General features: G+C 43.3%; 1 protein-coding gene across 1 annotated transcript; it reads right to left on the bottom strand.

Moving 5' to 3' along the window:
- Positions 1-45207: 45207 nt before the first annotated feature.
- Positions 45208-103666, bottom strand: NSG2 (neuronal vesicle trafficking associated 2). The gene is made up of 5 exons (XM_082381120.1): positions 103366-103666; positions 102327-102477; positions 86686-86769; positions 49492-49602; positions 45208-45504 (listed from the first exon to the last, which is right to left on the bottom strand). The coding sequence occupies exons 2-5, from the start codon at positions 102453-102455 to the stop codon at positions 45313-45315; spliced, it is 516 nt and encodes a 171-aa protein (XP_082237246.1). The 5' UTR covers positions 102456-102477; positions 103366-103666; the 3' UTR covers positions 45208-45312.
- Between the last annotated feature and the right edge of the window lie 40513 nt (positions 103667-144179).

Here is a 144179-nt window from a genome sequence, read left to right as displayed (position 1 = left end):
TCTCCCTGGCAACAAACAAACGTGTACATTTTCTGTGTGTTCTTTGATATGGGAAATGATAAGAAGCACCAGGGCGGTTAATTTACTCAAGGTCACCCACTGGTGAGTGGTGGAGGGGAGATTCAGACCCTGGCTCCCAAGCCCACCCTCCACGTCAGGGAAAGCCCTGCTCTGCACACACCCCAGCCCCAAGGTCTCACTCCATGGCCACCCTGCTCTCCTCACCTCCGGCAGGATAAGGTCAGTCATGAGCCTCTTTAACCCTCCCACAGACCTGGCGGGGCAAATACAACTCCATGCACTCTATAGATGAGGAAATTGGAGCGCCCTTCATGCCCTCTTCCCACTTGTAGAACTTTGTCCAGGCTGTGCCTTCTCTGCCTACCCAGAACAGGGGCAGTGGGGTCGGGATAGACGATGCTTGGTTCTAGAACTTCCTGAGGCCCTCGGTCAGCAGCTCCTTTGTAAGCCTGGTGACCACTTCCTCACCCAGCCTTCCAGGCTCAGCTCAAATCCCACCCCTTTTGTGCCACGTCCAGAAAAACCTAGAAATTCCTCCTCACGCCCAGGCTTCCTTACAGCAGCTCCTCTTGGGATTATAACTGGCTCTGGCTCTGCATCTTTCCATTCTGGAAAGAACTTTGGAGGGAAATGTCTGCAGGGTGGAGGGCCACGCACAGGGCTGGGATTTATTGGGAGACAGAATTAACGGAACTTGGAGATGAAGTGGATGTGGGAAGGATGCTAGACAAAGGAGGCATAACTACTCCCAGCTCTCTGTATAAGCAAAGGTGGAAGACGATGCCATTTGCTGAGAGGGGATGGAGGAAGCCAGCTGGGGTATCCGTGGAGGGGCAATTGGAAGTCCCATGAAAGCGGGAGTCCCAGCACCAACGACAACAATCTCACAGCAAAGAAATCTTGACAAGGAGTTGAAACCTTTGGAGGCAGAGTCACCAAAAGCCTCCCTTTCCCTCAAGTCACAACCATTACATTTCTAGACCTTTATTTAGATGATGGAAGCACCTAGAAAGAAATGGAACCAGGAATTTTCAGTGTGGATGAGCTCAGTCGAGCTCAGATGGCTGGGAAATCACCTATCTTTTTGATTCCAGCTGCTGTCTAATGAACTTCCTGTTTGTGGGGAGGAAGTAGAGAAGGGAAGGGGGAGGGGAGATGAATGTCAACAGCATCTGGGGTCCTGGGCTAAGCAAAGGGTTGGCCTTGGAGTCAGGAGGTCTGTGTTGTGACCCCAGTGCCGCCTCTAATGATGGCTGTAAGTCTGGCCCTTTCTCTGGAATGCCTGGAAACTTTCTCCTTGTTTCAAGGCCACTTTCTGTGACTCTTGTCTCACTCTCAGCAGAGTTAGACATTTTCCTCTCTGCTCCTCAGCACCTTGTTCATCCCTCAATTACAGCAGCTGCCATATTTAATTATGATCATTCCTGGTCAGTGGCACAAGTAGAAAGAACCAGAAAATCAGACATTCTGGGGTTCCTGTTCCAAGCTCTTTCTCTCACTATGCGTGACCCTGGGGAAGTCCCTTTTCCTCTCTGGGTCTCTAGCCCTCACTGTTGTAAGGTTTCAAACATAGGAAGAAAAATGCACATAAACTGCTTGTTATCATTATGGGCACACGTTAACTGCACAGTAAAGATTAGGTCCTTGCCCCAAGAAGATGGCAAGCTCTATTAGGATTGGGACCCTCTATCTTCTGCATCTCCAAGGATCTGGACTTTGCCACCAGCTTGAAGTGTGTTCATGTCCTGGCTCTGCCCCTTACCAGGTAAGTGACCTTAAGGCAGGTCATTTTATTTCTCTGAGCCTCAATTTCCTAATCTGTAAAATGGTGGCTTTTGTTAGGAAAAATCATAAATGTGAAGTGTCTGGTAATGTCTGGCACTCATTACTACAAAAGCCTCAAATTGTTGAATTAAGTCTTTCGAACTGAAGAGTCTGAGATCAGGAACTGTTTCTATCTTCACTAACTAGTGTAGCCCCAGGGATGCCATGTACAGTTGCACAAATTGTGCACTGCACCACTATTCCAGAGCACCCTTCATACAGATTTGATGTGAATTGTGCCATCTAGAGTTGTGCCCTGCAAGTGCCATGCCTGGCATTGTTCTAGGTGCTGTAAACAGGATCAATTCCTGCTCTCATAGAGCTTATATCATAGTAAGGAGGGGGGAAAATAAACAAGCCAATAAATTAAGTGTTACCAATAAATACAAGAGGAAAGAGGGTGATGTGACAGACAGCGACTAGGCTAGGGAAGCCTTTAAGGTGACAGTGACATGAGCTGTGTCATGAATGTCAGCTGTGCAAATATGGAGTGAGGTGTTACAGGGAAATCACAAAGACAAAGCATGAGTGTGCAGAGAAGTGGTCAGAGGGCCAGCCATCGTGGGCACACAGTCCCAGGTAAGGACGGCATCCCCTTCTAAGGGCTCCAGGCAGCCTCAGGAGATTTCCATCAGGGGCAGGACATGATAGAGTTTGTGATCTACAAAAGGGAGGGCTGGAAGCAGGGACCAATCAGGAGGCTGATGCAGTCATCCTGGTGGGAGATAAGGGCCGCTAGGACCAGAAGGTGAGTATTAGAATCAGAGAATCCAGTTAGTACATGTCAGAAGTAGAGAAGTAGTAGACACAAACGAATGGGCTATGGAAGAGAAGGACTGAGAACTGTTCTCGTCTCGGGTGGATGGAGAGCTACTTATGGAGATGGGAAGCCTGGAAGAGGAATGGGTTTGGGGAGAGTTTGCAGTGCTATGAGGCAGCCTCATGAAGCTGATAAAGCTCAACTGGTGCTCAATAAAACCCACTGGATGAAAGAATGAATGAACAAACAAAGGAACGAGGCTCCATGTCCTCTCTAACCTGGGGATAATAATTCCTCCCTGGGCTTCGCCGGTGGCGCAGTGGTTGAGAATCTGCCTGCCAATGCAGGGGACACGGGTTCGAGCCCTGGTCTGGGAAGATCCCACATGCCGCGGAGCAACTAAGCCCGTGAACCACAGTTGCTGAGCTTGCGTGTCTGGAGTCTGTGCTCCGCAACAAGAGAGGCCGCGATAGTGAGAGGCCCGCGCACCGCGATGAAGAGTGGCCCCCGCTCGCTGCAACTAGAGAAAGCCCTCGCACAGAAACGAAGACCCAACACAGTCAAAAATAAATAAATTAATTAATTAATTAAAAAAAACAATTCCTCCCTTTGTGAAGATCAAAAGAGCTCGTGGGGGTCATGGAGAGAGAACATTGCCTCTGATGCTGTCCTGAAGAGGGATAAATGGTCCCAGTGGTCTGACCCTGAGCTGCCCTCCGTCCTCCCATCCACCTCCTCCATGGTGGATGTGAGGTGGCATTCCTGGTGTCCTGGGGAGGGGCCGGGCCTCTGCAGGACAGAGCTGCTGCTCATTCCCTGTGCTTTCCTGTAACTCCCCAACCCCGCTGTTCTCCACACTCCTCCGCTCCCTCCCCCCACTTGGTCTTTTCATTTTCTGGCAGGTGTCGTCTAACACTGTGGATTTGTGAAAATGTCAGTGCTCTTCTTTCTGCCCTGCTTCACTTTAAATGCTCTTCAGAGAGACCTGCAACTTCACAGCAGAGCTCTGGGACCAGAGAGAATTGGGCTTAGATCCTGTTAGTTACAAGCTGTGCTGCCTTGAGCAAGTCGCTTCCTGTCTCTGAGCCTCAGTTCCTCACCTGCAAAATGGGCTACTTGTTCAGCCTGAGAGCTTACCCTCGGACGGACCCCAGACCTCCGCAGAAAGTCTGGCCCAGAAGAGCAGCAGATTGAATGCTAATGCTCAGCTTTCTCCCAAATGAATGTAAGACCCCAGGAAGCTCGCTTCACAGATTCAAACATCTACTCTTCTGCTGTTAATTCATTCAGGAAGTATTTCTTGGGCCTGTCCTGTGTGCCAGGGCCTGGACCAGATATTGGAGCAGATGAAGTGTAAGTGAGATGTGGAATCCCTGGCAATTCTTGGTAAAGGAGAGTCATGTGAATGGGCAGAGAGGGGGCTGCACGATGACCTGGCAGTCAAAAGTCACCCCCAGTCAGCTTCCAGGAAGGCTGCTGAGAGGAGGGGTGTCTGAGCTGAAACCTGGAAGAGAAGGAGGAGCTCCCAAGGTGAAGGTGGGGGATGTCATGCGCTCTGAGGTGACCAAAAGCATGAAGCTTAGAGAAAGGGAAGCACAAACAAAAAAGAGGGAGGAGCAAGCATGAACAAGGGAAGCAACGCCATCCCATCAAAGAGCGCCCGGCAGCTTCTGGCCACAGGCAGCAGTGCTATTCAATTTAAGGAGTATCCTGAGGGCACTGGCAGTGTGCGTGGGCTGTGGCAGGAGCGCACGATCTGATTTCTGGTTGCTTTGCAGAGAATGAATTGTGGATGGTAGATGAAGCAGGGAGTGCTGAAATCAGGCAAGAAATCAAAGCCGAATTCCCCTTCCGCTCATGAGCCCTGGAATCAGGAGGCCCTCAGTTTAAATCTCAGTTCCACCACTTCATATTTAGGTGGAATTGGATAAGCCACTTTTCCTCTCTAAATCATGGGTTTCTCGTCTATAAAATGGGAGTAGTTATAACATGCATCTTGGAGCTGCTATAAAAAATTAAATGAGTTGATCCATGGACAGTGGTTGGCACAGAACAAGTGCCCGGTAAACGGAAGCTATTACAATTGCTCCTTTTCCTCCCTGTTGTGTGTGTAATCACCCACCGCCCTAACATACCTTTGGACTTCAGGGTATGTGAAGTCCAAAGTCCCTCCCCATTTTCGCAGCCAATTCCAAGGCAACCGCTGTGAGCAGGTCTGGGTTGAGGGGTGAGTGGCAGAGAGGCCTCAGAGGATTTGTGCTGTAGCTCCGTTGCCTAGCAACAGCATCAGCCTCTGCATCATTGCAGAGCCAGGCCGCATCAGGCACCCTCAAAACAAAGGCAGCAGCAGAGATGACTCACAGCCAGTCTTTGGAAACTGGTGGGAGCAGGGCCTTTTTGGGGGGTGAGGGGGATCATGTATACCCAAATTCTAGCTCTAGGGAGGGACCAGCCTCAATTCTAGCTCCTGCTTTCCCCCCAGGGGACCACCCCTCTCACCATCCCCTGGGCCTTCTGGTACAAGGTGGAGATAAAGAGTTGATCATGTGCCCACTGTATGCCAGAGCACTCTGTGTGCATTATGTGTGCCATCTTCAGAACGGTTCTTCTTCAATTTACCATGGAGGACTCCAAGGCCCAGAGAGGATAACATTCACAGTTGGAGTCTAGCTAGCCTCAGAGCCCATGCTCTTGTCATTATGCGGCAGGGTGTCTCCCAGATCCTGCTCCCCGGCCGTCACCTCTCTGCAGAGCTCTAGACCCAAATAGCCAAGCACTCCTGGCACCCGTGGAGGAACCACAAGCACCACACTCAAGAAGATCAAAGCTGGGCTCCTCTTCCTCCCTCACCCAGCTCCTCCCCCTCCTGAGTCCTCTCCTCTCTGATGGCACCAGTACCTACCGGGCAGACACATCGAATAAAGTAGGTGTCATCGTGGGCCTTTCCCTCCCTTCTCAACCTCAACGCCAGTCACCAAGTCAGCAACTGTCCCTTTCTCCCCCCACCCTTTCTTCTCAGTTCATCTGTCCAATGCTCATCTAGCCATGGTCTCCTGAGCGGTATGTGCTCACCCCAGGCCAGCCTCGGCCTCCCGCCCCATGCTCCACCCCGCAGCTCCTTCCAAAGGCCAAATCTGACCATGGCACTTCTTGCTTCAACACTATATGGCTCTACCAACCACAATTTGAAGCCCAAACTTCTTACCAGGGCCTGCAAGATCCCTCACAATCCGGTCGCCATGCCGGCTGCTCACAGTACGTGCCCAGACATACATGTACACACATGCTTACAGACATGCACTCACACACACACACACACACACACACACACACACAGCCATCCTGGAAGCGGGTCCTGCTCTCCATCAAGCCTTCAGATGACCACAGCATCGGCCAGCACCTGGATGGACAGCTTCACGAGAGACCCCGACCCAGAACCACCCAGCTAATTCACTCCGGGATTCCTGACCCACCGAAACTGTGAGATAATAAATATTGGTTGTAAGCTGCTAAACTGTGGGGTAATTTGCTCCACAGCCATAGATAACTAACACCGTTTCCTAGAGTAGATCACCTAACCTCGCTGTGCCTCCATTTCCTCATCTGTAAAATGGGGTTAATAAGAACACGTGGACAGGACTTCCCCGGTGGCACAGTGGTTAAGAATCCACCTGCCAATGCAGGGGACACGGGTTCGAGCCCTGGTCCGGGAAGATCCCACATGCCGCGGAGCAACTATGCCCGTGCGCCACAACTACTGAGCCTACGTTCTAGAGCCCACGTGTCACAACTACTGAAGCCCGTGCGCCTGGAGCCCATGCTCTGCATGCAACAAGAGAAGCCACCGCAATGAGAAGCCCGCGCACCGCAACAAAGAGTAGCCCCGCTCGCCATGACTAGAGAAAACCCACGTGCAGCAACCAAGACCCAACGCAGCCAAAAATAAATAAATAAATTAATTAATTATTTTTTTTAAAAAAAGAGTTACTGACTAGGAACTGCTTATCACAGCGCCCAGCGTGTATGAAGCATTCAATAATTATCAGGTATTACTATGATTTCTATTATTATGTACTGTAAAAGGTTTCTTTTTCGTTTCCAAAGACTCTTTCAGTTCCCAAGTGTGACTTTCCTGAGTAACACTGAACAGCATTTTTAAAATTTTTGGTATTTTATTTTTAAATATAACTTGTTATGTTTGATAGTTTGTGGAATAACATCCTCCAATATTCTCTATATTAAATGCTAAATATCAAAAAAAGAACAAATTTAAGGGCTTGCCCAATATCCGAACAGGTGTTCTCAGCTTATTATGTCTTCCATAAGAAACCTATGTACTGTGATCGCTGGAAGTCAATGCCATTACTCTGCTGAGAAAAAATTTCAGCCCGATGATTCACAGCCTTTTCCTGCAAAGTGACGCTTCCCCTAAAAAACAATAACAATAACAATAACAATCATAGTAGGTAACCACTATCTTCCACCTAGTTCTCACTCTGCCAAGCGCCTTACGTGCATAAACCCTCACATTCAGGAGCATCTAGTCAGGGACAGATGGGGAACTGGAAGCTCAGAGAGCAAAGCACCGCGGCTGAGGTCCCCCAGGGAACAAGCGGCAGATCCAGGACACAAAGCTGCTCCACGTGACATAAAAGCTGCTGCTCGGGGGCGTTTCGAGACCGGACCCCTCCTCTCACCTCCCCAGGCACTTCCAGAAAGGCTGTCATTGGCTGCGGCCAGAGCTGTACGCCTGCTCTGAAGTCAGAGGCACTTCTCTTCTGAGGCTACGTCTTTAGAACACGCTCCCACCTGCACTGCAGGGGCACGGGGACGCAGGGGGTGTCCGAAGTTGGGGGCCGCCTTTTGCTTCAGGGTGTGGCACATGTCCCTAAGCCCCATGCCATCCGTTTGCTGCCCCACAGCCTTCTGAGGCCTCCAGATCCAAGGAAGGCCAAAGGCCTGGAGTGAATGTAAGTGCCAGCCAGTCACAGCTGGGTGATTCCAGCACCCCCTTACTGAGACGTCACAGAGACCAAGGCACCGGAAAGCAGGAGGGGCCTGGCTCTGTGGCTCAGGACTTCCAGTCAAGAGCTCTGCCATCAACACCCTCCTTGAACTTGTCTGTTTGGCAAGTCCTGCTCCACCTCCCTCTCTTACCCAACAGACACCCCAGCAGGTGGCTGGCTGTGGCTGGAAGCCAAACAGTGACCTTGCCAATGGTCACCAAGAAAGCCATTTCTTCTGGCCCTTTGTCCTGGGCTCGAGAACAGGAGAATGTGCAGGACTGAGACTCTGGCATCTGTGTGAGGCCCATCAGACGTTAAAGTTCAAATGCTTTGGGTCCATCTGCCAAAACGTGGACTGGTTTTCAGACCTTCTTTCTCACCCAGCAGGAAGAACCGCACGCCTCTCAATTAGAGCCTGAAAGAGGGCAGGATCTCCTTCTGGTCACCTCCCAGAGGCAGGGGGACAGAGAGCCTTTATGCACCTGGAGATGTGCTGTTTGCACAATCTTACAATGAGAAAGCCAGGCCCTGAGAGCGGGCAGAAGAGGCCACATAGCTTAACTCTCACCCCGTTGCCTCCTCTGTCTCCTTGTTTAGGGGATACTCAGCTTCTCCTTGCATACCTCAACTGACGGAGAGCTTACCACCTCCCAAGATGGCCCTCTCTGGAACCCAGATTTTGGAATCAGAGCCCTGGATTGGATATTCAGTTCAGCACATGACCCTGGGGAAGCCTCTTCACTCCTGTGGGTTCCAGTGTCTCCCTTTCCATAAATAGGGCTTGTGGTCTCACAGGTCTGCAGGGAGATTCAAATACAGTATTGGCTATGGATGCACTTTTGAAATGGAAAGCCACGTGCAGCAGTGTGGGTTATTTTTGTAGTAATTGCTGTCATTATGAATCTGTCATACAGCACAAATTGTTCCGGAGCTTCTCTGATGTAGAACCCACACTCGCTCCCCATCAGCTCCTACGCCCTGGATCTTCCCACTGTGGGTTAATCACAGCGGTTGTGGTGAGAGAGAGAATATTTGTCAGCTTTATGAAGACGCCAATCCAATCCGAGAATTGTCATTCTGGAAAAATATAGACCAAGGGTGCGCTCACTTACACTCCTCACTAATGAGCTAGTCACAAGGCCATGTGCACCCAAGAGAGGTACATGCTCTCACCGCCCCGCCGCTCCTCCTTTCTGTCAGCAAGCATTCTAGTGCCTTCTACGGGAGAAACAGAGAGACCTCCCAGATCACCCAACATAGTCCCAACACACAGCACTCCTCTACTCTGTCTCCTGCTGATATATTTCCTTCTCTCCTGCTTATCACTATCAGACGTTTTTTATTCATCCATTTGTTCCCCATCTGTACTCTCCTGCTAGAACAGAGCCTTCTCTGTCATGTTCTCCACTAGGTTCCCAGTGCCAGCCCAAGACCTGGCAGATGAGATATTGAATCTGTGTTTGTTGGATGAATTTATAAATAAATAGTGAGCAAAGTGCAGCCTCTGAACCCAAAGAACTCTGTCTGTCTGCTGGGGAACAACAAACAAGCGTTCAGGTAGTATTGATTCAATGTGATCATGATAACAGATGAACAAGGAATAGTAGGGACAAAACAAGAAGAGGCAGGAACTCTGCTTCCACGGAGTCCAGGAAGGCTTCCCTGGGCAGAGACTTGAGTTGGATCTTGAGGGATGAGTAAGAGTTAGCCAGGTGGATGAAGAAACTGTGGTGCAAAGAACCAGGGTGTTGAACAACGAGATGCATTGGTGGTAGGACACACTGTTCCTTACGGCTGCAGCATAGGGAGAGAGCTCTGGAGCACTGAGAGAAGTGAGGCTGGGGGTCTGTTCCTAAAATGCAAGGTCAGGACTTTTCATGCTTCATCAAAGAGCAACGTGGTGTTCTGAGAGCCCTGGGCAGGAGTGTGGTGGGATCAGAATCACAGCTGGGGAGATCACTTCGGTGCAGTGGGTTAGAGTGGGGGTGACTGGAGACAGGGAGGTCCGGGAGGAGATGGGTCCAGGAGAGGGGCAGGTCCAGGAGGGGGCGGGGCCAGGAGAGGGGCAGGGCCTCCTGAACGGGTCAAGGGCAGGGAGTTAAGGAGATGGGAATGAGAATGTCTAGAGTCAAGATGAGAACAAAATTAGGAACAAAGAAGAACTGAGAGATTTTTACATGAAAAACTCATCTGCTTTATGATGTTAGCACTAATCTAGATTTCCCAGGTAGAAAGGGAGGAGATGAGGCCACATGTTGATATTTACTATGTGCCAGATACTTTTCGTTCATTGCTTCGCTCAGTCCACGAGGTGGGCATTATTCTCTCCATTTAACAGACAAAGAAACTGAGGCTCAGATAGGTTGAAGAATCTGCCCAAGTTTTCACATGGAGGGCAGAGCCAGGAATCAAACACAGTTCCTTCTGACATTAAAATCCAAGTTCCTCACCTTATATCACCTGCCTCCCAGAAGACTCAGGGGGGACAGGTTTTGGAAAGAGGGGAAGAAAAGAAAGTAGCAAGGGACAAAACTGTGCTGCCTGCTATGGTCTGAATGTGTCCCCCCAAAATTCATAAGTTGAAATCCTAACCCCTAAAGATGATATTAGGAGGTGGGGCCTTTTGAAGGTGCTTAAGTCATGAGGGTGGAGCCCTTATAAGTGGGATTAGTGCCTTTCTAAAAGAGGCTCCAGGGAACTCCCTTGCCCCTTTCACCATGGGAGGACACAGAGCGAAGGTGCCAGCTTGAACAAGGAAGAGGACATTCCCTGGAAGGTGGCAACCATGGTGACACCTTGATCTTGGGCTTCCCGCTTTTGGAATCATGAGCAACACATTTCTGTCATTTGTAAGGTAGCCAGTTGGTGGCATGGTGTTATAGCAGCCCAAACCTACCAAGACACTGCTCTTGGAGCTAACCTTCAAGGGGATCTTTCTTTCTCATTGCCAAATTCTGTCTTGTCTAAATGTCAGTAGTAAAGAGAACAAATTATCTTTTTTCTTCTGTGCTAATTATGCTAACATCAAAGATTTTTAAAGATCCTTCCTCATTCCTGTTTCAGGCGCTAATTTCCTTTTCATACTTTAAACTGAGACTGTGGAGGCATAAACTGTGACCTGCTTTTCTCCCTCTCTTCTGGTGCCAATTGTTGGAAAAACCTTTGGCTTTAAAATGAGAATTTCAAAGCAGACGGTCCAAGCTCTTAAAGAGAAGGAAAATCCCAGTTATTGAATAGCCAAGAGAGTGCTATTACTGTAGGTGCCTTCTATGCAAGATTGTTGAATCGTGACATGTAATCATCTTCATTTTACAGGTGAGAAAACTGTGAGTCAGAGGTGGACTTTTTCATGCAGGGTCACACTTGTAAGTGAAGACCGAGCATGTCAGGTCCATCATGTGGATCCATGCCGGCATGTGGCAGAGCCTATGGCCATTTCCTCATCACTGGGCACAGCTCGGGCACTGAACAAATGTTTGCAAAATGCACGTGTGGGTAGACAGATGAGTGTCATCTTGCTCACTGTGACATCAACTTCTATACCTGCATTTTCACTTCCAAGTATAGGCCTGATACCTAGTGTTTACTCCATCCAGGTTTGTTGAGAAGGCAGACAAATCATGTCCTCATCGGTGCAGAGTGGTAGAAGGGTCTCCTGCTGGGGTCCTAACAATATACCCATAATAAAGAGCTGTCCCTGTCCAGCTGACCACGACTGACAGCGGGCCGAGCCATGAAGGTGGGCTGGAGTAGAGCCACCGCAGAGAAGACAGGCTTGGAACTCACCAAACCCATTTGTCTGGTTTCCGAGGCACAGAGGGACATCCCATTTGTACGCAGGTGGAGCCGTGTGACTGGAAGAGAGGGTATGACAAGAACAAAGGTCTTGAGTCAGAAGCTAGCAGTATTCATGCTTGAGGTACAATAAGAAGGAAAGTGTAGCTGCAGTCTGCCATGGTCACTTTTACCTGACATGGCTTTTTTGAGGCTCATACAAAGTTAGATAAGGGAAAAACCTCAGGCAGCAGATTCCTCTTTTCCTCCTTCTTGGACGTGTGGCAGAGAGATGGACCAGCTGAAAAGATGGGCAAGAACTTGAGCTTAATGGGAAGTCGAAGATGATGGGATTGAAGCTGATGATGGTCCAGGAGTGTACCACTGGGTGGCTTTCAGTTGAAGTGACAAAAAAAACGCCCTGACTCTGGTTCCTATACTAAGAACATTTATTTATCTCTCATAGAAAATGTCAGAAAGTAAGTGACCCAGGGTTGGTGTATCAGCTCAACAATGTTAGTGAGCTGGATCAATATCCCTTGAGTTCTCTTGTCCTTCTTCTCATGGTTGCAAGATGGCTGTCATGGCACCAGGCATCACAGCCTCACTTGACCGTCTTCAAAGACAGAAGGCAGAGAATAGTAGTGGCATGGTGGAGCAGAGTTTATCCTCACACGCCTCCTTTTTATTATGGAAAATACATTTTCCAGAATCTTGTCAGCAAATTGACTGGATCACTGGTCATACACCGGGAAGGGATTAGTATTTTAGATTGCTGTGGTCACCATGCCCACAAAGTCACTGCTCAGTCTCTAAAGTAATTGGTCAGTTCAGGACAAGTAGACAAATAAATATATTGAACTAATCAATCAGCCATCAGGAGTAACAACTCATCGTTGAACAGTACCTTATAATTATAAAGTGATTTCACATATATTGGCTCCTTACATCCTCATAGCCAACTTTTCAAGGAGGGGATATCATCCCCATTTTACAGATGAGAATACTGAGGCTCAGAGAGAGAGTGACTAGCATATGGCAGAGCTAGATTCGTCTGACTCAAAATTTCCCCTGCTGCATCTACTTCCTCTTCTTCCATCCAAACCATCTGCCTGGTTGGCTAAGGGGACTGCTTGGTTCCCATTGCCCAGAAGTCTCCTTCAGAAGGAAGGGGAGGGGAATCCTGGGCTGTTGATCTCCTACTGTGTGCAGAGAACAGATACACAAAGAGCAGAATGATGTCTCTAGATGGTCATTTGGGGCTGGTTCACATTCTGGGTTCTACTGACCTTTCTTTAGACAGTTGGAGCCCTTGGCATGGCCTTGAGGGGAATCTGGGTTGTTTAAGCAGGAAGACCAAGAGACAGACATGGTGGATGTGTACTGATTCCCAAAATCATCTCTGGAGAATCAACAGGGGAGGTTGTGCAAGAAGCTTGGTGCAGAGTTTATGGACCTAGATTTGGAAAAGAGAAGAGGGAGACAGTTAAGCCTCTTCTGCCCCTGCTTGTGCCCCAGGCATGGAAGGAGGAAAGCCAGGGTGTGGAGGATAAGTTGGAATGTGACACCACATTGAGAAGCACAGACCAGCATCGGGAAAACAGGAGGGTACCTGCTGTTCTCAAGCCAGGGACTCCCAGAGGCAGTGACACCCACCCCACCTGTGGATGGTCCAGCGGAGACTTAGAGAAGCTGAGCCACATCCAGAACACCCCAGGAGGACACCTCCTTCCAGCAGCCAAGGTCACATATAAGCTCTCCCACCATATTCCTAGACTGAAAGCTAGGGCCTGTGACACCCACAGGGGAGGCTTTGGTGCTGAAGGGTGGCCCCAGCAGCTAGGACTCAGGTGGACAGGTCAGAGTCAAAGGTCCCACCCCGGGTGACATATGCACAGTCTCCTTGAATCTCAACAATGAGTCTAGAAAAACATATATTGGCATTTTACCATGATACAGAGCTGGAAACAGACTCAATGAAGTTCCATATCAATTACCAAAAGAAGGAGGAGGTAGGATTTGAACCCAGGACTGTCTGTTCTTTTTCTGCCCTTGAAAAGATTGTTCTGAAATCACAACGTGTCTTTTTCATATCATGCATGTTGCTTATTCATCATTATTTTCATCTATTATATATTATCACTACTATATCTTTTTCATTGTAGAGTATCGTTCTGTCTTCAAGAATTAGGAGTCTCCTGAAAGCAAAGATGCAAAGATCTGGAGGAGAAATAAACTAGCCTCACCTGTATTTTAATAGGCTCTCAATCCTCAAACTTGTCCAGAAAGACCTAGAGGCCTGGGGACAGTGATTTCCTGCATCTGCAGATGCCTCCTCCCTCGCTTCCTGGCCTTCGCAGTTTCCTCCCCTGGGGAATAGCATTAACTGTTTACTTTCTTTCAAAAAAGAAAGACACAACAGTCTCGTGGCAACACTTTTTTTAAGTATATCTGGTCTGATAACCAAGTGGACAAGCACAGCCGCTTTAGGAGGCGTGTTCAGATCCCAGGTAAACTCTTGCTCTTGGGAGGGGGATAATCTTTGAACCTGGTGACTAGTATCCTCTCTCCTCCCTCCCCATCTTCACATTACTTTCTCTGCTCCTTGCCACCCCCTCCCCTGACCTTGGGCCCATCCTGCTGGCAGCCTCAGGGGCTAAACGTGGGCAACTAAAGCAGAGAAAAGGGGGACTTCCTCCTGGCTTTTAAAAACCTAAACCCTCAGGGTAAGGAAATCTCCTCACAGAGCAGACAAAATATTTAGGAGAAAACATGAGGCTGTATGAACCAGGTCTTCCCTTCCTTTGTAGCTCACCACCCTTCAGATCAGAACCGATTTTTCCAGACTGGGGATAGCTCTCCTCTGAAGGGAGCGGTCTTAGAGGAGAATCAAGATACTCTGGGTGGGTCCTAAAGAAAGAGCCCCGATCTCTCTCCAGGCTAAGCCCCAGGAAGGGAGCCAAATCCCCAAGATGTCTGTGGGATTCCAGAGGAGAGAGGGCCTGCCCCCTTGCAGCCCACAGGAGCCCAAGAGAGGGGAAAGAGACCACAGAAAGTGATACATGGTGTATCTTGGAAACAAGTCTATGAACAGCCTCACACAGATGTGTTGGAGGCCGGGAGCTGGGGAAGCAATGAAATAACCTCTGAGCATCCAAAGAGCCAGAGACTCAGTCAGGGGCCAGCAGAGTCAGCACTGCTGAAGAAAAGCAGCCCTTCATTCTCTCTCTCTTCTGTCTCTGTCTCTGTCTGTCACTCTCCTTCCCTTCCTCTGTCTCTCACTCCCTCTGTTTCTCTGTCTCCCTCCCTCTAATCTCTCTCTCTGTCTCTTTACGCTCACACACACACACACACACACACACACACACACACACACAAACACCATCAGAAAATCTCAGACTGATCCTTCAAAACATATCTACGTAAGAGATTGTCCCGCTAGTATTATTATTTTCACTTCAACTTTCTCACCATCCTCACACCCTGGACCCAGCCATCACCGTCTCTCACCTGAATTGCTGCATGAGCCTCCTAACGTATTTCCACACTTATTCCACTACAGTTTTTCTGGCCACAGCAGTCAGCGTGATCCTTTAAAAACACAGGTTAGATCATGACATTCTTCATCTGCTCGGAATCCTACAACAGCTTCTCATCTCAAGCAGCACAAAATGCAAATTCTCTCCGTGACCTACAAGGTCGTACCTGCCCGCCCCTCAGAACTCATCTCCCAGTTACATCCTCCGTGCTCACTCAGCACCAGCCACTTTAGTTCTCCTCAGACACACTGAGCTCACACCCCACCTCAGGGCCTTTGCACAGCATCTGGAATTCTCCTGGGCTGGCATGGACCTTACTCCTTTAATTCATTCAGGTGTTGGCTCAAACACTACCTGAGAACCCAATCTCTATAAGCTCTGAAAGCATGGTTTTGTCTAGTTCTTTCATGTCTGTATCCCCAGCACTTAGGAGAATGCCTGACATTTCCTTTGTGATCAATGACTATTTATTGGATAAACAAATGTCCCATGTTGGCAACTAACCAAGGGCCAGTCAAGTAGAATCCTGAGGTTTTTTTTTTTTTGGCTGCATTGGGTCTTCGTTGCTGCGCATGGGCTTTCTCTAGTTGCGGCAAGCGGGGGCTACTCTTTGTTGCGGTGCGCGGGCTTCTCACTGCAGTGGCTTCTCTTGTTGTGGAGCACGGGCTCTAGGCGCGCAGGCCTCAGTCGTTGTGGCTCTCGGGCTTAGCTGCTCTGCGGCATGTGGGATCTTCCTGGACCCGGGACTGAACCCGTGTCCCCTGCATTGGCAAGCGGATTCTTAACCACTGCGCCACCAGGGAAGCCCCCTGAGTTTGAATGGATGTAGTCAAAGACCAGAGTAACGAACCCCTTCTCCAGATCGCAGGCTCCACCCTAGGAAAAAGCGGGGGAATATTTGATCCTGTCCACCACCCTAGAATGGGGACTAAAAATAGAATTAATGTAAATGATAGAAAATGAAGTTATGTTTCTTGCCCTAAGCTTGTGGTCTGAGATTCTCAGTAGACACACTTTCCTCGAAGCAGAAATCCTCAGCCAGTGGGTGGCAACCTCTCAACAGCCTCAGTGATTTCCTGTTGGACCAGCTCACCTGCTTCCCTCGTTTCCAGGCATCCTTAAACAGCACTGAATCCCTTCGACGTGCCACACCTGGGCTGGTGGGCACTAGGCTACTATCAATAATAACGATTAACATTTATTGGACTTTTACAGTTCCAGAAACTGTGCTAAAGGCTTCCTATGGGTGATGTCCTTTCATCTCCCCAACGGCCCTGTGAGGTTTGTAAGGCTTGCACTATTATTAATCACCTGTTACAGATGGTCCCTGACCTAGAAGCACTCCGAGTTCCATCAGGAAGACACAAAGACATGAATCAATTACCATATGGCACGAGCTTGAACAGAAGGAAGCACGATGCTGCAGGAACACAGACGGAAAGCTGATTAATTCTCTTTAGGACGGGGGGGGGTCAGCGAATTCTGCCTTCTGCAACTACCAGAACCCTTCCAGCCTCTTCCTTTCTAAGGCTTTCAAATCGATTGTGCCCTCTCAGACACCCCATCCTTGGCTCTTCCCGTGGCTCCTCCTCTTTCAGCTCCAGCCTCCTTCCAAATGTCCCTCCAAAGTAGAGTCCCATCTCCCCCACTGGAATGTAAGCTCCCTGAGGGCAGGGCTCCTTCCTGTCTGGTTCATTACTGTATTCCCCAAACCTGGGCAAGTGATTGACACAGCAGAGGTGCCCAGTATTTACTGAACAAATGTCTGTATGAGTGTGTGAGTGAGTTAACTAATTGAAATTACAAGAGGCTCAGTAGGCGGGGAGGAGGGAAGAGAGGAGCAGAGAATTCTCCTTTTTGAATGGGTAAAGCTGGAGGGAGGTTGCCAGAACATATGGCAGGGAGGAGCAAAGACCCATCAGAGATGTCCTCTGCCTCACTCTGCTTCGGGAACCTCACGGTCAGTTCTCCTAGGCCCTCTCCCCCAAGCAGAGTTCTTAGAACATACTAGTCTCCTGATATTTGATGAATGAGGGAATGACTAGGAATCACCCCAGCTGAGCAAATGCATAGCCAAATGGGGCGGTGCTGCCTCTGCCTAGCATTCCTTCCTCAACGAGTAAATGGTCCGTTCACTGTTTTTCTCACTAGCCCATTCGTTGGAAGTTTTGATGTCGGGCAGATCTGAGTTGGTACCCCAACTCAACCACCTTGGACAAGCTGCTAAGCCCCTGGGCCCCAGTTTCTGCACCTGCAAATAGAGGTAACAGTACCTGCATGATAGCTGTGAGGATTGAAAGAGATGAGACCTGCAAAGCCCTCTGCATAGTGACTGGTACGTAGTAAGTGCTCAATAAATCACTGGATCAATGAAGGAATGGGTGAATGAATGAATGAATGAATGAAAAAGTATTTTTGGCGAGACCTTAGATTTTGTAAATTTGAGACAACTTGATGCAAGAGAGGCTGCAAATCCTCCTTTCTAAACATCTTGAGAGATAGTGCTTATTGAAAAGCATACTGAAGCCTCTTGACAGACTCGAGTGGTGGCTTTAAGGGCATGGGCCAGAGATGCTGATGTGATGATTGGCATCATCCTGTCCTGTGTCCTGGCCAACACAGGCAGAGGGCTGCCCCAGCACACGGAAAAGGGACCCCACAGAGGGGCTGGGGGCTTGAGGCAGCACCCCCAGCGAGCTTGTTGGTCCTTTGCAGACTTAGTTTAGTAAGTCTGAGAGTGTGGACCCTGGAACTGTCTGGATTCGAAAGTCAACCCTGCTTCCTATTAATTGAGCAGGTTTATGCAAGTCACATGACCTCTCTAGGCCTTGGTTTCCAAATCTGTAAACTGAGAATAAAACAGCATCTGCCTCATTGGGTGGTGGTGGGGATAAGTGGGTTCCCACAGGGAAAGCATGAGAACAATGTCTGGCACACTGTAAGTACCCAAGAGACAGATATTGGCTGAGAGCATAAATAAATATATTCTGGCATTATATAACTACCCTTCACTCAGTGTCTCCTCTGTTCTGGGTTCTGGACATGGAAGATGCAGAGATAGATAAGCTATGACCTCATTGCTCCCAGGCTGGTGAGGAAGGCAGCTGCGTAAACAGACAGTGGCCCCCGATGACACTGGGGCTGTGGTGGAAGAATAATTAACAGACCGGGAGACCCTCAGCAAGGGCACCCAAGCCAAGCCTGGGAAACCAGAGAGTCCTTCCTGGAGGAGGTGATGAACTTCAAGTGGGAAAGGGCACTGAGCCGGGAAGAGGGGAGGGAAAAATCATTCTAGGCCAAAGATTGTGTGAGCCGTGGCCCAGAGGCGAGCATGGTTGGCACAGCCAGGGGATAGGAGGATGAGAACATGAGGGCAGGGTGGGAGATGAGAGCTGTAGGAATCTGCAGAGCACACTCTGTGTGCCAGACCCTGTGCTCAGCATGGGGTACGGGGAGAGCGCACAGTAGCAGCTCTCAAGGGGCATACAGTCTAGTTAGAGAGATGGAGACCTAGATTATTATATTATAGTCATAATAATAATAACGCAGTACGGCAGGTGCTATGGCTGAGCTTTGCCCAGGGGCTGTGGGGATCCCTAGGTAAGCAGAGGAGAAGAGTTTTGGAAGACTTCTCAGAGGACAAAATGACTGCAACAATGTTTCTTCTTTCCTTCCTTCTCCCAAGAGGTGGTATAGGATGGGGTTGAGAGTGCCAACTCTCTGTTCATATCTCGGTTCTGCCCACTTAGCAGCTGTGTGACCTTGGCCAAGTCTCTTAAGCCCTGTTTCCTCACGGGATTGTTATAGAATTAAACAAGTTAATATGGTTAAAGTACTTAAAACCATACCTACCGCAAAAGTAAGTGCTCTCTGTGTTGGATGTGGTAGACTCACTTATTCAGTATCTGTGTATTAAGGTGCACTGTGTGCCAGACGTTGTTCTAATCACAGGAGACATGATAGGGGACCAAATAAACAAGGTCCTTGCCTTCATGCAGTTAAGAGTCTAGGGAGGGAAGATAAGTAATAAGGATGCAAACGATAGATGAACAAGGTAAGGTGTGCTAGTGGTAAGTGCTGTGATGGAACTACATCAGAGGAGCGGGTGACTTAGATAGTCTGCTCAGAAAAGGCCTTTTAGATGAGCTAATTCTCTGAGGATGAGGAGAAGCCAGCTGGGGGAGAGCTGGAGACAGAGAGAGCCAGACATTGGCACGGCAGGCCCGATGACCCTGGATGAATGCATGAAAAATCAGCTCAAGACTTCCCACCAGGATGTCTCCCAAGATGTCAGGAACCAGCGTGGCATGTTCAAAGAGGGGAAAGAAAATGAGTGTGGCCAGGGCAAAATTCAGAAGAGGAAAAATGGGAGGAGATCAGATGAATAAAATATGGCCCAGAAAGATGGGATTTGATGGAGTTGGGGCAAGAAGACCCTTTACGTGGGAGAGTCCTTATGGGCAAAGGCTCAAATGTGTGGGTCTGGCTTGCTCACGGCTGCAGCTGGAATTTAGGGTGGACAGTGAGGGTAATGGCTGGAGAGGACCTTGCGCGGATAAGAGGGTATTTGATCTCTAGCTTCTATGCAACGAGAGCCACCACAGACCAAACTTGGTGTTTTAGAAAGATCGCTGTACCATGTGAGTTTCCTCGGGCTGCTGTAACGAAGTGCCACAAACCGGGTGGCTTAAAACAGAAATTGATTGTCTCACAGTGCTAGAGGCTAAAAGTCTGAAGTCAAGGTGTCAGCAGGGCTGTGCTCTCTCTGAAAGCTGGAGGGGAAAACCTGCCTTTCCTCTTCCGAGCTTCTGGTTATTTGACGGCAATCTTAGGCATTCCTTGGTTTGTCCAAGCTTCCGACAGAGCTTCAATCTTTACCTCTATCATCACATGGCTTTCTCCCTCATATGTTTGTGTCTTCCGTCTTTTTTTTTCTCTTCTAATAAGGATACCAGTCAAATTGGATTAGGACCCACCCTAATGACCTCCACTTGATTACTTATTTCCAAGTAAAGTCATATTCACAAGTACCAGGAATTAGGATTTCAACATATCTTTAGAGGATGCAATTAAACCTATAATAAGTATGGATAATATCAGAGTTGTCTCTGGCCCAAATTAGCAGGTATCTCTATGCTGGAAAACACAAGACGCTGGCCTTGGAGAAAAGGTGAAGACCCATGAGAACAGTGTTTTGCAGATTCCAACCATAAGCATTTGCCTTTAAGATCTTCTCGGACTTCCCTAGTGGCACAGTGGTTAAGAATCAGCCTGCCAATGCAGGGGACACGGGTTCGAGCCCTGGTCTGGGAAGATCCCACATGCCGCGGAGCAACTGAGCCCGTGCACCACAACTACTGAGCCCGTGTGCCACAACTACTGAGCCTGCAGGCCTAGAGCCCGTGCTCTGCAACAAGAGAAGCTACCGCAATGAGAAGCCCGTGCACCACAACGAAGAGTAGCCCCCGCTCACCGCAACTAGAGAAAGCCCTCGCACAGCAACGAAGACCCAACGCAGCAAAAAATAAAATTAATTAGTTAATTAAAAAAATAAAATAAATAGAGTCCATAAAAACAAAAAAGACCTTCTCAAAACAGCGTCTGGTGGGATTTGTTGCCTGGATGCACACAGCTGCCACCTTCCCGCTGACGATATGAATCAATAATCTTTTCTCAAAGGCTGTGAAAGTCAGGACCTTGTCTCCTGACTGGAGATGGCTTTGCCTTCCCTGACTTCAAACGCACTTCAGAGGCACACACTGTTTTCCTGCTACCTCTGCCTGAACAGCAGCGGGCTCCAGGGCCTGTATGCCGGCCACCCCCAAGAGGGGCATCTCTCTGCCTCTCTGGTGTCGGTGGTGGGAGGTAAGAGGAGGTGGTGGGGTGGAAGACCTGAGACTTACCACGCTCTGCCATGTGCCCGCACGGGTGCTGGGCTCAGGAAGGAACCAGAATTTGAACCCAAAGGCACTAAACTTCTCAGCCATTGACACTGTCACGTCTCACCCATCCCACTCCCCCCGCCCGCAGCCTGGAAGCGTTAAATAGGCTGCAGGCTTGCAGAGTCCTTCTAGATCCTTTGTGTGTATCAGGATAGACTAGTTGCTGTAACAAACACATTTCAGTGGATCATCATGAGAAAGGCTCTGGCTCATTCACCCAGAAGTTCAAAGTGAGTGTTCCTGGGTGGTAGATTCCCTGGGTAATGAGGAAGAATCGTGCGGGTCTAAGATTTTACCCTGCTTGCAAGCTGGCAAGTTGGCTCGCCACCATTCCGCGGATGCTGGAAGAAGGCACAGGACTCTGAGTCAGAGGCAAAGGACGTGAGTGTCAAGTTCACATTGGTTCTCCTTGTTCCCAAGCTCCACAGCAGCGATGCAGAGCAGCCCAGGTGGGAGCTGCACAGCGGGCTTACGTCACAGACGAGGAGCCCCATGCTTCCGGAACCCAAATCTTTTGGCCTGGGTGGTAAGTCGATCTGATCTTTGCCCGGAAAGGAAGTATTATCTTTATTCTACTAGGCAGCGAGCAAATCTTCCCTCTGCTCCAGAAGCAGACACCATCTTTATCTCCCAAAGCTGTTCACTGTCCAAACATCCTTGAAAGAATAGTCTGGAACAAAAGCTGTCAGTGCCTCTGCTCACAAGACATACGGAAAGGAGAAAGCCCCATGAACAATAATCTCCCAAGAGTAGCTCCCCAGTAAGCAAGGACTCAAGGGCCCAGGTTCCTTCCAAACCCTCCTGCATATCCTTAGAGCTTTCTCTATACAGATGGAAAATGGGGGAAGAGGATGAAGGATCAAGAGGGAGAGAGGATTTAACAGTGTGGGCTTGAAGTAGTGTGCTGGTATTTCACTTGCCAGAACTCGGTCACTGAGCCATGCTTTCCAAAGGAGATTGAGAAGTGTAGTGTAGCTTGTGCCCAGAAGGAAGAGAAAAAAGGAATGCTTTGGTGAACCACTAGCCAGGCTCTGCTGTTCTGCTTTTTTATGTTGTTTTTTTAATTGAAGTATAGTTGATTTACAATGTTGTGTTAGTTTCAGGTGTACAGCAAAGTGATTCAGATTCTTTTCAGATTATTTTCCCTTATAAGTTATTACAAAATATTGAGTATAGTTCCCTGTGCTATACAGTAGGACCTTGTTGTTTATCTATTTTATATCTAGTAGTGTGTATATGTTAATCCCAAACTCCTAATTTATCAGTCTCCCACCCCCTTCCCTCTTTGGTAACCATGAGTTTGTTTTCTGTGTCTGTGGGTCTATTTCTGTTTTGTAAATAAGTTCATTTGTATCATTTTTTTAGATTCCACATATAAGTGATATCATGATATTTGTCTTTCTCTGTCTGACTTACTTCATTTAGTATGATAATCTCTAGGTCCATCCATGTTGCTCCAAATGGCATTATTTTATTCTTTTTTAATGGCTGAGTAATATTCCATTGTATATACCACATCTTCTTTATCCATTCATCTGTCGGTGGACATTTAGGTTGCTTCCATATCTTTTCTGACATTCTGCTTTAATTCTAAGCTAAACTTTACAAAGATGCTCCAAGGATTTCCAGGAATCTCCTGGGAAATAGAGGTAAGGATAATGGGGAGTGGGACTGAGAAACAGAAAGAAAGAAGGGAGGACCACTCCTCTGAGTATATAGTAAAATATCTATTTAACAAAAGTACTAGATTTGAAAAATGAGAAGCACAATTTTAAATCCTTGAGACTATACTTCCCTAGGATGACAACCATCCCAGACTGAGTGTTTCTCGAGACGTGGGACTTTGGGTATTAAAACCGGGAGAGTCCTGGGTCAACTGAGGCAGCTGGTCACCCAATGTCTGGGCTGCGTAGTCTCGGAAATGATTTCCTCTTTCCGAGCCTCATTTTCTTCACTTAGGAAGTGAGACATACCCTTGTAGGCTATCTTACAGATATGTGATGAGTGACCCAGGGAGATGGTGGGTGGAAAAATCTTTTATAAAGGATCACATGCATGTGAGTGTATTTTGGAATATGTTTTTAGAACCCAGAAGGTTGAAGTGGGGCAGAGGGAATTGGATCCAAGTAGGGGGAAAGCTCAGAGACGCCATCATTGAACAGCTTAACCTATAAAATGAGGAAACATGAGATTCAGGACAATAAGCCAGAGGAAACTCACCCAAGCCCCACCCCAGAGAGTCTGTGGCAGAACTAGGCCTCTTAGCAGTGAGTTCAGTACCTTTCCTCTGCCTCTCATGGAATTTCTTGCCTTCTACTCCCTGTATCTAGCAGGACCCTTGTGGAGTCCACGACACCCCCCCAAAGATGAGTATTCAAAGCCATTCCTGTTGTAGATGGGAAGACTCCTTGTAAATGTTCAAACCCACATTCACCCAGTCCTCTGTCTTTGTGGCGGCCAACTGGTTGGGAAAGGAAATTTTTGTCACCGTCATGAGTATTTATTTCCTTCAGTAAACTCTGGCATCGTATCATGAGAGCCCTAAAATATTGATATTCCCCATGATTTGGAGTCAATAGGGAATAAAGTACTTTGCACAAATCCTGGTTTATAACTCAGATATTTAAAAATGAACTCCAGCATTTCTGTTCAAATTTCAAATAAAAACCTCATATTCAGTCTGGGTCTGCTCAATTTTCTAACCTTCACTGGAGTATAAATATGATTTGCTCTCTTCTTGAGTCCAGAAATTTGCTTTACTAAGTCTCCTAACCATTTTTGTTTAAAAAGGCTAATTTATCATGGCAGCATGTGTAGGATTGAGCAGAGAATCTGCTCAAATGGACTGCCCCAATCTTTATCTGTGATGAAACATTTACATGCTTCATCATGAACACACCATCATGTATTGACAACCAAAATGGAATTCATTTTTTATTTCTCTCCAAACCTGGTTCTCTTCCCAGGTTCCCCGTCCTAGTAATGCCAGCACAGTCACTTAGATGTCCAGAAACACAAGAATATTCTAGACTCTTCCCTCTCCCTCACCCCCCAACACTCAATCTGGCACGTGCCTCATCATTTCCGTCTCCTCAAGTATTATCTTCTAAATCAGTTGACATTGCTGCAGCCCTACTACTTACTTAGTTCAAGTCTTATCTTCTTTCCCCTGGACTATTACAATAGGCCCCTGACCGGGTCCTCTGTCCCCCGTTCTCCCACCTCTGATTTCTACACCACCTAGGCTAGCGGTCTCACATCCTTCTGATTGTCTGCATTTTTCTTTAGTTTACATTTCTCTCCTTCCTCCCTGATTCTTTATGAGCATCACCCACCTGGGCACTCAGCCTAATGTGTCTCATCTGTGGCCTTAAATGTGCGCTGATTCATATCAGCTAAGTAAGGTTGCTTGGTATAAAATGAGTTTTAATTTAAATAAATAGTATCATGCTATTAAGTTCATTTGGTTTCCCTTCTGTCTCTCAGTTTTGTTGCATGGAGACCTTTTCATGTAGCTGTAAATACACCGAGTTTGTGGTTTCTGGCTTCTGCAGAGTATTCCACAGTGTGCATCCACCAGATTTTACTTGTTCTTGCCCCAGTGGTGGCCACTCAGGTTGCCTTCCATCTTCTCTTCCCCTTCCATTCAGAGCCTAGCAATGACCATCCTAGGACATGCTCCTTTGCAGACCTTGGAAGCGATTTATCTGAGCTGTATACCTAGGAATGTGTTAACGGGAACATATGGCATATGGACATAGGCATACTTCATTTTGCTCAGTGATGCAGAGCACTTTCCAGAAGGACTCTGCCAGTTTATGTTCCTGCCTCTGAGCAGGGGAGTTCTGGTCTCCCCACATCCCCATCGGCATGTGGAATTATTCACTTACAAATGTTTGCCAAATTAATACATGTAAATCCATTATCACAGTATTGTTCTCACTTCCATTTCCCTCATTGCTAGTGACTTTGAGCCCTTCTTCATACAGCGCTTAGCCATATGAATTTCCTCTTCTGTTCCACTCCTTTGCCCAATGTCCTATTGAATTCTGTCTTTTTTTTTAAAAAAGTGATTTGTAAGAGTTCTTTACATATTACAGGTATCAGCAATTTGTTGATATGACATACTGCAAAAATCGTTATTCAGCCTGTCATTTATTTGTCTATTAACTTTTCTGGTGGACGGCCTGGGCTCTGATCCAGGCTTACATTGAACCAACTATATGAATTTATACATGAGCCTCTGTTTTCTCATCTGTAACCTAGGCTGATGCAGACCTCATAAGATTGTCCTGATGATTCAGTGAGTAAAATGCCTGGTAAGTAGTTCCCAGCAGGCATTGTGCTAAGCGCTGGGTACAGAGTGGTGCTTAGGACAAGCTTACCTTAAAAGAGTTGTATGGTGACCCGCCACACGCCCATCGCCTAGATGTGATCAGTGCTTTGCTGCATCTCCTCCATCACATACCTCTCCATCTCTCCACCCCCTCTAGCCTTCTGTTACTCCATCTCATTTTTAATGCATTTCAAAGTAAGTTGCCAACATCAGTACTCTACCTCCTCAACATTTCAGCATGCATATCATTAACCAGCGTTCAATATATTTTTTATTTTGAGATAAAATTTAGTACAGTGAAATGCACAAATCTTAAAAGCACCCATTGCTGGGTTTTGACAAGTGATACCACTGAAACTCAAGCATTTATCAAGACACAGAACATTTCCATCACTCCAGAACCTTCCCTCATGCCCCTTCTGAGTCAATCTCCACATCCGCCTACTCCCCAGAGGTAGCCATTGTCCTGATTTCTATCATTAGAGACAAGTTTTGATTGTTGCAAAACTTTATATATAGAATCAGACAGTAGGTAGTCTTTGAGGCAAGCTTCTTTCACTCATATAATGTTCTTCAGATGCATCCATGTTATTGCATGTCTCAGTGGGACGTTCCTTTTGTTTCTCAGTCACCTTTCATTATATGGATAGATCACAGCTTGTTTACCCATCCTCTTACTTATGGACACCTGTGCTGTTTCCTGCATTTTGGCTGTTCTGAAAAACTCTGCTACAGATATTCTTACACAAGTCTTTGTGGGCACATGTGCTTTCATATTTCTTGGGAATGCAATTGTGGGTCATAAGGTAGGGATATGTTTAGTTTTATTTTTTAAAAAACTCCAGAATGTTCTACAAAGTAGCTAAATCATTCTACACTCCCTTCAATTTCCTAAGATTTTGAAAAAGGAAGATCACCCTGGTGACCTCTGAGGAAGGTAAACTGGAGGAGGAAGGGCCCAGACCAGGCAGGTGATGGACTGAGAGACCTTTGCAACATTCTGGAGTAGGTGACAGGAGCTGCACAAGTGCCTCCTAAATCACCAAGACCTCGCTCTTCTTTTTAAAAGGTTTATAATGCAGCAGGATTTTGATCCTGTGTGTGTGCTCAGAATAATCCCAAACTCCTACCAGGACACAAGACAGGGCTGAGAGAGAGAAGTCTTCATTCTGAATTTAGACAGTAATTTCTTGGGAGAAAAGAGACTTATAAATGTGGACTATTTTAACATTTGTGCCAGTGTATTCTCTTATTAACTCTAACGAGATTTCACCTATTTAATATGGGAGGGGGGCCAGTCTGGGCTGAGAAATGAGGATATTTCCGTGCTGTTTCTCCTTTCCTTCACCGCCCTGCAGCTGGTGCAGTGAATGGCCACCCAGCAGCTCCCAGCAGCAGGGTGTGGGTGGTTCCCAGAGAGCTAAGCCTGTGTTGGGGTCTCCAGCCCTCTCAATGAAGCTAGGAACCCCTTAGCAAATTTTAATCAATCCCTTTTTCTCCTATACTAGCTGGCAATCTACAAACTGGGATGGGGTGCAGATCCCTGAGAGGATGCAAAGTCTCGGGTTTTAGGGAATCAATTTCCAGATCTTCAGCTTCCAAAAGCCCTTGTTTCTAAAATGGGCCCTCTGGTAACTTGCAGGGTCTGCCTGTTCTTTCCCACCTTCTCTTTCACAATCACACCTCTCGCACTGAACAAAAGAAAGGCTTACTTCTCCTCCAGCTTATTATTGCTATAAAGGGCAAAGGTCTCCAGGACCAAACAAAGGGGAAAAATTTCAGAAGGACAGCTCCGGAGTGGGGGAACCCCTTAGCAAAGACCTACAGTGAGGAACACTGGAACAAACTCTTTGCAGGATCCCTCTAACTTTATTCAACCATCTAATTATCTGTCTTTCCATCTATCCGTCTGTCTATCTAACTTAGAATTGTTTGTTTAATTTTTATCGAAATACAGTTGATTTACAACATTGTGTTAGTTGCAGGTGTACAGCAAAGTGATTCAGTTATACATATATATATTCTTTTTTAGATTCTTTTCCATTATAGTTTATTGTAAGATATTGAGTATAGTTCCCTGTGCTATACAGTAGGTCCTTGTTGGTTACCTATTTTATATACTAACCTAGAATTAGAATTCAGAAGTGCAATAGTTGTCTCATGGTCAAGTTTATTTGAACTAAGTGATGAAGTCAGATGTTTTCTTTCAAACACTTTGATTTGGCTGATAGTTTCAGTAAGTGGCCTTGCCATTTAGGCATGGGGGCTGACATTTTTCAAAATTGAAAGCACTAAATGTGCAGCTTCAAGATTTCGAAGAAAATATATCTAAATCAAATACTTATACAATGAATAATAAGGTACATCTTTTACAAGCGTCTAAACTCGTGACTTAAAAGAATTTATGTTATTAACCTGAAAAAATGTGCAAGAGAAAACAAAGCTTTTAAAATTATTATTGTTTCAGGGGGATTTGGAGTAAAATTTTCCAAGACATTCTGCCTTGGGATATGACCCTTCATCCAAACTGGCTTCTCAAGGTGTTTCTTCCAAATAAATACTATTGTGCTCTTTTCAGGAGGAAGTCTGGAGAATTGAATTCTCCCCAGCTCATAACTTAAGGGGGAAGAAATGATAAAGCTGTCCCTTTGCTTTTGGGAAAGGAAATGCATTTGCAAAGGATTTGATCAGCCACAATAAAGCTGCCTGATGGGCCTTGATGGAAGACTGGACATATCAGAGACCAACAGAATCACAGGGTACTCTTTTCGGCCAATCCACATCCCGAAGGCCTCCATTGAAAGAGGCTTTCTTCCCAGAATTGCAGGAAGGGGCTGCAGGCCGAAGCCCAGCCAAAAAGTACCGCTTGCTGCTTTTCAACCAACAAGCCTTTGCCACCTTCCCTTGGAGGACAGCTCTCCTCCGACGAGGAGGCGTCCGTATCAGCAGCGGCCCCTCTGCTTGCTTAGGAAGCGTGGAGAGAGGATGCACCTGGCTGCAGGACTGGCTCGAGCCAAGCTCCACCGTTCATGCGCGTTGCTGAGAAAAAGGTCAAAGAACAAGTAATTAAAAGCACCACTTCTCACGCTGGAGAAAATACAATAATGACTTTAAGAGATTTTCCTGTTTTCTTTCCAAACGCAATTAGATGCCAACCACCTTGACTGATCTCAAGTCCAAATAGCTGATGCTATTTTATCTAACCCATGATTACAAAAGTGTTGGAGAGCCAACAGCAAATATGCTGGGGAGGAAGTTTGTTTTCCAGCTCATCTAGTCTACATGAAGTTTTTCTCCTATTTTTTTTCCTCCTGGCCAGCTCACGGTTGGGCTGCGGTAGTAGGTGTGGCAGTTGTTATTGTCTGGAGTGTGCGCCCCTCACCACACTGTGAAACTCCCTCCCAGCACCAGAGTTCATGGCGGACTCCCTTCCCATGGCCCCCTCTAAGCTGTTTGTAGCGCTGCATCCTGCCTTGCAAGGGTCAGTCTGGGAGCTCTGTAAGGGTGGGCACTGCCTGAATGATTGCGGGACATTTAAAAGGATGAGAGAGCATCCCTTTGGAGCTGTACGTGTTTGGCATCTGTCACTATCTCCTTGAAGGTGGGGTCTGCATTTTAGACGTCACTGGCTCCCCAGTTTCTAGCGGAGACTCTACATGTGGGAGGTGATCAGTGAACACTGAACTGGATCGATCACTCAACTTTGTATTCATTTATTGTAACAGCTACACAGTGACTAGTTGCTACATACAGCACAGAGAAAGAGCACAGCCTCTGGGGTCTGCATTCGTTTGCTAGGGCTGCCAGGACAAGGACAACAGACTGAGTGGCTTAAAATAACAGAAACGTACTGTCCTCATCGCTCTGGAGGATAAGTCCAAGATCAAAGTCTTGGTGGGTTGATTGGGTCTGGGCTGTGAGGGAGAGTCTGCCCCGCCCCTGTCTAGCTTCTGGTGCTTTGCAGGCAGTCTTTGCGTGTCTCGGTTTGTAGAGGACTCGTTCCAATCCTCTGCCTTCACAAGGTGCTCACCTCGTGTCTCTGGTTCTGTGCCCCAAACTCACCCTTTTTAGAAGGACACCAGTCACATTGGATTAGGGGCAACCAATGACCTTACTCTAATTTGGCTACCTCCCTAAAGACCCTATTCCCAAGTAAGGTCACAATTTGAGACACTAGGGTTTAGGTCTTCAACGAATCTTTTGGGGGGACACATTTTTTAAATTTTTTTTTTAATACAGCTGGTTCTTATTAGTTATCTATTTTATACATATTAGTGTATATATGTCAGTCCCAATCTCCCAATTCATCCCACCACCCTCACCCCGCTTTCCCCCCTTGGTGTCCATACGTCTGTTCTCTACAACTGCCTCTATTTCTGCCCTGCAAACAGGTTCATCTGTACCATTTTTCTAGATTCCACATATATGCGTTTATATACGATATTTGTTTTTCTCTTTCTGACTTACTTCACTCTTTATGACAGTCTCTAGGTCCATCCACGTCTCTACAAATTACCCAATTTCGTACCTTTTTATGGCTGAGTAATATTGCATTGTATATATGTACCACATATTCTTTATCTATTCCTCTGCTCATGGACATTTAGGTTGTTTCCATGTCCTGGCTATTGTAAATAGTGTTGCAGTGAACATTGGGGTGCATGCATCGTTTTGAATTATGGTTTTCTCTGGGTATATGCTGAGTAGTGAGATTGCTAGGTCATATGGTAATTCTATTTTTAGTTTTTTAAGGAACCTCCATACTGTTCTCCATAGCGGCTGTATCAATTTACATTCCCACCAACAGTGCAAGAAGGTTCCCTTTTCTCCACACCCTCTCCAGCATTTGTTGTTTGTAGATTTTCTGATGATGGCCATTCTGACAAGTGTGAGGTGATACCTCATTGTAGTTTGGATTTGCATTTCTCTAATAATTAGTGATGTTGAGCATCTTTTCATGTGTTTGTTGGCCATCTGTATGTCTTTTCTGGAGAAATGTCTCTTTAGATCTTCTGCCCACTTTTTGACTGGGTTGTTTGTTTATTTAATATTGAGCTGCATGAGTTTATATATTTTGGAGATTAATCCTTTGTCCACTGATTTGTTTGTAAATATTTTCTCCCATTCTGAGGGTTGTCTTTTCGTTTTGTTTATAGTTTCCTTTGCTGTGCAAAAGTTTTTAAGTTTCATTAGGTCCCATTTGTTTATTTTTGTTTTCATTTCCATTACTCTAGGAGGTGGGTCAAAAAAGATCTTGCTGTGATTTATGTCGAAGAGTGTTCTTCCTGTGTTTTCCTCTAAAAGTTTTATAGTGTCTAATCTTACATTTAGGTCTTTAACCCATTTTGAGGGTTTTTTTGTGTATGGTGTTAGGGAGTGTTCTAATTTCATTCTTTTACATGTAGCTGTCCAGTTTTCCCAGCACCACTTATTGAAGACACTGTCTTTTCTCCATTGCATATCCTTACGTCCTTTGTCATAGATTAGTTGACCATAGGTGCATAGCTTTATCTCTGGGCTTTCTAACCTGCTCCATTGATCTATATGTCTGTTTTTGTGCCAATACCATATTGTCTTGATTACTGTAGCTTTGTAGTATAGTCTGAAGTTAGGGAGTCATTTCTCCAGCTCTGTTTTTTTCCCCTCAAGATTGCTTTGGTTATTCAGGGTCTTTTGCATCTCCATACAAATTTTAAGATTTTTTTGTTCTAGTTTTGTAAAAAATGCCATTGGTAATTTGATAGGGATTGCATTGAATCTGTAGATTGCTTTGGGTAGTATAGTCATTTTCACAATATTGATTCTTCCAATGCAAGAACATGGTATATCTCTCCATCTGTTTGTGTCATCTTTGATTTCTTTCATCAGTGTCTTAGAGTTTTCTGAGTACAGGTCTTTTACCTCCTTAGGTAGGTTTATTCCTAGGTATTTTATTCTTTTTGTTGCAATGGTGAAAAGGATTGTTTCCTTAATTTCTCTTTCTGATCTTTCGTTGTTAGTGTATAGGAATGCAAGAGATTTCTGTGCATTAATTTTGTATCTTGCAACTTTACCAAATTCATTGCTTAGCTCTAGTAGTTTTCTGGTGGCATCTTTAGGATTCTCTATGTATAGTATCATGTCATCTGCAAACAGTGACAGTTTTACTTCTTCTTTTCCAGTTTATATTCCTTTTATTTCATTTTCTTCTCTGATTGCCGTGGCTGGGACCTCCAAAATTATGTTGAATAATAGTGGCAACAGTGGACATCCTTCTCTTGTCCTGATCTTAGAAAAAATGCTTTCAGTTTTTCACCATTGAGGATGATGCTTGCTGTGGGTCTGTCATATATGGCCTTTATTATGTTGAGGTAGTTTCCCTCTCTGCCCACTTTCTGGAGAGTTTTTATCATAAATCGGTGTTGAATTATGTCAAAAGCTTTCTCTGCATCTATTGAGATGATCATATGTTTTTTATTCTTCAGTTTGTTAATATGGTGTATCACACTGATTGATTTGCATATACTGAAGAATCTTTGCATCCCTGGGATAAATCCCACTTGATCATGGTGTATGATCTTTTTAATGTGTTGTTGGATTCTGTTTGCTAATATTTTGTTGAGGATTTTTGCATTTATATTCATCAGTGATATTGGTCTGTAATTTTCTTTTTTTGTAGTATTGTTGTCTGGTTTTGCTATCAGGGTGATGGAGGCCTTGTAGAATGAGTTTGGGAGTGCTCCTTCCTCTGCAATTTTTTTGGTGTAGTTTGAGAAGGATGAGTGTTAGCTCTTCTCTAAATGTTTGATAGAATTCACCCGTGAAGCCATCTGGTCCTGGACTTTGGTTTGTTGGGAGATTTTTAATCACAGTTTCAATTTCATTACTTATGATTGGTCTGTTTGTATTTTCTATTTCTCTCTGGTTCAGTTTTGGAAGGTTATAGCTTTCTAAGAATTTGTGCATTTCTTCCAGGGTGTCCATTTCATAGGCATAGTGTTGATTGTAGTACTCTCTTATGATGCTTTGTATTTCTGCAGTGTCCATTGTAACTTCTCTTTTTTCATTTCTAATTTTATTGATTTGAGTCCTCTCCCTCTTTTTCTTGATGGGTCTGGTTAAAGGTTTATCAATTTTGTTTATCTTCTCAAAGAACCATCTTTTAGTTTTATTGATCTTTGCTATTGTTTTCTTTGTTTCTATTTCATTTATTTCTGCTCTGATCTTTATGATTTCTTTCTTTCTACTAAATTTGGGTTCTGTTTGTTCTTCTTTCTCTAATTTCTTTAGGTTTAAGGTTAGATTGCTTATTTGAGATTCTTCTTGTTTTTGAGGTAGGATTGTATTGCTCTAAACTTCCCTCTTAGAACTGCTTTTGCTGCACCCCATAGGTTTTGGATCATCGTGTTTTCGTTGTCATTTGTCTCTAGGTATTTTTTGATTTCCTCTTTGATTTCTTCAGTGATCTCTTGGTTATTTAGTAATGTATTGTTTAGCTTCCATGTGTTTGTGTTTTTTTTACAGTTTTTCTCTGTAATTTATTTCTAATCTCATAGTGTTGTAGTCAGAAAAGATGCTTGATATGATTTCAATCTTCTTAAATTTACTGAGGCTTGACTTGTGACACAAGATATGATCTATCCTGGAGAATGTTCCATGTGCACTTGAGAAGAAAGTGTAATCTGCTGTTTTCAGATGGAATGTCCTATAAATATCATTTAAATCTATCTGGTCTATTTTGTCATTTAAAACTTGTGTTTCCTTATTAATTTTCTGTCGGGATGATCTGTCCATTGGTGTAAGTGAAGTGTTAAAGTCCCCTACTATTATTGTGTTACTGTCGATTTCGTCTTTCATAGCTGTTAGTATTTGCCTTATGTATTGAGGTGCTCCTATGTTGGGTACATATATATTTATAATTGTTATGTCTTCTTGTTGGATTGATCCCTTGATCATTAGGTAGTGTCCTTCCTTGTCTCTTGTAACATTCTTTATTTTAAAGTCTACTTTATCTGATATGAGTATTGCTACTCCAGCTTTCTTTTGACTTCTATTTGCATGGAATACCTTTTTCCATCCCCTCACTTTCAGTCTGCATGTGTCCCTAGGTCTGAAGTGGGTCTCCTGTAGACCGCAAATATATGGGTCTTGTTTTTGTATCCATTCAGTGAGCCTGTGTCTTTTGGTTGGAGCATTTAATCCATTCACATTTAAGGTAATTATCAATATATATGTTCTTTTACCATTTTCTTAATTGTTTTGGGTTTGTTTTTGTAGGTCCTTTTCTTCTCTGTGTTTCCCACTTTGAGAAGTACCTTTAACATTTGTTGTAGAGCTGGTTTGGTGGTGCTGATTTCTTAGCTTTTGCTTGTCTGTAAAGCTTTTGATTTCTCCATCAAATCGGAATGAGATCATTGACAGGTAGAGTAATCTTGGTTGTAGGTTCTTCCCTTTCATCACTTTAAATATATTGTGCCACTCCCTTCTGGCTTGTAGAGTTTCTGCTGAGAAATCAACTGTTAACCTTATGGGAGTTCTCTTGTATGTTATTTGTCGTTTTTCCCTTGTTGCTTTTAATAATTTTTCTTTGTCTTTAATTTTTGTCAATTTGATTACTATGTGTCTCGGCGTGTTTCTCCTTGGGTTTATCCTGCCTGGGACTCTTTGTACTTCCTGGACTTGGGTGGCTATTTCCTTTCCCATGTTAGTGAAGTTTTCAACTATAATCTCTTCAAGTATTTTCTTGGGTCTTTCTTTCTCTCTCTCTTCTTCTGGGACTCCTATAATGCAAATGTTAGTGCATTTAATGTTGTCCCAGAGGTCTCTTAGGCTGTCTTCATTTCTTTTCATTCTTTTTTCTTTATTCTGTTCCACAGCAGTGAATTCCACCATTCTGTCTTCCAGGTCACTTATCCGTTCTTCTGCCTCAGTTATTCTGCTATTGATTCCTTCTAGTGTATTTTTCACTTCAGCTATTGTATTGTTCATCTCTGTTTGTTTGTTCTTTAATTCTTCTAGGTATTTGTTCTTTAATTCTTCTAGGTCTTTGTTAAACATTTTCTTGCATCTTCTCGATCTTTGCCGCCATTCTTTTTCCGAGGTCCTGTATCATCTTCACTATCATTATTCTGAATTCTTTTTCTGGAAGGTTGACTATCTCCACTTGTTTTTATTGTTTTTCTGGGGTTTTATCTTGTTCCTTCATCTGGTACATAGTCCTCTGCCTTTTCATTTTGTCTACCTTTCTGTGAATATGGTTTTTGTTCCACAGGCTGCAGGATTGTAGTTCTTCTTGCTTCTGCTGTCTGCCCTCTGGTGGATGAGGCTATCTAAGAGGCTTGTGCAAGCTTCCTGATGGGAGGGACTGGTGGCAGGTAGAGGTGGGTGTTGCTCTTGTGGCCAGTGCTCAGTAAAACTTTAATCTGCTTATCTGCTGATAGGTGGTGCTGAGTTCCCTCCCTGTTTGTTGGCCTGAGGCAACCCAGCACTGGAGGTTATTCGCTCTTTGGTGGGGCTAATGGTGGGCTCTGGGAGGGTTCATGCCAACAGAACTTCTGCTGCCAGTGTCCTTGTCCTGGGGGGTGACACATTTCAACCCACAACAGAGTTGACCAGACCTAGGTAAGTTTCCAGCAGTGGGACACTATGCTCTAGGGTCCTAAGAGGATGCACCGACTACTTGCGTGTTTTTCTGCAATATAATGTAAAGGAATATTCTTCCCCTACTGCCAGAGCACCTTGGAATTCCCAAAACATCTGGATCCTTTCTCAAAGGACCTTTCTAGCCATGGTATGAAGTAGGAATCAGCACCCCCACTTCACAGATGAGGAAAGTGTGGCTCAGAGAGGTGAAGTGGCCTGCCCTAGGGCCGGTGGACAGAGAGCAGTGAAACTGGGATTCAATTCCAGGTCTGTTTGACTCCCAGCCCAGGACTTGGATGCCACCAATTTGCTGACAGCTCCTTCATTTTCTCTTTCAAGAGCTCACTGGTCTGAATTGTACTGTTGTTGTTTTCTTCCTTGTTAATTAGTGGGACAATTTGCATAGAAGGGAATAAATTGCTGACATAGAGAGACACATCCTCCTAATCAAATGTGTTTGTTTAAAGCTGCAGGGGAAAGAGCTGACCTGTGGAGATGCTGTGGACGCTGTCATCCTGCAGGAGAGCGGGACTGGGGGCCTCCAAGCAAGATTGCAGAGGGCCACAAGGAGGATGGAGGATGGCGAGGGTGGGCACAAATGGACTCCACACAAGGGTGCAGAGACGCACACCTGGGTGCCAGAGCAGCAGTGCGGGTGTAAACCCCAGCACCTGACCCCTCTGAGCCTCTGTTTCTTCATTTATAAAATGAAAGAATAATAATACCTACCACATATTCTACTGAGTATACAAAGCATTATAAAATAAGTAATGTAATAGAGGAATAGACAAGGAGCTATGGAGGCCCAGAGGACGGGCAAGTCTGTACCACGAGGCTGACGAGAGTGAGCCTGAGAATGGTGAGAAGGGCAGGGAGGGTATGAACCTTGCTCCATAAGTTCAGGTGGGCAAGATCGTTCTCTTTTTTTCCCCAAACTCAATTAAACTCCTATCTTGAGCCCTCATTCTGCTGGGCCAGCAGGAGATGTAGCCTCAGCCCTTCAAGGAATTTGGTTCTGGGATCTGAAGCATCTCTTAGAGACACAGCATGCCTGTCTCCATGGTCTTTTCAGTCTGCTTTTGAGCCACAGATGAACCCCTACAGTCTTCTGGATGAAGACTGTACAGCATGTCCATTCTCCGGACATGACTTTGCTCTCTGGGGCCTAGGTGCCCTTGGGTGGGAGAGGGGGCACTTGGTGCCCTTAGCATGCAGGGTTCCTCTTCTCTCTGAGATCCCCAACCTCTCTGCTCCATCTCCTGCTCCCTTCAGCCCAGGGGATCCTTTCTGGAATGAGACAAATCTTTCTACATGTTTCTTCAAAACACTTCATCTGTACCCAGGAATTATCTCCCCTCTGTGGTATAGATTTTGGAAACAAAAGCAAGAAGTTCAGGAAAGCGCTTTCTGCTTTCCTTCCTGCCTTATCCTTTTCCCACGCAAGAAACATACTTATTTCAATAAGGCATGGTGAGGAGGATGGAGGGAGGGGAAAAAATGAAACAGTGTCCCAGCGTACAGGGCATTTAAGGCTGTGGGTGCTGTGAAGGGCCATCTTGGTGGGACTGAGTGTGTGTGGTGAGGAGGGTGTGGTCCGTGGAAGACATGAAGGGGTGGGAGGAGCCAGGGTGCAGGCTGCAATGGGCTTTCAATGTCAAGGTTGGGAGACTGGATTTAATCCTGAGGACCAGGAGGAGCATTGAGAGGCTACAGGCAGGGAAGGCATGGGGTCAATTTAAGCCAGTGAGAAGGGTGGATGGGAAGAAAAACTAAATGAGGGAGATTGTAAGGAGGCATCTGTGGGAGGAGTGAGGGGGACCTGCACTCAGATTCTGGCAAAGGAAGGGGCCAACTCAAGTCACTTTGAAACTGGAATGGTCAGAACTCAGCAGCTGATAAAATGTTCATTGATATAAAGGGAAGCATCTAAAATGGCACCTGGGTTTCCAGTCTGGTGACATCACCACCCAATTTAAAGGACATGGGCACATAGCATATTTGGGGGAAATATGATGAAGGTTCTGGGGGACATGTTGACTTTGAGGTGGCTGCAAGGATATTCAGTTAGCAAGAAACAGCATGAAGAGATATATATGAGTGTGAATCTCAATAGAAAGTTCTGGGATGGAAACATTTAGAAGTTATTGGCACAGAGATTTTTTTTTTCATCCATCCCTTCAACCATCCATCCAGGAGATCATTGACAAGTAATCTGATGATAAAAATAGATTGTAGCCATTCTGTGATACAGGGATACACAGGATTTGGGGGGACTGCTATGGAGAATCCTACCCAGTTAGGAGAGATCAGGGAGATTACAGAAAAAGTGACACCTAAACTGAGTCCTGAGGTGTGAATTGGAAAGTGCTTGATGGATGAGAGAACTTGGAGGCTGAGGAGCTCACCTGAGGATGGAGCTGGAATCATGAACCTAACCCCAGAGGTAGGTCATTGTCACAACCTGTCCTAAGCAAGGCATGGTGTTCAGATGGAAAATGGATTTCATTTATGTATTGGTCATGGTAATTCTTTTTACTGTAACAAATAAAACCCAGAATTTCATTAATAACACCATAAAAGTTGTTTTTCATTCATGTAACAGCCCAATGCAGGCAGGCGGCTCTCCACATGGTGATTCAGGGATCCAGGCTCCTTCCATCTTGTGGCTCCATCATCCCCCCAAGAGTCCTCAGCTTTACAACATCGCAGAGCAGGGAGGAGCGGGAAGGAAGAGAGAATAGAGATTCTGCACTACCTGCTTAAAAGTGCCATCCTAGAAGGGACACACATCACTTCCACCTTCCACTCACAGTCGAATGCTGAAAAGTAGTATATAATGAAGCTTCGAAACAAGAGGGGCTGAGAAAGATAATCCCTTACCAACTGAGGCCCTCATGGTGACAACTCCATGCTATGGAAGGTGGTCATGGACTTTCAATAGAACCAGCGATCTCTGTCACTCTCAGCATCAAAGTGAGCGATAGAGGGAGCATGGAGAACTGTTGTAGGGAAAGATGATTTGGCTGCAATAGGGCTCAGTAAGAAAGGTGATGTGACAGATTCACAGTCTTCCGTGGGTGCAGATAGTAGTTATGGTGTGTGGCCAGTTATTTCCAACCCAAGCATGATAGCGCTTCCTCAAATTTGCCTTTTAGTGAAGCCCCATGGATTCACGTTGGGGTCCCAAGTAGAGTGTGGAGGAGGTAAAGGTGCTGTCAATATAATAAAAGAATAAAAGAGCTCTTTGGTTAAAACTCTGTAGGGCACAGGAAACACAAGCAGTCCTGCAGTGGTCCTCTGATGATAGACTGAAATAGATAGGGAAAAGGGCATATTCTCCCTTTACCCCACCAGAGCCTGAGGAAAGTGGAAACTATAGGACCCCAGGGCAACAGTGGCCCTGCCCATCAGAGTCTGAGAAATTCTGGGTATCCAGGGAGCTCAGTGGATAACAGACCCCAGCAGGTTCACACCTGTTCTCCAGCACATGTGAGAGTCCACCTGGGCTAGGAGGAGTGGTCTTCATAAGAGGGTGGAATCTCCCAAAGGCAGATGGGGGCAGGTGTCTATGACATTTAAGGTGCTATTGTTATTAAGACCCCATCATTACTCTCAGTGGTGAGGCCTGAGAAACTCAGCTTAAATATAACACAATGCATTGGGCCATTCAAAAATGTTAGCTTTCAGAAAATAAGTGACTCTCTATATATGTCTTACAACGAAACACAAAGCAAGATGGTTACCCTAAAACACAAAGTTAATGAATCAAAATGTGTCTCTAGTGATGTCAGAAATTCTAAATGTCAAAAAAGTCATGTATCTGAAATGACATTACATGTATACGAGAGATGAATAAGTAAATATATTGTAAATAATAGTCATCTTTCTCACTGTCAGAGAAAGAAGTTATAATCAAGCAAAGAGAGGATGTTAGAATAAACCCTTTGCATTGGAACCAGAGGTATCAAAATAAACTTATGTTTGATTTTGATAGAGATAGATAGATAAATGATAGATGATAAAAGAGAAATATGGAGAGAGAGAGATGGAGAGAGAGAGAGATGGAGAAGGAGAGAGAGAGAGAGAGGTGTGTGTGCATACATGGACTGCTATACCTCCATCATTTCCTAACTCTGTCCACTGAGAGGAACTAGAAGCAATGACACTCCTCTAGCACAACTAACATCCAGATCTTGGTTTCTAAATACCATTCCTCAACAAAAAAGAATCAGAGCTCCTTGGAGTCATGGTTGATTCCAGGACTGGGAAAGGGACAACACAAAATGAGCCTGGAGCATCTTGTAGTGCCAGAAACTAAGAAAGCACTGAATACAAGTGGGATGTGTATAAAATAGATAACTAATGAGAACCTACTGTATAGCTCAGGGAACTCTACTCAGTGCTCTGTGGTGACCTCAATGGGAAGGAAATCCAAAAAAGAGGGGTATATGTATACATATAGCTGATTCACTTTGCTGTACAGCAGAAACTAGCACAACATTGTAAAGCAACTATACTCCAATAAAAAAAAATTTTTAAGTTAAAAAAAAATAAAGTGGAGAAAAAAAAAAGTGGGATGTGTCAAAAGGACACAGGAACCAACCTGAAAGAGCTTCCAATTACAAAAGCTGAAACAATCTGAGCAACAAAATAGAGTATTTGATTATAACCCAAAGAATATATAAATATCCTTGAGTCCACACTAATAAAATGCATGATTGAATCAACACATAAATGGGGACAAGAAACAACTCTTCCTTTCAGAAGAATTCTGATAAATAAAAGTAGAAGGAATAGAAGAAATAGAAAATTACTACTAGAACACTACAGTAGTAATTGCTGCAGGCAAGACCCACTGATGAATGCTAAAATTAGTGTCAGAAGGTTTAAGGAGAAACAGGATATTTGTACATACTCCAAGTACCTTCCCCCAAATTTTTACTAATTACAGGGGGAAAAACGGTATCATTACAATGGAGAAACTTGGAAAACACCACCTAAACTGAGGGGTCAAGGTTAACAACACTAAGAAAAAGACAGATCAATATCACATACCCCATAACGTGATGCACTAATAAGTGACATATATGCACTAATAAGGGCATATCCCCTCAGAATCCCCAAAATCATATGTAACTATGGGAAAACATCAGACAAACCCCAAATTGAGGGACAGTCTACAGAACAGTTCTCTTCAAAAGTGTCAAGGTCATGAAAGACAAGGTAAGACAGAGGAACTGTCACAAATTAGAGAAGACTAAGGAGACAACTAAATGTAACATGGGATCCTGGAAGGATTTTAGTGGAAACTTGGTGAAATCTAAATAAAGTCTGTAGTTTGGTTGTTTCTTTTTTGTTTTTTTTCAATGCATGTAAGGAGTTTGATCAAAATTGTTTCTGGAAATGTGATGGAGACCTCAAAGCAATACTTTAATGTCTTCATTAAAATGATATATTTGTGTCTTAGTTTAGCAAATAAAAACTGTTAGTAGACAGAGGAAGATAGTGTGTCAGGGAGTCTTCTCTGACGATCTCTGGGAGGCCTGGAAAGAAAAGGGTGTGCCCATGAGCTTCCTAAGGGCCCATGGGAGGTAATCGACTTCTGGGCTACGGGCACTTCACAGCCACTGCATTATTTTAAGCCACAGCAACCCTATTGGGGGGGGGTTATTTATAAATAATTCCAATTTACAAATGAGGAAACTGAGTCTGAGTGAGACTTATTAAGATATAGCAGCCACAATTTGTTGAGTGCCTGCTACAGGCAGAAATTTATTATTTCATTGCATTCTTGCAAAACGAGGTAGATACAATTATTATGCCTGTTTTAGAGATTGGGAAGCTGCAGCTTAGAGAGAGGAAGGGAACTGGCCAAGGCTGCAGAGCCAGGAGGAAGGAGCAGAGCCTGGGAGCCACGCTCCTCCAGGGCTGTCTCACCCTCTGCTACGCACCCCACTTCACACCCAGCCCAAACCCAGCACAGAGCCCACCATGGACCTAGAATTGAAGCATAAGTTACAGCAAGTCAGTCCGCACCTCCAGACACCGTTTCCCTTGGAAGGAGACAGGGAGGCAGAGGCATGGACAAGGACACATAAGACAGAGAAGAGACAGAGCAGAGAGTCTGAAAGAAGTGTGGCCATCTCTCAGGGCAACTCGGACTCATGGTCTCTGGGGCTGGGTTCTCAGAAACACATCATTTCTGACAAAAGAGCAGAGTCAGATGAACACCCCTCTGTGCCAGACTGCATCTCATGGCATTGATGTTGCCAAGGAAACCAGCCTTCAACGGTTCCCGAGAGCTATTTTTCTAAAGAGGCGGTGTTGTGTACTTCTTGAAAAAATTATCGGAGATTTATTTCTAATTCTTCCTCCACATGAGTTCCCCCTGGGATTAGAGCCCATCATAGGGGTGGAGGGGGGATAAAGTGATTCACAGCAGCTCCAAGTGGTCTTTCAATTTTCCAGAAAAATGTACATCTCCTTAATATGTTCAAACCTGATTGACTGCTGGGATCACCCCAGGCGCCATTCCTGCCTCTCCCCAAGGTGAAGCAATTGTGTCTTCATTTATCTCCCTCCCCCTCTCCCTGGCCTGGACCGTGAGCCCCAGGGCAGTGGCAGCAGCTTCCTGTGCCTGCTTAATCTTTTCATCCAGCACCGGCACTGGGGAGACATCCCAGGGGCATCTGTGAGGGGCAGCCTCGGGCTGTCCCCTCTGCACCTTTATGACGCTGTTCCCATGGCCTGGGAGGACAGCTCTGCGGTGTCTTCTCTCCACCTCCTGATTTCTTCCTGTCAAAATGCAATCGATCCTTCAAGGCCCAGGTCTAAGTTCAGTTCCTCCAAGAACCCCAGGCTGGCACCCCACTGCCACAATCTCCCCTCCTGAGAACTCCTGTCCCAGTTCCTCTCCTGCACACCTGATTGTCTGACCTCCCCATAAACTGTGAGCCTCTTGAGAGAGGTTCCCACTGCTGGAGAGCAGATTAAAAAATGTGCAAAAGCCACAAACAGATCTTGTTCTACAAACCAAGGCACTGTTTTTATCACCATCTCCTGGTTCCCTTTGGCCCTTTGTCAGCCAGCAGCGCCCTGCAAAACCCAGGGCAGCTTTCCCCCGACCAAACCCCCTTTGGTTAAACTCTTCTAGAACCAATCTCCCACTCCGTGGATATTTGTGGGAGGAGTTAAGCATCCTCTTTTTTTTCTGATGAGAAAATTCCAACTCCGCCAGGAATAGCACATGGCCCCAGGGTCGCTCCTAAGATCAGAAACCTCTGTCCCCGTCTCCTGCCCCTGACGTTCTCCCTTCCTTCCGGTCACACTCCCAGAGCCTGTTCATTCCAGAGAAAAGACAGCTTGGGTTTATTTTTTGAGGCAACGGAGTGGCAAATCCATTTATGACAGAATGTTTGAACATGTGTTCATTAAGTCTTTAGCTGACTTCGTGCAATTGAGAAAAATAGTGGGTGTTTATGCATTGGCCATATGGATGAGGCTGCCTCTGAGAGTGGGAGGCCAGCCCACAGCCTGGCCCTGCCTGCGCAGCTCACCAGGCCCTGAACAGAGGCTGCAGTCTGAGGCCTTACGGGTGCAGGTGGGGCTGCCTAAGGCCCGTTTGTGCTCAGCCGCCTTTGTGCAGGAGCCGTGCTACCTCTCTCCTCCCTCCCTCCAGCGATGCCTGCAAGGCCACCCCCCCCAGTGCAGCAATGAGCCTGGGGCATCAGCTTCCAGCTCTGCCCACAGTCAATCTTGACCTCTCCCCCAGTGGTCTGCCATCTGAGGTTGAGAAGAGTTGTGAACACAAACTAGAACCTCCCAAGCAAAAGGCAGAGATAAGCGGTTACTGCTGGAATGGCACTGTGGTTGAGAAGCTGGTACCCAAATACGTGGGTTGGAATCACGACTCAGCCGCTTCCTAACTTCAGCCTCGTGTGGAGGTGCTGCGCTGCTCTTTCATCTCAAAATAGGGGTGATGATGACACGACGACAGTGATGTCGAGTATGGGGGTACCTACCTCACGGAGCTGGGGGAAGGGTCACAGGAACCAAGATGCTCAAAGCGCTTAGTGCTTGCAATGTAGAAAGGGACCTTTAAATGTTTGCTATCCTTAACATTCACTGCTGATACTGAATTCAGGCTGAGAATAAGCTAGTTCGCTTTTCTAAGTGTGACTTGACTTTCTGAGGCATGAACCTTGACAGTATTGCTCGGGGTCTTACAGAAGCAGTCGAGGGGGATAAAGTAGTCACACACACATGGGTTTGAATCCCAGCTCATCTGCTGTAGCCCCAGGGCATCTCTCCATCCCTCTGAGCCTCAGTCTCTTCATCTGTCAAATGGGGACCAATAATCTCTATCTGCCTAGGTAATAATAAGCCTTAAATAAGCTCTTTATGAAAAGGGACCACTCATCACCCACCAGCTTCCTCCTTAAGCTGTTGGCCAAATGCATTCTGTCAATGGCACCCTCAGACTCTTCTTGTGCCAATGTCTGTTTCCACATCCGACTCTACCTCCAGACTTCAGGGAGTGAATATGTGTCATTCGTGGCTGAATGCCCCATGCCCAGCACAGCCTAGCCCTCTGCAGGTGCTCATAGGATGAAGGACGTTGGGCTGCAAGACAAGAGCCAGGTGCATCTCTTGGTCCTTGCCTTTGACCTCAGCATCATTTCAGGCCCCGTCGGCTGAGGATGGAGGTCCCTCCGCAGCCCAGTTCCAGCCCCAGCCTAACAGGACACTCTGCCCCCAGAGCTCACCCATCCTCGGGGACCCCTGCCCCCAGCATCTTCCCCACCAGGCTCACTGAGCAGAAGATAAAGAAAAATTCAAAAGGAAGGTCAAGACTCTCAGACACATCTATCTTTATTTTTTTCCTGTCAGAAAAGTCCAAGGATTACACCAAAAAATACTTCAGCCTCTGCTACCTACTGACAAAAATACACCACAAAATTATAAAGCGCTCAGCAGTTTTGCTAGGGACAACTTGTTATTCCGCTTTAGGTGACCAATGAATTTACAAGTGACTCGAGGTGACTGAAGGGTGGGGATGGGGAGGGAGGAAAAGTCAGATGATAGCTTTCAGCAGACTAGTTTGAGCTATGCTTGTCTTATTACCCAGCTATTATGTACGATGATTTCAGCATCATAGCAAGCCACACACAACAAAATGCCCTTTAAATGGCCTGTTTGAGCTTCGTGGGGAACCAGTACCACATCTCATATAGCCTTTCCCAGCCAGTTCTGGCTTTGCTGGACCTGGAGCCAACACCACACAGAGGGGGTCTCCCCAAAACGTTTGCTGGAGAGCCGCATGGGAGCGCCTGAGGTGGGTCCAGGGCCACGGGAGGCCTGGGCAATGTCGGATGCTGCCTCCTGGCTAGGATTTTCCAGAACCAGACTGAGGAGTTTGGACGGTGCCCCCTGTCAACACAATGGAGTGGCCAAAAGACGGCCACAGGTCTTAGCTTCCTTTAGAAATGATTTGGCTTTGCTGCAGCCCCAATGGAAAGTCTCCCTGGCCGTCACCTGAGGTTCCTGGTTAGGACCCTTCCTGTTCTTCCTAGTGTTATTAGCACTTTGGGAAACAGCAAACAGACACAAATTTTAAACTTGGGTGCCGTGCTTATAGCTTGGCCAAATGTCACATGCCCACGCTGTGTCTTCTTCTTCCTGCAGCCTCTCCTTCCTTCTCTTTCTACCCCTTCTGTCTCCTGGGCAGTACCCAGGTGTAGGGCTAGAAACACAAGAGAAAGACAAAGAAAGTCTGCCCGCTGTTCAGTGTTTGCTTATACCCTACACATCCCTAGGCCAGGCAGCGCGGCCCCAGCTCCGGTGCCCACACAGACAAGTTTGTGCTCACTTTGCAAAACACGCGACGCGGCGGAGGCTTTTCTCTCTGGGTTGTATGCGTCCTGGGCTTACACATGCCACAATCAGTCCTTCTCTCCAACTCAGCAGTTCCTAACTTCCGGTATTCCTCCCCCGCAGACCGGAGGCCAAGCAAGCAGCCCCGCCTGCATCACTCACAAGTTCTATACCTTCCGCAGCTCACGCTGAAGCTACCATCTCTCGTCTAAGAAGCCCAGGGCATCTGTGCTCTTTACTACCCTTCAGTGTCTTCCAGGTGCAGCCGGTCTAACCCTTTTTTGTTCATTTTGTTTCTTTCCTCTTCTGTTTTTAAATTTTCCTAACAAATAATAAGCAGTGGCTTTGAAAATATCTTACATGGGAACAGTCAACACGAAACATGCCTTTGTACATGAGCCTGACTCGGGGACGAATCAACCACACCAAAGGACGAAAAGAAATATTGATTCAGACAGCTCCAGTGCAGGAGATTTTCGGTGAGATCCCACCCACCCACCCCCGGCCCCACCCCCGCCCCCATATCCCGGGAGTTCAGTGTTGTCTTGTAACTGGAGCTTGGCTTAGCCCACGGGGGTCCCCCTCTCCGCCCCCGATTCTGGCTGGGGGTGGGCCTCTAATGGCCCTGGGTCTTGGGCGGCTTGGGCTCGTGGATGACGGCGGCTGCCGACAGCCACGGCCCGATGGCCCGGGCAGTGCTCTGCTTGGCCACGCTGTAGTGGCTGATGACCGTGTAGAAGCGGCTTCTGGAACTGGGGTCCTGGGATGAGTAATAAGCATCCAGGGAGGCCGGGATACAGCGCTTGTGCTGGGGAAGAGAGAGATAGAGTCAGGGGTAGCTCAGCGGACTGCTTCCAACCCGCCCTGCAACACGGCCCCCCCACCTGGGGGCCACAGGCACGCCAGGCTCTCAGCCAGAGGGCCGGGGATGGTACCTGGCCTGCGCCTGGCCCTCATCAGGCTTTCCCCAGCGTCATCACCATCATCAAAGCTGCCACCTACTTGAAGCCAGAAGAAACTAACCTGATGCTAGGTGGTAGGTTCCCAGGGGTGGAGAGGGGGTAGGAGAGATGGGTGAAGGTGGTCAACAGGTACAAATTTCCAGTTATAAAATAAATAAGTCCTGGGAATGTAATGCATAGCGTGGTGACTGTAATTAATAATACTGAAAGTTGCATTTTTGGAAGTTGCTAATAGAGTAGATCTTAAAAGTTCTCATCACGAGAAAAAAATTTGCAACTCTACAGGGTGATGGATGTTAACTAGAGGTAGAGTGGTGATTATTCTGCAATATATACAAATATTGAATCATTATGTTGTACACCTGAAACTAATATAATGTTATATGCCAATTACACCTCAATAAAAATAAAGAAGAAAGAAAGAAAGAAAGGAAGGAAGGAAGAGAGAGAGAGAGGGAGGGATGGAGGGAGAGAGAGAGGAAGGAAGGAAGGAAGGAAGGGAAGGAGGGAGGGAGGGAGGGAGAGGGAGAGATGGAGGGCGGGAGGGAGAGAGAGAGAGGGAGGAAGGAAGGAAGAAAGAAAGAAAGAAAGAAAGAAAGAGAAAGGAAGAAAGAAAGAAACAGAAAGAAAGGAAGGAAGAAAGAAAGGAAGGAAGGAAGGAAGAAAGAAAGGAAGAAAGAAAGGGAGGGAGAGGGGGAGGAAGGGAGGGATGGAGGGAGAGAGAGGAAGGAAGGAAGGAAGGAAGGAAGGAAGGAAGGAAGGAAGGAAGGAAGGGAGAGAGAGAGAGAAGGAGGGAGGGATGGAGGGAGAGAGAGAGGAAGGAAGAAAGGAAGGAAGGGAGGAAGGGAGGAAGGGAAGGAGGGAGGAAGGGAGGGAGAGGGAGAGATGGAGGGAGGGAGAGAGAGAGAGAGGAAGGAAGGAAGAAAGAGAGAAAGAAAAGAAAAGAAAGAAAGAAAGAAAGGGAGGGAGAGAGGGAGGAAGGGAGGGAGAGAGGGAGGAAGGGAGGGATGGAGGGAGAGAGAGGAAGGAAGGAAGGAAGGAAGGGAAGGAGGGAGGGAGAAGGAGAGATGGAGGGAGGGAGGGAGAGAGAGAGAGGAAGGAAGGTAGAAAGAAAAAAGAAAAAGAAAGAAAGAAGGAAAGAAAGAAAGAGAAAAAGAGAAAGAAAGAAAGGAAGGAAGGGAAAGAAAGAGAAAGAAGGAAGGAAGGAAGGGAGAAAGAGAGAAAGAAAAGAAAGAAAGAAAAAGGGAGAGAGAGGGAGGGAGGAAGCTGATGCTGATACTAATTCAAGGTCAACATCCTCTGCTTACTGACTGTGGGGTTACAGTGGACACTGTTGGCAGCTCTTTACCTGGCTGCTTCTCCCATCCCCTAACTGCTTCTCTGGGCCATTGCCTGCAGCCAATCGCTGTGCATTTCGTTCCCTTGATTGGATAGTTGTAACTCTTTTCTCTCATACCAAAAGCCTTGGTACCTGACAACATTAATATAATTATATATTTGCATGATCCTACAATATATATCAAATAGTCACAAAACAACCGCAATATTATGAGTAATAGTTAGACTACTGAAGGAACTATAGGATTTCTCTGCAGCTCTCTGTGTCCTTAGAATATATTCCACTGAGGGTGTACAGTCAATATACTGCATTCTACAGTCATTTGGAATATTTATTTCCTTGGTAAGTTTATGTTCCCAACTTGATATACAGCTAGATTTTAGCTTGTTTCTAATTTCAGGAATTATTATTTTTTTATTTATTTTTACAAATACATCAAACATTGATACACATCAAGGACGAATGAATAGCAAGATACATCCAGAGAAGCCTTGCTCCCAACCCTATTCTTTCTGTTCCCTCCCTGCCCATCTGAGTCACCATTTTTTAGTTTTTTAAATTTATCCGTCCAGAATTTCTTTCTGAAAATAGAAGTAAATCTCCCTGACCTCCCCTTTTCTCACTCAAACGTAGCACCTTTTTTTCTTCACTATTATCCTGGAGGGTATTCTGTGTCCATGTCTGGAGCTCCCCCCGCCCCACTCATTTTCACAGTTGTTTGAAATTCCATTGTGCGGATACATCATAGTTTATTCCACTGTCTCCTATTGACAGTTGTTGCCAATCTTTCAGAACGTCAGCTTCTAACAACTAAAAATGTCATCTTAGGAAGTCATGTAGCAGAACCAAAGGACATGTGTTTTTAAGACAGAACAGTCCCCATTTGACTCCCTCACTTTGAAACATAACATCTGTGATGTCTTAGAAAACTCATAACAAAACGCTCTTAATCTCCGTTTCCTCAGATGTAAAATGGGGGCAATAAAACCTGTTTTTCAGAATGGGTGGAGAGCTCAACTGAGATACTGCTTATGAAAATGTCTAGGAAGGGGGTGACATATAATGGGTACTCAGTAAATGGTAATTTATAAATATTCGTTTCAGCTCTGAAATGTTACTACCACTAACAATTGTCAAGAGCCCAATATCTAGCAGGCCCTTTGCTGACCGATTTTACTTAAATTTCCTCCAAAATCCTGTGGGCAGACATTATTGACGCCCATTGCAGGCGAGAAACCTGAGGCTCAGAGGGGCGAGGGGATGACCGGGGCTCATGCAGCCAGTTCAGTTTTTCAAGGGAAGGAACACAATCAGAGTGAAGGTGATGGAGAAAAGGCCCAGCTGCAGGACTGGGGGAGGCCACCTCAGAAGCTCTGCTCCCTGTCTTCACGTCTCTGCAGGGATAAGAAACCAGCCATCCAACCAGGAAGACTCACACCTAGGCGGAGCGCTCTGGAGACGGAACAGTCTACTTGGAGCAGGAGTGAGCTCTCCCAGATGCGGATGGGCAGTGCGAAGCGAGGCCATCTGGGAGGAGGCCCTCTACTGCCTACTTGAGACCAAGTCCTTCATGCAAGCCTGAAAACTCCTTGCCAGGCATATATGACTTCTTTTTCCTTGTAATTTTTTATTTCATATCAAAATTTATTGTGAATATACAACTTTTTAGAAAATAATTTTAGATTGCCACCATCAGTTTTGTTTTGGTGTTACTTATACATTTCTTTATACTAACTTTTTAACATATTTCAACGCCTTTATTGAGTGCATAAAGTTTTCTTTTTTATTGAGGTATAGTTGATTTACCATATTTTATAAGTGTCAGGTGTATAATTTCATGAGTCACAATTTCTACATTTATAGTTAGTATAAAATATTGGCTATATTCCCTGTGCTGTACAATATATCATTACAACTTACTTATTTTACACATAGTAGTTTGTACTTTTAAATCCCCTACCCCTCTCTTCCCCCTCCCTACTTCCCTCTCTGCACTGGTAACCACTAGTTTGTTCTCTATATCTGTGAGTCTGTTCCTTTTATGTTATATTTACTAGTTTGATGTATTTTTTAGATTCCACATGCAAGTGATATCATACAGTATTTGTCTTTCTCTGTCTGACTTATTTCACGTAGCATAATACCCTCCAAGTCCATCCATGTTGCTGCAAATGGCAAATTTTCATTCTTTTTGTGGCTGAATACTATTCCATTGTATATATGTACCACGTCTTCCTTATCCATACATCACTGATGGACACTTAGGTTGCTTCCATATCTTGGCTATTGTAAATAATGCTGCTATAGACATTGGGGTGCATGTATCTTTTCAAATTAGTGTTTTCATTTTCTTCGGACACATATTGCATTTTAAACAGTCTGTAGGGAGGTTGCCATACCCAGAATTTAAATGTCAGTGAAAAGAAGACATTGATAAACCCTTTAATTGAAGCTGACAGTCACCTGGGCCACTCCCCTGCCAGAAGCCCCTTACCTTATAGACAAATCCTTCTGGGCAGCTGTGGTCATAGGTGAAGGCTTTGTAAACCACCAGGAACACGATGCAGGCGAGGAAAGCTAGGGCCAGGCTGACGAGGATGGTGACCTGGAGAAAACAAAACAGAATCCCCCAGCCTCAGCTGGCCTGCCTTCAGTCCACAGGGTGCAGCCTTCGAAACCCAGAGCCGATAGGCAGCCTGGTATGTTAGAAAGAGTAGGGGGTGGCCAGGGGCCCAAAGAACCAGCTCTGTCTCAGCTCTGTCACCAGCTTGGAGAGTGAGCCTGAGCAAACCATCTGCAGTCTCTGGGCCTTGGTGTCCCCTTCTTCCAGAAACTCTCGGAAGCTCCGTCTTGGCCCAATGTGTGATTTCCACCCCCTCCCCATTTACTTTTCCTGTTAATTCTGGGGGGAGGGGGCAGGGGGATGATCATTAAGCCCTCACGTATGGTGCTCCTGCCTTCCATCACCTCCCTCCCTGCCACTGCTGGGTTCGTCTCAGGTATCAGTGCTTATTCCACCTCCACTTGGACGTCCAGGACTCACCTGAAGTGCGTTCTCAAACCAAACTCCTGCTCCCCTCCCATCCCAAACCTGCTCCACACCCCGCATTTTTACCCACCTCAGGAAATGCCAGCCCCACCTTTGCAGTCACTCAGGCCAAAAAGTCTGAAGTCATCTCTGACTCTCTCTTTTTCTCACATTCTACGTCCTAGCTACCAGCAGAAGCTGTCATTTCTGCCTTCCAACACACCCATTATCCAATCACTTCTGACCCCCTAAATCATCTCTTTTGTGGCCAAAGCCATCGTCACCTCTCACCTGCAGTACTGAAGCTGCCTTCTAACTAGGGGCCTCCTCGACCCCTACATGTATTCATTCACAGCAACCCGAGAAGTCCATTCAGACTTGAAGTCAAGGCATGTCCCTTCTCTGCTCAGAAGCATCTAATGGTCTCCAAATTGCTCAGAGTGAAAGCCCAGCTCCTAGCCATTATCAACAAGTAAGCTTTAAAAAAAATACAACAACAAACAAACTGAAGTCACCATCAGGATTTACCAGAAAGGACTAAGTGGCTAATTTCAGAGGCACCTCCAGGTTTGCACTGACCCCATCCCACCGCCTGTGTACAAAGTGGTAGGGTTACCACTGGTAGGGTAGAGGTAGGGTAGTGGTAGGGTTACCCCCATGATGCTGGGCACCTAGTGTTATAAGCAGACTTTTTTCATGTTGTTTTTAAAGCTGGTGGGCTTTTGAGTCAGTTGGCCAAGAAATATGGTAGAATTCCTATCATGGAGAGAAGGCTTATTGGGATTCAGAAGAAAAATAAAATCAACTTTTTGGGGGGGGCATCCCTATCCCATCTCCTTCCCACCTCAGGACATGGTTTATAAGGACAGGAGGAGATGGGATTCTACATTACTCCAAACGGAGTCATTTGTTAGCAGCTGTAAATACTGGATGGAAGGAATTTGAGAAGGAAAAGAAGATGGATGTGGGAGACATCCATCTGAAGCCTATGGGCAGACAATGTCCATGAGAAGTTCCTGTGCATGTGTGTGTGTATGAAGTTTTAGGACGATGTGCTATTGTGATGTAAGAAATATATCTATTTGGTCTTGTTCCCGGTTCCTGGCACAGAGCTAAAACACTTGTAATTTCCTAAGTGATAAGAGCAGGGTAGCAGCATCTTCTGTTGTAATATTTGGTTTTTGTGCCCAGTTCCTGAAATAACTCCGATCTGTAAAGGTGAAAGGAGCAGCTTTTATTATTCATAACAACCCTCTTTCAACTACACCTGTTAATGTTATGTTATATTATGTTATGAGGTGACTTTTGGAAAGCCCCTAAGGATGGGGGCCGGTTGCCAGAGGAACTAACCATTGATTGGAGGGTTGTAACTTAACCGCTTCCCTGACCTCCAGGGAGGGAAGAGGGGCTGGAGATGAAGTTAACCACCCATGGCCAATGCTTTAATGAATCATGAAGTCTCCAGAAAACCCTAATCGAAGGGGCTCAGAAAGCTTCCAGGTTGGTGAACAAGAACACATCCATGCCCCTGAGGGTGGTGTACCCCAAACTCCACTGGGACAGAAACTCCTGTGCTCAGGACCCATCCAGACCTCACCCCATGTATCTCCTCTTCTGGCTGTCCATGTGTATCCTTTATCATCCTTCATAATGAATCAGTAATAGTAAGTAAAGTGCTCTCCTGAGTTCTGTGAGCCATTCCAGCAAATCACTGAACCCGTGGAGGAGGTTGCAGAAGCCCCCAGTTTACAGTCAGTCAGTCAGAAGTTCAGACGTCAACCTGAGATTTGTGACTGGCATCTGAAGTGGAGGCAGTCTTGTGGGACTGAGCCCTCAACCTGTGGGGTCTGTGCTGACTCAGGACAGTTAATGTCAGAGTTAAGTTGTAGGAAATCCAGGCAACCTCCACCAAGAATTGGCAAAGTGCATGGTATGGAAAAAAACCCACACATTTGGTGTCAGAAGTGAGAGTATAGAGAAAAAGTGTTTTTTCCTTTTACAGGGTGACACATAAAATTCAGTTCTAAACTACTGTCCACACAATATGTTGTCCACCCTCTCCATTCACATCCCAAACGCTCAGCTGCAGCCTGTTGCTCAGCCATCAGCCTCCTCCCCAGGATTAGGGTGGTGACAACATGGGGTGAGATGGTACAGAGGTCAGACTGGAGTCACCCAGCAAGATGTGCAGAGAGATGGAGATGTCAGAGGCCAGAATTTGGAACAAGAGGTGCTCCCAAAGATGCATACCCCCCTTAGAACCTCCAAAGATAGTATTTGATTAGTACAGGGACAAGAGCCACCCAAGACCACTGCTCATCGCTGAGGGCCTAAGAACACCCAGTCAGCAGGTGTTTGGAGTATAGATGTAAAGAATTTTAAATGCCCAGTTTTCCCAATAGCCAAAAGGTAGAAATAGCCCAAACATAATCAACTGATGAATGGATAAACGAATCGTGGTCTATCTGTACAATAGAATATTATTCAGCGATAAAAAGGAATGAAGTTCTCGTACAAATGTGGATGGACCTCGAAAACATGCTAAATGAAAGGCCACATATTGTATGATTCCATTTGTACAAAATATACAGAATAGGTAAATTCATAGAGACAGAGTGCAGACTGGTGGTTGTCAGGGGCTGGGATGCGGGGAATAGGGAATGACTGCTAATGGGGATAGAGTTTCCTTTTGGGGTAATGAAAACATTTTGGAACTAGATCGAGGTGATAGTTGCACCACATTGTGAACGTACTAAATGCCACTGGATTTTTCACTCTACGTTCTCAACTTTATGTTATGTGAATTTTACCTCAACTTTCTAAAAAATGCCCAGAGCTCCGGCTGACTTTGTCAAATGGACCTTAATCTCCTGCTAGCATCCCCTCATCAGAGCTGCCCCCAAGACTGGGACAGACACGCTCACAGTCGCCTCCATGGTCACAGACCTTGAACATGCAAAGGAAAAGTCGAGAGCTGCAGCCCGCCCTGCCACCACCTGATGCAGGATCTGGGGGAACCCGCAGACAGCTCCCCCTCCAAATGACTCCATACAGCCCCAATCTCTGACTGAGCAGAGAGCCAGGCCTCTTAACTGACTCGGAAGCAGGACAAGACTCCAGCGTGGACGTCCCCAGGCAGGGCTGGACGCTTCTCCTCATTCCCAGCAGGCTGGCGATGGCGCTGGGAGCTGAAGCAGGGCCCGGCAGGCTGGCTGTGAGACAGGTTCCCTTTATGGTGGGTTTTTTTTTGGTGGGGCGGGGGCGATCTCTTTCATTCCTAACAGCCCTGAGTTAACAGCCCCCACCTAGGAGGGGCAGGATCTGATTCACCATAGCACTCCTATGGCTTGACGGGGTGAGCACAGCAAATGTTTCTGAAAAAAGACAAGACAGGGAGGGGAGGAGAGAGAGAGGGAGGATCCTAAAGGATTCAGTGCTGATGCCTAGATGGCCACCACCCCAGTGGATTCTGATTTATCGGGTCAGGGATGGTGGGTCCAGGACACTCTCCAGGTGATTTTAATGTACAACCAGACATGAGAACCACTACTCCAGCATGACTATGTATGAGGGTTCTTGAGCTTAGAATCACCTGGGCAGGGTTTTAAGCGATCCTGATGCTCTGGCTCTGTCTCAGACCAATTACATCAGAATCCCAAGGCAGTTGCTGTGTGCAGGCAAGTATCGAGAAGAGTGCGGGACACAGACCCCAGGCAGGGTGGCCTATATGACCATCAGGGTCAAGGTCTGATGCTGACTGGGACGCCAGGGGTGCAGCCCACCCCAGGGCATTCTTCCGAGCAAGGCTAACTTCTGCCACGTGTTCCATAGCCCCAGAACGAGGGTGATGGGAGGCCGTTTTAGGCAAAGTTAAGTCTGCCTCCCCGCCCTGAATCTTGGTAACTTCTGCAACAACTAGAGGTCTGTCATTCCTTAAGAGCCTGTGGAGGTCAGAGAGTTCAGGGCTGTGAATCGGGCACAAGCCCTCCCTCAAGGCTTCACAGCCCACAGGGTGGGGGAAAGGTGGGCAGGAGGACACAGGCACTTGTAACACAAGGGTGGCACCATGAGTGAGGACATCAGCCCAGAGGGCTGCTGGACCTAACCAGCCTGCGGGTGGGGAGATCAGGGAAGGCCTCCTGTGGGAGGTGACTCCGGAAGTGACTTCAGGGAAGAATGCCAGGGTAGGGGAGGAAGAAGGTTCTGAGCGGGGAAGTCACATCTGCCGCAGTGCAGAACCTGGGGCTGTTCTGGAAACATCATATGGTTTGTCATGGCTGGTCCGGAGGATGCAAGTGAGGGAGAGACAGGCCTGGGGCAATGGGTAGGTAGGAAGAGAATAGATAAGGAAGGACCAAGCTAAAACTTGGGCTTCATCTCCAGGGTGGCAGAGAGCCCCTGAAGGTTTTAAGCAGGGGGATGACAGGATTAGAATCACGGTTTGGAAAGATGGTATGGTGGGGGCAGGGAGGAGGGAGGTGGACGTGGAAGCAGGTTTGCAGGGGCAACGCTGGAGGCAGGGAGGCTGATACACCAGGACATATGCCCTAAATAGGCCAGGCCTGGGGCTGTAGGGGTGGAAGGGCTTGAGAAGGCCTGGGAGGTGAGCAGAGTGATGTGAAAAGGAAGGAGGAAGGGGCTGACTCCCGGGAGGAAGGAGGATGTCTGAGCTGGGTCTGCATTCCTCGTCTTAATGACCGAGCCAGTGTTGGCTACCGGCTGGGGTGGGATGGGGAGACCGAGGTTTCTGATTGGTTCCAGGGTGAGATTTTTCCTGAAGGCGGGTCTCCGTGGGGCATCCTGAAGCTGGCCTCTCCCTTTCTGACGGATTAGATTCTTGGAAGTCAGAGGTCCTAGCGCTTGGTCCCTGCAGCAAAGCTCCCGACGTGCCAGGGGAGCCTGAGAGGACCCGGGAGGGCAGTCCCCGCTTCCCCCACAGAGCACCTCTGAACGTGAAAGCCAGCAGCGCATCAATATTGCTTGACTCAGTTTATATAACCTCGTTGCTTGGAAACATTCTAAAGCCTTTGGCTTTACCTCCTGAATGTAACAGCCTGGGATTGGAAATAAACAAGTTCTCGATGCCGATTTGAGTGTTTCCTTAGAGATTTGGTCCTCCCTGCTCCCCGCCTCCCTGCTCTTCCCTTCATTCACTCAGCACATGTTTATGAAGGCGCCCACCGCGAGCCAGATGCCGCCCTGCAGCAGTCGGGAGCTTACGGCAGGGAGAGGGTCCGACGCCGAACTAGCAAATCACCAAATAAATAACTTCAAAACAAGACCTGAGCAGGATCTGGCACAGCGAATAGGAGGGGAGCCTCGGATATGGTGGGCAGGGGTGGGAGAAGGAGCCCCACACAAGAAGACCCTGGGCCAGAGCCACCTAGACTGAGGCGCAGCCCCAAACCCCTAAAAAGAAGAGGAGCTCAGGGTCTCAGTGGACCTGGAAGAAGCGGTCTGACTGAGACGGGAGGAGGGGCACGGGGGAAAGAGTGCTGAGCTGAGGCCCTATAGGCCTTTGGAGATGGAGATCACCCCTGTCCTGCCCAGGAGAGGAGCTTCCTCCAGCTTCCATCCAGTGCTTTCTGGGTAACGTCCTGCTCAGCCTGGCCTCCCTCTGCCACCGTCCAGCCTCTTAGGCCACCGCTCCCTGGCTCACAGTTTCCCCTCCAGCCACCCCCCACCCCCAGGCTGCTGAGGGCTCCTGCTGTCATGCTTATCCGTGCCTTGCCCAGCCCTGGAACACACCATCCCCACTACCGTGTCCTTCCTCATCAACCTCCGGGTCCAGCCCTGGGGCCCCTTCCCTGACCACCTGATCCTGCCCTGCTCTGTACCTGGGGCCTGCTTGGGCTGCCCTGATGGGACCCACCATGTCGTCCTTACCTCCTCATACCTCTGAACCCTCCCTCTGCTGGGAGTGCATTGGGCAGCCCGCAATCTCATCCCTTCCTCTGTACCCAGCACCATGACTCCCACGGTGCGGGGGGGGGGACCCGAAAACAGTTCCTGAACTGAAATGCTGAATTGACTTAAGACCTGGAGGATGAACACGCCCATATACACATGCGCACACACACATGCACACCCTTTCTCCCCACATACACACACGCAGACACTCAACCTGGTCCAAACCACATCACGTGGGAGGGGGTGGGGCACTGAAACATCTGTAATTCTCCAGCCCCTAGTCTCAACCCCTTCCACCACCCGCCCATACACATGCTCAAAATAAAGTACCTTAACCTTGAAAAAAACTCAGGGTTTGGGTTAGCATCAGCTAAGACCTGCCCAAGATCTCTCCTCCAGCTTTTGAGCATAGGTCAGGGAGAGAACAGAGGAAGAACTGAAGACAGAGTGTGCAGCCAGGGGCTCTGGTGAAGGTGTACTGAAATGGCAGTCATCGTGACCGCCCTGTGAGCCACCCCTCCATATAGTGATAATAGCAGCAGTAGTGGTAGTCACAGTAACAAAAGATGCTAAGAGTTATTGGGAGCTTACTGTATACTAATATCACCACCATCATATGAAGAAAGTAGAATTCTTAACCCCATTTTGCTGATGGAGAAACTGAGGCTCTGAGAGGTTAGGTGCCTTGCTTCGGGTCCCACATTTAATAAAAGATAAGTATGAACAATGCTTCGAGGTACCTCAAGGGCACCTTGAACTCACCATGCCAGAACCAGCCTGCTGTCTTCCCCTCAGCTGTGGTGGGCAGCAGCTCTGCCCACTCGCCTCTGGAGCTTGCCCTCCTGCAGCCAACCCTGCCATCCCTCCCACTTCTCTCCCCAGCCCCACCCCAGTCAGCCACCAGTTCCCGGAGCTTCTGCCTCTGGTGTGGTTTGTTCATTCCTCTCCACCATCTTCATCATAACCTCCCTGGGTAGGACCACCGCCACCTCACCGCTGCATGCAGCGGCCTCCCTGTTGCTCCCCTGGCCTCCAGCCTCCCGGCTTCTAGACCAGCCTAGACTTTCTAACAAGCCAACCTGAGCATGCTGCCTCCCTGGTGAATGAGCCGTCACACCTGCAGGGTCAAGTCTGAACTCCTTACAGAGCAGACAAGGCCCTTCCTGATGGAAACTCGATTTGCCTCTTCGGCCCCAACCCCTCCCCCCCGCTGCCTGACTGCACCCTCATTCCCCCCACCTCTGAGCTCCTGCACCTGCTGGCGCCTCTGCCCGGAACGCCAGCTTCCCCTCCCAAGGCCATCAAGCTCCCGCTCACCCCAGACCCAGGTCAAGTTTCTTCTCTTCCCCAAGTCTTCAGGTGGTGTTTAGCCACTGCCCTGTCTGCTCACCGCTGCTGAGACACTCTTCCCAGAGCACTCTAATTAACCACCACCTGTATGCCTCCCCTCCTGAGAGGCAGTGTGGAATCATGCGACACACTTCCATTTACTAAGCACTGCTTGTGGGCCAGGCACTCTTCTCAGCACTGGACGTGGATTTATTCTTCTTTTTTTTTTTAACATCTTTATTGGAGTATAATTGCTTTACAATGGTGTGTTAGTTTCTGCTGTATAACAAAGTGAATCAGCTATACATATACATATATCCCCATTATCCCCTCCCTCTTGCGTCTCCCTCCCACCCTCCCTATCCCACCCCTCTAGGTGGTCACAAAGCACCAAGCTGGTCTCCCTGTGCTATGCGGCTGCTTCCCTCTAGTTATCTGTTTTACATTTGGTAGTGTATATATGTCCATGCCACTCTCTCACTTCGTCCCAGCTTACCCTTCCCCCTCCCCGTGTCCTCAAGTCCATTCTCTATGTCTGCGTCTTTATTCCTGTCCTGCCCCTAGGTTCTTCATGACCATTTTTTTTTTTTTTTAGATTCCATATATATGTGTTAGCATATGGTATTTGTTTTTCTTTTTCTGACTTACTTCACTCTGTATGACAGACTCTAGGTCCATCCACCTCACTACAAATAACTCAATTTCGTTTCTTTTTATGGCTGAGTAATATTCCATTGTATATATGTGCCACATCTTCTTTATCCATTCATGTGGATTTATTCTTACAACAGCCCTACGAGATGGTGCATTTTCACTTTTTAGACTAAGGCACAGAGAGTTTACATAATTTTCTCAAGGTCACACAGCTAATTAAGTAATACAGTCAGGAGTCTAACTCTCTAAAGTATGGCCTGGGCTCGTAGCCTATGCTATACTTCTCTTAAAGCATTTATTCACTAAATATTAAGCGCTACATGTGCCAGAGAGAATTCTACACACCGGGTGTACAGTGCTGAGGAGGACAGTCAGGTCCCTGCTCTCGTAAAGTTTACCTTTAACTGTTTCAACAAGTGTCCACTTCTGCAAAGGGGAGTAATAGCAGTATCTGCCCCTCAGAGTTCTGAGGATTAAATCAGATAATGGATGGGAAGTCCTATAGTGCGTTGAATGGTGGCCTCTCAAAAGATATGTCCACGTCTTAATCACCAGAACCTGTAAATATGATCTTATTTGGAAAAGAGGTCTGTGTAGATGTAATTAAGCTAAGGCTCTTGAGATGAAATCATCCCTGGATTGTGCAAGTGGGTCCTAAATCCAAGGACAAGTCCCGTTACGTGAGACACACAGAGGGAGACAAACACACAGAGAGAAGAGAAGGGCATGTGAATAGGGAGGCAGAGATTGGAGTGAAGCAGCCACAAGCCAAGGGACACCTGGAGCTACCAGAAGCTAGAAGAGGCAAGGATAGATCCTTCTCTAGCCTTCAGAGGGAGCATGGCCCTGCCAACACCTTGATTTTGAATTTCTGATCTTCAGAACTGTGAAAGGATGAATTTCTGTGGCATTAATCCAGTGTGTGGTCATTGGCTGTGGCAGCTCCAGGGTGCTTTCCCGCAGTGTCTGGCATATGTGCTATAGATGTGCACTCCTCCGTCTCTCCATATCATCTGCCATGCTTCTCAGCAGGTACTTCAAAGGCTCCAACCACTGAGGAAGACTGCCATTTCTCAACATGTATTTCTCTTGTATACCTTTTCAGCCCTTTTTTCCTTGGAGAACTCCTAGTCATGCTTCAAAGCCCAACTCACAACATCTCACCTCCTCTGGGAAGCCTTCCCTTGCCAATGTGTGTTCTCACCACACTTTTTTTCCCTTCACCACTTAGCACTCAGCCCCCTGTATCACGACTATCCATTCTATTGTGTGTTTGCCTCTGTGGTCCCAGCTCATGACCTGACACAGAGCAGAATGTACATCCCACATTCCCTACCCCCACACCTCTTTCTTCATTTTTGGCACAAAACACTACCAAGAGTGAATTTTAGGGCCCCTTTTAACTGTTCCACACCTGACAGGGTAACTGGATAAAATCATTGCATTGGGTCATCTGAAGCAGTCTGTATGATGCTGGGAAATGATTAGTTTTGCCCCTGAAGCAATCTCCTTGTCTGCCTGCTATGCCCTAAAAGACGGGAAGCTTTTCTCTGATGGCTGGGTGAATTAGACCTTCATTCTAGTCAACGTCCTTGCAGTTCTCTGCAGTAGCTGTGGCCCCATCCTTACAAGGTTCCCATTCTGCTTCTGCCTCTGATGAGCTGTGTGACCTTCAGCAAGATGCTTCACCTCTCTGAGCTCCCGTTTCCTCTTCTGTTAAATGGAAACAAAAATCCCACCCCACAAGATTGGTGTGATGATTAAATGAGATGATGTCTGTAAGTTATCCAGTGTTGTCCTGGCCCCTGGGTTTAACCAATAATAGCAGTCACTTATTGACTGTAATAGTGCACTGGTACAGTGTCAAGTGCTTTGCATGTAATATCTCCTTTAATCCTCATGATAGCCCTATAAGCCTAAGTATTACCCCCATTTTACAGTCCCCCTGTGCACACTAAGGCACAGAGTAACTTGTCTGAGCTCACGTGGTTATTGAAGTAGCAGAGCCCGACTGGAACTCTGGAATATCTGATTCTGAAGCCCTCAGTCCTAAACACTACCCTAACAGACTTTCTGATAAATATTCCTCAGTCCTGCTGCTGTGTTTGCTTGCAATAGTGCAATGAAGCAAGGCGATGTGTACTGTAAACTTATTCTAGGAGGATGTGTCACCGCAGACATGAAACCCCAGGAGTTAGGAAGAGAGAGGAGAAAAACAAAAACCCTCCCACTGTCTGACAAGCCAGCGTGCTGATCTAGGACCCTCATTATGCCAGGAAACATGAACTTCATTAACATTCATGTACTGCAGCATCTCGGCACCACGATACCGAATAAACCGTCCTTCTTTATGAAGAATGCAAACCCTGGAAATCTCAAAGCAATAGAACCACTCATAACGGGGAGATTAAACTTTGTGGGGAGATAAAAACAGAGCTGCCCAACAGACATTCATCTTTCGTATGTGACAGCTGGAACCTCCAGAGACAGAATTAGACCACCCAGCGCCCTGCTCCTGGCTCTGCCTCAAAGATCCTGACGATAGGGCTTGAGAGGAAAGTGCGAGGGAATCACGGAATCCGTAAATTCTGCCCAAATGACACCCTGGTTTCCCTGGCCCTCTCCCTAGCACCAAGTAATGAATAGAGTCGAGTCTTTGGAGCCGGATTGTCGGTCTGAAAGCCCAGCTGTGTCCCTTATTACTGTGTTCCTGGGCAAGTTGATTGCCCTTTGGAATCCTCTGCTTACTTCTCTCCACCGGCTGTTGTGAGGCAGAATGTGCTAGTGCCTGAAGCCCTCAAGCAAAGGCCTGGCCCAAAGTAATGACCTTAGTTAGCATCCAGGGGGAGCACACACACGTTACATCATTTTGTGTCCTCACAATTTTATGGCGAAGGTACTATCCATGTGCCCATTTTACAGATGGTCTATCAGAGGCACATGGAAAGACTTTACCTATATGAGGTGAGAACTGAGTATTTGAACTCAGGTCTGTCTAACTCAGAAGTCCAGCTGCCTAACCATATGCTATATTGCCAATAAATCTATAACTATGTTAGAGTTTATTTTTATTAAAAATGTATTGTACCATTATAAGAACAATATCGGAAATCCAAGAGGAGAAACACCCATTACAATTCCGCCACCATCTCCAGTCCGTTTTTACACGCTTGTTATTTGTTCCTATCCACGTGCCTCCCTGCATAAATCTTGATTCCTTTTGCTCCTTCCCATTTCACCCATTTGTGGCCCATCCAACTTTCTCTGATCACATAGACCATCGTCACCAGCCTAGTCCGAGTCACCCCAGAAGAAGAGAGGCCTCAACTTCACCATCTGCAAAGTGGCTCCAAATCATGACACTGATCTACACAAAACTGTCATGAGGTACAACCAAGATGAATAATGCAAACAGAAAATTGCCCTGTAAAGGCAAAAATGATAAGCTAATGCTTCTCGTTGCCACCACTGTTATTGTTACAGTTGTACAACATTAGAGCTGAGTTTGGTTCAGTTATTTCCTCAGCACGAGGACCTTCAGCTGTTACACTGTGTTACCATCACCTGTGACCTGTCCTCCCAGACCAACTAACAGCCGCCCCTAAAGGGCAGGGCAGTGCCCTCTGTCTTTGGGCTTCTGAGGGCCAGAGGGTCCTACTATTTAAAGGATTTGCTGGTGATTCATGTTGATGGGGGAGAAAAGCACCTCTGTCATGGGCCATCTCCTCCCTAGTCTCTGCTGCTTCTCACTCCCAATCCATCGTCCCTGCTGGCCACCATTGGGATCTTCCTATATTAAATTACCCCTCTGAACCTTTCACGGTAGGGCTGAAGATCCCACGTGAGCCTGCTTTGGGGCAGATTTTGTGTCCTGACACAGTGGGTCCAGGACCTTACTGAGCATCAGAGCCCTGATGCATCAAATAAAGGCGATCGATCAGATGCAGAGCCCTGGACCCTGCACCCAGAGATCCGGGTTCCCTTGGTCAGCCCAACACTCACAGGTCAGCATTTCCACACAAGTCCAGGAGGTTTGGATGCAAGTGACCTGGAAACTGTAGTTAGATCATGATGAGGGCCAAAATGCTTTGGCTTCTGAAGAGAAGAAAGCAAGGAGCTCACATCCCTGATGGTCAGATACTCAGCATTTTACACAGATGATCTCACTCAGTCCTACCCAGTGTCCCATAAAGTGGGTACTGCACATATTCCTGTTTCTCAGATGATGAAACTGAGGATTGCAGAGGTTGCATAATTGTCAGGATTTTCCAGGCCATCAGTGGTGGAGCAAGTCCCAGAAGCCAGGTCTGTCTGGAACCAAAACATATTTTCTTCCCTCAACACTGCACTGTCTTCATCCTCTGGCCCCCACTTACCTGTCCAACAGCACCAATTGCTTCGGCCCTAGGAGCCCTCACACACACAGAGAGAAATGCACTGAGACACACACCAACACATGCAGACACACATATGCAGTTATACACACACAGACTCACACGCAGACACACAGAGACACACGGAGACACACACAGACACACACAAACACACAGACATATATAGACACACACACAGAGACACATGCACAAAAATACACACAATAACAAAGACACACAGACACAACAAACACACACGGATTCACATAGATAGACATATCACACAGGCACACACAGACCTATGCAGACACACATGCACATACACACACACAGTACAGTCTTAGTTCCTGAAAGTTCTAGGCTTTCTGCTGCTGGCATGCCTTTCCACTGTCCTCCCCTGGAGGGTGTCACCCCCACACACCAGGCAGCCTTTGCAGATCTCTCCCTCAGGAGTGAGGTCTCTCTGGGTTCCCCCTCGCTCCATCCTCGCCACCGTCATGTGTTGCTCTGTGTCATCACGACTTCTAGACCCGTCAGCACGCCCTACTGCACCGTGAGCTTCTCAAGGGCAAGGAGTGTACCTCACTGACCTCCTGCCCAGCTCTCAGCTGGGGCTCAGCACCAAGAGCACACGTGTGAGCTTCGAAGGCCTCACATCCATTTGCTTCGGCCAGCCCAGAGCCCGGCCCCAGCGCAGGGCAGGTGGTCTCCTGCCCCAGGTGGCCGGCTACACGCGTCCCGGCCACACTCAGAGGCGCACCGCTGCCTCACCGCATCCCAGCCGAGCCTTGTCTAGATGCAGCCTGCATCCGCATCTCCATGGAAACACCAACCCTGCAGCCCAAATAGCCTGTTCCATTAAGCTACTTTCATTTCTCAATCCCCTTTCTTGGCAGAAGAATTGATAACAAAAAAAAAAAAAAAAAAATTCAGGTCAGCAAAATTGGTTTGGAAAATTAGAAATCATCTTCTCCAAGTTCCAATGTGTAGCACGGCTAGGCATGCCAGCGGGGGGTTCTGAGCCAGAAAAGCTACTCCACGTCTTCCTGTAATTCCCGCAAGGCTGAGAACGAACGCCTGCCAACAACACAGCGGCGCACGCAGCAGGATCGCCTCTGGACAGAGGGTGGCCACCTTTGGGGGAGGCAGCGTTCCTGCCTCTCCTCAATTTCTGCCTCGGAAACTACTCAGGAGTAGTAGTTTCTGCTACTTTTGTCCATGAGGAGGAAGGACTCTCTATCCAACCTTCTACCTCCTCATGCCTCCCGCCCTACACACATGCGCCCACACAGACACAGACACACACTCCCTACCTGGAGTGTTTTCACAGAAAAGAGTTATTTAACACAGCGGACCTGACACAGCTGCCCTTGGAAAAGTCCGCTTGGGAGGCTGAGCCCTGGCTGGCGTCCTGGAACTTGGATATCAGGAGGGCTCCCACGATTCCCAGAACTAGTAAAAGGGGCTCACCGTGCCTAAACCGCGCAAACAATGTGGTTTAGGCTGAACACCTGCCTTCCTTCTGGAGTCCGGAGCTTGGGTACGTGCTAGGCAGCTGGTACCAGCCCCCAGCAGAAACCTTGGGCACTGAGCCTCTAATGAGTTCCCTGGTCCACCACTCTCCACGCGGGTACTCACAGCTCGTTGCTGGGGGAAGTGAGCGTGTCCCATGTGACTCCGCTAGAAGGGGCCTCTGCAAGCTCCTGCCTGCTTTCCTCTGGAGGTCGCCCCCTGCACCTTTCACCTTCGCTGCCTGTGCTTTGTACCCTTCCGCTGTAATAAAGCATAGCCAAGGCTACAGCTACACCCTGAGTCCTGTGAGTCCTTCTTGTGAATCATCGACCTGGGGGTGGCCTCAGAGACCTCCAACACAACTCCCCTTGCTGTCGCCTTTTTGGTTTCCCGTGAAGGAGAGACACCGTGAATCTTATGTCTCAGAGCCTGGCAGCAATGGCTATGCTATACTGTGCTTTAAAGGCAGCACCAGGTTCTAGCTGTGAACTCCTCCCTTCCTGCCCCCAGAGCCCAGGCCCCACGAACACCTCTTCTCTGACTCCTTGCCTCATGCGTCAGGATGGCTGTGAAGTTCTCAGTCTTCCTACATGGAAGAAGCCTGGGCATCTCTTTCTCGTCCATCCCTCCCCTCCCCTACAGCATCTTGACCCAGGTTATCGCTAGGTGCACCTGATATTAGGAATTAGGAACAGACACTCTCTCTCCTACCTTCCACCTCAATTTTCCCTCCAGTGGTGATGAGTACCCATCAGTATGAGATCTCTTCCTGGGGTGAGGGTGGAAAAAACAGGGCGAGAGGCTAGAGAACCACTTACGCCTCCCATCCTGAGCCTCATGCCCAGCTGTGCTCATGGGAGAAGCTGCCTCTTGGGTTATTGGGTGCCCACCAGGTGAATAAGGCAGTTCTTCGTCTGCCATTTGGGGTCCATCCTTATGTACAGACCTCCTTGGCAGGGAGCCTCAGAAGGAAACAGCGGAAGGATTCTGGCACCAAAAACTCTTCCCAGCCCTTGTCAATCTACAGCTGTGGGTATGTAGGCTGAGCCCTCAGCTACTTGGCCCTGTCAAGGGCTCACCATTCTCACCTTCAAGCAGCACCTAGAAGTTGAATCCACCCTCCAAGCCCAAATGTTCTCAGATCAGCTATGCATGTGTCTCTGTGGCCTCAGATGGAAAATTTTCCATCAGTCTGTTCTGTTTCAAGAAAGAGAGAAAAATGGGGTGGTGGCCAGAGCCTTGGCTTGGAAGCCAGACAGGCCCATGTTTGGATTCTAACCCCAGCACCTCCTGGTTCTCTTATTACATTTCCTGGGCCTCAGTTTTCCCATCTGGAAATTGGGATCCTAATAACTATGCTGAAGCCCCGATGTAAAGATGAAATGAGATCGCTATGTGAAAACACAGAGGGCAACACCTGGCACAGAGCTGGTGGCCGGAGTTGTTCGTCCCAAGGATCTGGAAAGAATGTGTTCATTCGCCTCAGGATCTAAAACCATGTGCCCTCTGCCTGTCCCATGGTTCCATGATTTGAGTGATTTCTTTTTTCATGCCAAACAGATGGCATTCACTCAATGCTAATGAATTCATTCTCCTATTTTGGACACATCAGACTCACGCACATAGCTGTGAATGGGAAATAACCAGAGGGGCCAAAACAACGACCCATGGTGTTTTTGTTGATTTGTTTGGACTAATCAGAAGAAAAGAAACCGTTTCCTTTGGGTTTTATGAAATATTGGGACGAGGCTGCAGACGGCCATCACTACTAACCAGAGCCAGTCTGGAGCCAGTGCAGACTCTGAGAACATACATGCTGTCCATTGGCAGCTCCACCCCTACTATCTGTGTGACTTCAGACAAGTTCTGTGACATCTCTAAGGCTCAGTTTCTTCATCTATGAAATGGGAGTTACGATGATCCCTAACTCCCAGAGGCTTTGAAAGGCAACATGAGGTCATACGGATCACCTGCCTGGCTTTGGTCTGAAGCAGTGTTCAGTAAGTGCCTTCTAAGTGAATGCATCAGAATGATTTCTGTTGAGATGTTATCTCTTGGGTAGAAAAGCAAATGTTGAAATGGCAGGATAGGTCTGGAGGGTGAGTATCCGTTCTGTTTACTGCCCATATTCTGTTTCATTCCTCACTTGGGGTCAATTCCTGAAGAAGCAGTTGGCTTTGCTTATGGTTTTGCTTTATTCCTTATTGAAAACTTTTAAAACCCATCCTATAAGGTAGGTCTTATCATTTTTCCTGTTTTATAAATGAAGAATGTGTAAGACCCAAAGAAGTTAAGTCACTTGCCTAAGTAAATTCAAATAATGAGTGGAGAAGAAGCTGAACTCAGGTGTGAACCCCAAGGTTGTGTGTACATCCGCTTCCTCTGGAATGGCTGCTACCAGAGTGGCTGTTTGGAATACGAAGGTTCTCTCCATCCCAAATCAAAAAGATTATGTTTGGTCAGCTCCCCATGGAAACCCCCCAAAAGCCATTAAAGAAGCCCATTCTCTAGGGCCCCGGTGAATCCCGCTGAGGTAATTGCCTTTTGAAAGGAAAGGGAAAATGAAACATCTGTGGCCTCAAACTTTATATGAGCAATAATTCAAGTGTCTCTTTCAGAACCCAGAAAGGGCAACTCCCCATGGAAGGAGGAGAGGTACAGAAGTGTGATCCCGGCCAGAGCCAGGAATTCATTTAAATTAGTGGAAACCTTGAAAGAGAAAAGGCACAATTTAAATTGGAACATTCCAAAGCAATAACTCATTTTCCAATTGAATTTGCTATTGGTATAATCATTAGAAAGAAGAAACAGGGGCCCTGGGGCCCAGGTTATGCAGGAGATAAATCTCTGGACTCCTGAGGTATTTTTCATTTTGCAAGGGCAAACCATTGTTCAGCTTGGGCCAGAGGATATTAAGACCTTTGAGAGTAAACCTCTTACAGGTTGGAGAAGCTGAGGCCTTACTTCACAAGGTTGTGTCTTTATCAGCCGATAATCAAAGGCAAATGCAGATAGCACAGAGAGATCAGCTCAGTGCTTTGTGACCACCTAGAGGGGTGGGATAGGGAGGGTGGGAGGGAGGGAGATGTAAGAGGGAAGAGATATGGGAACATATGTATATGTATAACTGATTCACTTTGTTATAAAGCAGAAACTAACACACCATTGTAAAGCAATTATACTCCAATAAAGATGTTAAAAAAAAATAAAGGCAAATGCAGAATAGAGGTCTTAACCAGTGTACCTAGATCTAAACAGCCTATCAAAGGGAGGAGCCAACCTTTCCTGGTCACCTACTATGTGCAACCACAGCGCAGACAAGCCACGTAACTGCGGCAAGAGGGCCAGGTGTGGAGACTGGAGGGAATGGAGGAAACATGTCCCATCCACACGGGGTAGCTGCTCAGCCCCAGACAGTTGTCAAGGATGGGAATGAGGCCCTAATATGACTGTTCTTCTGCTTTTTCAAGAAAAGACAGAGATTCTGCCCACAAGTGAAATGTCCCAATTTTTAAATTGGGGGCAGCAGATACAACACTATGGTTTCTTTCATTATCCATTCTAAACCTTTCAGTGACTCTGTAAAGTCAGTCTTTTTAACCCTATTTTATAGGAAATAAGGTTCCAAAAAGTGGTTGGTCCAGGGTCAAACAGCCAGTAAAGGCTGAAACCAGGACTCGCTCCCAATTTGTTCTGGGAGGGAGGTAACGAGGTCGCAGGTGATGGGCTGGGGAGGGTGACTGGTCTGGGGCTGAGTGGAGAGCCAGCCCAGGTGGCACCCAGAGCACCTGTGACACTTACTGTACACGGCAGGGTGGGGGATTAGAGGGGTCTGGAGCACATGTCTAGGAAACAGCTGCAAAGAGGCCCAGCACTGCCTATCATGGAGGAAGGATTTGTGGGCATGGAGAAGGAGGACCTAGTATTTATTGAGCAACTACTAGAAGCTAGGCCCCAGGCTCTACATGCACTGCTTTACTGAATCCACACAACAGCTATTTGAAGATGTTATTATTCCTGTCTTCCCGAGGGGACTTCCCAGGACCACACAGCCAGCCCGGGTTGAGCCTCTTTGTTTTAACATTTGCTCAAAACACCTGGACCTTCCTCCTGCCTGGGCTTTAGGCAAGGAGAAGCCTGGAGCTTCCACTGCCATGTGGTCAATCACCAGCATTTTGTAAAAACCGGTCTGGGCCAGAAGGCCTCACAAATCTTACCAGGGTTATTTTGCACAAAGTGTAACTCAGTAAATTAAGATGTTGCACAAGCCTTGCTGTTTCCATTGGGAGGGATCATAGCTACAAATCTGTCCCAACGTGCAGGCAAATGGGCTTTGAGCAGATAGGTCATGAAGTTTGTTTACTGCTGCTGCGATTATGATTTTTACTTATTATTAAGAAAATGAAAGGCGTCCCAGGGTCCAGGGTAAAGGCGGTGTAGCTGTCCACTTTCAGCTCTGCAGAGACTGGGATGCAGGCATCTAAAAGGGAAGCAGTGCCAGGTGGTGCAAGAGGGAGAAAGGCTCTAGCCCCAGACTGGCCTCGATCCAGTCTCTGCTCCACCACTTACGGGCTGTGTGACCTTAAGCAGGTGATGCCACTTCTCGGAGCCTCAGTCTCCTTAGCTGCAAAAATGGGATTAATCATAACAGCCACTACCAGGCACATTGGTAGGACTCCCAAGGACGCCGGATGTAAAGCTCCCAGCAACGTTGGATATCAACACTGTCGTTGTTATTAAAGTACATTCCGTAAGCAGTCGCCTATAAAACCACCTGCTTGATGCCCTGTCGCTAAAATAGCATGATGCCTGGCTGGACCTCTTAATTTCATCAAAACGGTCTGTTGAGTCACAGCTTTAATTAACTTTCCCATGGTTTCACTGGGAAACCGTGTTTCAGGCCCTTGCCTCTTGCCCCCTATCCCTGGCTCCAAACAATGGAAGTTCATGTCTCTTATAAACCAATTCTGACTCTGCAAAGACGAGCAAATCACCCATAGACACACAGGGTTGCACACACAGCTAGTCTGCGATGCTGCAGAGACCTTTCCACAGAGTTTAGGGCTTGGAACCTAAGGAAACTGGCTTTCCTCAACGAGTTCCCTATAGTGGCTGCAATCTGGGTGCCCGGTTTGTGTGCCTATTCAACTGTGACCTCCTGCTGTGTCTTCCCAGCAGTCCTGGCAGGATGAGCTGGGCACGGTGACCCAGAGCAAAGGGGCACTGTGTTTCATATATATGCGAAGCTGCTCTTTGCAGGGTTGCAGAACACCACGGGGCTGGGGGTGAGGTTCAGGTCAGGGTTGCTTCCTGGCTACAGAAAATAAAGCAGGACAGAAGAGGCAGAATGTTCTCAGCGAGAGGCTCCGTGGTGAGAAAACACAAGCCTGCTGAGAATGCCTATGCGGGACTTGAATTTTGACTGAGCTGTTTCCTCCTTGGGGGCCCCAGCCCTGAGGATTCATCTTGGTAGCCCCTGCATGTGGCCAAAGCTCAACTGCAGTAGGTGCTCAATAAATCTGTGCTTAGTAAATAAATGCCCCTAACTAGTTTCATTCTTCTTATTTTCATCACACTCCTATCTTTTTCCAGAAATGATTTAAGGTGCATGATTTAGTAATCATTAACATTCGCTAAGTGCTCCCAGTGTGCCAAGTTCTACCCTGAGCATCTTATATGGTTTCCCCATTATGTCTTCACAGCAATCTTTGTGATAGGTAATTATTATTACAGTCCCCATTGCACAGATGAGGAAAATGAAGTCAATGAAGTAAATGAAAGTAAATGAACGAAGTAAATGAAAGGAACAAGGATGGACACACATCAGAAGCAGGTATTATAACAGTGCCTGTACTTGCAATAGGGGGGGCAAAAAATTGGTACAAGATTTTCTGGAAGCCTAGCCACAGATAGGAACTGGATCCTTTATAATATTCAAGAGTCCAGAAGATAAAAACAAACTGATTGCTCAGGAGATGCACAAATGGCTCCTATCTAACATGTGTGGCCTTGGTCAAGTCACTTCTTTCTCACCCTCCGGTTCTTTGGTTGTTTTTGGTTTTGTTTTCTGTACAAAGAGGGTGATTACAATAATGTCCCCAACACAGAGCAGTTACGAAGGTCAAAGGAGATGATAAATGCGGCAAGCCCAGTACCTGGAACCCAGAAGATACTCTATCAATTATTCACCCTGTCATATTTCTGGCCTTTTCTCCCCCTCCACTTATTGAAGGAGGCATCTTGGAGTGTGGGTGTTTAACTGTAAAATCATCAGCGAGGCTGCCCAGCCAGCTCATTGTTGCCTAAAAAGAAGAAAGGAGCTATGCAGGGCTTTTCAAGCACGCCTGCTCCTGAATTTCACAAGCAGTGGGTGGCTGAATTGTTCGGTGAGTTCCAGCCTGGGCCCCACTTAAATCCACGTTAAAATGAAAGGTGCCTCTAACGTCCCATTATAGGGCCGTGCCCTAGGAGGCTCAGGAAAGTCATGCTTTTCCATCGTCTCCTGCAGCCAAGAAATGCAATTGATTTTCCTGGCCTTATTTTCATATTTAAAAAAAGCTGTTTCCCCCGGGCTCCTCAGAGAACGGAAATGGAGAAAATCTCATTCATATTTTACCATGTAACCCAAAGACTCATCATGCACCTGACAACAGATACTGGTGGAACACCTTGTCCATAGCAGGTCTAGGCCAGGCACGTGGGATGCAGGGATGACATATGTGTGGTCTCTGCCCTTAAGAAAGACTTTAGAAGGCAAAGTGAGAAGCACTGTGATGGAGAAAGCACTGGGGAAGGGGTTCTTAAGCCAGCCTGGAAAGAGATGGAGAAAAGGTGATTCAGGCAGAGAGAACAGCCTGTGCAAAGATACGGAGGTGTGGGTGGTACATGAAAGATGATGCTTAAAAAGTAAACAGAGGCAAGCTCAAGAAGGAGCATGGGTGTCAGACTACAGAGTTTGTTGTGAGCACTCGAGAGCTAACAGATGTTTGACATCTGGTATTCACTGACATGGCTCCATTGTTTTAAAATGGGTGGAAATTGAATTGGACGGGATGAAACTGGGAGGTAGGAGAACCAGTCGAGGGCTCTAAAAATCGTCCAGACCTAAACGAGTATTCCATGAATGTCTTCTTCACAGCCCAGTACTGAGCTAGGTACTTTGGGAAATACCAAAAAAAATGGGTACCAACTGTGATTTGATGCTTTACATTTACATACTCATTTAACTCTCACAAAACAGGATTAGTATCTCCATCTTACAGATTAAAAAGTCTAAAGATCAAGGAGGTAAAGAGAAGTGAGTCACACTGGGAAAGCCCGCAAGTAAGGCAGGTCTGACGGGCTCCACCCACTGCTGACCAACGTGGCCCTACCCTGCAGACCAGCATCAGAAATGGAGCAGCCTCAAATACAGAAAGGAAAGACAGATTGTTGCATCGCTGTGTGCAGCCTGGAGTGAGATGTTTTACTCTAGATCCAAGAATGACTAATGTGTGCCTAAAGGGTGATCTGTAAATACAGAGCCCCGAGCTCTATTAATATTCAATGATGAATGATGTTTCTTTCAAATCAGATTCACATAAATGGAGGTTTCAGCAGTATGCCAGCTCCTGGGAACATATGACTGTGGGCCATGTCAGGTACTTCCATGAATCACCTGTACCACCTACCTCAAGGCTGGGGACACAGTGGCTACTCTATAAATACTTGTTGACTGAATGGGGCCACTTTGAGAAAAATCACTGAAGGGAGTTACAATTAGGACAATGACGGTGGATGCATTTCATAATGTCATCTTTTAAAGCTTTAGAGAGGTAGCTGGGTACAAATGGAATTTTTTTATTAATTCTTCACATATTTACTGAAAACTACCCACACCCTCCCAATAACACTAAGCCAGAGGATTTTATGGGTTAATCCTGTTTTATAAAAGGCTCAAAGAAACATTATTTCTCTACTCTTTCCAATTTTCTAGAACATGGAGAAAGGAAAAGGCATGTATATTCTCTTTACAAGCGCAGCATAACACTAACAACCTTACCTGACAAAGACAGCACAGAAAAGAAAACTCAACACAACCTCACAATATTATTAAAGCAACAATTTTAAATAATATATTAGCAAACAGAATTCAGTGGTACACCATGACCAAATGAGGATATGTAAGAATGCATTAATATTTAAAAGTCTATCAGTATAATTTACCATAATACTAGGTCAATGAAGACAAACCATGTGATCAACTCCATAAATGCTGAAAGGGCATTTGAGGGGAAAAAAATCCATCAAAATTTAAATGGTGAAATGCTAGAAACAGCAGATCTGAAGGTATTCACCAATGCAATTAGATAAGAAAATGACATTAGGAGTCTAAAAATTTCAAAAAGGAAATAACATAAGAAAACTAAGTATCAGAAAAGGGAAGCAATATTAGTATTATGGACAGATGATACAATTATATATGTAGAAACCCAAAGAATCAAATTTTTAAACAAATTATTAGGAACAACAAGGGAAGATGGTAACTGCCTAGTGGCAGATAAATGTACAAAATTCAAAAATATTTTTATTAAGTATAAATAAAAACTTAATAAAAATTAAATTAGAAAATATAATGGAAGAAAAGGGCCTTTTACAATACCAACAAAAAATAAGTAAAGTACTTCAGAATAAATTTAATAAGAACTGTAAAGATGATTTTAAAGCACAGTTGAGAACCTCAAAAGAAGATGTCAACAAATGCAAAGTTAAATCTTGTTTCTAAATAGACTCAATACTTTAAAGATGTAGCTGCTCTTCAAGTTAATCTTTGAATTCATGTAACCCAAATTAAAAAAGTTAACAGGAGTTTTTTGGACCTAAAATATATATTAATATTTACCTGGAAAAGTAAATGTGCAAGAATGGGTTAAGAGTTCCTGAAATGTAAAAGGAATAAGAGAAGACTTTACACAGATTTTTAAATGTGTTATAAAACTACATAATTGAGACAATTTAGCATTGTCTCTGTTATCAATAGCAAATAATTGTCAGATTCATAGAAGAAAAGAGAGCAGAGAAGTAAACTCAAATACATATGGGAATGCAGTATCTAAAAACTGTGGCATGTCAAGTCAAAGAGAGAAGGGATTAACTAATAATCATAGATCAACTGTCAAACTGCCATTCAAAAAGAAGTCAGGTTGGATTCCTACCCTGCCCTTTACAAATTCCAGAGGGATCCAAATTTTAACATAAAAACAAGTCATAAAAGCAGCAGAAGAAAACATGACTTTAGGGTGAGAGAAGGCTTTGATTTTTATAGAGTCAAATGTACCCATAATTTCCTTTATGCCTTCTGGAGTGTGTGATTAATTTGAGTTATAAAGCAAAAGTAAGAATTACTGAAAATATAAGAAAGAAGTTGCACCATAAACAAAACAAGAAGGTGAAGGACAACTGAGAAAATACTGAATAAGTGAGAATGACTAAGTTCTCAGCTTTTGGAAGAGGCCACGCAAATCAACAGGGAGGAACAGCAAGTGGTCCAACCAAGTAGGACGTTTTCCGGGAAGGACACAAACAGGCAACTGGTACATGGAAAGAGGCTCGATCTCACCAGTAATGAAAGACATACAAACTTAAGCAAAGGGGAAGAGCCATTTTCTATATATCAGATTGGTGAAACTTTTAAAGTTTGTTCAAACAGGTGCTGGCAATGTGGGGAAGAATACATTCTCAGGCATGGTGGAGGATTTATATGTGGTGGGAAATTTTTGGAAGGTAATTTGGCAAAAGCTATTAAAACTGAAAATTCACATTCACTTTGGCAAAGTTTTTAAGATAAAGATTCTCATACCTTACATATATACTTGTGAAATATATGAAAGTTGTGTGTGTGTGTATATGTGTGTGAAAATACACATACTAGGAATATTACTGAAGCAGAGTTCTTAGCAGCAAAAGACTGAAAGCTAAAACAATAGGGGACTGATTGAGAAAGACTGTGAAAATCCTCAGTCTACAGTCATTAACAAGAACAAAAAAGGATCTCAATGTGGTGATGTGGAAAGGTCTCCGAGATATATTATTAAGAGAAAAAAAAAGCAAGGTACAGGAGAATGTATATAAAATGGTCCCATTTGAGAGAGTGAAAAAGAATATCAAATGTGCATATGCATATATAAATACATATATGCTGACATGTAGAAAACGCCTCTGGATAGAAACATAAGGAGATATTCCTAGGCTGTTCTATAGAGCTTTCTGCAATATGGAAATGTCCTATAAATCTGAGCTGTCCAATATGGTAGCTGCTAGGCTCACGCGGCTATTGAGCACTTGAAATGTGGCTTGTGTGACTGAGGAATTAAATTTTGAATTTTATTTTATTTTCACTAATTTAAATGTATATAGCCACACGTGGCTCGGAGCTTCCAATCCGGATAGCACAGACTTAGACAATGGATGGTTTGGGTGAGAAGGATTATGAAAGGAGAGAAAGGGAGATATTTTTTCAGTTTATGCCTTTCTATAGTGTTGGAATTTTGTGCATGTACTACATGTGTCACTTTTTTTATAGTTTAAAGCAGATTTTATTTGCCTTCAACTTATTATCTGTGTAGAATATACTCTACACCGCAATCTGAATGCCCTTCAATGGGCATTTGATTACACAGAATCTCCAAAACTTTTACTTTATTTTTTTTTCTTCCAGTTTTATTGAGATATAATTGACATACAGCACTGAATAAGTTTCAGGTGTACAGCATAATCTTTTGATTTAATACATTATGAAATGATTATCACAATAGGTTTAGTGAACATCCATCCTCTCATATAAATACAAAATAAAAGAAAAAGAAAAAAAAGTTTTTCCTCGTGATAAATACTCTTAGGATTAACTCTCTTACCAACTTGCATATATAACATCCAGCAGTGTTAATTATATTTATCATGTTGTACATTACATCTTTATTATTTATTTATCTTTTTATAAATGGAATTTTATTCCTTTGACTACCTTCATCCAATTCTTACTCTTATTTAAAAAGTTACTGACCACCAAGGTCCCAGGGTCGATAGTCATAGTAGAGGATTTAGAAGTGAATCAAAGGTAGTGTCTGTCCTCAAGAGTCCAGGCTTTCTTAGGGCCAGGGGAAAACATATGTAAGGAAATAACTGCACAGAGGAGGTCAAGTTGACAAACTCCCCAGTGAGTAAGGTCCCAGAGTAAGAAAGGGTCAGTTCCACATCTGAGAGTGGGGAAGAGAGGAGGGGCTATTAGAACAGGCTTCACCCAGAAGGTGACGTGTGAGCCAACCTATGAGACGAAAAGGTGCCCGCTAGACCATAGGGGAGAAAAAAGCACTCAGGGCGGAGGAAACAGCCATTTGGAGGAGTGGAGGCAGGATAGGGCAGAGTATACCCAGGATTCCATGAGTAATTTTGGTTGGTGGGAGGGGTGTGAAGTCAGAAAGGAGAGGAGGTTGAAGAGAGGAGAAAGCAGTTCTGAGGACCAGGGACAATAGACTAAGGAGTTCAGATTTCACCCTGAAGGCCAAGGAAGCCCCAGAATGGCTTTAAGCAGGAGAGAGAACTGATCACACATGACTCTCAGAAGAGACATCTGTCTGGCTATGACTTGGAATGTCAAAATCAAAGACAAGCTGGAAAATGAGGAATGCAATTGAAATATTTTTATCCTATATAGAAAAATAATAAAGCTGTTTACGGATTTAAAATTGCATGTTGTACATTTTACTTTGCCCATGAACAATCACCTTTGATCCGTTAAGAGTTAGGCAGTACCAAGGGGAAAGAAAATTCAAAGGAGTTAATTTTTCCCACCTCCTGTGACCATCTCATATTTTAGTAAGTCCCTTAGGACCTTGAGAGGTCTTTTGTCTTTACTAATTTTTCTGGGGCTTCAAATCTCCAGGAGATGGCTAAGATAAGAAACTGAATACTCAACAACTCTGACATGTCGTGGTGGGACGTAATTCCTATTTTCAGACAAATAAATATGGCGATAAATCCTAGGCCAAGGTTTTCTCAGCCTTGGCACTATTGATATTTTAGGTAGGATAATTCTTCATCGTGGAGGGCTGTCCTGTGCATCATAGGATATTTCACAGCATCCTTGACCTTAACCCACTAGACACCAGTACCACATACACATACAAACACACACACAGAATGGTGACAAACATAAACGTCTCCAGACATTGCCAAAGGTCCCCTGGGGAACAAAATCATCCCTGATTGAGAACGACTGTCTTAAGACATCTCAGAGAGATGAGCCCTTGGGGACTGTCCCACCCAACTTCCTCATTTTACAGATGAGAAAACGGAAGCTCTGAGACTGAGACCAGAAACCAGGTTTCCTTACTCATTTTAGAATTTTTTTTTTAGAGATCAGATATATTTCTTTTTTGCTTTTTTTGAACTTTTCCTCCAGTTTTACTGTTTATTTTATTTAATTTATTTTTTGGCCACGCCGTGCAGCATGCAGGATCCTAGCTCCCCCGACTGGGGATTGAACCCATGCCCCCTGCATTGGGAGCACGGAGTCTTAACCACTGGACCGCCAGGAAGTCCCGAGATCAGATGTCTTTTTCTAAGCCTCAGAGAAATGCAATTTTCCAAAAAAAAAAAGTTGGAGGAATTTTAAATCAAATCAGTTGCACATGGATGGACATGGAGATTATCATATTAAGTGAAGTAAGTCAGACAGAGAAATACAAATATCATATGATATCACTTATATGCAGAATCTAAAAACAAAAAATGATACAAATGAACTTATTTACAAAACAGAAACAGACTCACAGACTTAGAGAACAAACTTATGGTTACCGGCGGAAGGGTGGGGGGAAGTTATAGATTGGGAGTGTGGGATTGGCATGTACACACTCCTATATTTAAAATGGATAACTAATAAGGACCTACTGTATAGCACAGGGAACTCTGCTTAATATTCTGTAATAACCTAAATGGGAAAAGAATTTGAAAAAGAATGGATACACGTATATATATAAATGAATCACTTTGCTATACACCAGAAACTAACACAACATTGTTAATCAACTCTGCTCCAATGCAAAATAAAAATTTTTTTAAAAGATAAGGAAAAAAATAAATCAAATCAGTTTCATCTAGCTGGATATTCATTTATTTTTTCTCTCTCTTCTCTCTTTTCATCTCTCTCGTTCTCCCCCTGATATACATGACTCAGCCTAGAATTTCAATTTACTAACTTGTTTTTCTAGCTACAAATGCTACCAAAGTTAATAACAATAATGATGATGATAATAATAATAAAAGAATATGAAAACATCCATCCCTCTCTAATTTAGCATTTTTCTTCTTTCATTTGTTCACAATGAAGAGGTGAATGGGAAGACGTCTAGTATATATCAGAGTGCCTGTGTGCCAGGCACATCCTAAACACAGTCATTACAACAACCCTCCGAAGTGGGCGTTGGCATACCCATGTCACTAAAGAGGAAACTGAGGCTCATGCAAGTGAGATGACTTGCCCACGTAGCCACTGAGTTCTAGAACCAGCATTCAAACCCAGGTCTGTCAGATTGCATAGTAAAACTGAGTTCGGGTTGTGGAGTCTTAGAGTGCGTTCATGATCATCACCCAAGTGAGAGCTGAATCCCCTCTGAGAACCAGATCCGCCTGTAACTGCTCGGATCACAGAGCTGAGGAGCTTGCCAGCATCTCCAGGAGGAAGCCAGGCCTATGTGGCCGTTGCTATGACGACTAGTTTTCTTATAATTATAGAACATGGTGGTGACACGAAAAGCCACACAGTCACTTTGTTAGGACCTGTCTTCCTCTGACAGTTCCAGGCGCTTAAACATCATCAATTTTTTTTTAATCCCGTTTAAAATAATCACACATTGCAGCAGCAGAAGCCCAGAGAGCAAGACAGTCAGGAGATTAATCCGCCCACTGTGTGAGGGGACCGTGAGACAAGCCACATGACAAGCCATGAGGAAAATGGCATGTCTTCCTTGGGAAATGTTTGCTTCTCTCTTCCCTTTTGGATCAATGCATTTAGGACTTGGCCAAACAGTGTATTTAAAGAGAAAAAAGAAGAGAGCCAAAGCAAAATTGGCCTAATGCTTGGCAAATAACAGGGATAGGCAGCAAAATTTTAGTATTCTAGCAACCACTTTTCAGTTTAGTTTAAGTTAGCCAATTACCCATATGTACAGGGTTTCCTGATTTGGAAGCTGATAGAGACAAAAGAACACACACACACACACATACTCGCATATACATACCATAGACATACATACCCCTCTGGTCCAGAAAAGCCTGACTCTTGCCACTTATTGGCTGCATGACCTTGAATACCTTAATTAAACTCTCTGACCCTTGGTCTCCTCAACTGGCTATCAAAAAAAACCGCCTACTTCAAGAGTTAAAGATAAAATAGAAAATGACTAGCAAACTACTCAGCACATAATAGGAGCTCAGTGAAATGGAAGTTATTGTTATTAATTAATTACAAATAATAATTTTTTAAATCTTGTTTTACTTTCCACAAGCATCTTCCTTTCATTACCCCAACATGGGATGTGAGAAACCTTTATGAAGCCCTACCTTCTGTACTACTTTCAGCAATCCAGCCAGGTAGCAGGAGAACTCTAGTTGAAGCCAACGTGGCATCTCAGAGCAGTGGTGGGTGCAGGCAAAGGCTGGGACATTCTCCAGATGAGAAATTGACTTGGGGAATCAAGGACAGGTTTCTGGAGGAGGTGAGATCTGAGCTGGTTCACAAGGCGGGAAATGTGGGCTGGCAATAGAGCCAGAGGAAACTGCACGGGCAAAGACCTGGAGGGCTGAAAGGGCATGGTGGTTTTACAGAGCCATGAGAGGCCCGAAGCACTGAGGACACAGGAATGGTGGAGGGCCTAGCAGCAAGGACCACCTTTGGAAGAGCCTGCAGTATCATGCAGAAACCTCACGTTGTTGTCTGTCAGAGTGGGGAGCCATCAAGGTTTCTCAAGCAGGATCTGATGATCGTTCTGACTTCATAACAGGTAGAAAGGGGAAGATGGGATGAAGCTGGAAGGTCAAAAGCTGACCCGGCAGGAATGGTGGGCAAGGAGGAACAACTGAGCCAGGGCAATATCAGTTGAGACAGAGGGCCTAGTGAGACGGAGCCAGGCGTGGCTTCCCACCGAGACCCACCCTGGGTGGAAGCATTCCATCTAGCCAGATGACCAGCTCCCCAGCAATGAAACTCTCATGTAACGACAAGAGGCAGCTCACATTTACCAAGCTACCATGGGGCTTATATTATCTCATTTTGTCCTCAGGCCAGGCCTATGATGTAGACAGCATTATCCCATTTTACAGATTGGGAAACACAGGTTCAGAGAGATGAAATGACTTGCTTTAGTTCATACACACCCACAGTGTCAAACCCCCAGCCCATGTATTTCCCCTTTTCCATACTGCCCTTCACACAAGTGTGCTGGTAAACCGTCCTGGGCTGGGAAAAGGGGGTGATACATGATTTACAGTGTTTGCTCAGTTCCATGGTGTAAATACTCCCACCATGGTTGGTTACAAACTGCCAACAGTTTAACAAGCAGTGTGCAAACTTTTAATCAGCCGACGCCTACAGGAGTCCCATAGGAAATAAGAATATTCACTAAACTCTAGAAGCCATCTACACTAAACTTATTAACAAGTGACTTGCTTTATTACAGCATTTATTTGCCAGTGTTTGAGTCAATGAGAATGAGGACCTGGCAATAAAAGCACCCCAGTCATTAGGCCGTGGAGCGGTCATTGAATCTCCCAGTCCCCCATCCAAACCCTGAGCACATTCCTCCTGAGATAGCACCACGGATGTTTTCTCTCCCAGGGAAAGGTTTTGTTAAAAAAATTAAGCCACATTTGCTTTTCAGTTCTCAATAATATATGTTTTTGAAGGTCACTCTAATAGTGCAATTCCATGAGGCCAGGAGAAAGCACCCAGCCATAAACATAGGCCTACACCTTTATTCTGATTTCTGATAAAACCCTAGCCAGAAGTGCAATAATAAACATCAAATACTATTGCAGATTTTCTCCACCAAGCACTCACATGTAAATTCTTTCCGTTCCAGATGATAGCTCTGCTCCTAAGCCAGCAGGCAGTGTTTTTAATAATTTACCTTAAATGTTCCTCAAAAGTTAAAAAAAAAAAAAAGAGGGCAATAAAAACCAAGACAACAGATAATAAAGTAAAATCGCTTATCTCCATTTGCTGCTGTCAGCAAATATTAGAATCCCACCAACGGAGGGCAGCCCCTGGGGTTTTGATGAAAAATTGGTAGAAGCAAATGGCAAAGCTATAAATGAGGTCTCACCTCCCAGGGAATGTGACATCAGGAAGAGGACATTTATGAGAACGTGTCATCGGCAAGAAGCTTAGAAGCAAAAGATAGAGCCCCGATTTTAAATAAAGATATTGAAAATGAGGCAGCCAGAGCTCTGGTATTTATCAATGTGTAGTTTTCTATCAGCCAGGTATTTTTGTTTGCTCATTAACCTGTTCATTCAGTTATTAAAGACATCATTTGGTGCCTAGTGTGGGCCGGCACTGGCTAGGTTCTTGGGGAGCAAAGATAAAGAAGACACCATCCCAGCCTCAAGTCAGTGGGAGACACAGCAGGTAATGTTGACGCCAACACTGTATAACTGGAGGGTTATATAGCAGGTGCAGGAATCCCAAGGAGGAAGGACAGACTGAGCAAGGGCTGGCAGGCAAACCCTCACAGGCCAGAGCCATTTGAGTTGGGTGCTGAGGGATGAATAGGGAGTTTGCCCAACGATGGAGGTGGGAAAGGCATTCCAGTGGGAAGGGACGGCACGAACAAAGACAGGGAGGCATACGAAGTATGGTGTCGTGAGGGAAGGACCAGGGCTTCGAGCAGGCCAGGGAGAAGGCAGGTGAGCCATGGAAGCTATGGCAGGGTTAGAAGGATGGCAGTGTCCTTGCAGGATATGCACATTAGAAAGAGTCCTCCTTTGGGGAGGTGAGAAGAATGGGCAGGAGGGGGCTGAGAAAGCAGGCAGAGGGACCCAGAAGGAGGATGGGCCAGGAGATGATGCGTGAGGACAGAGACCAGAGAAGAAAGCACAGTTACCAGAGACCCTCAGGAGGGAGAGGGGCCTGGGCTCTGCCGGCTGTTAGATGTGGCCGCCTCCCCCCACCCCGCCGGGGAGGCTGATTCTGGTGTGTTGCCATGTCTCTCCCATGTTGGAGTTAGAAGGAATGTGAGCAGAGTTGAGGCCTGAGGCAGAGTGCAAACACCCCCAACCCCTGGCTGGGTGGAAGAGGAAGGGAAGGAAAGAAACGTCTGCCAGGTAGACGGGCTCAGCAGCATCCCCCGGGAGCTATTCACCGGTAGTCAGGCCCCCTTCCGCTGGCGGCAGCTTCCCTAACCTCTTACACCGGCCACGGCCCCCTGCTTAGGACCTGCGAGTACATCCCAGGCCCACAGCCTCCTGGGCGTGGAACTTGGGAAAACTCCCAGCCTCTCTGAGCCTGTTTGCCTCACTGCAAGTGGGGTGATTGTCTCACCGGCCCAGTTTGCTGGGATCATTCAGTGGGATAGCTTACATAAAGCGCCAATCGCAGGTCAGGTCAGGAGCAGAGCACAAGCCCCAAAAGTTGAGTGGATCAGTGAATGGATGGAACAGTGAAAAATCAACACCCTATAATATTAGGCCTCCTGAAGCTTCAACTGGATTTTTGTTTATTTTTGTTTTGTTGGTTTGTTGTTGCCGTCGCTTGTTTTTAATAATAGCCCACAGACACCAGCTCCTTGAAAATTGCTAACCTCTCACTTCTAGTTCTCCCCAACCAGCTTTATTTTAATGCGTCCATTTGCTTGACAGGAATGGTGGGTCCTGATCCCTTTACACTAACGCATCCCTCCCATTCTGGATTCTCCCCGCTGGCTGTGCTCAGGGTCTGGTCTGCAGGCGTCCCCAGGATCTTTCCCCATGCGACCGGACACCCTCTAATCGGAGCTTACCCAGGCCATAGCCACCAGAGTCAGATTTCCTGAACCCAGACTCAACATGTTATTGGGGATGAATACTGAGGCGGTCCCGAAAGTCTGGGGCTCAAGTTGCAGCACACGTGGCACCCACTCTATGCCAGGCCCTCTTCTGGGAACTAGGAACACGTGAGTGGGCCAGTGTGACCCTACCCTCCAGGGACCAGAGGCTGGAGGGGGCTGAAGATGCCGGAGTAGCCAGTTACAGTACAGCAGCATTCGAGAACCCCATATGATCTGCAGAGCCCAGAGGAGGCACCAAACCCAGCTCAGAGGATCAAGGGAGGCATCCCAGAGGAGGTGACCATACAGGGACAGTATTCCAAGAAATTGGCCAGAACACTCTTGTCTAATCCACACCTTTGCAAGCTCCTCCAGAGCAAGGATTTTGTCTTGCATATCCGTGTGTCTCCCAGCAACAGGCATCCAGCCCAACCCAGAGCAAATTTGATAAAGACAAAGAAGAAAGGGGAGAAAGGGCAGGAAGGGAAGAAGTCAGGCAGGCCACAGTTTGGCAAGGACAATGGCAGGGTGGCATCAGGTGTAGCAGAGAGAGTGGGATGTGGAGCCACAGGGCTGGGTTCTTATTCTGTTCTGACACGTCCTCGCTGCGTGGCCTTGTCAGACAATTCACTTCTTTGAGCATCAGTTTCCTAGTCTGTAAAATGGGGATAATAATAACAGTAACAAGTACACAAGGTTGTTGTTAGCCTAAAAAGTGGATGTAAAGGCATTTTTAACAGGTACTAGGATTATTCATTTTATAATGGATGTGTTGAGAAGTAGCCTACCAAAAAATATTGCCTACACTCCCCAGGAGGCAAAGAGATAGCTCCCTAGGTCACTGTAGAGAGCCAGAGGCCACCCATGGATCCCGACATTGAACTGGCTACACTTAGAACAGTTCCTCCAGGTTTTCCCAGCCACGTTCCCAGGGAGAAAAAGCCAGGAAAGGGAGGACCAGGTCTGTCTCAACCAACACACAAAATTCAGCTAATTAGGTAGCAAGCTAAGAACCCAGGATGAAGGAAAGGGATCTGAAAAGGAAGAGAATAAAATGATCATTCATTGAGAACTAGAGTGCGCCAAGGACTTACACTTTGTGCTATTGTGTCCCGGTTTACTGATGAGGAATCAGGAGCTCAGAGAGGTGAAGGGGCTTTCCCAAGGTCATGAAGCTTAAGAGGTGACAGGGGTGTGACCCAAGTTGCCAGGTGAATCTAGCCCCAAAGTGCACGTGTTCCCTGGCATACCTCTCATCAGCTTGGCACAAACAGCTTCCAAATGCAAGACTCAGTTCCTTCTCACAGGTGAGCCTGGGGACAATCAGGTCTGATGGCATGGCCGGATGCACCAGCTCCTTCGACAGCATAATCAGCTTTAGAAGAACCTCCAGCTCCCAGGACTAAGAAAGAAGGAGGGGCTTCTCTCTGCACGCTCCCATCTTCTCAAAGAAACCTGATGAACGGTCTCTCAAGTCTGTGGCCCTTGGCAATGACTGCAAGAGCCTTCATGTTAAAAAAAATTCCAGGCGATTCTTTCAATCTTTCTCAGTTCGCCTCTCCCTCCCTGCTCTCTCCCCTCATTCTCTCTCATAGAGAATTGTTATGAGCTGATCTCCCCAGGTCAAATTTGAGATGTGAACTCGCAAGCTGTTCCACCTCCATGAAGATATTGGAATGAGGGAGGGAGGCATCTTTGCCATCCCCATGGTTACTTCTGCCACGGGCAATATCCTGAAGGGGCAACCCGGTCGCTGTTTACCAGCATTATGTTCTCTAAGATGAACTGGGAATTCTCTGACTTCCAGCCCCTGTGGTCTAGCCGAAATTTCCACCCTGAGCTCCAGACCCGTTACATCCAAGGGTGGCCAGAGTGCCTCTGCCCCGCCCCTCCCATGGTCCCCAGGCACCTCCCACTCAATGCGTCTCCCACTCCCGGTCCCCCACCTCCTACCCGGTGGACAGCATCCCCCCTGGCTCAGTCAGCCAAGCCAAACACGGAGGAGCCCTTGATGCCCCTTTCTCCAACCAGGAACAATTCCACCTCCGTAACAGCCCAGCTGGACCCCCGAGTCCCACTGCAGCTGACAGCTCAGACCCTCAGACTCTTCTTAATGGCCAGCACAACCTCCTTCCTAGTGCGCTGCACCCACCTTCACCCCAGCGGATGCGTCCTCCACGCGGCCCAGGGGGAGCTCTCTTTAAGGAAGTGCAAATCCAGGCTAATAAATGCTCACAGCTCTACAAAAGCAAACAATTTTGCTCCATTCCTCCCGTTGTGTTCCAAGCGGCAGGGCCCTCTGCCCACACCTGACAGTCAGTGCTGACAAAGGGCTGCCCCCAAACCCCAACGCCCTTTCTTCCCAACCCCCAGGGCCAACTGAGTCAAGCTGCGTGGGGCGCTTCCTCAGGCCCTGGACCCTGACAAGCCACTCATTTTCTCTTGGCTGACTCGCTTCTGTTCTAACCCATAGTTACCTACAGCAGGCGGCACAGATGAACAGAAAGGCAGGGGGCCGGCTCTCAGCACTGGCCCTGCCACTTGCTAGTGGGTGAGCAGGTCGCATCACTGCTCTGAGCCATAGTTCCCCTTGAAAAAAACAGGGGATTATATCAGCTTCTCAGGGACTCGTGGGCAGCAAATATGATAAAATAGCCACATCACCAAAAGTTGCCAACAAAGAGGAAAAAAAAAAACCAATGACAACATGGTCCAACACCACGGCTGATAACACAGCCACAGATGACATTTTGAGACATTTCTTTCCGTGTCCTTTTTCCTCTGTATACTTGTGGTTTTTTTCATAGTTCCAACCATAGAAAACATACAATTTTAATCTCTGCTTTTTTCACTCAGCTTCCTCTATGAAGTATTTGCCCAAATTATTGCATGTTTTCGTAACCATCATTTTAAATGATCGCTAAATAAGGAATAATTCCATCAAAAACTGTAACACTCTATTTGGTAAAAAGAGCAAATTTTTAAAATATTCTAATTTTTTTCTGATTATTGTAACAATTCATGCTCGTGTAAAATTGAGAAAATAAAAGTAAGATGAAAATATCTCATAAGCCCATAATTCAGAGTAAACTAAGTACTCTCCCCCCCCAAAAGTGATTCCTAAGAAACTGTTGAAACAATCCATCTTATGCATGTGGTCTTACATATGGAATCATGAGAAAGCTGCTGAAAATCTAGCATTGTTTCCAATGCTTCGATTTTACAAATAACACTGCAATAAACATTTTGGGGCATGAATCTGGGCATACTTCTGATGATCTCTGCTGCCAGGAGGACAGGTCAGCTTTACTCCCTGGCCTGATGCCCTTACATTATGCACCAAGATACTCCCACCCTCCCCTCACATCTACCTGCTGGTTCTTGCAGATACCTGCATGCAGTTCAGGCCAGGTCAACGTTCACTGGGCCCATGCTGTGTGCCAGACACTAAAGCTACAGCCAAAAATAAAAGCAATCCCTGCCCTCAAAGAGGGGGTCAACATCCAGGGAAGTCCCACATTCTGGGGGGATGTACCCAGAGGTGCCAGATTCCCTCCCAGGCTCACACACCCAGCTGCTCTGACACATGTAGCAGGGAGAAAGATAGGGACAGAAACGGACCAATATATTTATCCATGTATAATACATACTCCAACCAAGTATGTATTATACAAATGCATATAGACAACCAATCAAGGGCTGTTTTCACTTCCAAAGCCCTCAGCCACAGTTGATACAAAATAGTTACTATTAATCATGCACTTATCATGTATAGATCCAAGTGCTTTGCATGTATCCCATATTTCATTCTCACAGTAACCTTCTATTATCGCCATTTGATGAATGAGGTTTATTGACTAGCTTGTGGCCACATGGCTGGTATGAGGTGGAAACAGGGCTCAAACCCAGCCAGGCTGCTTCAGTATCCATCCACAGAACCACTTCTTCTACTGCCTCCATGGCTGATATTGCCTCCTAAGTATCTTTAAGGCCTCTATCCACTCACCTTCCTTTGCTAAGCCACTATTGTTTTTTTACTTGCAGTAACCCAGCAGTCTCCCCACCCTCCCTCTATTGCTCATGTAAAAGCCAGCATGTTTTTTCCAAAAACCTAGTTTAATCATATCCTTCCTCTTCTTGAAGTCCTTTGGGCTTTCTTTCATGCTTCTGGTCTAAAATAATAATTCCTCCATACAGCCTACAATGTCTGGGACTGTCTGCCCTCTGCCCACTTTTCATACCTCATCTCTGTCTGGTCCCCACACCCCTCCTAGAGCTGAGCTTCACTGCCCTTATTCCTATTCAATGTTGGGTTCAATTTCCCTCCAGCCTCAGGGCCTTTGCACAAGCTGTGCTCTCCTTAGTCACCTAAGTGACTTCCCCAGGGTACTTCCCTGGGCTTCCTCCATACATCCTCACAGAGCAGGCTTCATGGCTCTTTCACGCAATTCATCACAGTGATATGTATTCATCAGTTCTCCTAGTGACTCGGCCACCAATAAACAGAAAATCAACCATGCGGTTTTTACCACTAAGAAGTCAACTTTTCCCTCCCTTTGTCTTTTTTGTATTTGTTGCAATCAACCAATGTCTAAAATTTGAGTTTCTTTATACATTTCTATCACATTTCCTGAAGATTGTGATGGAAAGGCAGAGAGACAGGGACAGGAGGAAAAAGAAGAAATGAGACACATTTATCATCAAATTGTCTGAACGTTTCGGAGTAGGAGAGAGGATAACTTGTCCTCAAGAGGCAGAGCTTTAGTTATTTGATTCGACTCAGTGACCCACACTTTCTGTTACACCATCAAGACACTGACCGTAAATTCAGCGATTTTCGGCACCCGGAACTTCCCTTTGTTCTTCTGTTCAGGCTGATATTCCGTTCTTGTCTTCACAATCACCTGAAATGTTCAACCAGTGTTAGCATGCATAGAGACTTGAAAGACTTTTCTGTTCCTTTTTTTTAGTAACTAGAATTTACTGTATATTGCATAAAGATCAGAAAATAAAGAGCCTCCCACGCAAACAAACACAAGAAAATAGAAAATTCAAATTACCCATAATACTTTCCAATTCCAACAGACAGCCATAGGTAACAATTTTGGTCGCACCTTTCCAGAAGTTTTTATATGCATATATATGCACATATTCTGCATATGTATTTGCTATTTATGCAAATATATACTTTTATGAAACGGATTCATACTTCATTTTATCACAAAACACTCTACTAACGTTTTCTCCATGTAGAAAAATACATGATTTCATTTTGCCTTTTGATGTAGCTTAATATTTCATTGTATGCATATACCACAATTAATCTAACCAATCTTGATGGTTGAACACGTAGGTTGTTTCCACAGTTCAGGGTATATAAACAAGTTATGATGAACATCTTGTAGCAAAACTTTTGCACATATACTTAATTCCAGTTTCATTTAGGGACTTCCACAAAGAAAAACATAAAGGTCTATTGAATCTATTGTATCATCTTATTTTTCTGAAGTCTGAATATTTTGCAGAGGTGGTTAATATCATTTCAAGATAAGCTGTCAACCTGCCAAGACATTTATGGAACTCCATCCCACTGTGTAGGCAAAGTGGAAGAAAAAAGAAACTTGACAGATAAAAACTATTGCCGAGTGTCACAGTGTCATAGGTAACACAGAAGCTGTCTGAGTCTCGGTGCCTCAGCTGTAAAATATGGGCAATAATCATAATCATAACCCCTAGTTAACAAGGCTGTGTTGACGGTTGAGTGAGATGAGAGTGGGCAATACTTTTGGAATAATTTATTATGTGCCAGAGCTAGATCAAGCTCTCCATATACTTTATCTACATACCACTGCTATTTCCATTCTCCTGAAAGGAAAACTGAAGCACAGAGCTGTCAAGTCACTGGTCCAAGGTCACACAGCTCAAAGGAAGCAATCTTCTAACTATGATCATTCTTCTCATTAGCGCTTAAATTAACCGAATTTTCACTGAAAACTTTCACCAAGTTTTCCTAGAGACAATAGTCAAGTGTATGTACTCCCGCAAGAATCCTTCTATGAAGAATTTTCTTTAAGGTCTGTGAGGCATACCATGGACAAAATATAGCTCAAGAAGGAAAGGACGGGGAGGAACTACTATTATTGAACATCTACGATATGGCACTTAAATATGTTAGTTAAGGAGGATCTGGGTCCCAGCCCATCTAGAACATCACTCCTTCCCTGACATTTAGAACTCATTTGCAAATGTAAATTCTGTTGTTGTGCCCCGCCCCCTTTGGATTCTGCTCCTCCAAATATTAAAAAGTGAGCCCTGGCTTCCTTAAAGAAATGGTACAGCTAAACAAGGATGAGGGTTTTGCGGGGGAGTGGGGTGGGGAATGTTCTTTTTATTTTTTTCTATCTCCTGTTCCAAAGAATAGGAAAGCAGAAGCTTCTTTGCCACAAATAATAAAAATGTCCCTCATGCTTTGCAAATTCACTGTACAGCAGACACTGAGCACTTGACATGCACTATCTCACTTAATTCTGTGCTGTGGGGCAAATACTGGTACTGTCAATATTGTAGGGAGATGAAACATTGTGCTTTGGGTTTGAATCCTGGCTCAAGCACTACGCCTTCTGTGTCTTAGTTTTCTCACCTATTAAATGGGAAAATAACCATCACTACCTGGTTGGGTTGTTAGGAGGCTTAAATGAGTTAATGTAAGTTAAGCACTCAGACCGTTCATTCAATAACAATGTTTTTTTGAACACTGCCTCTGAGTGCTGCCAAATGTTCTTCCAATAGATGTCTGAGGCAGATATGGAATTGGGTCTCGCTTGCACCTGTCAGCCTGCAGGTCCTCCCTATCCAGCCCTTCGAGAGCAAGGCAAGGATTTCTCAAGAACAATACTGTTCAAGGATGGTCTGAAAAAAAAGGTTTCAAGGGTGAATAGAAGTTTCCTGGGTGAATAAGACAAGATATTTTATGCAAAGTGAACCACATGGTCAAATAAACAAAAGTGTAAAATAGCATGTAATCTACACATTTGGCCGTTTTGGTGTCATGTGAACTTCAATGTGTTAGTGAGAGTTAGGAGCTAATATAAATGTAAGAGTAAATGCCAAGGCACGGTTCACAGGCTAAGTGTTTCTATTAGAAACTCACAATGTTCTGGGAAGGGCCAAATGAAATAATGTATGTGCAGGTGCTTTGTGAACTTAAAAGATATTCTACAAATTGTAATGATTAAAAATATTTAGAATATCACTAGATCAACTGACAGGCTATGAAGTATATTGAAAATTTAGATGTCTGATCATTTCTCTGAATCCACATTTTTAGAAATATTCACAAACTGGGAATTATAGTTTCTTCTCCCAATTCCCCATGTTGTGTGTGTGTATATATCTAATGTCTGTATGTATATATATAAATATATTATAATACATCTCAATGTCTATTTCTAAGATAGTGAATTTCCTGGTCAGTGTGCCATGTGACCTATAAGACTTAGGGCAATAACTGCCTTTGCCTTTTATGATAGACAGCATTCTAAGATGGTCTCCAAGCTTCCCACCCCCGTGTACATGCACTGTATAATCTCCTCCCTCAAGAGTGAGGACAGGACCTGTGAATATGATGGCATAGTCACTCCCATGAGTATGGTATGCAAACTCGGTCACAGCAGACTGGAGAGAAATTCTCCTGCTGGCCTTGAAGAAGTAAGTCAACATGTTGTGAGAGGGCCATGCAGCTAGTACCTGAGGGTGGACTCTAGGAGTTGAAAATGACCCCGATCAACAGCCAGGTCACTCAAGAAAATGGGGACTTCAGTCCTACAACCACAAGTAGCTGAATTCTGCCAACAACCTGAATGAGCTTGGAAAAGGACCCCAAGAACCAGATGAGAATGCAGCCTAGCTAACAGCTTGATTTCAGACCCATGAGACCCCCGAGCACAGAACCCCTCTAAACTGTGCCTGAACTTCTGACCTATATAAACTGTGAGATAATAAACTTGTGTGGTTTTGAGCCACTAAAGCTTTGATAATTTGTTACATAGCAACAGAAAACTAATATGCCTTCCCACATTGCCAAGTCCATCTCAACCATCTCTTAGCTTGAGTCCCTCATTTCTAGATCCTTAGCCATCAGACTGGTCTCAAGCATAACACATCAAGTGTTAAGAAGCATTTGTTTCTTAGTCTTTCCCTCTGCCCCTTTATTTTTATAAACATCTTTCCCAAAACTTCTCAAAAAGCCCTAAACCATTCATATCATTCCATGTAAATTTTAAAGACCTCATGCAGTGGCCAACATGTTGAGATAGGAGACAAAACTAAACAAATATTACTGTTGGAATGAGACAATGAATAACCATTACAGCCAATATCATTCTAATTGTCATAATAAATATTTTGTGGTTGCTTCTCTAACATCCATTTCCTTCTTCAATCAAACCTCCCCCCCGCCCGATATTGCTTTCAAGAACTCACCCCTGTCCCATGTGGCAGCCATGTGGTTTGGTGGAATTGATGCTTTCCTTGATGGCAGGGAGGGACTCTAATTAGGTTAAACCAATCAGAGCATATTATTCTACTGATCACAAAATTTGATTGGCTCAGAGATGGGCATGTTACCTAACTTGAATCAAAGAGATATGAGGCAATACTGACTGGGAACTTGGGGGAAGACACCTCCTTGCTCTTTATGAGTGTTCCCTAAAGAACATGTTCTTCCTCTGGATGGTGTGGTGAGGACTTAGTCCAGTCCTGAAAGTGCTGAAGCAATTGTTGCTACTATGGGGAGGAGCCAGGATGAGGTCAAAGGCAGCATACAAAAGGGCAGAGCCAAGAGGGACCCAGAGAAGTGGAGATGAGCCCTGATGACACCCTGCCCTCTGGATCACACCTTGCCTGAAACCAGACCTATGCTGCACCCTGCAGTCATGGGGGTGGGGAGGGGGACAAATATATACTCTTTGAACCTTAATCCAATTTAGGTTGTGTTTTCTAGTACTTGAGGTGAAAAGCTTTCTATCTAATAGAAATGTGTTCCAAGAAAAAATGAACTGAAAAGCTATTCGAATTTAGTAAGATGGTCAAGTACTAAATAAGTATAACAAAACCAATAGATTTTCTTGGCACCAGCAAAAAATCACCTCAAAATGTGATGAATCCACCAAAAGATACACACAAAAATGTTCATAGCCACTTTTTTCATAATAGCACAAAACTGAGAATAACCCAAATGTCTATTAACAGGAGAATGGATAAATTGTGGTTTATTCATAAGATGGAATGCTACACAGCAATGCTACATAGACATGGGTGACTCTCACAGACATTATATTGAACTAAAGGAATCTGATGCAAAAAAGTATTTTTTTATGTCCTGTGTGATTTCATTTATATCAAGTTCAATATATAGAAAATAATTTATATATTATCTGAATAAATATATATATTTAACATGCCATTTACCATTTGCAGGAGTGATGCTGAGTTTAGGCGGAGTTGGGGGTCATAGCCCTCCTTCAAATACATATACTACTTTGCCCTGAACCCCTATGAGATGTTGCTTATGCCCTGAGTGAGTTTCTAATGAAAACACTTCTTTTGGCTTCAGAACACTTCTCAAACCACTGAGCTCAAACTAGGCCAACAGACAGGTTGACTGACACTGTGTCAGTCCTCAGTCATCTTCTCCTCTCTTCAGCTATACCATATTTTCTCCAAAAGCAACCCAGGCAATATTTTACCTTTGCCCCTAAGGAAGTGTTAGCTCATTAGAACCCCTTCTCCATGTCAAAAGCAGGTCTTTGCCCATTTGCCTGGAACAAATGGGCAATCTTCTGGCCTCACCTTCTTTGACCTCTCAGTAATATTCTTTGACCACTCACCCCTCCTTAAAAGTCCTCCTCCCAGGTCCATGGTCTTCTCCCTCCTCACTGACCAGCCCTCCTCAGTCTCCTCCCACTCTGCTTGACTTCTTAATGTTAGAATCTCTCAGGGCTAGGTCATGGGCATGCTTCCTTCCTACAAGTCCCTTCTGAGTGTTCTTACTCCCATCATTTCCAAGTCCATCTTTATTCCCATAACTCTCAAATTTACATCTCCAATTCGGACCCCACCCAGCACTCAGATTACCCTACTGGACGTTTGCCCTTGGATAGACACACATAAATTTACCACGTCCACAGCAAAGCACTTGGGTTCCCTGACCCACCTTCCCCAACCATCTTGCCCTCAACATTCTCTTCCCCGTGTAATCGCCAGCTAAGAAAATAGCGGCATGATATGCCATTGTTTATGTCAAGTCATATACAGGAATCTCTCATGATCCCTCCCTTCCCTTCAGTCTCCAAATCCATTCCAATCACCAGCTCCTGCTTCCTCGAAAATTTCCCTCAAATAAACCCATTCGTCCAGTTACACTGCCAACACCCTAATCCAGAGCATCATTCTCTCTCTGCGAACTTTTGCTCTGACAGCTTCCTTGTTTCCATCCTTGCCTCCCCAAACCCAAACAAAAAGAGATTTCTAGAACAAGAGAGCATCATAAACCAGCAAACATTCAGAAGACATCCAGGAGGCTGGACCGGGGAAAACCACAAAGAGGTAGTTTTGAGTGGCCAGGGAACAGAGCAGGTGAAGTGAGCGGTAAACAGAGGCTCTGAAGGCCATGCCTAGCATCTTGAAGATGAACTTGAGAACAGTGAGGAACTGAGGAAGGATTATAAACCAGAGAATGGCTTTCCAGGTATGCATTACAGGGAGAGGAGAAACCTCTGGCACAGTGAAGATACACTGGAGAGATGTAGAGAGCAGGAAAAACCAGCCCTACAGTTACGGGAATCAACCAGCTATTGGGCATGTCGTGAAGCGTGGTGTGCTGTTCCCATGGACTGGAGCCAGAAACAATTCCCTTCTATAAAAGGAGATATAGTACCAGTCAATTTTTTTAGTACTATGAAGGGGAAAGCATAAGAAATGTTAGCCAATCGTTATTAATTGTACCTTGGAGGAATCAGCTTGCATATGCAAAGAAAGAGAGAGAAGAGAAAATAAATTTGCAAAGAAAGGCTCTATTTTCTGCAGTTGAAAAAAAAAATGGAGGAAAACAGAGCCCTGAGCTCCTTGATTAATAACAGAAATGGGAGGAAAAAGTGGAGAGAGGGGAGGAAAAAATTCTTTCTACTCTTGTTATTATTAAAAGTGGGGTTTCATAGATACTTGGGAGAATGAAACTCCAGGTTTTCAAATATCACTGTGGATATGGGTAAAGAAATAAATTTGTTTTCTTTTCATATCAATACATCAGTCCCCATTGTTCGGTCAGCAGCTGATATGAAGAACATAATTTAACATAATTGGCATTGTGAAAATGGGATAAATTATTCATCCCGAAAGCACCCCTCATCTGGATATATTCCCCCTTTGCTGGCAAGGCCAGATAATACGTGGTGGTTCAGATGGTGCAAAGTACAGATCATAAAAATTTAAAATACTACTTCCCAGGATTATCAATAATGAAGAGGTTCCCACATGGAGAGGCCCCAGGATTGGCAGGAACAATAAATAAAAGTGCAGAAGTGCTGACAAGGAGCATGATTGTATTTTTATGAGCTGGGCTTGCACAGGCCAAAAATAGACCTAAGCTGTATCCTTCAGCTCATTCCTGCAGCAAAGAGAGAAGTTCGGAGCAGGACAATGAAAGGCTAGCCCCTGAGCACCTCCTGTGTGCCAGACACTGAGCTACAGGCCCTACTGATGTGTCCTCAGTTAGTTCACACAACCCCCCTCTCCGATCTTCACATCTCTCCTTTAAGATCATTATTATTCCCATTTTTCAGATGAGGAAATTTAGCCTCAGAGACTTCAATCACTTGCCTATGATCAAATGACTGGTAAGTGGTTGAGCTGGTATCCAAACTCAAGAACATGTTGCTTTTTTCTATCATTTTTTTAAGGTACCCACTATGTGCCTGGCACTGTACCAAAAGCTTTACATCCTATATCTCAGTAAATCCTCTCAATCGCTCTGAGGTAGGACTGATTATCCCCATTTTATAGGAACCTGAGTCTCAGGGAGCAGATATGACTTCACAACCTCACGTAACCACTAAGAGGCAGAGTCAAGGCTTGAACCTGAGCTTCTGGCTCAGATCAAGTGCCACTAGGAAGGTCATCATTCAAATCTCGTAACAAACTCTGATCCTATGGCACCTGATGCTCCATAAATGCTATTAACTGAACGAACAAATGAACGAATCCTTTATCTAAATAGACAAGGTGAAGTCACCCCAGTGGGGCCTGAGTACATAGTTGGGAACCTTCTCCCATTTACTGCCTCACTCCTCAACCCACACTCCATCTCTTTGGGTTCGAGTCTTTCCGTGGACCCTTTAGGTTTGGTAGTGGGCCCAGAACACAAGGTAAAATGTCAGTGCTCAGAGTACATTAATGGCAGTGTTGTCCAATCCCACCCATTCACCGATGGGGACGCGGAAGCTCAGAAAGGGGGACGGATTTGCTGCAGGTCACACAACAAGGCAGTGTCAGAAGTAGGACCCTAGTATGGACCTGCTGACTCCCAGTTCGGGGCTATTTCTGTGGCATTGAGTCTCTTTTACTTGCTGGGCCTTTGATTTCTCAGGGCAGAATGGAAGGTTGGCCAGTATGGCCTCAAATGGATGGGCTAGCCCAATAAGTCTATGACTCTCCAACTCTCAGGCAAGGCATAGAATTGGGCAAGGTGAGCAACTCTTCATTGGGTCCTACAGGGACGGCCAGCTCCTGCTCTGAGCAGAGGCTAGCTGCCTGGGCCGGAGTCACTACAGCAAGGCCGGCCCACAGCTCTGCCACCCACGCCTGTCCCCTATAAGGCAAGGCCCAGCCCACCTCTCTGCTCAAGCCTTCTTACAGCCTGGGGCCAGCCCCGTGCACTTCACAAAAAACAATCCTGATTCTGGGACTGAACTGATGATGATGATACAACAACATTAAGCAGTTACTCTCTGCCGCCCACTGTGATAAACATTCGGCATGCATTTCCTCATTTTACCCTTTAAACAGTTCTTAGAGGAAGATATTCCTGTCCTCGTTTTAACAACGAGAAAACAGAGAGACAGAGTGGTTAGTAAACTGGCCCAGGGTCACACAGCGAGTAGGTGGTGGAATTAGGATTCAAATTCAAACTGCATTGCTATAATGCATGTGCATCTATACAGGCCTCCCTCTGCATGCAGGGGCACTAGCTCGTTCCACAGTGGTCTCTCCGTGTGTGAACGTGAGCAAGGAAGTAAGTCACTTCAGCTCTCCGAGACTGTTTCACCATCTGTGAGATGGAGGTGATTTTTTAAAAATAGAAAATTTGATATATGCTCATGGTAAAAAAAAAAGTATGAAAATTGTAGAATAAAAGTTTTCAAATGGACCCCAACCAATCCATCCATACTCTAACCATCCAATGGTTTCTTGTGTGTCTTTTCAAGACTATTTTATGAATTAGAAGAATGAAACATACACACGTGTTTCCACAAATGGGATCACTCTATACCACACTCTTTAAAGTTGTTTTAACGGAGCAATGTGTCTGTTGCTTTCTCCACATTAGCGCAAACACAAGCAAATCTGTCTCATCCTCATAACAATTGCTTACTATTCCACATCTATGCACCAGGGTTTATCCAACCACTCCAATCTCATGGAACATTCCAATTGTTATATATATATGCCTTTGCATACTTGAAAAATATACCCATAGAATAAATTCCTGCCAGTAGCAAGCATACCAATTAAATAGGATATACAGTTTAAATTTATAAACAATATCCAAATACCCTCTAAAAACCATTGCATCACGTTATATAACCAACCGGAGTACAATGAGAAGATCTGCTTTCCCCCAGTGTTAGCAACACTAGGCACTATTACATTTTTTTTGCCAATCAGATAGGTAAAAAGTATGTTTCATTAAAATTATGTTTTCAAGTTATAAAGAATTTTTAATCTGCTTATGGGTCATTTTTTTGTCTATTTGCTGGAATCACCTAGTCAGAGCCTTTGCCCAATTTAGGGTGATTTATAATCTTGTGAGTCTCTGAAGAGTAGAACAAGGGGGCTCAATGAGCCTGGAATCGGCAGAGATGTGCATTCCCTGCTCCCCGGGGAAAGGCTGACAGTTCTCTGATCCTGTGTATCAGGGAGAAAAAGAAACCCTCTAGTGAAGTCATGAGAATGATGACCAAGAAGGCGTGGAGGACTCAGTGACAGGAGCAGTATCTCCATTGCCCAACATCTTTCCAGATCCGCCCCGTCAGACCCCTGCACCCCCGCTGTTGAAACCCCTTCCTTCTCAGCATGTCTCACGTTTACAGTCATCCTCCAAAAATATCACCTTCGGGAGACATATTCTGAATATCCAGTGAAAGAAAGGAAACTATCAATGAGCACCATCTTTGTGCCATTAGACAATTTTCACTTTTTTTTTTCCTCACAGTAACCCGGTTAGGTAGCTATTATGTTCATTTTACAGGAAAAAAAAAAAAAAAAAAAGAAGCCCAGAGATGCCAAGCAACTTGCCTAAAGCCACACAGTACATAATTAGTTTAGCTGGGAGTTGAATCCAAGCCTGTAAGACAACCAAGCGCATGCGGTCTACCACACAAAGTGAAGGGTGCTAAACATCAATAATTGACCTTTTAATGTCTGCATTCCTTTCCTCCCACAAGCAGGTGAGCCAACCTCCTCTAGGATGTGTAAAGACTTAGTAACCAGTAGAAAGGAAAGGTACATTTGCCTAGAGCCTGGCAGCTGGCTTGGTGAATACACAGTTCATCTGGGGCTTTGCCAAGGTGGAGTTGTGCCTGTCTGTGGCTTGCTTTCTGCAGACCAGCCACCCCTTAGCTGGCATTTCCCAGCACTCTTGGGTGCAGATCTTGGCTGCACTGTTTTCTTTTGGTGTGTCCTAGGACAGCATTCCCCTTCTCTGAGCCTGTTTTGCATGGTTACAACCTCACAGAGGAGTTGTGGGGACATCTGGGTTATTGTGGTCACTTAGATAAACCAAAGGCATGTCCTGGAATTTGGTGTCTACAGACTGATGTTCCAGCTTCTCAAGAGCTTGCTCCCATGGCCTAGAGAGAGCCACCAGACTGCTTGGATTCAAGTGGAAAAATTAAGCCCAGCCTTACCCTAGGCAAGGGGCAGGGGGCCTCGTTCAGCCAGCATTTCCTGCTGCCCGCCATATGCCAGGACTAAGGCTACAAAGATGAGACAGAGCCAGGACCCTCAGACCTAGTAGGAAAAGCTCCTCAGTGCTGACCCAGCACTAAGTCTCCATCAATCCATCCACCTCCCCATTTCTGCTGCCACTGTCCTAATACACACCACCACCCTCCCCTTCCTGAGTACAGCAGTAACCTTCTAGCTGATCTCCTGCCCCTCCACTCTTTTCTTCTACCATACATGGCCAGGGCTGGGGGGTTGGTGGTACTGCAGGAAACCCAGTAGCCTCTGTTTTGGGGACATTTCTCTGGTGCTGCCTCATTTGGAAGATGGATTGGAGAAAAGAGGAAGAAGAGACCAGGAGACCAAAAGCATGAGTCACTTGGCCCTAGGGTGGCCCACTGCAGCCAGAGGAATCTTCTTAAAATAGAAATCTGATCCTGTTACTCTCCTCTTTAAACCTCTTCAGAAAAATGCACGGGGTCCCTCATGAACTGGTGCCCACCCCACGTCACCTCCCAAGTCTCTCCCCCTCCCTCAGCTGACCCAGCCAACCTGACCTCCTGACTTTTCCTCCCATTCCCTCAATGTCTGTCCGCATGCTGGTCCCTCTGCCCCCTACTCCCCTTACCAACCCACCCTCCATCTCTCAGCCAGGGCTCCTTCCTCAGAAGGACCTCCCCTGACCATCCTGCCATCATAATTTAATCCCCTTAAGTCTTATCGTCTCTTAACAATACAGCACCTTATTCTTTCCTTAATATCCCTTTTTGCAGTTTGCATCTCTGTATTTCTATTTGTGTGCTGGCTTGTTTGAAGTCCCTCTGCCCCACTGAACAGGAAGCTCCATGAAAGCAACGGCCATGCCTGACTTTTCATGGCTGTATATGCGTAGCCTAGCATAGGGCCTGGCACATAGAAGGTGCCCAGTAGACATGCTGGATGAGAGAGTGAGTACCTTCCGGTGTAATAAGTATAACCTTAGCTATAATTATGGGTGGTCAGGGAAGGTATCCAGGAGAGCTGCCATCTGAACTGGGCTTAGGAAGATGAGCCCTGGCTTATCAGACAAGCAAAGGGGCAAGAAGAGCATTCTGGGCAGAAAGAATGGCATGGGCAAAGAGGAGGGAGCAAGAAATACCCTGGAGAGTGTAGAAAATTCCAGGGCGGGGTTTCTCAACCTCAGCACTGTTGACATTTTGAGCAGGGCAATTCTTTTTTTTGGGGGGGGGGGGTGAAATTTTGTGCATTGTAGGATATTTAGCAGTATTCTTGGCTCAAAACATCCCTCCTCCTATTGTCACAACCAAAAATGTCTCCAGACATTGCCAAATGTCTCTCTGGGTGGAAAAGTCACTCCTGGTAGAAAACCATGGCTCTAGGTAGTTCTGACATGCTGGTGTTCAAGGTACAAAGTGAGGAGTGATAGGAATGGAAGCCAGTGGGGCAGATAATGGAGGACCTGGAGTGCCAAGGTCAGGATTTGAGGACTGTACCCTGTGCGGGTGACTGGAAAGGCTTTCCATGGGAGAAGGACTGGTCACAACTCCAGAGGCACTACTGCAGGTGCGCTGTGGAGGATTGATTAGCATGATAGAAGAGGTGGGGAAACAACAACGAGGCCAGTCAATCTCATCTCCTAAGGCATGCACAGTCCCTCTAGCACTGGGTAAGGAAGGAGCCCTGGAGGCCGTGACATTCTCTCTGCAGGATCGCCCCAGGCCCCACCTGCATGTCCAGGAGAGCTCAAGAAGAAGCCATGGCCGTAGATGAGGGAATGCAGAGTTTGAGGAAGCACTGCCTGGGGATGGGAGGCTTCTCATTATCGAAGGTAGCACAGTGCAGAGGGGAAAGCTGTGGTGTCAGGTGCACCGGGGTTCCAACCCCAGCTCTTCCACTCTCTCTGTGAAGCTTGGACAAGTCACTCCATTGATCTGAGCCTCAGTTTCCCCACCAGTGAAATGGGTGCACTAACACCCACCTCACAGGGCTGTTGGGAAGATTAACTGAAACGACAGCCATGAATGCCCTGTATGGCCCATTCCTAGCCCAGAGCAAGGGCTTCAGACATGCTCATCCTCACCAATTAGCCTCCAAAAGCTTTTCCCCAGAAACTCGCATTCCATACTAAAGAGTATTTAGTGAACAAGATAACTGTCAGTATTACACACCAAGCACACTCTGTATTTTACATTTTCAAGAGGAAAACGCATGATGTAACATTGGGGTTAAATACACTTCTTTCTGATAACCTTTTTAGCTTCAAACCCTCACCATCTGGCTGGACCTAATGAGAGAGCTGACAACTATGTCAGAACTCACCTTGCCTTCTCTACAGCCCTGTGAGGTTGAGGCCCCCTCTACCCACGAGGAGGCTGAGGCCAAGGCAGTTAGAGAACCTCACTCAAGTCCTCAGCCGCGGGAGGCTCGTAAAAGGTAGAGCAGTGAACCCCCCAAGAGAGGGGTTTCCGAGTCTGTGCCGGTAAACACAACACTGCTCTTAGCGTTTGGCTTCTTGAGTGGAATTTACTGTTAACACATCTGTTCTAATGTCAGGGGAAAAAACCTGGTTTACTCTTGTAAATACCATAAAATCTAAATCCTAGCACAGAAAACTGCTGATACAATTTCCCACTCAGAGAAGAGAAGACAGAGGTCTAAGGGAAGAGAGACAACTCACAGGAGTTGAGCTGAGGTTGGTGACGGAGCTCTTGCTCGAGTCCAAGTTTGGGGACTCCCAGACCAGCTGGCCCCCTATTCCTGCTGAGATGGAAGGTTCTAGAACAGCGCTGCCTGGGCTCTGGGCTCTCCAGACTTTGCCAGGAGGCTTACCAACTCTGCGCTTTGGGAAGTGACTTTACCACTCCATGCCTGAGATTTATCGTCTTTAAAAATTGGATCAAAGTAGCAACTCCCTTATTAGGTCCTATTAACTATTGAAAGGGTGAAAGAGAATTGTGTGTGTGTGTGTGTGTGTGTGTGTATGTACTTGTGATTTACAAAAGCATCTAGCATTTAAGAAGCACGTGAAAATGATCATTTTTATTCTCTTATGGTTAGTTTTGTGCCAGGCACTTTATTTATAAGGCCACATCTAACTTTGCCCCAACCATTGTGAAGTAGCTGTGATCCTCCCCACTTCATAGAGGAGAACACTGGGGTCCACCTGGTACAAAGACTTTATCATGAACATCAAAGTGAGTCTGTGACGTGCCCCTGTGGAAATGTGCCCCTTTAGGGATTTGCATCTTACAGGATACTTTGGTTTCCTCCCATGAATGCAAGTCCACAATGTATTTATCTTCCGGCTTTGGGACATCTGGACCAGATGCTCAGTGGTTATCAGGTGTGTCTCCCCTCTCAAGGAAAGAAAGAAGCCCTTGGAGGTGGGAAATGGGGTGGGGAGTAAGGGGAGACAGAGGCCATGATATCTCTGGATGACCCGCAGATGTGTGTAGAGCTAAGAGGAGAAGTGACCTCACCACAATCCCTTTTCCTTGCATACCTGTCAGGGACATACAGATCTTCGAGACTGAAAAGGGTAAAGATTCTTCCTGAAACTTCACAAAACCTTGAGAGAATATTCCCTCTGCTTCTCCTCAATTTCCATTACATCTGGGATCAAATTCTAGCATTGCCACTTACTCCTTCTGTGAATTTGGATAACTAACCAAATTTCTCTGGTCCTTCACCTTTTGCCCACAAAAGCGATGTATAATCCCTGGGTAATGTGCATCTAACACAGTGGTTCTCCACTTTGGCTGCACATAGGAGTCACCTGGGAAGATTTAATTAATATTGACACCTGGGTCTCACCCCCAGAGATTCTGATACAATTGTTCTGATACAGATATCAGGATTTTCAAAAGCTCCCCGGGTGACTCTAATATGCAAGTCAAAAACTGAGAACCTCTACTATACAGGTAGCCAATACCCAATAAATACTGTTCCTTCACATTTCTTTAGTGCTAACTGCCTGTTCAAATTTTATTTTCAAAAGATCTTACCAGTTTCTCAGAATGTCTCAAGGATTCTTTATTTCTGCCACCCCTATGCACATTTTCATACTGACAACCTCTGCACTTTCAAAACAGATGACTCAACCCTTAGCCAATCAGCCAGGACATTTATCTAGCTTTGGCTCCTCTTCTGTTCATTGGATAGAGCCAATTGGTTAAGACACACAATGCCCTCCTGGAGATGCCAATGAGAAAATCAAACAAATGGAATGATCCATTGTTCACTCTTCAGCAAGGGAACTTCATCATTTGCCTCCAAATCTATCTCTTATGGTATGTAAAAGCTCACATTATAAAACCCCAAGTTCTCTCAGATGGATCTTAAACAATATCCTTTCTCCCACCTATGTCCATGGGATAACTCCACCACTTTTGTATAATTGCTCACCTCCATTCTTCATGGACTACTCCCACGTCAGGAGATGTGCCATCAGCCAGTCACTCATTTCCAGCCACGCCTCCGCCAAAGACACTCTACTTCAGTCATGCTATTTCCCGAAAGCTCTCCATCCTTTGCATATGTGTGCCCTTTGCCTTAACTGCCTTTTCCTCCAATGGTCTACCCGGGAGGTTTTTACTCACCTTTAAAAGCCAAATTCAAATGTTCTCCTCTGCAGCTTACCTAATCTGTCCTCCAAGTCCCCTCTCTGCCACAACAGAATTTAGTTTTTTCCACTCCTGTGCTCTCACAATCTTTGTAATGCTCAGGCACTGCATTTACCATGATGCTTTATATTAATTTAAGTGTTATACTGAATAGGGATTTTGTAATGTGTCTTTTTATAACCAACTTGCAGCCTAGGAATGGGGCCTTAGGAGGTGCAAACTAAATGCCTGCTGGACTGCGTCCAATTCTCTGTCCTCAAATCCGTAGCAGTCAATTTTTGAAACACCTTCCCAAAATAATCAGGACAATTTTCTCTTTCATCATCTAGAAGCTTATTAGTATTCATCTACTATGATGAAACTTTTAAAAGGAAAGATTAATTTTCTTGCCCATGTATGTATATGTGAACAAAAATAAATGAATAAACACTTACCATAAATCTGAAATAACATAAGAGATGTCATGTCTCTGGAAGGAATAACTACATTTTACAAGAAAGGGAACGTATTTGGCTGATGAGGGAATGAAAGGGTTTGGGGGAGGTGGAATTTTTTGCTGCTTTATTTCCTGGGAAGGGGGGAGCATGGGGGGCTGATGAGGAAAAGAGCACCTGCTTTACCTTTTCCGGAGCAGGTAGCTGTAAGTGATTAACCTCCAAGGGAGTGATGAGAGGGACGGTCTGGAAGCCATCCTCAACCGAAGGCGGCTTCGTTCCCTTCTCACTGGGGTTACTGTTCAGCTTCACCATCCTTACGCCTTTCTTCCCAGACCTAAGGCAAGCAGTGGGATTCTAGTTACAGTGGGAAGTAAGGCAGGAAAACAGAGGGCTGACGACAGAGAAAATAGCGCTGTCCTCAACAGTTCCACTCCAGCAGCTTCAGTGTACAGATCAGTCATCGATCTTCCGCTAGATTTCCTGACATGATTTCCATTATCCAGTAAAACTTCTTTAATCATCCAGATATGCCACCTACCCACGGCACTTAAGAGCTTTCAAATTTGAGAAACTCAAGGAAAATCCTAGGCTCACACACAAAATATACAATCTTAAAAATATATCCAAGACACTAGAGCCAACATAATCATATAATCTCAGTGGAAAGCTTATTCTTAGTGCAAAAAAAAATCCTATTATTCTGGGTCACCCTGCAGTATGATAAATTTCACCTTACCATCTTGGTTGCTATTTTATTATGTTGTTGTTTTTTTCCATTAATCTCCCTAAAATACAATAAATACATTCAATGTCCCTATGTGTAGTGTACCCTTTTACTCAATATGTAGGTTGCACAGGAGATACAATTTCCTAAAAAAAAAGGTTTGGCTTGAACCTGATCCTGTTATTCAGCCATGGAATGCCTCCATTTCCTCAATAGCAAAGGGCCATTTTTTTTTTTTTTTTGGTTCCATGGAAAGTTAGCAATCCCCGTATTGCAAGATTGCCAACTAAATAAACAAATCACATTTATTTCTTTCCAGCTCCCTTGGAAGTGAAACGGTGATCCCACCCCAGCCCCAGAAGCCCAGCACAACAGAATTTTTCTTGTCAATCCTGCTGATGGAACGTTATTAGACAAAATAGGGTTGTTGTGGGAGTGAAAGGGAAAGGGTTGGAGGACATTGGGGAGTGGTTATAGCAAAAACAAAAGCCTACTTACTGTGCTGCACTCTTGGGGGGTCAGAGCAGATTCAAGCCAATTTGAAGAGGAGGAGGACGGCCAGGAGTCCTCCCTCCTCAGCCGGAGCTGGTGGTGCTGAAAGGACAGCGCCTTGCGTGCGTCTGGAGTGGGAGCTTCTGAGAGCGAGGCGCAAGCGAGCGGGCTCCTGGCAGCTGTCTGCCTGCTTGCTCGCTCGCTCGCTCGCGCCCCCTCCCACCGGGAAACGGGTTCCCACACCATCTGTCATCTGGCACCACCTGCTGTTTCTCATGCATGGCCACAACCACAGGATGGGACAAAATGGTTTCCAAAAAGTGGGAGGGATTCTGGCCATAAAAAATAAAAAATTAATACGCACCATATTATAAGCAATCCTTGAGCCTTTAGAAAAACTGGAGAAGCAGGCACTTTCATTAAGAGAACGGACCACTCCTAAGATCTTCCAGAACAATATTATGAAATAGAATTGCTCAGGACCTGCATCGTGCGCTAACCTGTGTAAGGAGAGAAGGAGAACTAATATTCATTATCTCCCATGCAGTGGGGACTTTTCCAGGCTCTTTCAGACTATTTCCCTCATTTGCAAATTGTGATTTCTAATAGTACCTACATGATGGGGTTAGTGTGAGGTGTGACTGTGATAACTTGGGGAAAGCATTTAGCTCAGAGCAGGGTACATGGCAAGCAGTGCATAAACATAAGCTCCTATTCTCACAATGTTACTGTCATCATGCAGGTCAGCTAAGGTCACAGAGCTGGTACAGCACCAGGAACTGGGATTTGAGCCCTGATCCATTGCTGTCAAAGTCTGTATGCAGTCCATGACATTACGGGGCTTCCAGGTTGGTATCTGGAATCAGAGAGGGCAAAGTCCTAGTGTCAGCTCTATGAAATTCTGGCTGTGGGGATCTTAGACATTTTGCATTCACTCTCCAAACCTCCATTTCTTTATCTCTGATAGTAACACCTCCTTTGTAGACTGGTTGTGAATATGAGAAGAGATTGCACTCAAGGAAACCCCTTTTAGTTCGGGGACAGGAATCTGAATGGCTGAATTGATTCATCCCTGGGGGTTGCTCTTACATGCCCTTCAAATCCTCCGAGGTCAAGGCTGTTTCCACTGGTTTCTCCCAGCTGTGTCCAAATCACATTTGGCCATTCATTCCCAGCTGCAGTGCTGTTTATGATGCACTTCATGAGGTCTTGGCATCAGTAATAGCATCCCCTTTCACTTTCAAAAGTATCCTGGCTTGCACGATAAATTATTTGGTCACCTTAGTTGGTGTTCACATACTGAGCATATAGTCTCCTAGCTAAAAGGCCAGGAGAAAACATATATATTACCTGTACTGTTTAGGAATGAGATGGGTGTGTGTGTGTGTGTGTAAAAAGAGAGAGATGTTTCTGAGACAATAGAGGCTATACTACATCAGAGCTGTGTAGGGCACTTCTGTTAATAGAGGTATGCATATATATGAGAGGGAGGTATTCCAATAAATGTTAGGCCCTACTCCCTGCTTTTCCAAAGACCTGGAGGATTTTCAGGTGTAGGTATTGACTAAGGACAACAAAATGTAGACAGCTACATGGAAACAATTGTGAACACTTGTATTTGATTCTATTATTGCTGCCTCCAAAGGAAAAGGGAAGTCCCTTCAACACCGCTTGTGATTGATTCACAAGCAGAAATTGTGCCTTTAATAACTCTAAGCCACAGGTCCTGAGAGTTTAGTAAGGTCCAGGATAAGGGCCTGTCTCATGGAAATGGAAAATCCAGGCTTCCTTATATGTGAGGACAGGAGAGAGGGTGCAGAAAGAAACAGGGGGCCAGAGTGATGTGGAGAAGCCCCTTGTTGAAGAATTATATTGAGGGGTGCTAAATATAATAGACTATTATTCTCCTGTAGAGCTCTGGAAAACATGTTTGACAACTGAAAACAAAAATTATGATATTTTCTGATGAGGTTCTCCAAGTATGTAGACGTAGATGTAATATATTAGACAACTGCAACATAATAAGTGAAGGATAAAGGGACCAATCTGGTGGTAATATATATTCCACTTGAAGTGGTAAAGTACTGATTCCAACTAAACTGTGAAAACTTAATTATGCTATTGTAATCGCTAGTATAACCAAAAGTATACTGAGATAAAGTCCAAAATATGATATATAAATTTAAATGGAATACTAAAAAATGTTCAAATAGCCCAAAAGAAGGCAGAAAATGGAAAACAGAGAAACAACAACAACACAAACAAGAGAACAAGCAGAAAACAAATAATGAAATAGTAGACTTAAATTCAAACATATCAAAAATTACATTAAGTGTAAGTGGTCTAAGCAAACCAAATAAAAAGAACAGTTTGTCAAAATGAAGGAAAAGCATGAACCAAATATATGTTGTCAACAAGAAACTCACTTCAAATAAAATGATACAGGTAGGATAAAAGTACTGGCTCAGGCTTTCAGCTCAAAGGAAGACAAGGTGGAACTCTCTTCTGTCCTCCCACCTCTAGGTTCATCTGACACTACCTGCCTCTGTCATGCCACCCAAGTGTGACTCCAATGAGATCAAAGTCATGAACCTCAGGTACACCTGTGAGGAAGTCAGTGCCACGTCTTCCCTGGCCCCCAAGATCATCCTGCTGGATCTGTCTCCAAAAAATGTTAGTGATGACATCACCAAGACAACTGGTTACTGGAAGGGTCTAACGATTATAGAGAAACCATTCAGAACAAACAGGCCCAGACTGAAGTAGTACATTCAGTAGTACATTCAGTACATTTGGTGGTGCTCTGACCACCAAAGTCCTCAAGGAACCACACAGAGACAGAAAGAAGCAGACAAACAGTAAGCACAGTGGAAATATCACTTTTGATGAGATTGTCAACATTGCTTGACAGATGCAGCACTGATCTTTAGCTAGAGAACTCTCTAGAAACATTAAAGAGGTGCTGGGGACTGACTAGTCGGTAAGCTGCGATTTGATGGCCTTCATCATAGATGACATCAACAATGGTACAGTAGAATGCCCAGTTAGTTAAAAACTACAAAGGAAAATATTTCACTAAAGGATTATTTGACAACAAAAAAAAAGGTAATGAGATGGAAGAAGATGCATCATGATAATGCTAAACAAAAGAAAGCTGGAGTAACTATATTATTATCAGACAAAGTAGACTTCAGAGCAAAGAAAATTACCAGAGATAAAGAGGGACATTACATGGGCTGAAAAGATCAATTGACTAAGAAGACATAACATTCCTAAATGTGTATGAACTTAATAGCAAAGCTTCAAAATACATGAAGCAAAAACTGACAGAACTGAAAGGAGAAATGGACAAGTTCACAACTGTAGTTGAAGACTCAAACACTCCTATCTCCTTAATTGAAAAAACAAATTAAAAAATCAGCAAGGCTATAGAACAGAGTTTCTCAACTTCAGAACTATTAACATTTTGGACTGAATAATTATTTCTTGTGGGGGACATGGGCTGTTCTGTGGACTGTAAGATGTTTAGCAGCATTCCTGGTCTCTACTACTAGGTGTCAGCAGCATCTTCCCCCAAGTTGTGACAATCAAAAATATCTCCAGACATTGACAAATGTCCCCTGAGAGAGAAGGGCAAAACCACTACCAGTTGAAAACCACTGTTATAGAAGAACTGAACAACATCATCAACCAACTGGATCTAATTGACATGTATAGAAAACTCCACCCAACTACAGAAGAATATGTATTATTTTTAATTGAACTTGGAACACTTACTAGGATAGACTATATCCTGAGTTACCAAGATATACTATATCCTGAGTTATAAAACAAGCCTGAACACAGTTTTTCAAATTGAAAATTATATAAAGAATGTCCTCTGACCATAATAGAATTAGACCTGAAATCAATGACAGAATGATAATGGGCAAGTCTCCAAACACTTGGAAATTAAACAGAACACTTTGAAATAATCCATGTGTCAAAGAGAAAGTCTCAAGGGAAATTTTAAAATGTTTTGCACTGAACAAAAATGAAAATATGAGATATAAAAATTTGGGGAGTGCAGCTAAAATGGTGCTTAGAGGAGACTTTACAGCATTAAATGTGTATAACATAAGATAATAAAGGTCTCAGATCAATAATCTAAGCCATCACCCAGAAAAAAGGAAGAGCAAAATAAACCCAAAGCAAGCAGAAGGAAAGAAATAATAAAGAGCAAAAATCAATAAAATTGAAAGCAGAAAGAACAATAGAGCAAATCAATGAAACCAAAGCTGGTTCTTTGACAAGATCAATAAATCAGATAAACTTCTTGAAAAACTGACAAAGAAAAAAGAGAGAAAATACAAATTACCAATATCATGAATGCAAGAGGGAATAACACGACAGAGCATATAGACATTAAAAGGATAATAAGGGACTAAAACAAACAACTCTATGTACATAAGTTTGATGAACTAGTTTAAATGGACCAATTCCTCAAAACCCATAAATTACCAAAACTCGCCCAAGATAAAAGTTTAACCTGAATAGTCCTAACTATTAAGGAAATTGAATTTGTAGTTAAAAATCTTCCAGAAAAAACAAATCTCCAGCCCCAAATGATTTCACAGTGAATGCAACCAAATATTTTTTAAAATATAACACCAATTTTACACAATCTCTTCCAGAATATAAAAGAGGAGGGAAACAATTCCTAATTCATTTTGCAAACCCTGCATTACCCTAATACAAAAACAGACAAAGACAGTACAAGACAAGAAAACTACAAATCAATATACCTCATGAACATAAGTGCAAAAATCTTCAACAAAATATTAGAAAATCAAATCCATCAGTAGACAAAAATATTGATACACCATGAACAAGTGGGCTTTACCATGGGGATGCAATTTAACAAGAAAATGATTTTAATAAAATTTAACATTCATTCATAATAAAAACTCTCAGAAAATTGGGAATAGAAGGGAAGTGCCCCAACCTGATAAAGGGCATAAGAAAGAAAGAGATAAAGGCAGGAAGGCAAGCAGGAAGAAAGGAAGAAAGAAGGGAGGGAAGGAGGTAGGGAGGAGGGAGGGAAGAAGGGAGGAAGAAAGGAAGAAGAAGAAAGAGAAGGAGGGAGGGAGGAAGGGAAGAAGGAAGGAAGGAAGGAAAGAAGAAAGGAAGGAAGGAAAGAAGGAAGGAAGGGAGGGAGGGAGGGAGGGAGGAAGAGAGGAAGGGAGAGAGAAAGAAAGAAGGAAAGAAAGAAAGGAAGAAAGAAGGAAAGAAGGAAGGAAGGGAGGGATAGAGGGAGGGAAGGAGGAAGGAAGAGAGAGAAAGAAAGAAAGAAAGAAGGAAAGAAAGAAAGAAAGAAAGAAAGAAAGAAAGAAAGAAAGAAAGAAAGAGAAAGAAAGAAAGAAAGAAAGAAAGAAAGAAAGAAAGAAAGAAAGAAAGAAAGAAAAAAGGGAGAAAGGAATGAAAGAGAGAGAGAGGAAGGAAGGAAAGAAGGAAAGAAAATAAAAGCTAATGTCATAATTAATGGTGAAAGACTGAATGTCTTTCTCCCAAGATCTGGAACAGGCAGGCAAGAATGTCCACTCTCACTACTCCTAGTCAACATCATACCTGGAAGTACTAGCCAGTGCAATAAGGCAAGAAAAATAAATAAGAGGTAAACAGATTGGAAAGGAAGAAATAAAATTATCCTTACTTGCAGACAACATGATTATTTACATAGGAAATTCCAAGAAATCTATTTTTTAATTCCTGGGACTAAATTTAAATTTAAATCTCTAGTCTAGCAAAGTTGCAGATACATGGATGTACGAAACTTAATATTTCTATATTTTAGCAGTGAACAATTAGAAACCAAAAGGTTTTTAAGATATCATTTAAAATAGTGTCCCCAAATGAAACACTTAGGTATAAATCTAGCAAAATATGTACCAAATCTGTATGGGAAAAAACTATGAAATACTTATAAAGACCTCAAATATGTAAATAACTGAAGACATACCATGTTCATGAATTGGAGCAGTCAACATAATAAAGATGCCAACTCTAAAAATTTATTTATGGATTAATTTTCTATTATAATCTTCAGTAGCAATTTTTGTAAGTAAATCTAGATCATTCTAAAATGTATATGATAATAAAAACAAACAACCCAATCCAAAAATGGGCAGAAGACCTACATAGACATTTCTCCAAAGAAGATATACAGATTGCCAACAAACACATGAAAAGATGCTCAACATCACTAATCATTAGAGAAATGCAAATCAAAACTACAATGAGGTATCACCTCACACCAGTCAGAATGGCCATCATCAAAAAATCTACAAACAACAAATGCTGGAGAGGGTGTGGAGAAAAGGGAACCCTCTTGCACTGTTGGTGGGAATGTAAATTGATACAGCCACTATGGAGAACAGTATAGAGGTTCCTTAAAAAACTAAAAATAGAACTACCATACGACCCAGCAGTCCCACTACTGGAAGAAATACCCTGAGAAAACCATGATTCAAAAAGAGTCATGTACCACAATGTTCATTACAGCTCTATTTACAATAGCCAGAACATGGAAGCAACCTAAGTGTCCATCAACAGATGAATGGATAAAGAAGATGTGGCACATATATACATTGGAATATTACTCAGTGGTAAAAAGAAACGAAACTGAGTTATTTGTAGTGAGGTGGATGGACCTAGAGTCTGTCATACAGAGTGAAGTAAGTCAGAAAGAGAAAAACAAATACTGTGTGCTAAAAAAAAAAAAAGATTCTGAAGAACTTAGGGGCAGGACAGGAATAAAGACGAAGACATAGAGAATGGACTTGAGGACACAGGGAGGGGGAAGGGTAAGCTGGGACGAAGTGAGAGAGTGGCAGGGACATATATACACTACCAAATGTAAAATAGATAGCTAGTGGAAGCAGCCGCATAGCACAGGGAGACCAGCTTGGTGCTTTGTGACCACCTAGAGGGGTGGGATAGGGAGGGTGGGAGGGAGATGAAAGAGGGAGGAGATATGGGGATATATGTATATGTATGCTGTTCACTTTGTTATAAAGCAGAATCTAACACAGCATTGTAAAGCAATTATACTCCAATAAAGATGTTTTTTAAAAAGTAAAATAAAATTAAAAATAAATTTAAAAAATAATAATAAAAATATAAAACATAAAATGTATATGAAAAGGCAAAGGAACTAGAATAACCAAAACCATTTTTTAAAGAAAAATGAAATTGGATGAATCACACTGCCCATTTTTAAGACTTAGTATACACAGCTACAGTTATTTATACTGCATTGTATTAGTAATGGGATTGACATATAGATTAATGGAAGCAAATAGAGACAACAGAAATAGACCCATATAAATAATAGTCAATTGTTTTTTGACAAAGTGCAAATGCACTTCAATGGATAAAAGATAATCTTTTTTAAAAACGGTGTTTGAACAATGAAACTTGACTTAAACCATATGCCTTATACAAATATAGATCATAAATCTAAGTGCAAAATATGGAACTATGAAACGTTGTGGAGAAAACATAAGAGAAAATTCTTTGTGTCCTGGGGTTAGGCAAACAGCTCATACACTTGACACCAAAATCACAATGTATAAAAGATTGGTAAATTAGCATTCATCACGTTTTAAAATTTTTGTTCTGCCAAAGACACTTTAAAGAAGACAAACTACTGACTGAAGAAAATATTTGCAAATTATATATACCTGACAAAATACTTGTATCCAGAACATATAAAGAGCTCTCAAAACTCAACAGTAAAAAAAAAAAACAAATTAAAATGAGCAAAAGACTGAAACAAATGCCTCATCAAAGAGAATGAATAGGTGGCAAATAAACACATTAAAAGATGTTCAAAAATCAATAGCCACTAGAGTTCTAGAAGAGGACATAGTTAAGTCAATTAACCTTTGTGTGAATGAATGAATCTTTATGACCCCTTCCAAGACTTCATAGAGAAAGAAATCGAGCATGATTAAATGGAAGAAAGAAGCTTAAAATGTTTTAAAGGTAAACTTCACCTACTTCCCAGAGGCGATAATGTGAAGTGGAAAAAGCATGGATGATGAGGTCAGACATGGGGCTTTGAACCCACCTCCAACATGGTTCCAGATCTTGAAGAAGTCACCGTCCACTAAGAGACTCAACTAGCAGGAAGATACATCGTCCTTCCTGTGTGCCAGGTACCTTGATAAAGATTTTGTATGCATTTTCTCTTACACTTCACAACAAACTTCTGAAATAATGATAACAATATTTAACATTTTTTGAGTACTTACTATGTGCCAGGCAATAGTCTAAGCACTTACCATGTATAATACCATTAAATTCTCACAATTACCTTATAGTGTAGATACTGTTATTACCCCCATTTTACAAAAGAAAAAAAATCAAACGCATAGAAGTGACTGCCCAATGTCAAGCAGCTAGTAAGTCACAAAATTGGAAGTCTCTCTGAATCCAGACACTAACATGACCACTATAATAAAGGGAAGCACAGACTACAGTAGGATTACTGAGATTCCACTACCCAGTACTAGCCTAGGACAGGAAAGATTTCCCAGAGGAAGTTTTAGCTGAGATCCGAGGACAAATAAGAGACAGGAAGGCAAAGAGGGTAGAGACATGTACTGAGGCTTGGACAGTTCCCAGGAATGCAAAGTACTTTGGTCTGGCTGGAGTTCAGAGTTCAGAACATGGAGTTTAAGCTGCAGAAGAAATAGAAGAAGTGAGCAGAGGTCAGGTGAGGAAAAAGTTTCCTGTGTGTTGTCATTAATCAGAACTCTTGTGATTTCAAATAACAAGTTTGTGGAGTCACCTTATATTGAATCAGAAATGTACTGGCTCAAATAGTCCAACTGTAGGGACCACAGAGATGGATCAATTGATTAATTTGTCTATCTTTTTTTCTGCTTCTCTCTGTGTTGACTTTATTTTCTCAGATCATTTTCCTCCATAAAACAAAAGTTAAGGTTAACAACAGCCTTCAGGATTACCTCTTAATGGACGGTGAGATTCCCTTTCTCTGAAGAGTACTGTTTAATTCCCAAATATTTGGGGATTTTTCTAGATATCTCTTTTGTTATTAATGAATACCTTATTGCACTGTGATCAAAGAAAATGTTATTTAGGATTTTATTCCCTTGAAATTTTTAAAACAGACTTTATGGCTCAGCCTATGGCCAATTTTGTCAAATGTTTCATGTGCACTTGAAAAGAATGAGTATCCTTGAATTGTTGGGTGCAGGATTCTGTATAAGTCAACGTGGTTAGGGTTGTTTATCATATTGTTCAAATCTGCACGTTGATTTTTTTCATCTGTTTGTTCTATCAATAACTGCAATAAGTGTACTAAAGTTTCCTACTGTAATTGTGGACTTACCTACTTCTTTTATTTCTGTTAGTTATTTAATCCCTTTTTAAAATATTTATTTATTTATTTATTATTTATTTATTTTATTTTTGGCTGTGTTGGGTCTTAGTTGCGGCACATGGACTCTTCATTGTGGCATGGGCTTCTCTCTAGTTGTGGCTCACGTGCTCAGTAGTTGCAGTGCACAGGCTTATTTGCCCCACGGCATGTGGGATCTTAGTTCCCCCACCAGGGGTTGAACCCACATCTCCTGCATTGGAAGGAGGATTCTTAACCACTGGACCACCAGGGAAGTCCTTATTTCTGTTACTTTTTGCTTTACATATTTGAGCGTACAAAATTAAGTAGATACAAATTTAGAATTGTTTCTGCTGGATTAACCCTTTTTTATCATTATGAAATATCCTCTATCTCTACAGCTGCATCTTGTCTTAAAGTCTTCTTTATCTGGTGTTAGCATAGATGTACCAGCTTTCTTTTGTTAATGTTTGTACAGGAAATACTTTTTCATCCTTTGATGAAATCTTCAATCTCTCTGTGTTCTTATATTTGAGGTATGCCCCATGCAAGTAACATATACCTGGGTTTAAATTTTATCCAATCTGAAAATCTTTGTCTTTTTACTGACTTGCTAACACTGAATCTAATTATTGATATATCTGAGTTTAATCTACCATCTTACTATTTGTTTTCTATGTGTCCTATATATTCTTTATTCCTTTCTCCTTTTTTACCTTCTTTTAGGTTATTAAAATATTTTGTTAGTTTTACCTACATTTCTTTTAACTATTTCTTTTTTTATTACTTTGCTCATTAACTTGCAGATTGCAATGTGCAACTTTGATTTATTATAGTCTAATATAAATTAATATTTTTATTTTTCAAGGACCTTAGAACAATTTAACCACACTCTTCTACTTTTGTGATCCTGCTGTCATAAAATTTATATTATACATATATTGAAAACCCACCAGAGATTATTTTTTTCTTTTCTTTTGAATTTTATTTTATTTTTTATACAGCAGGTTCTTATTAGTTATCTATTTTATACATATTAGTGTATATATGTCGATCCCAATCTCCCAATTCATCCCACCATCACCCCCATGCCCCCGCTTTCCCCCCTTGGTGTCCATACATTTGTTCTCTACATCTGTGTCTCTATCTCTGCCTTGTAAACTGGTTCATCTGTACCATTTTTCTAGATTCCACATACATGTGTTAATATATGATATTTGTTTTTCTCTTTCTGACTTACTTCACTCTATATGACAGTCTCAAGGTCGATCCATGACTCAACAAATGACCCAATTTCATCCCTTTTTATGGCTGAGTAATATTCCATTGTATACATGTACAACATCTTCTTTATCCATTCATCTGTCGATGGGCATTTAGGTTGCTTCCATGACCTGGTTATTGTAAATAGTGCTGCAATGAACATGGGAGTGCATGTGTCTTTTTGAATTATGGTTTTCTCTGGGTATGTGCCCAGTAGTAGGATTGCTGGGTCATATGGTAATTCTATTTTTAGTTTTTTAAGGAACCTCCATACTGTTCTCCATAGTGGCTGTATCAATTTACATTTCCACCATCAGTGCAAGAGGGTTCCCTTTTCTCCACACCCTCTCCAGCATTTGTTGTTTGTAGATTTTCTGAGGATGCCCATTCTGAATGGTGTGAGGTGATACCTCATTGTAGTTTTGATTTGCATTTCTCTAATAATTAGTGATGTTGAGCAGCTTTTCATGTGCCTCTTGGCCATCTGTATGTCTTCTTTGGAAAAATGTCTATTTAGGTCTTCTGCCCATTTTTGGATTGGGATTTTTTTTAATATTGAGCTGCATAAGCTGTTTATATATTTTGGAGATTAATCCTTTGTCCATTGATTCATTTGCAAATATTTTCTCCCATTCTGAGGGTTGTCTTTTCATCTTGTTTATAGTTTCCTTTGCTGTGTGAAAGCTTGTAAGTTTCATTAGGTCCCATTTGTTTATTTTTGTTTTCATTTCCATTTCTCTAGGAGAGACCCATGTCAAAAAAGATCTCGCTGTGATTTATGTCAAAGAGTATTCTTCCTATGTTTTCCTCTAAGAGTTTTATAGATTCCAGTCTTACATTTAGGTCTTCAATCCATTTTAAGTTTATTTTTGTGTATGGTGTTAGGGAATGTTCTAATTTCATTCTTGTACATGTAGCTGTCCAGTTTTCCCAGCACCACTTACTGAAGAAACTGTCTTTTCTTCATTGTATATGCTTGCCTCCTTTGTCATAGATTAGTTGACCATAGGTGCATGGGTTTGTCTCTGGGCTTTCTATCCTGTTCTATTGATCTATATGTCTGTTTTTGTACCAGTACCATATTGTCTGATTACTGTAGCTTTGCAATATAGTCTGAAGTCAGGGAGTCTGATTCCTCCAGATCTGTTTTTTTCCCTCAAGATTGCTTTGGCTATTCGGGGTCTTTTGTGTCTCCATATAAATTTTAAAATTTTTTGTTCTAGTTCTGTAAAAAATGCCATTGGTAATTTGATAGGGATTGCTTTGAATGTGTAGATTGCTTTGGGTAATATACTCATTTTCACAATATTGATTCTTCCAGTCCAAAAGCATGGTATATCTCTCCATCTGTTTGTGTCATCTTTGATTTTTTTCCTCAGTGTCTTATAGTTTTCTGAGTACAGGTCTTTTACCTCCTTAGGTAGGTTTATTCCTAGGTATTTTATTCTTTTTGTTGCAATAGTGAATGGAATTGTTTCCTTAATTTCTCTTTCTGATCTTTCTGTCAGTGTATAGGAATGCAATAGATTTCTGTGCATTAATTTTCTATCCTGTAACTTTACCAAACTCATTGCTTAGCTCTAGTAGTTTTCTGGTGGCATCTTTAGGATTCTCTATGTATAGTATCGTGTCATCTGCAAACAGTGACAGTTTTACTTCTTCTTTTCCAATTTGTATTCCTTTTATTTCTTTTTCTTCTCTGATTGCTGTGGCTAGGACTTCCAAAACTATGTTGAATATTAGTGGCGAGAGTGGACATCCTTGTCTTGTTCCTGATCTTAGAAGAAATGCTTTCAGTTTTTCATCATTGAGAATGATGTTTGCTGTGGGTTTGTCATATATGGCCTTCATTATGTTGAGGTTGGTTCACTCTATGCCCACTTTCTGCAGAGTTTTTATCATAAATGGGTGTTGAATTCTGTCAAAAGCTTTTTCTGCATCTACTGAGATGATCATATGGTTTTTATTCTTCAATATTTAATATGGTGTATCACATTGATTGATTTGTGTATATTGAAGAATCCTTGCATCCCTGGGATAAATCCCACTTGATCATGGTGTATGATCCTTTTAATGTGTTGTTGGATTCTGTTTGCTAGTATTTTGTTGAGGATTTTTGCATCTATATTCATCAGTGATATTGGTCTGTAATTTTCTTTTTATGTAGTATCTTTGTCTGTTTCTGGTATCAAGGTGATGGTGGCCTTGTAGAATGAGTTTGGGAGTGTTCCTTCCTCTGCAATTTTTTGGAAGAGTTTGAGAAGCATAGGTGTTAGCTCTTCTCTAAATGTTTGATAGAATTCACCTGTGAAGCCATGTGGCCTGGACTTTTGTTTTTTGGGTGATTTTTAATCACAGTTTCAATTTCATTACTTGTGATTGGTCTGTTCATATTTTCTATTTCTTCCTGGTTCAGTATTGGAAGGTTATACCTTTCTAAGAATTTGTTCATTTCTTCCAGGTTGTCCATTTTATGGCATAGAGTTGCTTGTAGTAGTCTCTTATGATGATTTGTATTTCTGCAGTGTCTGTTGTAACTTCTCGTTTTTCATTTCTAATTTTATTGATTTGAGTCCTCTCCCTCTTTTTCTTGATGAGTCTGGCTAAAGGTTTATCAATTTTGTTTATCTTCTCAAAGGACCAGACTTTAGTTTTATTGATATTTGCTATTGTTTTCTTTGCTTCTATTTCATTTATTTTTGCTCTGATCTTTATAATTTCTTTCCTTCTACTAACTTTGGGTTTTGTTTGTTCTTCTTTCTCTAGTTCCTTTAGGTGTAAGGTTAGATTGTTTACTTGAGATTTTTCTTGTTTCTTGAGGTAGGATTGTACTGGTATGAACTTCCCTCTTAGACCTGCTTTTGCTGCATCCCATAGGTTTTGGAACATCGTGTTTTCATTGCCATTTTTCTCTAGGTATTTTTTATTTCTTCAACAATCTTTTGGTTATTTAGTAATGTATTGTTTAGCCTCCATGTGTTTATGTTTTTTATATTTTTTTCCCCGTAATTTATTTCTAATCTCATAGCGTTGCGTTCAGAAACAATGCTTGATATGATTTCAATTTTCTTAAATTTACTGAGGCTTGATTTGTGGCCCAAGATGTGATCTATCCTAGAGAATGTTCCATGTGCACTTGAGAAGAAAGTGTAATCTGCTGGTTTTGGGTGGAATGTCCTTTAAATATCAATTAAATCTGTCTGGTCTATTGTGTCATTTAAAGCTTGTGTTTCCTTATTAATTTTCTGTCTGGATGATCTGTCCATTGGTATAAGTGAGGTGTTAAAATCCCCCACTATTATTGTGTTACTGTCAATTTCCTCTTTTATAGCTGTTAGCATTTGCCTTATGTATTGAGGTGCTCCTATGTTGGGTGCATATATATTTATAATTGTTATATCTTCTTCTTGGATTGATACTTTGATCATTATGTAGTGTTATTCCTTGTCTCTTATAAAGTCTATTTTATCTGATATGAGTATTGCTACTCCAGCTTTCTTTTGACTTCCATTTGCATGGAATATCTTTTTCCAACCCCTCACTTTCAGTCTGTATGTGTCCCTAGGTCTGAAGTGGGTCTCTTGTAGACAGCATATATATGGGTCTTGTTTTTGTATCCATTCAGCAAGCCTGTGTCTTTTGGTTGGAGCACTTAATCCATTCACATTTAAGGTAATTATCGATATGTATGTTCCAATGACCATTTTCTTAATTGTTTTGGGTTTGTTTTTGTAGGTGTTTTTCTTCTCTGTGTTTCCCACTTAGAGAAGTTCCTTTAGCATTTGTTGTAGAGCTGGTTTGGTGGTGCTGAATTCTCTTAGCTTTTGCTTGTCTGTAAAACTTTTGACTTCTCTATCGAATCTAAATGAGATGATTGATGGGTAGAGTAATCTTGGTTGTAGGTTCTTCCCTTTCATCACTTTAAATATATTGTGCAACTCCCTTCTGGCTTGTAGAGTTTCTGCTGAGAAATCAGCTGTTAACTTTATGGGAGTTTCCTTGTATGTTATTTGTCATTTTTCCCTTGTTGCTTTTAACAATTTTTCTTTACCTTCAATTTTTGTCAGTTTGATTACTATGTGTCTTGGCGTGTTTCTCCTTGGGTTTATCCTGCCTGGGACTCTCTGTGCTTCCTGGACTTGGGTGGCTATTTCCTTTCCCGTGTTAGGAAAGTTTTCAACTACAATCTCTTTAAGTATTTTCTCGGGTCTTTCTCTCTCTCTCTCTTCTTCTCGGACTCCTATAATGCAAATGTTAGTGCGTTTAATGTTGTCCCAGAGGTCTCTAATGCTGTCTTCATTTCTTTTCATTCTTTTTTCTTTGTTCTGTTCCACAGCAGTGAATTCCACCATTCTGTCTTCCAGGTCACTTATCCGTTCTTCTGCCTCAGTTATTCTGCTATTGATTCCTTCTAGTGTATTTTTCACTTCAGCTATTGTATTGTTCATCTCTGTTTGTTTGTTCTTTAATTCTTCTAAGTATTTGTTCTTTAATTCTTCTAGGTCTTTGTTAAACATTTTCTTGCATCTTCTCGATCTTTGCCTCCATTCTTTTTATGAGGTCCTGGATCATCTTCACTATCATTATTCTGAATTCTTTTTCTGGAAGGTTGCCTATCTCCACTTCATTTAGTTGTTTTTCTGGGGTTTTATCTTGTTCCTTCATCTGGTACATAGTCCTCTGCCTTTTCATTTTGTCTATCTTTCTGTTGATGTGGTTTTTGTTCCACAGGCTGCAGGATTGTAGTTCTTCTTGCTTCTGCTGTCTGCCCTCTGGTGGATGAGGCTATCTAAGAGGCTTGTGCAAGCTTCCTGATGGGAGGGACTGGTGGTGGGTAGAGCTTGGTGTTACTCTGGTGGGCAGTGCTCAGTAAAACTTTAATCCACTTGTCTGCTGATGAGTGGGGCTGAGTTCCCTTCCTGTTGGTTGTTACCCAGCACTGAAGGCTATAGGCTCTTTGGTGGTGCTAATGGTGGACTCTGGGAGGGCTCACACCAAGGAGTACTTCCCAGAAATTCTGCTGTAAGTGTCCTTGTCTCTGCAGTGAACCATAGCCACCCCTCGCCTCTGCAGTAGAGTAGGTCTGGTTCAGTCTCCTATGGGGTCACTGCTCCTTCCCCCTGGGTCCTGATGTGCGCACTACTTTGCCTGTGCCCTCCAAGAGTGGAGTCTATGTTTCCCCCAGTCCTGTCAAAGTCTTGCAGTCAAACCCCACTAGCCTTCATAGTCTGATTCTCTGGGAATTCTTCCTCCTGTTGCTGGACCCCCAGGTTTGGAAGCCTGACGTGGAGCTCAGAACCTTCACTCCAGTGGGTGGACTTCTGTGGTATAATTGTTCTCCAGTTTGTGAGTCACCCACCCAGAGTTTATGGGATTTGATTTTATTGTGATTGCACCCCTCATACCATCTCATTGTGGCTTCTCCTTTGTTTTTGGATGTGGGGTATTTTTTTTTTTTTTGGTGAGTTCCAGTGTCTTCCTGTCAATGATTGTTCAGCAGTTAGTTGTGATTCCAGTGCTCTCGCAAGAGTGAGTGAGCACATATCCTTCTACTCCGCCACCTTGAACCAACCTCCCCACCATAGATTATTGTTTTAATTGTTTTATTGTCAATATTCATTTAGATTTGCCCAGATGTTTATCCTTTATATCACTTTTTATTGCTGTCTGCATTTTGCACTTCCATCTAGGATCATTTTTATTCCAAAATTTATTCTAAATGAGAATAGTCTTTAGTATTTACTTTAGTGTAGCTTTATTGTAATAAGATCCCTCATTTTTGCTTGACATTGGCTTTCTATTAAAAAGGATATTTTTGCTCGGTATAATGTTCTTGGTTGGCAGTTGATTTTATTTTTCAGCACTTTAAAAGGTGGTATCATCTTGTTTTCATTTTTCTTGAAAAGGCAACTATCTTATTGTTTCTCCTTTGAAGATAATATTTCTTTTTTACTTTGTATCCTTTTAATATTTCTCATGGCTTAATTTTCAGAAGTTTTATTATGATGTACCAAAATGCGTTTTTAATTTATCTTGAATAGGGTTCATTGTACTTCTTGAGTCTGTGGTTTGATGTCTTTTGTCAGATTAGACAAATTTTCTTACCTCATTTTTTAAATAGATTTTATTTTTTTAGAGCAGAAAAACTGAATGGAAGGTACAGAGATTTGCCATGTGTCCTCTGCCCCTACACATTCATAACCTCCCCCATTCTTAACATCCCCCACTTGAGTGGCACATTTGTTACAGTTGATGAATCTACATTGACACATCATTATCACCCAGAGTCCATGGTTTACATTAAGTTTCACTCTTGGTGTTGTACCTTCTATGGGTTTGCACAAATTTATAATGATATGCATCTACCACTAGACTATCATACAGAGTAGTTTCAGTGCCCTAAAAGTTCTCTTTACTCCACCTATTCACCACCCTCCCCCCTAATCTTTGGCAACCGCTCCGTCCATAGTTTTGCCTTTTCCCAATGTCATAATTAGAATCCTACTGTATGTAGTCTCTTCAGATTGACATCTTTCACTTAGTAATATGCATTTAAGTTTCCTCCATGTTTTTTTATGTCTTGATGGCTCATCTCTTTTCAGTGTGAATAATATTCCATTGTCTGCATGTACCACAGTTTATCCATTCACCTACTGAAGGACATGTTTGTTGCTTTCAAGTTTTCACAGTTACGAATAAAGCTGCTATAAACATCTGTTTGCAGGTTTTGGTGTAGACATAAGTTCTCACTTAATTTGGGTAAATATCAAGGAGTTCGACTGCTGGATCAAATGATAAAAGTATGTTTACTTTTGTAAGAAATGGCCAAACTTCTTCCAAAGTGGCTGTACCATTTTGCATTCATATCAGCAATGAATGAGAGCTCCTGTTGCTCCACATTCTCATCAGCATTTGGTGCTGTCATATGCTTATTTGCCATCCATATATCTTGTTTGTGGAGGTGTCAGTTAAGGTCTTTGGCCCAGTTTTTAATTGGGTTTTTTATTATTGTTTAATTTTAAGAATTCTTTGTATATTTTGGTTAACAGTCCTTGATTAGATACAACTTTTGCAAATATTTACTCCTAGTCTGTGACTTCTTTTTTCATTCTCTTGACAGTGTCTTCTGCAGAGCAGAAATTTTAATTTTGATGTAGTCCAGCTTATTACTTCTTTCTTCCATGAGCCATTTGTTTGCTGCTATATCTTAAATGTCAACACCAAACTCAAGGTCATCTAGAATTTCCCCTATGTTATCTTCTAGGAGCTGTATATTTTGGCACTTTACATTTGGGTCTTTGGTCCATTTTGATGTAATTTTTGTGAAGGGTATAGGATCTGTGTCTAGATTCTTTTTTTTTTTTCTTTTTTTGCATATGGATGCCCAATTGTTCCAGCATCATTTGTTGAAAGGACCCTTGTCTCCATTTTATTGCCTTTGCTCCTTTATCAAAAATCAGTTGTCTATATTTATGTAGGCCCTATTTCAGGGTTCTCTATTCTGTTACATTATTCTACCTGTCTGTTCTTTCACCAATATCACACTGTCTTGATTACTGCAGCTTTACAGTAAGTCTTAAAGTCAGGTAGTTTCTGTCCTACAACTTTGTTCTTCTTCTGTATTGTGTTGGCTATTCTGGGTCTTTTGCCTCTCCACATAAACTTTAGAATCAGTTTGTTGATACCCATAAGATAACTTTTTCTGGGATTTCTATTGAGATTGCATTGAATCTATAGATCAAGTTAAGAAGAAACCACATCTTGACAAAATTGATTTGTTCTACCCATGAACATGGAATGCTTCTCCATTTATTTAGTTCTTTGATTTCTTTCATCAGATTTTTGTTGTTTTAATCAGATTTTTGTTATTTTCCTCATAAAGATCTTGTACATATTTTGTTACACTTATACTTAAGCATTTCATATTTTAGTGATACTGTAAATGGTATTGTGTTTTTAATTTCAAATTCTACTTGTTCATTGCTGATATATAGGAAAGCAATTGACTTTTGCATATTAAATTTGTTTTCTGCAACCTAGATGTAATTGAGTACTAATTCCAGGAATTTTCTTGTTGATTCTTTTGGATTTTTTACATAGACAATCATATCATCTACAAACAACAACAGTTTTAATTTTTCCTTCCCTATCTTGTATACCATTCATTTCCTTTTCTTGTCTTAATGTATTATCTGGTACTCCCAGTATGATGTCAAAAAGCAGTGGTGAGAGGGGACATCCTTGCCTTGTCCCTGATCTTTGTAGGCAAGCTTCCAGTTTCTTACCATTAAGTATGATGTTAGTTGTAGTTTTTTTGCGGATAATCTTAATCAAGTTGAGGAAGTTCCCCTCTATTCCTAGCTTTCTGAGATCTTTTATCATAAATAGATGTTTGATCTTATCTAATGCTTTTTTTGCACCTATTGAAATGAACGTGGGATTTTTCTTCTTCAGCCTATTGAGGTAATGGATTACATTAATTGATCTTCAAATGTTGAACCAGCCTTGCATACCTTGGATAAATCCCACTTGGTTGGGTGTATAATTCTTTTTATACATTATGGGATACAATTTGCTAATATTTTATTGAGGATTTTTGCATTTATGTTCAATAAAAGATATTGGTTTGTGGTTTTCTCTTTTTGGTAGTGTCTTTGTCTGGTTTTGGCGTTAGGATGATGCTAGACTAGGACTAGGATAATGAGTTTGGTAGTTTTTCCTCTGCTTCTATCTTCTGAAAGAGATTGTAGAGAATGGTATCATTTTTTCCTTAAGTATTTGGTAGAATTCACTGGTGAACCCATGTAGGCCTGGTGCTTTCTGTTATGGAAGGTTATTAATTATTGATTCAGGTTCTTTAATAGATATAAGCCTATTTTTTCTGTGTCTTTCAAGGAACTGGTCCATTTCATCTAGGTTATCAAATATGTGAGCAAAGATTTGCTCATAGTATTCCTTTATAATCCTTTTAATATCCATGAGATTGGCAGTGATGTACCCTCTTTTATTTCTGATATTAGTAATTTATTTCTTCCCTCTTTTTTTTTCTTTGTTATCTTGGTAAGAAGCTTATTAATTTTATTGATATTTTCAAAGAATCATCTTTCGGTTTCATTGATTTTCTCTGTTGATTTCCTGTTACTTTATTTCATCAGATATTTATTAGCCCCACTTTATCCTCTTTCTCTGGCTTGCTAATTACATATGTTTTAGATTTTGTCCAACATCTCTTATGGTATTTTCTGCATTGTCCATCTGTTTTTATTTTTCCTCTACATACTTTAAATATTTTCTATCTTCCACTTGGCTAATCTTTTCATCTGTGTAATCTTTATGGGTTTCATTTTCTGTTTAATTTATCCAATTTACTGTTAAATCATCTACTGAGTTCTTGATTTTAGTTATTAAATTTTTTCTAAATAGTTTTTATAGTTCTTTTTATCAAATTCAGGTCTTTGGTGACACTCTGCATCTTGTCATTTTTTGATGCTATTACTCACATATATTTTTAAATCCATGGTTGATAACTTTAGTATCTGTATCTCATGTGAATCTCTATTATGTCTTTTTCTCTCCTGGCTTTTACTAATTAGACTCTGGCATACCTATTAATTTTTTATTGAATGTCTTACATTGTATATGAAAAAAAATCTAGAGGAACTAGATACTATTTTCTTCTAACAAAGTTAAATTACTTTAATTCTCACAGGGAGTTAAATAGGAGCAATTCACCTTGGTCCACTTAGGGATTGAGATAGAGGCCGAGTTTCAGTTCTTGTAAGGTCTGGTCTATTTGAGGTTTCAACAGTCCCTTGGGGGTTTCAAACAGAAGCCTAGGTCATTTACCAAGATCCTCCTCCAAGGCAGGCGTTGAACTCCAATTGTTGTCTCTTGTGGCACCAGGAGGCTTCAAATGTTCTGTTTAAGTTTCTTAACCTCTTCATATCCACTTTACATTTGGGCCATCAGTCTCAAGTACAGATTAGGAATCAGAAAACATCTTGAGAAAAAAAAATGGTAGGGAAGTTTGGGCTGACTGTTTAGCAGTTCCCTTTTCTCTGGGAACATGTCCCCTTCCAGTCCGGGATATCTTGGTAGCAATGAACCCCAATGTTTGATTCCCCAGTCCCAAGAGACTGCTGAAAGCTCTTGGCCACTGCTTTCTTCTCAGCTTCTAGGTCTGCCATCAAGAATTGGCAGTGTGAAGGAGGAAAGCAGTAGAGAATCTGAGGCTTGCCCCAATCCATTATTAACTTCTCTCCAGAACCATAGCTCTTCAATTCCTTGCTTCATTGGTCCCTCTCTTTCAAACAGCTATTTTGGGCTTTGTTTTGTTTTTAATTAACAGGATTTGTTTTTAAAAGCAGTTTTAGGTTTACAGAAAAATTGAGTGGAAAGTACAGAGTTTTCATATATCCTCTCTCCTGCCACCCCCCACCCCACACATGCACACACAGCAAAACACATACACAATTTCTCCTATTATTAACATCTGACATTAGTGTGGTACCTTTGTTACAATTGATGAGCCAATATTTATACATTATTATTAACTAGAATCCATTGTTTACATTAGGGTTTACCTTGTGTTGTACATTCTATGAGTTTTGGCAAATGTATAATGTATCCACTAGTACAAGTATGTAATATACTCATTATTACAGTATCATACAGAACAGTTCCACTACCTTAAAAATCCCTTGTGGCAACCACAGATTATAAATTCCACTTTTTCAAAATGACATAAAGTTGGAATCTTACAGTATGTTGCCCTTTCAGATTGGCTCCTTTCACTTAGCAATATACATTTGAAGTTCCTCATGTCTTTTCATGATTTGACTGGTCATTTTTTACCACTGAATAGTATTCCATTGTCTGGATGTTCCACAGTTTATTTATCCAGTCACCTATTGAAAGACATCTTGGTTGCTTCCAAGTTTTGGCAATTATGAATAAAGTTACTTTAAACATGTATGTGCAGGTTTTTATGTAAACATAGTTTTCAATTCATTTGGATAAATACCAAAAACAGTACTATTGGATAGAACAGTAAGAGTATGTTTACTTTTGAAAGAAACTGCCAAACCATCTTCCAAAGTGTTTGAACTATTTTTCATTCCCACCAGCAATGAATGAGAGTCCCTGTTGCTCCACATTCTCACCAGCATTTGGCACTGTCAGTGTTTTGAATTTTAACCAATCTAATAGGTATGTAGTGGTATCTCATTACTGTTTCAAACAGCTGGTTTTATTTTAACCAAAATTTTAGTTGTTCTCAGCTGAAATATTGCTAAGATAATCTTCTCCTTCATACCAAAGAACATGAGACTTGTTCTCTCAGGTCCTAAGTTCAAAACTTCCAAAGAAGGACTCTGGTAGGCACAATTGAATCCAGTGCCCATTTCTGACAAGAGAAATGAGATCTGAAGATGACCCCCTACTCAAACCAGATGGTTGATGGGGACAAAGCCATTTCTTGGAAGAAAGGAAGGGTGTATTCAAAAAGTTGGAAGGAGTGTTGAGCACTCCAAAAAAAAAACAAAACAGATGTGTGTATACCACAATCCCCTGATGAACAGTTTAGTTTATCAACTTTACTTTTAAATTAATAATACACACTTAAGGTAGTGTATAGGCACTGGCTTGGATGAAACAAAGAAATAGTTATTCTTTTGAGCATTACCTGATAATTCCAGGTGACTGTTACCATATATTACTTTTACAGAATATGTTTAAATTACCCATGTTTTAGCATAATATCATATGTCTTGTTTTCACTTATAAATTTTTAAATTGCTATTTATTATTTCCATGAGCTTGTAACTATTTTCCTTCATAATTGTGAGTACAGTGTGAGAATTAAGGACATAGTCTTAGCAGCCAGACTATCTGGGGTCAAATCTCAGCTCTGTCACTTGCTAGATTTCTGATTTGGGGTAAAAGTTACTTAACCTCTGTGTGCCTCAATGTCCTCATTGTAAATTGAGAGTACTAGTAATACTTTATAGGATCATTATAAGGATTAGATGAGTATATATATATATATATATATATATATATATATATATATATATTGCTTAGAACAACACCTATAAGGGAAAAATAAATATTTACTCTTATTATTCAATTATTAGATAAGCATTTTTTATAACTAGCTCAGGGTTTTTTTTAAGTTTTATAACTTATTAACTTATTTTTTAAATTATTTTCTTATTCTTCACTCCCTTGTTTGTATCCTATTTTTCTCTTTTGAACTTCCTGGAACAAATATCTAGTTTATTGATTTACTTTCTTCCTGTTTTATAATGAAAGAAATTAATGCTATTACTTTAATATATCTCTGATTAGTGCTGCTTTTTTTTTTAATTAATTAATTTATTTATTTATTTTTTGCTGTGTTGGGTCTTCGTTTCTGTGCGAGGGCTTTCTCCAGTTGCGGCGAGCGGGGGTCACTCTTCATCGCAATGCGCGGGCCTCTCACTGTTGCGGCCTCTCCCGTTGCGCAGCACAGGCTCCAGACGCACAGGCTCAGTAGTTGTGGCCCACGGGCTTAGTTGCTCCGCGGCATGTGGGATCTTCCCGGATCAGGGCTCGAACCCGTGTCCCCTGCATTGGCAGGCAGATTCTTAACCACTGGACCACCAGGGAAATCCCTAAAAGCACTTTAGGGGCTTCCCTGGTGGTGCAGTGGTTAAGAATCTGCCTGCCAATGCAGGGGACACGGGTTCGAGCCCTGATCCGGGAAGATCCCACATGCCGCGGAGCAACTAAGCCCGTGGGCCACAACTACTGAGCCCGCATGCCACAACTACTGAAGTCCGCGTGCCTAGAGCCTGTGCTCCACAACAAGAGAAGCCACCGCAATGAGAAGCCCACACACCACAACAAAGAGTAGCCCCTGCTCTCCACAACTAGAGAAAGACCACGTGCAGCAACAGAGACCCAACACAGCCATAAATTAATTAATTAGTTAAGTTAAAAAAACACTTTAGATGTCTCATTATAAATCTTGTTTAGTTGTCAGTTTAAGAATTTATTCCAAATTTAATGGTATGATAGGAATATAAGCTTTTTAGAAATCTGTCCTAAGACTCTCCCAGAGGCAAGCATAAAAGGAAGCTATGCTCATATTATTGCTAGGAGCTCTATATTTAAATTTCAAATAACAGCAGTCAGAAAGCTATGAAAAGCTTGAGATTCTCTTTCTTCTTAAAAAGGGAAGGGGACACTGCCTACTTTTGATTTAAAGGGGAAAAGGACAATAGAGAAGCAGAAAGGCAAGTGGCAGAAAACCCAGTGCAAATGTCTCCTCTGGTTGGCTAGAAATAGATGAAGAAGGAGACACTGTAAAGGAGGCAAGCCCTGGGGGTGAAAATTGACATCAGCTTAATACAGGATGGCATACAAAGAACCATTCCAATTAAGGGCTGGGGATTCACTTAGAAAGAAATAAGCTGATAAGAATAAAGGCTTTTTGAGAAGTTTTTGAATTTTACCTGGAAATGTATGGTTTAAAAGGCATTCCAAGGGACTCTCTTCCTGTTAAATGATCGATCCACTCATCTGTCTCGTCTAACAAAATGCTTCCCGGTCTATGCTGTAAAATAAGTCTCAACTGAGTGGAAAGTTCTGTTGTGGGACAGGTTTCTCCAAAAGCCAATTTTGAGAGTTTGAATGCAGAAAGTTTATTCAGGAGTGCTCTCAGGATAAAGAAGGGAAGAGAAGGAAGCAGAATTGGTTAGAGGGAGAACTTGAAAGGTGATAACAGTCTCAACAAAGCCCTGAGACAATCTCACAAGTACCTATAAAGCTGGGATGGCCCTTCATAGTTGTCCTGAGTTGAGATGCAAGTGAACGCCCTTCCCAAGAGGGCAAGACCTTGGCCAAAGTGTCACTCTTCAGCCAAGGGCAATTCCTGGAGAGGGTTAATAGCTAAGGCTGTCAGCCAACAGCCAAGGGACAAAAGACTTTCCATCCTGAAGGGGGATCTATCTGGGAGCACAGCATCCACCACAGGCTCTATCCTAGGCTGTCCTCATGTCATACTCCTTCACTTGGCAATCACACCCTGAGACTTCAAATACCATTCATATATAAATAACTCCTAAATTCCAACAGATAGATTTCTTCTAGACTCCAGACCCCTATATACAACTCTTTCCTTGACATCTTCATTTGGATGGTTCACAGGCACCTGAATCTCAACATGTCCAAAACTGAACTCCTGGTCTCTCTCTCTCAAAACTGCTCCTCCTCCTGTGTTGTCTTTCAGTGAATTGCCCCATCATCCATCCATTGCTCCAATCAGAAAACTGAGAGGGACCCTTGACGTCTTCCTAACTCCTACATCCAATCACCAAGTCCTGATAATTCTCCCTCCCAAGTATCTCTCACACCAGTCCACCCTTCCCTATGTCCATGACTCCCCCTAACTGCACTCTATTTCCCTACCTAACAAGTCTCCTGACAACTGTGCTTCCCTCCCCACCAATCTATTCTTTAGACTATAGTCCAAGCAATTTCTATAAAATAAAATTCTGGTAGTGTTATTTCCTTGTTTAGAACTCTTGAGGCTTTTCTTCTTTATTTTTAAAAGATAAAGACCAGGAGGGATCTTCAAGATGGCAGAAGAGTAAGACGTGGAGATCACCTTCCTCCCCACAAATACATTAAAAATACATCTACATGTGGAACAACTCCTACAGAACACCTACTGAACGCTGGCAGAAGACCTCAGACTTCCCAAAAGGCAAGAAAATCCCCATTTACCTGGGTAGGGCAAAAGAAAAAAGAAAAAACAGAGACAAAAGGGACAGGACCTGCACCACTGGGAGGGAGCCGTGAAGGAGGAAAAGTTTCCACACACTAGGAAGCCCCTTCACTGGTGGAGACGGGGTATGGTTGGGGGAGCTTTGGAGCCACGGAGGAGAGCGCAGCCACAGGGGTGCAGAGGGCAAAGCGGAGAGATTCCCACACAGAGGATCGGTGACGACCAGCACTCACCAGCCCGAGAGGCTTGTCTGCTCACCCGCCGGGGCGGGCGGGGGCTGGGAGCTGAGGCTCGGGCTTCGGAGGTCAGATTCCAGGGAGAGGACTAGGGTTGGCTGCATGAACACAGCCTGAAGGGGGCTAGTGTGCCACAGCTAGCTGGGAGGGAGTCCAGGGAAAAGTCTGGACCTGCCTAAGAGGCAAGAGACCATTGTTTTGGGGTGCGCGAGGAGAGGGGATTCAGAGCACCGCCTAAACGAGCTCCAGAGATGGGCATGAGCTGTGGCAATCAGCTCAGACCCCAGAGACGGGAATGAAACGCCAACGCTGTTGCTGCAGCCACCAAGAATGCTGTGTGCAAGCACAGGTCACTATCCACACCACACACACACACACACACACACCCCACCCCCTCACCCCCGGGGAGCCTGTGCAGCCCGCCACTGCCAGGGTCCGGTGATCCAGGGACAATTTCCCCGGGAGAACACACGACGCGCCTCAGGCTATTTCAACGTCATGCTGGCCTCTGCCACCACAGGCTCACCCCGCATTCCAATTATAACTACCATACCCCTTCCTGCCCCAGCCTGAATGAGCAAGAGCCCCCTAGTTAGCCGCTGCTTTAATCCCCTCCTCTCTGGGTGGGGAACAGATGCCTGGCGGTGACCTACACGCAGAGGCGGGGCCAAATCCAAAGCTGAACCCCAGGAGCTGTGCAAACAAAGAAGAGAAAGGGAAATCTCTCTCAGCAGCCTCAGGAGCAGTGGATTAAATCTCCACAATCAACTTGATGTGCCTGCATCTGTTGAATACCTGAATAGACAACGAATCATCCCAAAATTGAGGCGGTGGACTTTGGGAGCAAATGTAGACCTGGGGTTTGCTTTCTGCATCTAATTTTTTTCTGGTTTTATGTTTATCTTAGTTTAGTTTTTAGAGCTTGTTATCATTGGTGGATTTGTTTATTGATTTGGTTGCTCTCTTCCTTTTTTAATTATTATTATTTTTTAATTATTAAAAAAATATTTTTCTTTCTTTTCTTCTCCATTTTCTTCTGAGCCATGGGGCTGACAGGGTCTTGGTGCTCCAGCCTGGGGTCAAGCCTGAGCCTCTGAGGTGGGAGAGCCAAGTTCAGGATATTGGACCACCAGAAACCTCCCAGCCCCACATAATATCAATCAGCGAGAGCTCTCCCAGAGATCTCCATCTCAACACTAAGATCTCCATCTCAACACCATCTCACAACTCCACCCAACGGCCAGCAAACTCCAGTGCTGGATGCCCAATGCCAAACAAATAGCAAGACAGGAATACAACCCCACCTATTAGCAGAGAGGCTGCCTAAAATCATACTAAGTTCACAGACACCGCAAAACACACAACCAGACGTGGCCCTACCCACCAGAAAGACAAGATCCAGCCCAACCCACCAGAACACATGCACCAGTCCCCTCCACCAGGAAGCCTACACAAGCCACTGAACCAACATCATGTACTGGGGATAGACACCAAAAACAACAGGAACTACGAACCTGCAGCCTGCAAAAAGGAGACCCCAAACACAGTAATTTAAAAAAAAAAAAAATGAGAATACAGAGAAATATGCAGCAGATGAAGGAGCAAGGTAAAAACCCACCAGACCAAACAAATGAAGAGGAAATAGGCAGTCTACCTAAAAAAGAATTCAGAGTAATGATAGTAAAGATGATCCAAAATCTTGGAAATAGAATGGAGAAAATACAAGAAATGTTTAACAAGGAACTAGAAGAACTAAAGAGCGAAAAAACAATGATGAACACAAAACAAATGAAGTTAAAATTACTCTAGAAGGAGTCAATAGCAGAATAACTGAGGCAGAAGAATGGAAAAGAGACCTGGAAGATAAAATAGTGGAAATAACTACTGCAGAGCAGAATAAAGAAAAATAATGAAAAGAATTGAGGACAGTCTCAGAGACCTCTGGGACAACATTAAACCTACCAACATTCGAATTATAGGGGTCCCAGAAGAAGAAGAGAAAAAGAAAGGGACTGAGAAAATATTTGAAGAGATTATAGTTGAAAATTTCCCTAACACGGGAAAGGAAATAGTCAATCAAGTCCAGGAAGTGCAGAAAGTCCCATACAGGATAAATCCAAGGAGAAACACGCCAGGACACATATTAATCTAACTATCAAAAATTAAATACAAAGAAAGAATATTAAAAGCAGCAAGGGAAAAGCAACAAATAACATACAAGGGAATCCCCATAAGGTTAACAGCTGATCTTTCAGCAGAAACTCTGCAAGCCAGAAGGGACTGGCAGGGCGTATTTAAAGTGATGAAAGGGAAAAGCCTACAACTAAGATTACTCTACCCATCAAGGATCTCACTCAGATTTGAGAGAGAAATTAAAACCTTTACATTCAAGCAAAGAGAATTCAGCACCACCAAACCAGCTTTACAACAAATGCTAAAGGAACTTCTCTAGGCAGGAAACACAGGAGAAGGAAAAGACCAACAAAAACAAACCGAAAACAATTAAGAAAATGGTAATAGGAACATGCATATTGATAATTACCTTAAATTTAAATGGATTAAATGCTCCAACTAAAAGACACAGACTGGCTGGATGGATACAAAAACAAGACCCGTATATATGCGGTCTATAAGAGACCCATTTCAGACCTAGGGACACATACAGACTGAAAGTGAGGGGTTGGAAAAAGATATTCCATGCAAATGGAAATCAAAAGAAAGCTAGAGTAGCAATTCTCATATCAGACAAAATAGACTTTAAAATAAAAACTATTACAAGAGACAAAAAAGGACACTACATAATGATGAAGGGATCAATCCAAGAAGAAGATATAACAATTCTAAATATTTATGCACCAACATAGGAGCACCTCAATACATAAGGTAAATGCTAACAGCCATAAAAGGGGAAATTGACAGTAACACAATAATAGTAGGGGACTGTAACACCCCACTTTCACCAATGGACAGATCATCCAAAATGAAAATAAATATGGAAACACAAGCTTTAAATGACACAATAGACAAGATAGATTTAACTGATATTTATAGGGCATTCCATCCAAAAACAACAAAATACACTTTAGTCTCAAGTGCTCGTGGAATATTCTCCAGGATAGATCGTATCTTGTGTCACAAATCAAGCCTTGGTAACTTTAACAAAATTGAAATTGTATCAAGTATCTTTTCTGACCATAACACTATGAGACTAGATATCAATTACAGGAAAAAGAACTGTAAAAAATACAAACATATGGAGGCTAAACAATATGTTACTAAATAACCAGGAGATCACTGAAGAAATCAGAGAGGAAATCAAAAAATACCTAGAAACAAATGTCAATGAAAACACGATGACCCAAAACATATGGGATGCAGCAAAAGCAGTTCTAAGAGGGAAGTTTATAGCAATACAATCCTACCTCAAGAAACAAGAAAAATCCCAAATAAAACACCTAACCTTACACCAAAAGCAATTAGAGAAAGAAGAACAAAAAAAAAACCCCAAAATTAGCAGAAGGAAAGAAATCATAAAGATCAGATCAGAAATAAATGAAAAAGAAATGAAGGAAACAGTAGCAAAGATCAATAAAACTAAACTCTGGTTCTTTGAGAAGATAAACAAAATTGATAAACCATTAGCCAGACTCATCAAGAAAAAGAGGAAGAGGACTCAAATCAATAAAATTAGAAATGAAAAAGGAGAAGTAACAACTGACACTGAAGAAATACAAAGGATCATGAGAGATTACTACAAGCAACTATATGCTAATAAAATGGACAACCTGGAAGAAATGGACAAATTCTTAGAAATGCACAACCTTCTGAGACTGAACCAGGAAGAAATAGAAAATAATAAACTGACAATCACAAGCACTGAAATTGAAACTGTGATTAAAAATCTTCCAACAAACAAAAGCCCAGGACCAGATGGCTTCACAGGCGAATTCTATCAAACATTCAGAGAAGAGCTAACACCTATCCTTCTCAAAATCTTCCAAAATATAGCATAGGGAAGAACACTCCCAAACTCATTCTATGAGGCCACCATTACCCTGATACCAAAACCAGACAAAGTTGTCACAAAGAAAGAAAACTACAGACCTATATCACTGATGAACATAGATGCAAAAATCTTCAACAAAATACTAGCAAACAGAACCCAACAGCACATTTAAAGGATCATACACCATGATAAAGTGTGGTTTATCCCAGGAATGCAAGGATTCTTCCATATACGCAAATCAATCAATGCGATACACCATATTAACAAATTGAAGGATAACAACCATACAATAATCTCAATAGATGCAGAAAAATCTTACAACAAAATTCAACACCCATTTATGATAAAAACCCTCTCAAAAGTAGGCATAGAGGGAACTTACCTCAATATAATGAAGGCCATATATGACAAACCCACAGCTAACATTGTTATAAATGGTGAAAAACTGAAACCATTTACTCTAAGATCAGGAACAAGACAAGGTTGCCCACTCTCACCACTATTATTCAACATAGTTTTGGAAGTTTTAGCCACAGCAATCAGAGAAGAAAAAGAAATAAAAGGAATACAAATCGGAAAAGAAGAAGTAAAACTGTCACTGTTTGCAGATGACATGATACTATACATAGAGAATCCTAAAGATGCTACCAGAAAAATTCTAGAGCTAATCAATGAATTTGGTAAAGTAGCAGGATACAAAATTAATGCACAGAAATCTCTTGCATTCCTATACACTAATGATGAAAAATCTGAAAGAGAAATTAAAGAAACACTCCCATTTAGCATTGCAACAAAAAGAATAAAATACCTAGGAATAAACCTACCTTAGGAGACAAAAGACCTGTATGCAGAAAACTATAAGACACTGATGAAAGAAATTAAAGACGATACAAAACAGATGGAGAGATATACCATGTTCTTGCATTAGAAGAATCAACATTGTGAAAATGACTATACTACCCAAAGCAATCCACAGATTCAGTGCAATCCCTATCAAAGTACCAATGGCATTTTTCACAGAACTAGAACAAAAAATTTCACAATTTTTATGGAAACGCAAAAGACCCCAGGTAGCCAAAACAATCTTGAGAAAGAAAAACGGAGCTGGAGGAATCAAGCTCCCTGACTTCAGACTATATTACAAAACTACAGTAATCAAGACAGTATGGTACTGGCACAAAAACAGAAATATAGATCAATGGAACAGGATAGAAAGCCCACAGATAAACCCACGCACATATGGTCACCTTATCTTTGATAAAGGAGGCAAGAATATACAGTGGAGAAAAGACAGCCTCTTCAATAAGTGGTGCTGGGAAAACTGGACAGCTACATGTAAAAAAATGAAATTAGAATACTCCCTAACACCATACACAAAAATAAACTCAAAATGGATTAAAGACCTAAATGTGAGGCCAGACACTATAAAACTCTTAGAGGAAAACATAAGCAGAACATTCTATGACATAAATCACAGCAAGATCCTTTTGACCCACATCCTAGAGAAATGGAAATAAAAACAAAAATAAACAAATGGGACCTAATGAAACTTAAAAGCTTTTGCGCAGCAAAGGAAACCGTAAACGAGATGAAAAGACAACCCTCAGAATGGGAGAAAATATTTGCAAACGTAGCAACTGACAAAGGATTAATCTCCAATATATACAAGCAGGTCATGCGGCTCAATATCAAAAAAACAAACAACCCAATCCAAAAATGGGCAGAAGCCCTAAATAGACATTTCTCCAAAGAAGATATACAGATTGCCAACAAACACATGAAAGGATGCTCAATATCACTAATCATCAGAGAAATGCAAATCAAAACTGCAATGAGGTATCGCCTCACACCGGTCAGAATGGCCACCATCAAAAAAATCTATAAACAATAAATGCTGGAGAGGGTGTAGAGAAAAGGGAACCTTCTTGCACTGTTGGTGGGACTCTGGAGAACAGTATGGAGGTTCCTTAAAAAACTAAAAATACAACTACCATATGACCCAGCAATCCCACTACTGGGCATATACCCTGAGAAAACCATAATTCAAAAGCAGTCATGTACCACAATGCTCATTACAGCTCTATTTACAATAGCCAGGACATGGAAGCAACCTAAGTGTCCATCATCGGATGAATGGATAAAGAAGATGTGGCACATATATACAATGGAAAATTACTCAGCCATAAAAAGAAATGAAATTGATTTATTTGTAGTGAGGTGGTTGGACCTAGAGTCTGTCATACAGAGTGAAGTAAGTCAAAAAGAGAAAAATACCATATGCTAACACATATATATGGAATCTAATTTTAAAAAAAAGTTCTGAAGAACCTAGGGGCAGGACAGGAATAAAGACGCAGACGTAGAGAATGGACTTGAGGACACAGGGAGAGGGAAGGGTAAGCTAGGACGAAGTGAAAGAGTGGCATTGACATATATACACTGCCAAATGTAAAATAGGTAGCTAATGGGAAGCAGCCACGTAGCACAGGGAGATCAGTGACCGCCTAGAGGGGTGGGATAGGGAGGGTGGGAAGGAGGCTTAAGAGGGAGGGGATATATGTATACATATAGCTGATTCACTTTGTCTTATGACAGAAACTAACACACAATTGTAAAGCAATTTTACTCCAATAAAGATGTTAAAAAAAAAAAAAAAAAGTTAAGGCCAACATCTCAAACCTAGCCTATAAGGCTCTTTATGATTTCTCCTCTGACTGCTCCACAAGCTTCATCTGCTGTCACTCTTCCCCTTGCAACTACATTTCAGGTTTCCTCACCTTCCAAACACACACTTCTTCCCAACCCACGTGACTTTCCATGTGATGTTTCCTTTGTGATTCCCTCTTGAGGACGTGCTCTTTCCCACTCCTTTAATTAATGTCTTGTGACTCTTCAGAGTCATTTAAATATTACTTCCTCAGACAAGTCTCCTCTGAGACTCCAGACTATATTCAGCTTCCCTTGCACTCCCTTAGTACTCTGTTCCTCTATGCTGAAATAACTGTTCTTAAACAGGTTCTTAAATTATATGATTATCTATGTAACTGTGGTATAGTGAGAGTAGGGATTGAGTTCTTGCAACCTAAATATCAACAATCAGGGGGTGAATGCGTGAATTTTGGTTCGTCCCATATGGTGAGATATTATTCACTCTTTAAAAATGATGTAATAGAATATTGAATAACATGGGAAATGTTTATAATGTTGAGTAAAGAGAGGAATCAAAATTGTATAGACATTATCTCAACTATGTGAAAATATAAAGACTGAATTCCAACTACTAAAAAGAAAAAATAATTATGTAATGTGATAGAGGTGCTAATTATTGCTACTATGGCAATCATATTACAATATATAAATGTATCAAGTTAACATGCTGTACACCTTAAATTTACACAGTGTCATATGTCAAATATATTTCAATTAAAAAAGGACTATAAGAAATAAAAATGCTTATAGGCTTTTTTTCTGGATGATTTTATGGGTGATTTCATTCTTTTCCTAATACTTTTTGCTCATCTCCCCAAAGCATATTATTTATTTTTAAATCAATAGAAAAAAAATGAATAATTTCCTGCTAGAGAAAAAAACTACCGAGTTCTAGAAAACATAAACATTTTTTAGAACAGTGTATTTACAGAGAGACTAGTAAGTCAACATGGTGAAATCAACTAGTTGAATGTAAGTTCACTGGGTGTTATGCAAGACCTATGGAAAATTCCTTTTATTCCTCTCTGATACACCAGAGACAATTAATGGATTATAAATATCTATGTTTTTCTTCCAACTTTATTGAGATATATTTGACAAATAAACCATGTATGTATTTAAGGTGTACAATGTAATGTGTTACTATATGTATCCATTGTGAAATGATTACCATAATCAAGCTAATTAACACATGCATCACCTCATATATCACTTTTCCATATATCACCTTTCCATTATCACCTTTCCATTTGTGTGTGTGTGTGTGTGGTGAGGACATTTAGGATTTACTCCCTTAGCAAATTCAAGAATACAATACGGTATTATTGACTGTAGTCACTATGCTGTACACTAGATCTCCAAAATGTATTCATCCTGAATAACTGAACTTTGTACCCTTGGACCAACATATCCCTGTTTTTCCCTCTTGCCTCAGTCCCTGGCAACTACCATTCTACCCCTGCTTCTATGAGTTTGACTTTTTTAGATTCACATATAAGTGAGATCAGACAGTATTTATCTTTCTGTGCCTGGTCTAATCACTTAGACACTTCCCTTTTTTAAAAGACATATATAGGGGAGATTAACCAAGATGGCGGAGTAGAAGGACGTGCTCTCACTCCCTCTTGCGAGAGCACCAGAATCACAACTGGCTGCTGGACAATCATTGACAGGAAGCTCCTGGACTTCACCAAGGAGGATACCCCACGTCCAAGGACAGAGGAGAAGCCACAGTGAGACGGTAGGAGGGGCGCAATCAGAGTAAAATCAAATCCCATAACTGCTGGGTGGGTGGCTCACAGACTGGCGAACACTTATACCACAGAAGTCCACCCACTGGAGTGAAGGTTCTGAGCCCCACGTCAGGCTTCCCAACCTGGGGGTCCGGCAACGGGAGGAGGAATTCCTAGAGAATCAGACTTTGAAACCTAGTGGGAATTGATTGCAGGACTTTGACAGGACTGGGGGAAACAGAGACCCCACTCTTGGAGGGCACACACAAAGTAATGTGTGCATCGGGACCCAGGGGAAGGAGCAGTGACCCTGGGGGAGACTGAACCAGACCTACCTGCTGGTGTTGGGGGGTCTCCTGCAGAAGCGAGTGGTGGCTCTGTTTCACCGTGGGGATAAGGACACTGGCAGCAGAGGTTCTGGGAAGTTCTCCTTGGCGTGAGCTCTCCCAGAGACTGCCATTAACCCCACCAAAGAGCACGGGTAGGCTCCAGTGTTGGATTGCCTCAGGCAAAACAACCAACGGGGAGGGAACCCAGCCCCACCCATCAACAGTCAAGTGGATTAAGGTTTTACTGAGCTCTGACCGCCACAGCAACAGGGAGGGAACCCAGCCCCACCCATCAACAGTCAAGTGGATTAAGGTTTTACTGAGCTCTGACCGCCACAGCAACAGTCAGCTCTATGCACCACCAGAGCCTCCCATCAAGCCTCTTAGATAGCCTCAACCACCAGAGGGCAGACAGCAGAAGCAAGAAAAACTACAATCCTGCAGCCTGTGGACCAAAAACCACAGTTACAGAAAGATAGAGAAGATGAAAAGGCAGAGGGCTATGTACCAGATGAAGGAACAAGGAAAAAACCCCAGAAAAACAACTAAATGAAGTGGAGATAGGCAACCTTCCAGAAAAAGAATTCAGAATAATGATAGTGAAGATGATCCAGGACCTCAGAATAAGAATGGAGGCAAAGATTGAGAAGATGCAAGAAATGATTAACAAAGACCTAGAAGAATTAAAGAACAAACAAACAGAGATGACCAATACAATAACTGAAATGAAAACTACAGTAGAAGGAATCAATAGCAGAATAACTGAGGCAGAAGAACGGATAAGTGACCTGGAAGACAGAATGGTGGAATTCACTGCTGCGGAACAGACTAAAGAAAAAAGAATGAAAAGAAATGAAGACAGCCTAAGAGACCTCTGGGACAACATTAAACGCAACAACATTCGCATTATAGGGGTCCCAGAAGGAGAAGAGAGAGAGAAAGGACCAGAGAAAATACTTGAAGAGATTATAGTCGAAAACTTCCCTAACATGGAAAAGGAAATAGCCACCCAAGTCCAGGAAGCGCAGAGAGTCCCATACAGAATAAACCCAAGGAGAAACACACCGAGACACATAGTAATCAAAGTGGCAAAAATTAAAGACAAAGAAAAATTATTGAAAGCAGCAAGGGAAAAACGACAAATAACGTACAAGGGAACTCCCATAAGGTTAACAGCTGATTTCTCAGCAGAAACTCTGCAAGCCAGAAGGGAGTGGCATGATATACTTAAAGTGATGAAAGGGAAGAACCTACAACCAAGATTACTCTACCCGGCAAGGATCTCATTTAGATTTGATGGAGAAACCAAAAGCTTTACAGACAAGCAAAACCTAAGAGAATTCAGCACCACCAAACCAGCTCTACAACAAATGCTAAAGGAACTTCTCTAAGTGGGAAACACAAGAGAAGAAAAGGACCTACAAAAACAAACCCAAAACAATTAAGAAAATGGTCATAGGAACATACATAGCGATAATTACCTTAAACGTGAATGGATTAAATGCCCCAACCAAAAGACATAGACTGGCTGAATGGATACAAAAACAAGACCCATATATATGCTGTCTACAAGAGACCCACTTTAGACCTAGGGACACATACAGACTGAAAGTGAGGGGATGGAAAAAGATAGTCCATGCAAATGGAAATCAAAAGAAAGCTGGAGTAGCTATACTCATATCAGATAAAATAGACTTTAAAATAAAGAATGTTAAAAGAGACAAGGAAGGACACTACATAATGATCCAGGGATCAATCCATGAAGAAGATATAACAATTATAAATATATATGCACCCAACATAGGAGCACCTCAATACATAAGGCAACTGCTAACAGCTATAAAAGAGGAAATCGATAGTAACACAATAATAGTGGGGGACTTTAACACTCCACTTACACCAATGGACAGATCATCCAAAATGAAAATAAATAAGGAAACAGAAGCTTTAAATGACACAATAGACCAGATAGATTTAATTGATATATATACGACATTCCATCCAAAAACAGCAGATTACACGTTCTTCTCAAGTGCGCATGGAACATTCTCCAGGATAGATCACATCTTGGGTCACAAATCAAGCCTCAGTAAATTTAAGAAAATTGAAATCATATCAAGCATCTTTTCTGACCACAATGCTATGAGATTAGAAAGAATTACAGGGAAAAAAACGTAAAAAAGACAAACACATGGAGGCTAAACAATACGTTACTAAATAACCAAGAGATCACTGAAGAAATCAAAGAGGAAATAAAAAAATACCTAGAGACAAATGACAATGAAAACACAACGACCCAAAACCTATGGGATGCAGCAAAAGCGGTTCTAAGAGGGAAGTTTATAGCTATACAAGCCTACCTAAAGAAACAAGAAAAATCTCAAGTAAACAATCTAACCTTACACCTAAAGAAACTAGAGAAAGAAGAACAAACAAAACCCAAAGTTAGCAGAAGGAAAGAAATCATAAAGATCAGAGCAGAAATAAATGAAATAGAAACAAAGGAAACAATAGCAAAGATCAATAAAACTAAAAGTTGGTTCTTTGAGAAGATAAACAAAATTGATAAGCCATTAGCCAGACTCATCAAGAAAAAGAGGGAGAGGACTCAAATCAATAAAATCAGAAATGAAAAAGGAGAAGTTACAACAGACACTGCAGAAATACAAAGCATCCTAAGAGACTACTACAAGCAACTTTATGCCAATAAAATGGACAACCTGGAAGAAATGGACAAATTCTTAGAAAGGTATAACCTTCCAAGACTGAATCAGGAAGAAACAGAAAATATGAACAGACCAATCACAAGTAATGAAATTGAAACTGTGATTAAAAATCTTCCAACAAACAGAAGTCCAGGACCAGATGGCTTCACAGGTGAATTCTATCAAACATTTAGAGAAGAGCTAACACCCATCCTTCTCAAACTCTTCCAAAAAATTGCAGAGGAAGGAACACTCCCAAACTCATTCTATGAGGCCACCATCACCCTGATACCAAAACCAGACAAAGACACTACAAAAAAAGAAAATTACAGACCAATATCACTGATGAATATAGATGCAAAAATCCTCAACAAAATACTAGCAAACAGAATCCAACAACACATTAAAAGGATCATACACCACGATCAAGTGGGATTTATCCCAGGGATGCAAGGATTCTTCAATATACGCAAATCAATCAATGTGATACACCATATTAACAAATTGAAGAATAAAAACCATATGATCATCTCAATAGATGCAGAAAAAGCTTTTGACAAAATTCAACACCCATTTATGATAAAAACTCTCCAGAAAGTGGGCATAGAGGGAACCTACCTCAACATAATAAAGGCCATATACGACAAACCCACAGCAAACATCATTCTCAATGGTGAAAAACTGAAAGCATTTCCTCTAAGATCAGGAACGAGACAAGGATGTCCACTCTCACCACTATTATTCAACATAGTTCTGGAAGTCCTAGCCACGGCAATCAGAGAAGAAAAAGAAATAAAAGGAATACAAATTGGAAAAGAAGAAGTAAAACTGTCACTGTTTGTGGATGACATGATACTATACATAGAGAATCCTAAAACTGCCACCAGAAAACTGCTAGAGCTAATTAATGAATATGGTAAAGTTGCAGGATACAAAATTAATGCACAGAAATCTCTTGCATTCCTATACATTAATGATGAAAAATCTGAAAGAGAAATTATGGAAACACTCCCATTTACCATTGCAACAAAAAGAATAAAATACCTAGGAATAAACCTACCTAGGGAGACAAAAGACCTGTATGCAGAAAACTATAAGACACTGATGAAAGAAATTAAAGATGATACCAACAGATGGAGAGATATACCATGTTCTTGGATTGGAAGAATCAACATTGTGAAAATGAGTATACTACCCAAAGCAATCTACAGATTCAATGCAATCCCTATCAAATTACCAATGGCATTTTTTACGGAGCTAGAACAAATCATCTTAAAATTTGTATGGAGACACAAAAGACCCCGAATAGCCAAAGCAGTCTTGAGGCAAAAAAATGGAGCTGGAGGAATCAGACTCCCAGACTTCAGACTATACTACAAAGCTACAGTAATCAAGACAATATGGTACTGGCACAAAAACAGAAACATAGATCAATGGAACAAGATAGAAAGCCCAGAGATTAACCCACGCACCTATGGTCAACTAATCTATGACAAAGGAGGCAAAGAAATACAATGGAGAAAAGACAGTCTCTTCAATAAGTGGTGCTGGGAAAACTGGACAGCTACATGTAAAAGAATGAAATTAGAATACTCCCTAACACCATACACAAAAATAAACTCAAAATGGATTAGAGACCTAAATATAAGACTGGACACTATAAAACTCTTAGAGGAAAACATAGGAAGAACACTCTTTGACATAAATCACAGCAAGATCTTTTTGGATCCACCTCCTAGAGTAATGGAAATAAAAACAAAAATAAACAAGTGGGACCTAATGAAACTTCAAAGCTTTTGCACAGCAAAGGAAACCATAAACAAGACGAAAAGACAACCCTCAGAATGGGAGAAAATATTTGCAAATGAATCAACGGACAAAGGATTAATCTCCAAAATATATAAACAGCTCATTCAGCTCAATATCAAAGAAACAAACACCCCAATCCAAAAATGGGCAGAAGACCTAAATAGACATTTCTCCAAAGAAGACATACAGACGGCCACGAAGCACATGAAAAGATGCTCAACATCACTAATTATTAGAGAAATGCAAATCAAAACTACAGTGAGGTATCCCCTCACACCGGTCAGAATGGCCATCATCAAAAAATCTAAACAACAAATGCTGGAGCGGGTGTGGAGAAAAGGGAACCCTCCTACACTGTTGGTGGGAATGTAAATTGGTGCAGCCACTATGGAAAACAGTATGGAGGTTCCTTAAAAAACTAAAAATAGAACTACCATATGACCCAGCAATCCCACTACCGGGCATATACCCAGAGAAAACCATAATTCAAAAAGACACATGCACCCGAATGTTCATTGCAGCACTATTTACAATAGCCAGGTCATGGAAACAACCTAAATGCCCATCAACAGATGAATGGATAAAGAAGTTGTGGTACATATATACAATGGAATATTACTCAGCCATAAAAAGGAACGAAATTGAGTCATTTGTTGAGACGTGGATGGATCTAGAGACTGTCATACAGAGTGAAGTAAGTCAGAAAGAGAAAAACAAATATCGTATATTAATGCATGTATGTGGAACCTAGAAAAATGGTACAGATGAGCCAGTTTGCAGGGCAGAAGTTGAGACACAGATGTAGAGAATGGACATATGGACACCAAGGGGGGAAAACTGCGGTGAGGTGGGGATGGTGGTGTGCTGAACTGGGCGATTGGGATTGACATGTATACACTGATGTGTATAAAATTGATGCCTAATAAGAACCTGCAGTATAAAAAAACAAACAAAACAACTAATACTAAACTTTCATTGGGTTATTTGTATGGAAATATGTTAATATAAATGTTTCAGACATTACATGAAATTTCTAAAAATCTTATATTTGTATTTGTATGGAAATATGTTAATATAAATGTTTCAGACATTACATGAAATTTCTAAAAATCTTATATTTGTATTTGTATGGAAATATGTTAATATAAATGTTTCAGACATTACATGAAATTTCTAAAAATCTTATATTTGTATTTGTATGGAAATATGTATGGAAATATGTTAATATAAATGTTTCAGACATTGCATGAAATTTCTAAAAATCTTATATGTTCTGGTATAATGTTATAAGTAATAATCCTAGTTATTACTTTAAAATGTATATCTCAGAAATAACTAATTTTCTTGTCAACTGCATTATTATGAACTTTCATCAAATCTTTAACCGTGGTCATTTTTAAGTCTTTTGTCATTTACAGACAGTTCTGGGTGTACTCTGATGATTTTGCAAATATGTTCCTATAAAAGGGTTTCATCTTCAAGAAATTCATGGAAAAGACTCTGACAAGTACAGGTTTCTGGTAACTGACTGTACTGCTGAACTGAATGAATAAGCATTTTCAGAACTCTAATGAAAAACTGATGAACTCATAAAAGTACTAACAAAAGATGAAGATGAAAAAAAAAAATTAATTACATGGGACTGAGTGAACTGATGAGGATGAGTATAATTTGTGTGACTTTCTGTCTGAATTAAAAAAAAAAAAAATCCCACAAGGACTCAGAGGCAAAGAATATACAAATCAATTTTCACTGCAAAGTAAAGGAGCTGTTACAGTGAAGGATTACTGGACTGAATGTCAATATTATGACATAGTATGAGTGTGTTTCATGTTTGGTAATTGCAATCAGTGT

Source organism: Balaenoptera borealis, assembly GCF_965194805.1.
Source record: "Balaenoptera borealis genome assembly, chromosome: 2".
NCBI lineage: Eukaryota > Metazoa > Chordata > Mammalia > Artiodactyla > Balaenopteridae > Balaenoptera > Balaenoptera borealis.
This window is presented reverse-complemented; position numbering and strand designations above follow the sequence as displayed.

Coding starts and splice junctions, on each gene's coding strand:
- NSG2 (XM_082381120.1), bottom strand. CDS start 102,455: ATGGTGAAGCTGAACAGTAACCCCAGTGAGAAGGGAACGAAGCCGCCT. Junction 49,603..86,685: donor CGAAAATCGCTGAATTTACG/GTCAGTGTCTTG, acceptor TGTTTTCTCCAG/GTCACCATCCTCGTCAGCCT. Junction 45,505..49,491: donor CAGAAGGATTTGTCTATAAG/GTAAGGGGCTTC, acceptor TCTCTTCCCCAG/CACAAGCGCTGTATCCCGGC.